General features: G+C 44.9%; 3 protein-coding genes across 6 annotated transcripts in view; 1 reads left to right on the forward strand and 2 right to left on the reverse strand.

The window, feature by feature from the left end:
* LOC143297141 (uncharacterized) overlaps window positions 1-7,506 on the reverse strand; it is a gene marked incomplete at its 3' end in the record, with an annotated part of 19,174 nt that extends 11,668 nt beyond the window's left edge. The window contains exons 1-5 of the mRNA XM_076609317.1: window positions 7,332-7,506; window positions 6,613-6,873; window positions 5,557-5,779; window positions 4,973-5,028; window positions 4,657-4,829 (exon numbers count right to left, since the gene is read on the reverse strand). Coding sequence (XP_076465432.1) covers window positions 4,657-4,829; window positions 4,973-5,028; window positions 5,557-5,779; window positions 6,613-6,873; window positions 7,332-7,506 — 888 coding nt within the window. The remainder of the gene's footprint in view (window positions 1-4,656; window positions 4,830-4,972; window positions 5,029-5,556; window positions 5,780-6,612; window positions 6,874-7,331) is intronic.
* Window positions 7,507-27,223: 19,717 nt separating this feature from the next.
* On the forward strand, window positions 27,224-106,653 carry LOC143297186 (uncharacterized). Of its 4 annotated transcripts, XR_013057223.1 has the most exons (16): window positions 27,271-27,630; window positions 31,030-31,157; window positions 36,633-36,709; window positions 43,566-43,603; window positions 46,301-46,357; window positions 57,334-57,666; window positions 59,405-59,452; window positions 68,880-69,102; window positions 72,136-72,197; window positions 72,873-72,972; window positions 77,601-77,678; window positions 89,173-89,276; window positions 90,592-90,774; window positions 95,120-95,225; window positions 96,700-103,947; window positions 103,994-106,653. XR_013057223.1 is itself a non-coding variant. In XM_076609387.1 (15 exons), the coding sequence occupies exons 2-15, from the start codon at window positions 31,153-31,155 to the stop codon at window positions 102,369-102,371; spliced, it is 7,086 nt and encodes a 2,361-aa protein (XP_076465502.1). In that variant the 5' UTR covers window positions 27,224-27,257; window positions 31,030-31,152; the 3' UTR covers window positions 102,372-106,653. The 4 variants fall into 4 exon arrangements, 3 of the variants coding, with proteins under 3 accessions (XP_076465502.1, XP_076465501.1, XP_076465503.1); XM_076609387.1 differs by lacking the exon at window positions 27,271-27,630 and adding an exon at window positions 27,224-27,257 and having other exon boundaries at window positions 96,700-106,653; XM_076609386.1 differs by having other exon boundaries at window positions 96,700-106,653.
* A 2,526-nt stretch (window positions 106,654-109,179) lies between these two features.
* On the reverse strand, window positions 109,180-111,835 carry LOC143297187 (uncharacterized). Its single transcript, XM_076609389.1, has 2 exons — window positions 110,054-111,835; window positions 109,180-110,006 (listed from the first exon to the last, which is right to left on the reverse strand). The coding sequence occupies exons 1-2, from the start codon at window positions 110,152-110,154 to the stop codon at window positions 109,196-109,198; spliced, it is 912 nt and encodes a 303-aa protein (XP_076465504.1). The 5' UTR covers window positions 110,155-111,835; the 3' UTR covers window positions 109,180-109,195.
* Between the last annotated feature and the right edge of the window lie 28,165 nt (window positions 111,836-140,000).

Raw genomic sequence — 140,000 nt, forward strand, 5'->3', positions numbered from 1 at the left:
TCAGAGACAGGACTGACCGGCAGGCAGACAGGGAGAAGGGACAGAGAAACAGGGAGAGAGACAAGACACAGAGAGAGACAAGACACAGAGAGAGACAAGACACAGAGAGAGACAAGACACACAGAGAGACAAGAGGGGGAGTGAGAGACACGACACAGAGAGACAAGACACAGAGAGAGACAAGACACAGAGAGACAAGACACAGAGAGAGACAAGACACAGAGAGAGACAAGACACAGAGAGAGACAAGACACACAGAGAGACAAGACACACAGAGAGACAAGACACAGAGAGAGACAAGAGGTAGAGAAGACAGGGAGACAGAGGACAGGGAGAGGTGACAGAGAAACAGGGGACAGGGAGAGGGGACAGTGAGAGGGGACATGGAGAGGGGACAGGGAGAGGGGACAGGGAGAGGGGACAGGGGGAGAGGACAGGGAGAGGGGACAGGGAGAGGGGACAGGGAGAGAGGACAGGGGGAGAGGACAGGGAAACAGGCAGAGAGGACAGGGAGAGGGGACAGGGAGAGGGGACAGGGGGAGAGGACAGGGAGAGGGGACAGGGGGAGAGGACAGGGAAACAGGGAGAGGGGACAGGGAGAGGGGACAGGGGGAGGGGACAGGGGGAGAGGACAGGGAGAGGGGACAGGGAGAGGGGACAGGGGGAGGGGACAGGGAGAGGGGACAGGGGGAGAGGACAGGGAGAGAGGACAGGGAAACAGGCAGAGAGGACAGGGAGAGGGGACAGGGAGAGGGGACAGGGAGAGAGGACAGGGAGAGGGGACAGGGAGAGAGGACAGGGAGCGGGGACAGGGAGCGGGGACGGAGAGGACAGGAGAGGCACGAAGAGACAGGGAGAGGACAGGCAGAAGGGACAGGGAGACGAGGGAGGGGACACGGAGAGGGGACACGGAGAGGGACAGGGAGAGAGGACAGGGAGAGGGACAGGGAGAGGAAGGAGAGGAAGGGAGAGGGACAGGGACAGGACAGGAAACAGGCAGAGAGGACAGGGAGGACACGGGAGAGACAGGGGAGAGACGGAACAGGAGGGACAGGGAGAGGACAGGGAGGACAGGGAGAGAGGACAGGGGAGGGACAGGGGAGAGGACAGGGAGAGAGGGACAGGGAGAGGACAGGGAAACAGCAGAGGGACAGGGAGGGACAGAGAAACAGCAGAAGGGACAGGAGAGGGACAGGAGAGAGACAGGGAGAGGACAGGGAGAGGGGACAGGGAGAGGGGACAGGGAGAGGGGACAGGAGACGGAAGGGGGAGGACAGGGAGAGGGGACAGGAGAGGACAGGGAGAGAGGACAGGGAGAGGGACAGGGAGAGGGACAGAGACAGGCAGAAGGGACAGGGAGAGGGGACAGGGAGAGAGGACAGGGAGCGGGGGACAGGGAGAGAGGACAGGGAGAGGGGACAGGGAGAGGGACAGGGAGAGAGGACAGGCAGAAGGGACAGGGAGAGGGGACAGGAGAGGGACAGAGAAACAGGCAGAAGGGGACAGGGGAGAGACGAACAGGGAGAGGGGACACGGAGAGGGGACAAGGAAGAGGACAGGGAGAGGGGACACGGAGAGAGGACAGGGAGAGGGGACAGGGAGAGAGGACAGGGAGAGTAGACAGGAGAGGGGGACAGGGGGAGAGGACAGGGAAACAGGAAGGGGACCAGGGAGAGGGGACAGGGGGAGGGGACAGGGGGAGAGGACAGGGAGAGGGGACAGGGAGATGGGACAGGGGGAGGGGACAGGGAGAGGGGACAGGGGGAGAGGACAGGGAGAGAGGACAGGGAAACAGGGCAGAGAGGACAGGGAGAGGGGACAGGGAGAGGGGACAGGGAGAGAGGACAGGGAGAGAGGACAGGGAAACAGGCAGAGAGGACAGGGAGAGGGGACAGGGAGAGGGGACAGGGAGAGAGGACAGGGAGAGGGGACAGGGAGAGAGGACAGGGAGAGAGGACAGGGAGAGGGGACAGGGAGAGGGGACAGAGAAACAGGCAGAAGGGACAGGGAGAGGGGACAGGGAGAGAGGACAGGGAGAGGGGACAGGGAGAGGGGACAGGGAGAGGGGACAGGGAGAGGGGACAGGGAGAGACGACAGGGAGAGAGGACAGGAAGAGACGACAGGGAGAGAGGACAGAGAAACACGCAGAAGGGACAGGGAGAGGGGACAGGGAGAGACGACAGGGAGAGAGGACAGGGAGAGGGGACAGGGAGAGAGGACAGAGAAACAGGCAGAAGGGACAGGGAGAGAGGACAGGGAGAGGGGACAGGGAGAGGGGACAGAGAAACAGGGGACAGGGAGAGGGGACAGTGAGAGGGGACAGTGAGAGAGGACATGGAGAGGACAGGGAGAGTGAGAGAGGACATGGAGAGGGGACAGGGAGGGGACAGGGAGAGGGGACAGGGGGAGAGGACAGGGAGAGGGGACAGGGAGAGGGGACAAGGAGAGAGGACAGGGGGAGAGGACAGGGAAACAGGGAGAGAGGACAGGGAGAGGGGACAGGGAGAGGGGACAGGCAGAAGGGACAGTGAGAGACGACAGGGAGAGAGGACAGGGAGAGGGGACAGAGAAACAGGACAGGGAGAGACGACAGGGAGAGGGGACAGGGAGAGACGACAGGGAGAGGGGACAGGGAAACAAGAGGGAGAGAGAGAGAGACAAGAGAGGGGATATGGAAAAAGAGGGAGATGGGACAGAGAGGGATGCAGAGGGGATATAGAGACAGGTGGAGAGGAGAGAGGGGATATGGAGACGGAGGGACAGGTAGAGGGGATGTGGAGACAGAGGAGAGAGGGAGAGGGGATATGGAGACAGAGGGAGAGGAGAGAGGGGATATGGAGACAGAGGGAGTGGAGGGAGGGAAATGGGATATGGAGACGGAGAGGAGAGAGGGAGAGGGGATATGGAGACAGAGGGAGAGGAGAGAGGGAGGAGAGGGGATATGGAGTCAGAAGGAGAGGAGAGAGGGGATATGGAGACAGAGTGAGAGGAGAGAGGGAGAGGGGATATGGAGACAGAGGGAGAGGGGATATGGAGACAGAGGGAGAGGAGAGAGGGGATATGGAGACAGAGGGAGAGGAGAGAGGGGATATGGAGACAGAGGGAGAGGAGAGAGGGAGAGGGGATATGGAGACAGAGGGAGAGGAGAGAGGGGATATGGAGACAGAGGGAGAGGGGGTATGGAGACAGAGGGAGAGGAGAGAGGGGATATGGAGACAGAGGGAGAGAGGGAGAGGGGATATGGAGACAGAGGGAGAGGAGAGAAGGAGAGGGGATATGGAGACAGAGGGAGAGGGGATATGGAGACAGAGGGAGAGGAGAGAGGGAGAGGGGATATGGAGACAGAGGGAGAGGAGAGAGGGCATATGGAGACAGAGGGAGAGAGGGAGAGGGGATATGGAGACAGAGGGAGAGGAGAGAGGGGATATGGAGACAGAGGGAGAGGAGAGAGGGAGAGGCGATATGGAGACAGAGGGAGAGGAGAGATAGGATATGGAGACAGAGGAAGTGGAGGGAGGGAGAGGCGATATGGAGACAGAGGGAGAGAGGATATGGAGACAGAGGGAGAGGGGATATGGAGACAGAGGGACAGGAGAGAGGGAGAGGGGATATGGAGACAGAGGGAGAGGGGTATGGAGACAGAGGGAGAAGAGAGAGGGAGAGGGGATATGGAGACAGAGGGAGAGGGGATATGGAGACAGAGGGACAGGAGAGAGGGAGAGGGGATATGGAGACAGAGGGAGTGGAGGGAGGGAGAGGCGATATGGAGACAGAGAGGGGATATGGAGAAAGTGGGAGAGGGGATATGGAGACAGAGGGACAGGAGATAGGGAGAGGGGATATGGAGACAGAGGGAGTGGAGGGAGGGAGAGGCGATATGGAGACAGAGAGGGGATATGGAGACATAGGGAGAGGGGATATGGAGACAGAGGGACAGGAGAGAGGGAGAGGGGATATGGAGACAGAGGGAGAGGAGAGAGGGAGAGGGGATATGGAGACAGAGGGAGAGGGGATATGGAGACAGAGGGAGAAGAGAGAGGGAGAGGGGATATGGAGACAGAGGGAGAGGGGATATGGAGACAGAGGGACAGGAGAGAGGGAGAGGGGATATGGAGACATGGAGAGGAGAGAGGGGATATGGAGACAGAGGGAGAGGAGAGAGGGGATATGGAGACAGAGGGAGTGGAGGGAGGGAGAGGCGATATGGAGACAGAGGGAGAGGGGATATGGAGACAGAGGGAGAGGGGATATGGAGACAGAGGGACAGGAGATAGGGAGAGGGGATATGGAGACAGAGGGAGAGGAGAGAGGGAGAGGGGATATGGATACAGAGGGAGAGGAGAGAGGGAGAGGGGATATGGAGACAGAGGGAGAGGGGAGAGGGGATATGGAGACAGAGGGAGATGCAGAGGGGATATGGAGACAGAGGGAGAGGAGGGAGGGAGAGGGGACAGTGGTTGGGGACAGGGAGACAAAGGAGAGGGAGATGATGGAGAAAGGACAGAGAGACAAGGAAAGAGGGCAGAAGGAGAGGGGACAGGGAAAGAGGGAGAGGAGATAGGAGAGGACCAGGGAGAGCAGAGGCAGACACAGGGAGATGGGACAGGGAGACGGGGAGATGAGACAGGGACACAGGGAGAGGGGACGGCACTGACCGGCAGGGAGACATAGGCAGTCAGGCCGTTAGGGGCGATGACCAGGTTGTGGGGTTCAATGTTCTGCATCACGGTCAGGAGCGAGCCGTCAGGCTTACGGAGCGGGAAGTAGCGGAAGTTGCCCTCACGGAGCAGCCTGCACGTCACGGGACAGCTCACCTCACACGTCATACCTCACACGTCACACCACAGCTCACCTCACACGTCACACCTCACACGTCACACCACAGCTCACCTCACACGTCATACTTCACACGTCACACCACAGCTCACTTCACACGTCACACCACAGCTCACCTCACACGTCACACCTCACACGTCACACCACAGCTCACTTCACACGTCACACCACAGCTCACCTCACACGTCATACTTCACACGTCACACCACAGCTCACTTCACACGTCACACCACAGCTCACCTCACACGTCATACTTCACACGTCACACCACAGCTCACCTCACACGTCACACCACAGCTCACCTCACACGTCACGGCTCACCTCACACGTCTCAGCATGACTCACCTCACACGTCACAGCACGGCTCACCTCACACGTCACAGCATGACTCACCTCACACATCACAGCATGACTCACCTCACACGTAACAGCACGGCTCACCTCACACGTCACGGCTCACCTCAAATGTCACAGCTCACCTCACACATCACGGCATGACTCACCTCACACGTCACATCATGACACCTCACACGTCACAGCTCACCTCACACGTCACAGCATGACACCTCACACGTCACAGCTCTCTCTCTCTCTCTCTCTCTCTCTCTCTCTCTCTCTCTCTCTCTCTCTGTCTTTCAGTCTTTCTCACTGTCTTCCACCATCTCACCACCACCACCACCACCACCCCCCCACCACCCCCGTCCCCCCTGGTCACTGACTGGATGTACTCTGAGGACCCAACGCCGGTGAAGAGGCTGGCGAAGGAGATGGTGGTGGTGGTGATGGGGGAGATGGGGGAGAGGTCGAAGGGCAGGAGGATCTTGGTGACGGTGCCCTCTGGGTCCCTGTAGGCGTTGCCCTCCTTGGTAGGCCGCCCCTTGTTGGCCACCAGCATCATGTTGCAGTCCGCGCCGAACTCGATGTCAATCGGCAGGGCGCCCACTGTCGTCGTCATGCTCATCATCAGCGTCGTCATTGTCATCATCATCGTCGTCATCAGTATCATCGTCATCATCATCAGCAGCAGCAGCACCATCATCATCGTCGTCATCATCATCGTGATTATCATCATCATCATCGTTGTTATCATTATCGTCGTCGTCATTGACATCACCATCATCATCGTTATCATCATCATCATCAGCATCATCATCACCATCATCGGCATCATCAGCAGCAGCATCATCATCATCGTCATCATCATCATCATCATCATCATCATCATCATCATCATCATCACCATCAGCAGCAGCATCATCATCATCACCATCATCATCATCATCATCACCATCATCATCATCATCATCATCATCATCATCATCATCATCATCATCATCATCATCATCATCATCATCATCATCACCATCATCATCATCTTATTGCAGTCCGCGCCGAAATTTCTTTCCGCCGACAGAACGCCCAGTGTCATCATGGTTGTCATCATTGTTGTCGTCAATATTGTCATGATCGTTATTATCGTCATTGTTATCATCGTTATTATCATCATCGTCGTTATTATCGTTATTACCGTCATCATCGTTATCATTGTCATTGTTATCATCGTCAGTATCGTCATCATCGTTATTATCGTCATTGTAATCACCGTTTTCATAGTCGTAATCGTTATCATCATCCTGATGATCATTTGCAGTCCGCCCTGTACTAGCAAAGCACTCGAGAACACCCTGCCCCCCCCCCCCCCCCTATTCCCCCCTCTCACCCCCCTCTCTCCCCCCTTCCCCCTCCTCCCTTCCCCCCCAGCACACACACCAGACCTGTGATCTCCCTGAGGAGGGCGAGTTCCGTGGTGAGGGGGGTGAGGGCCTGGTAGAGGCGCACGGTGCCGTCAGCGCTGGCACTGACGGGGTCCTGGAAGCTGACGGCCAGGCGGGGCACTCCCCCGGGGGCCAGAGGCCGGCAGAACTCCACGTCCAGGGGCTGGCCCTTGAGGGCCGTGTCGAACTCCACCTCGGTCAGCGGCACAGGGCTGCCGTCCACCTGCAGCGTGAAGGCCGTCAGACGGCCCGGCTCCTTGGCTGTCGGCATTGACACGGGTCACACCTCTGGTTGTCTGGCTGCTTGGCTGTTTCTTTGTCTTTTTCTTCTACCCCCTCCCCCCCCCCCCTCTCTCTCTCTCTCTGTGTCTTTCCTAATCCCTCCCTCTCTCTCTTTCTCAGTCTCTCTCCCGCCATCCCTTTCTCTTTCTCTCCATCCCTTTCTCTCTCTCTCTCTCCACTTCTCTCTCTCTCTCTTTCTCTCTCTGACTCTCTCTCTCTCTTTCTCTCCCTCTCTTTCTCTCTCTACCTCTCTCTCTCTCTCTTTCTCTTCCTCCCTTTATCTCTTTCCTAATCCCTCCCTCTCTCTCTTTCTCCCTCTCTTTCTCTCCCTCTCTTTCTCTTTCTCAATCTACCTCTCTCTCTCTCCTACAAACACACACACACACACACACACACACACACACACACCACACACACACACACACACACACACTGACCCGTGGTGTAGAGGATGTTAGAGCCATAGTCAAAGGCCAGACGGTTGTATGTGGAGGCATTGATGGACTTCTGCCCGCCAGCGTCGTTCAGCTGAACGTAGGCTTTCTCCTCCAGAACCACATAACCCTTGGCAACCGTTGCCAGCAGCAACAACACGGCACAGTGCACTCCCATGTCTGTGGTTGAGGAGGGGGTCAGAGGGGCGGGGGGTGGGGGGGTAGGAGGTGGGTGAGTGTTGTCAGCACAGAAGTGGAAATCAGATGCTGGGCACTTGTAAGGACAGACAGTGCTGTCTCCTGTGTACTCCGCCCCTCACTCACTCACTCACTCACTCACCAACTCACTCACTCTCTCACTCACGTACATACGCACTCACTAACTCATTCACTCACTCACACACTCTCTCTCACGCACTAACGTTCTCACTCACATACGCACTCATTCACACATTCGCCCACTCACTTTTTCACGCATGTATTCACTCACATATTCAATCATACATTCACTCACTCACACACCCACTCACACACACACTCACTCACCCAGTCACATATTCACGTACGCACTTATTCACTCACACGTTCACTCACTCTCTCGCACAAACTCACCCACTTTCTTACTCACACACTCACTAACTCATATATTCACTCATTCACTCGCTCACTGACACACTCACTCTTACACTTTCACTCACTCACACTCACTCACTCACTCACTCACTCGATCCATCCAACAATCCCTCCATCCACAAGTCAGGTCAGTCCTGCAGGTCCAGTCCAAAGATCGTTCGTTCCTTAGCAGCCAGTCAGTGGGTGAGTTTTTGTTTGTTCTAATTAGCTAGTTAGTTAATTAGTTCATTAGCTAGCTTGCTAGTTTAGTAGATACTTGGTTCGCTAGCAGTCTAGACTGGTATCTATTTTGTTAGGTGGTTAGTTAGCTACTTTGTTAGTTAGCTAGTTCACATCAGCTGGACAATTTGTGAGCTGGTTCCCTAGTTGTCTAACTAGTTCACATCAGCTGGACAATTTGTGAGCTGGTTCCCTAGTTGTCTAACTAGTTCACATCAGCTGGACAATTTGTGAGCTGGTTCCCTAGTTGTCTAACTAGTTCACATCAGCTGGACAATTTGTGAGCTGGTTCCCTAGTTGTCTAACTAGTTCACATCAGCTGGACAATTTGTGAGCTGGTTCCCTAGTTGTCTAACTAGTTCACATCAGCTGGACAATTTGTGAGCTGGTTCCCTAGTTGTCTAGCTAGTTCACATCAGCGGGACAATTTGTGAGCTGGTTCCCTAGTTGTCTAGCTAGTTCACATCAGCTGGACAATTTGTGAGCTGGTTCCCTAGTTGTCTAGCTAGTTCACATCAGCTGGACAATTTGTGAGCTGGTTCCCTAGTTGTCTAGCTAAGTGGTAGGTTCACAAGTGGGTCGGTTCTTCACATGTTGACAGAGTTAACGTTGCCATTTTTCACTCTCTCTCTCTCTGTATATTTGTTTGACTCTGTCACTGTGCCTCTGTCTCTCTGTCTGTCTCTCCCTCCCTCGCTGTGTCTTTCCGGAGAACGGGAAAGTTCAGAAAGAGGTAAAGAAATACAGAAAAAAAAGAAAGACAATGAAAGAAATAATGAAATTACGAAAGAAAATAACACAGAAAGAAAGAGTAAAATAAAGAATACAGAATACATTTTCCCCCTAATGAATTATCTCCTGTAAACGAAACCGCTTGGTGGCGTAAAACAAAAACTATATAGGAAAATCACATCTATTCAATACGTATGCATAAAAGACTTGAAATGTTGAAGTGAACTATACGTCCAATAATCACAATACAAGAAAGAAATATAAGAAAAGAAAGAAGTGATGAATGAATGAAGTAATAAAAGAAAGGAATGACGAAAAAAAAATCAATACGTAAGAAAGAAAGAAAGAAAGAAAGAAAGATGATTAACGACAGAAAAGAAAGACAGAATGGAAAAAAAACAACAACGAACATTCGAACGAACATACGAAAGAAAGAACGATATATATATATATATATATATATATATATATATATATATATTGGGAATAAAAAGAAAGAAAAATAAATGGGCAAACTGGAGAAAATAAAGGAAACCCCCAAAGACCGACAGACAGACAGACAGACAGACAGACAGACCGACAGACAGACAGACCGACCGGCAGACCGACAGGCCGAGAGACAGACCGACAGACAAACGGCCAGGGCGGCATTGTTACCTGCAGCGGACTCGGAGACAGTGACGACGTTGACAGGCAGTGAGGCAGACAGCGGACAGTGGAGTCAGGGACAGGGGAAGTCAGGGGACAGTGAGAACGTGACAGCCGTCACAGACACGACGCTCTCTGACCTCTCTGGCACTGACCCTTCTGACCTCTCTGGCACTGACCAGGCCACGCGCCTCGCGAGTTCCCCACCACTCAGAGTTCTGTCACGGGGAATTTTGTCTACCGGGACAGAATACATTGTCACTGGGTTGCATCAATTATCGCGATCCTTAATTGTTGCCGCCGACACAGTTATTGTTGGCATGTGTGTGTGTGTGTGTGTGTGTGTGTGTGTGTGTGTGTGTGTGTGTGTGTGCGCGCGCGCGCACACACACACACACACACACACATGCATACACACACGCCAATCTCGCATGTGCAGACACACACACACACACACGCACACACACACGCACACACACACATACACTCACACACACACACACACACACACACACACACACACACACACTATCTGCCTGTCTATATATCTGTCCGTCTTTCTACCTTTAGACTCTCTCTGTCCTTCTGAATATCTGTCTCTCTTTTCCCTCTCTCGACATTTACCTTTATCCGGCTGTCTGTTCTTGTCTGTCGTATTCAACTCTCTCTCTCTCTCTCTCTCTCTCTCTCTCTCTCTCTCTCTCTCTCTCTCTCTCTCTCTCTCTCTCTCTCTCTCTCTCTTCTTCCTGAATTAAGTTAGGAATGTAAGGATGTCGCTTTGCATGTCATAATTGTCTCAGTATCGTGTGTGTATATGTTGCTACTATTTCTGCTCGTAATGTTTTTGTTGCTCTTGCTCTTGTTATTTCAATGGAATTTATTGTCATAGCGTTACTTGTAATTATTTATTCTACGTCATCCTTTCCCGAGCCCCACCCGTAAAAAATCGTTTTGACGTGACTGACACTGTTACCCTCAGTAAAAATTGTTTTGACGTGACTGACACTTTTACCCTTAGTAAAGATCGTTTTGACGTGACTGACACTTTTACCCTCAGTAAAGATCGTTTTGACGTGACTGACACTGTTACCCTCAGTAAAGATCGTTTTGACGTGACTGACACTGTTACCCTCAGTAAAGATCGTTTTGACGTGACTGACACTTTTACCCTCAGTAAAGATCGTTTTGACGTGACTGACACTTTTACCCTCGGTAAAGATCGTTTTGACGTGACTGACACTGTTACCCTCGGTAAAGATCGTTTTGACTGACACTGTTACCCTCAGTAAAGATCGTTTTGACTGACACTGTTACCCTCAGTAAAGATCGTTTTGACTGACACTGTTACCCTCGGTAAGATCGTTTTGACTGACACTGTTACCCTCAGTAAAGATCGTTTTGACGTGACTGACACTGTTACCCTCAGTAAAGATCGTTTTGACGTGACTGACACTGTTACCCTCAGTAAAGATCGTTTTGACGTGACTGACACTGTTACCCTCAGTAAAGATCGTTTTGACGTGACTGACACTTTTACCCTCAGTAAAGATCGTTTTGACGTGACTGACACTTTTACCCTCGGTAAAGATCGTTTTGACTGACACTGTTACCCTCGGTAAAGATCGTTTTGACGTGACTGACACTGTTACCCTCGGTAAAGATCGTTTTGACTGACACTGTTACCCTCAGTAAAGATCGTTTTGACTGACACTGTTACCCTCAGTAAAGATCGTTTTGACTGACACTTTTACCCTCAGTAAAGATCGTTATGACTGACACTGTTACCCTCAGTAAAGATCGTTTTGATGTGACTGACACTGTTACCCTCAGTAAAGATCGTTTTGACGTGACTGACACTGTCACCCTCAGTAAAGATCGTTTTGACTGACACTGTTACCCTCAGTAAAGATCGTTTTGACTGACACTTTTACCCTCAGTAAAGATCGTTATGACTGACACTGTTACCCTCAGTAAAGATCGTTTTGACTGACACTTTTACCCTCAGTAAAGATCGTTTTGACGTGACTGACACTGTTACCCTCAGTAAAGATCGTTTTGACGTGACTGACACTGTCACCCTCAGTAAAGATCGTTTTGACTGACACTGTTACCCTCAGTAAAGATCGTTTTGACTGACACTGTTACCCTCAGTAAAGATCGTTTTGACTGACACTGTTACCCTCGGTAAAGATCGTTTTGACTGACACTGTTACCCTCAGTAAAGATCGTTTTGATGTGACTGACACTGTTACCCTCAGTAAAGATCGTTTTGACGTGACTGACACTGTCACCCTCAGTAAAGATCGTTTTGACTGACACTGTTACCCTCAGTAAAGATCGTTTTGACTGACACTGTTACCCTCAGTAAAGATCGTTTTGATGTGACTGACACTGTTACCCTCAGTAAAGATCGTTTTGATGTGACTGACACTGTTACCCTCTGTAAAGATCGTTTTGACGTGACTGACACTGTTACCCTCAGTAAAGATCGTTTTGACTGACACTGTTACCCTCAGTAAAGATCGTTTTGACGTGACTGACACTGTTACCCTCAGTAAAGATCGTTTTGACGTGACTGACACTGTTACCCTCAGTAAAGATCGTTTTGACGTGACTGACACTGTTACCCTCGTAAAGATCGTTTTGACTGACACTGTTACCCTCAGTAAAGATCGTTTTGACGTGACTGACACTGTTACCCTCAGTAAAGATCGTTTTGATGTGACTGACACTTTTACCCTCAGTAAAGATCGTTTTGACTGACACTGTTACCCTCAGTAAAGATAGTTTTGACGTGACTGACACTGTTACCCTCAGTAAAGATCGTTTTGACGTGACTGACACTGTTACCCTCAGTAAAGATCGTTTTGACTGACACTGTTACCCTCAGTAAAGATCGTTTTGACTGACACTGTTACCCTCAGTAAAGATCGTTTTGACTGACACTGTTACCCTCAGTAAAGATCGTTTTGACGTGACTGACACTGTTACCCTCAGTAAAGATCGTTTTGACGTGACTGACACTGTTACCCTCAGTAAAGATCGTTTTGACGTGACTGACACTGTTACCCTCAGTAAAGATCGTTTTGACGTGACTGACACTGTTACCCTCAGTAAAGATCGTTTTGACGTGACTGACACTGTTACCCTCAGTAAAGATCGTTTTGACGTGACTGACACTTTTACCCTCAGTAAAGATCGTTTTGACGTGACTGACACTTTTACCCTCGGTAAAGATCGTTTTGACGTGACTGACACTGTTACCCTCGGTAAAGATCGTTTTGACTGACACTGTTACCCTCGGTAAAGATCGTTTTGACTGACACTGTTACCCTCAGTAAAGATCGTTTTGACTGACACTGTTACCCTCAGTAAAGATCGTTTTGACTGACACTGTTACCCTCGGTAAAGATCGTTTTGACTGACACTGTTACCCTCAGTAAAGATCGTTTTGACGTGACTGACACTGTTACCCTCAGTAAAGATCGTTTTGACGTGACTGACACTGTTACCCTCAGTAAAGATCGTTTTGACGTGACTGACACTGTTACCCTCAGTAAAGATCGTTTTACGTGACTGACACTTTTACCCTCAGTAAAGATCGTTTTGACGTGACTGACACTGTTACCCTCGGTAAAGATCGTTTTGACTGACACTGTTACCCTCAGTAAAGATCGTTTTGACTGACACTGTTACCCTCAGTAAAGATCGTTTTGACTGACACTGTTACCCTCGGTAAAGATCGTTTTGACTGACACTGTTACCCTCAGTAAAGATCGTTTTGACGTGACTGACACTGTTACCCTCAGTAAAGATCGTTTTGACGTGACTGACACTGTTACCCGTCAGTAAAGATCGTTTTGACGTGACTGACACTGTTACCCTCAGTAAAGATCGTTTTGACGTGACTGACACTTTTACCCTCAGTAAAGATCGTTTTGACGTGACTGACACTTTTACCCTCGGTAAAGATCGTTTTGACTGACACTGTTACCCTCGGTAAAGATCGTTTTGACTGACACTATTACCCTCGGTAAAGATCGTTTTGACTGACACTGTTACCCTCAGTAAAGATCGTTTTGACTGACACTGTTACCCTCAGTAAAGATCGTTTTGACTGACACTGTTACCCTCGGTAAAGATCGTTTTGACTGACACTGTTACCCTCAGTAAAGATCGTTTTGATGTGACTGACACTGTTACCCTCAGTAAAGATCGTTTTGACGTGACTGACACTGTCACCCTCAGTAAAGATCGTTTTGACTGACACTGTTACCCTCAGTAAAGATCGTTTTGACTGACACTTTTACCCTCAGTAAAGATCGTTTTGACTGACACTTTAACCCTCAGTAAAGATCGTTTTGACTGACACTGTTACCCTCAGTAAAGATCGTTTTGACGTGACTGACACTGTTACCCTCAGTAAAGATCGTTTTGACGTGACTGACACTGTTACCCGTCAGTAAAGATCGTTTTGACGTGACTGACACTGTTACCCTCAGTAAAGATCGTTTTGACGTGACTGACACTTTTACCCTCAGTAAAGATCGTTTTGACTGACACTGTTACCCTCAGTAAAGATCGTTTTGACTGACACTGTTACCCTCAGTAAAGATCGTTTTGACTGACACTGTTACCCTCGGTAAAGATCGTTTTGACTGACACTGTTACCCTCAGTAAAGATCGTTTTGATGTGACTGACACTGTTACCCTCAGTAAAGATCGTTTTGACGTGACTGACACTGTCACCCTCAGTAAAGATCGTTTTGACTGACACTGTTACCCTCAGTAAAGATCGTTTTGACGTGACTGACACTGTTACCCTCAGTAAAGATCGTTTTGACGTGACTGACACTGTTACCCTCAGTAAAGATCGTTTTGACGTGACTGACACTGTTACCCTCAGTAAAGATCGTTTTGACGTGACTGACACTGTTACCGTCAGTAAAGATCGTTTTGACTGACACTGTTACCCTCAGTAAAGATCGTTTTGACGTGACTGACACTGTTACCCTCAGTAAAGATCGTTTTGACGTGACTGACACTGTTACCCTCAGTAAAGATCGTTTTGACGTGACTGACACTGTTACCCTCGGTAAAGATCGTTTTGACTGACACTGTTACCCTCAGTAAAGATCGTTTTGACGTGACTGACACTGTTACCCTCAGTAAAGATCGTTTTGACGTGACTGACACTGTTACCCTCAGTAAAGATCGTTTTGACTGACACTGTTACCCTCAGTAAAGATCGTTTTGACGTGACTGACACTGTTACCCTCAGTAAAGATCGTTTTGACTGACACTGTTACCCTCAGTAAAGATCGTTTTGACTGACACTTTTACCCTCAGTAAAGATCGTTTTGACGTGACTGACACTGTTACCCTCAGTAAAGATCGTTTTGACGTGACTGACACTTTTACCCTCAGTAAAGATCGTTTTGACTGACACTGTTACCCTCAGTAAAGATCGTTTTGAATGACACTGTTACCCTCAGTAAAGATCGTTTTGACTGACACTGTTCCCCTCGGTAAAGATCGTTTTGACTGACACTGTTACCCCTCAGTAAAGATCGTTTTGATGTGACTGACACTGTTACCCTCAGTAAAGATCGTTTTGACGTGACTGACACTGTCACCCTCAGTAAAGATCGTTTTGACTGACACTGTTACCCTCAGTAAAGATCGTTTTGACTGACACTTTTACCCTCAGTAAAGATCGTTTTGACTGACACTGTTACCCTCAGTAAAGATCGTTTTGACTGACACTGTTACCCTCGTAAAGATCGTTTTGACTGACACTGTTACCCTCAGTAAAGATCGTTTTGACGTGACTGACACTGTTACCCTCAGTAAAGATCGTTTTGACTGACACTGTTACCCTCAGTAAAGATCGTTTTGACTGACACTGTTACCCTCAGTAAAGATCGTTTTGACGTGACTGACACTGTTACCCTCAGTAAAGATCGTTTTGACGTGACTGACACTGTTACCCTCAGTAAAGATCGTTTTGACGTGACTGACACTGTTACCCTCAGTAAAGATCGTTTTGACGTGACTGACACTGTTACCCTCAGTAAAGATCGTTTTGACGTGACTGACACTGTTACCCTCAGTAAAGATCGTTTTGACTGACACTGTTACCCTCAGTAAAGATCGTTTTGACTGACACTGTTACCCTCAGTAAAGATCGTTTTGACTGACACTGTTACCCTCAGTAAAGATCGTTTTGACGTGACTGACACTGTTACCCTCAGTAAAGATCGTTTTGACGTGACTGACACTGTTACCCTCAGTAAAGATCGTTTTGACGTGACTGACACTGTTACCCTCAGTAAAGATCGTTTTGACGTGACTGACACTTTTACCCTCAGTAAAGATCGTTTTGACGTGACTGACACTGTTACCCTCAGTAAAGATCGTTTTGACGTGACTGACACTGTTACCCTCAGTAAAGATCGTTTTGACGTGACTGACACTGTTACCCTCAGTAAAGATCGTTTTGACTGACTGACACTGTTACCCTCAGTAAAGATCGTTTGACGTGACTGACACTGTTACCCTCAGTAAAGATCGTTTTGACGTGACTGACACTGTTACCCTCAGTAAAGATCGTTTTGACGTGACTGACACTGTTACCCTCAGTAAAGATCGTTTTGACGTGACTGACACTGTTACCCTCAGTAAAGATCGTTTTGACGTGACTGACACTGTTACCCTCAGTAAAGATCGTTTTGACGTGACTGACACTGTTACCCTCAGTAAAGATCGTTTTGACTGACACTGTTACCCTCAGTAAAGATCGTTTTGACGTGACTGACACTGTTACCCTCAGTAAAGATCGTTTTGACTGACACTGTTACCCTCAGTAAAGATCGTTTTGACGTGACTGACACTGTTACCCTCAGTAAAGATCGTTTTGACGTGACTGACACTGTTACCCTCAGTAAAGATCGTTTTGACGTGACTGACACTGTTACCCTCAGTAAAGATCGTTTTGACTGACACTTCTACCCTCAGTAAAGATCGTTTTGACTGACACTTTTACCCTCAGTAAAGATCGTTTTGACTGACACTGTTACCCTCAGTAAAGATCGTTTTGACTGACACTGTTACCCTCAGTAAAGATCGTTTTGACTGACACTGTTACCCTCGGTAAAGATCGTTTTGACTGACACTGTTACCCTCAGTAAAGATCGTTTTGATGTGACTGACACTGTTACCCTCAGTAAAGATCGTTTGACGTGACTGACACTGTCACCCTCAGTAAAGATCGTTTTGACTGACACTGTTACCCTCAGTAAAGATCGTTTTGACTGACACTTTTACCCTCAGTAAAGATCGTTTTGACTGACACTGTTACCCTCAGTAAAGATCGTTTTGACTGACACTGTTACCCTCAGTAAAGATCGTTTTGACGTGACTGACACTGTTACCCTCAGTAAAGATCGTTTTGACGTGACTGACACTTTTACCCTCAGTAAAGATCGTTTTGACTGACACTGTTACCCTCAGTAAAGATCGTTTTGACTGACACTGTTACCCTCAGTAAAGATCGTTTTGACTGACACTGTTACCCTCGGTAAAGATCGTTTTGACTGACACTGTTACCCTCAGTAAAGATCGTTTTGATGTGACTGACACTGTTACCCTCAGTAAAGATCGTTTTGACGTGACTGACACTGTTACCCTCAGTAAAGATCGTTTTGACTGACACTGGTACCCTCAGTAAAGATCGTTTTGACTGACACTTTTACCCTCAGTAAAGATCGTTTTGACTGACACTGTTACCCTCAGTAAAGATCGTTTTGACTGACACTGTTACCCTCAGTAAAGATCGTTTTGACTGACACTGTTACCCTCAGGTAAAGATCGTTTTGACGTGACTGACACTTTTACCCTCAGTAAAGATCGTTTTGACGTGACTGACACTGTTACCCTCAGTAAAGATCGTTTTGACGTGACTGACACTGTTACCCTCAGTAAAGATCGTTTTGACGTGACTGACACTGTTACCCTCAGTAAAGATCGTTTTGACGTGACTGACACTTTTACCCTCAGTAAAGATCGTTTTGACGTGACTGACACTGTTACCCTCAGTAAAGATCGTTTTGACGTGACTGACACTGTTACCCTCAGTAAAGATCGTTTTGACGTGACTGACACTTTTACCCTCGGTAAAGATCGTTTTGACGTGACTGACACTGTTACCCTCGGTAAAGATCGTTTTGACTGACACTGTTACCCTCAGTAAAGATCGTTTTGACTGACACTGTTACCCTCAGTAAAGATCGTTTTGACTGACACTGTTACCCTCGGTAAAGATCGTTTTGACTGACACTGTTACCCTCAGTAAAGATCGTTTTGACGTGACTGACACTGTTACCCTCAGTAAAGATCGTTTTGACGTGACTGACACTGTTACCCGTCAGTAAAGATCGTTTTGACGTGACTGACACTGTTACCCTCAGTAAAGATCGTTTTGACGTGACTGACACTTTTACCCTCAGTAAAGATCGTTTTGACGTGACTGACACTGTTACCCTCGGTAAAGATCGTTTTGACTGACACTGTTACCCTCAGTAAAGATCGTTTTGACTGACACTGTTACCCTCAGTAAAGATCGTTTTGACTGACACTGTTACCCTCGGTAAAGATCGTTTTGACTGACACTGTTACCCTCAGTAAAGATCGTTTTGACTGACACTGTTACCCTCAGTAAAGATCGTTTTGACTGACACTGTTACCGTCAGTAAAGATCGTTTTGACGTGACTGACACTGTTACCCTCAGTAAAGATCGTTTTGACGTGACTGACACTTTTACCCTCAGTAAAGATCGTTTTGACGTGACTGACACTTTTACCCTCAGTAAAGATCGTTTTGACTGACACTGTTACCCTCAGTAAAGATCGTTTTGACTGACACTGTTACCCTCAGTAAAGATCGTTTTGACTGACACTGTTACCCTCGGTAAAGATCGTTTTGACTGACACTGTTACCCTCAGTAAAGATCGTTTTGATGTGACTGACACTGTTACCCTCAGTAAAGATCGTTTTGACGTGACTGACACTGTCACCCTCAGTAAAGATCGTTTTGACTGACACTGTTACCCTCAGTAAAGATCGTTTTGACTGACACTTTTACCCTCAGTAAAGATCGTTTTGACTGACACTGTTACCCTCAGTAAAGATCGTTTTGATGTGACTGACACTGTTACCCTCTGTAAAGATCGTTTTGACGTGACTGACACTGTTACCCTCAGTAAAGATCGTTTTGACTGACACTGTTACCCTCAGTAAAGATCGTTTTGACGTGACTGACACTGTTACCCTCAGTAAAGATCGTTTTGATGTGACTGACACTTTTACCCTCAGTAAAGATCGTTTTGACTGACACTGTTACCCTCAGTAAAGATCGTTTTGACGTGACTGACACTGTTACCCTCAGTAAAGATCGTTTTGACGTGACTGACACTGTTACCCTCAGTAAAGATCGTTTTGACGTGACTGACACTTTAACCCTCAGTAAAGATCGTTTTGACGTGACTGACACTGTTACCCTCAGTAAATATCGTTTTGACGTGACTGACACTGTTAACCTTAGTAAAGATCGTTTTGACGTGACTGACACTTTAACCCTCAGTAAAGATCGTTTTGACGTGACTGTCACTGTTACCCTCAGTAAAGATCGTTTTGACTGACACTTTTACCCTCAGTAAAGATCGTTTTGACGTGACTGACAGTGTTACCCTCTGTAAAGATCGTTTTGACGTGACTGACACTGTTACCCTCAGTAAAGATCGTTTTGACGTGACTGACACTGTTACCCTCAGTAAAGATCGTTTTGACGTGACTGACACTTTTACCCTCAGTAAAGATCGTTTTGACGTGACTGACACTGTTACCCTCAGTAAAGATCGTTTTGACGTGACTGACACTGTTACCCTCACTAAAGATCGTTTTGACGTGACTGACACTGTTACCCTCAGTAAAGATCGTTTTGACATGACTGACACTGTTACCCTCAGTAAAGATCGTTTTGACGTGACTGACACTTTAACCCTCAGTAAAGATCGTTTTGACGTGACTGACACTGTTAACCTCAGTAAAGATCGTTTTGACGTGACTGACACTGTTACCCTCAGTAAAGATCGTTTTGACGTGATGACACTTTTACCCTCAGTAAAGATCGTTTTGACGTGACTGACACTTTTACCCTCAGTAAAGATCGTTTTGACGTGACTGACACTGTTACCCTCGGTAAAGATCGTTTTGACGTGACTGACACTGTTACCCTCAGTAAAGATCGTTTTGACGTGACTGACACTGTTACCCTCAGTAAAGATCGTTTTGACTGACACTGTTACCCTCAGTAAAGATCGTTTTGACGTGACTGACACTGTTACCCTCAGTAAAGATCGTTTTGACGTGACTGACACTGTTACCCTCAGTAAAGATCGTTTTGACTGACACTTTTACCCTCAGTAAAGATCGTTTTGACTGACACTTCTACCCTCAGTAAAGATCGTTTTGACTGACACTTTTACCCTCAGTAAAGATCGTTTTGACTGACACTGTTACCCTCAGTAAAGATCGTTTTGACTGACACTGTTACCCTCGGTAAAGATCGTTTTGACTGACACTGTTACCCTCGGTAAAGATCGTTTTGACTGACACTGTTACCCTCAGTAAAGATCTTTTTGACTGACACTTTTACCCTCAGTAAAGATCGTTTTGACTGACACTTCTACCCTCAGTAAAGATCGTTTTGACTGACACTGTTACCCTCAGTAAAGATCGTTTTGACGTGACTGATACTTTTACCCTCAGTAAAGATCGTTTTGATGTGACTGACACTGTTACCCTCAGTAAAGATCGTTTTGACTGACACTTCTACCCTCAGTAAAGATCGTTTTGACGTGACTGACACTGTTACCCTCAGTAAAGATCGTTTTGACGTGACTGACACTGTTACCCTCAGTAAAGATCGTTTTGACTGACACTGTTACCCTCAGTAAAGATCGTTTTGACGTGACTGACACTGTTACCCTCAGTAAAGATCGTTTTGACTGACACTGTGGCAGTACGTATTGTCCCTGGTACTTTCTGACTTTTTTTCCAGTGATATTCCCGACACAAAATACTGTTGCCATTGACAAAATATGCCTGACGACAATCTGTGCCCCAACATCACGTCCACTGTCCATCATGTCCACACACACACACACATACGCACTGGCACCCACGCGCACGCATGCACGCACGCACCCCCCCCCCCCCCTCTTCCCCTACACACGCACGCCACACACACACGCACGCGCGCGTGGATGTTACGTAGATGACATATCTGTCAGATTGTCAGGTGTACCAGCCAGCAGAGAATTGACGAAATGGAAGCGAGACAGAATAAGACGAGTGATAAAGAATTTAGCAGTTTGAATAGTGGGATAGTGACGAATTGTACTGAATTTAGCGGTTTAATGTTGGCACCAGACAGATCATGAATATGATCATATCAATAATTATCTTCTTTCACAGGAAGTGTATTGACAAACATGACACCCACATAAGGACGGATTCTGAAAAATCCATGATCCATGTTTCCTGTATTATTATCAATGAATAGTACTCCAGTCTCAGTGTCATTCAGTTGTAATTCATTTTTAGACATACAAGATTAAACGTCAAAGATGCAATTTCAGAGAGAGATAGACGGGGGATCAGTGGATGAGTTGTGTATGATCAGCAAATTCAGTGAGAGACAGAATGAGCTTCAGTGATGTGGGTGGGTAGTTGGGTGTACAATATAAGAAGAAAGGGACCAAAACCAGAACCCTGGGTGACTCCAAATCTGGGATGCGAGCTCGGAATAGAAGCCGGGATAAGAACAGTCTATGTTCTGTCAGAAAGATACGGCTTTAGGAATGAAAGGGCAAGATGCTGAATGCCAAAAACATTTCTGAGAAGGTCATAATCAATAGTATCAAATGCAGCACTGAGGTCTGGCACGGTACGGACAGATACTTGGGATTCATCAGATGCACAAAACAGGTAATTACGAACATGAAGAAGAGCAGTTTCTGTAGAACAGTGATATCGATATGGAGACTGTAGGGTGGGAAGGGGGTGTGTTTCTGTGGAACAGTTATATCGGTATGGAGACTGAAGAGTGGGAAGAGGGTGTGTTTCTGTGGAACAGTTATATAGATATGGAGACTGAAGGTGGGAAGGGGTGTGTTTCTGTGGAACAGTTATATAGATATGGAGACTGAAGGTGGGAAGGGGTGTGTTTCTGTGGAACAGTTATATAGATATGGAGACTGAAGAGTGGGAAGAGGGTGTGTTTCTGTGGAATAATGACATCGATATGGAGACTGAAGAGTGGGAAGGGGGTGTGTTTCTGTGGAATAATGACATCGATATGGAGACTGAAGAGTGGGAAGGGGGTGTGTTTCTGTGGAATAATGACATCGATATGGAGACTGAAGAGTGGGAAGAGCGTGTGTTTCTGTGGAATAATGACATCGATATGGAGACTGAAGAGTGGGAAGAGCGTGTGTTTCTGTGGAATAATGACATCGATATGGAGACTGAAGAGTGGGTAGGGGGTGTGTTTCTGTGGAACAGTTATATCGATATGGAGACTGTAGGGTGGGAAGAGGGTGTGTTTCTGTGGAACAGTTATATCGATATGGAGACTGTAGGGTGGGAAGAGGGTGTGTTTCTGTGGAACAGCTATATCGATATGGAGACTGTAGGGTGGGAAGAGGGTGTGTTTCTGTGGAACAGCTATATCGATATGGAGACTGTAGGGTGGGAAGAGGGTGTGTTTCTGTGGAACAGTTATATCGATATGGAGACTGTAGGGTGGGAAGGGGGTGTGTTTCTATGGAATAATGACATCGATATGGAGACTGAAGAGTGGGAAGGGGGTGTGTTTCTGTGGAATAATGACATCGATATGGAGACTGAAGGGTGGGAAGGGGGTGTGTTTCTGTGGAATAATGACATCGATATGGAGACTGAAGTGTGCGAAGGGGGTGTGTTTCTGTGGAATAATGACATCGATATGGAGACTGAAGAGTGGGAAGGGGGTGTGTTTCTGTGGAATAATGACATCGATATGGAGACTGAAGAGTGGGAAGGGGGTGTGTTTCTGTGGAACAGTTATATCGATATGGAGACTGAAGGGTGGGAAGGGGGTGTGTTTCTGTTGAATAGTGATATCGGTATGGAGACTGTAGGGTGGGAAGGGGGTGTGTTTCTGTGGAATAATGACATCGATATGGAGACTGAAGAGTGGGAAGAGCGTGTGTTTCTGTGGAATAATGACATCGATATGGAGACTGAAGAGTGGGTAGGGGGTGTGTTTCTGTGGAACAGTTATATCGATATGGAGACTGTAGGGTGGGAAGAGGGTGTGTTTCTGTGGAACAGTTATATCGATATGGAGACTGTAGGGTGGGAAGAGGGTGTGTTTCTGTGGAACAGTTATATCGATATGGAGACTGTAGGGTGGGAAGAGGGTGTGTTTCTGTGGAACAGTTATAAAAAAATAAAAAAAAATTATCGATATGGAGACTGTAGGGTGGGAAGAGGGTGTGTTTCTGTGGAACAGTTATATCGATATGGAGACTGTAGGGTGGGAAGGGGGTGTGTTTCTGTGGAATAATGACATCGATATGGAGACTGAAGAGTGGGAAGGGGGTGTGTTTCTGTGGAATAATGACATCGATATGGAGACTGAAGGGTGGGAAGGGGGTGTGTTTCTGTGGAATAATGACATCGATATGGAGACTGAAGTGTGCGAAGGGGGTGTGTTTCTGTGGAATAATGACATCGATATGGAGACTGAAGTGTGGGAAGGGGGTGTGTTTCTGTGGAATAATGACATCGATATGGAGACTGTAGGGTGGGAAGGGGGTGTGTTTCTGTGGAACAGTTATATCGATATGGAGACTGAAGGGTGGGAAGGGGGTGTGTTTTTGTTGAATAGTGATATCGGTATGGAGACTGTAGGGTGGGAAGGGGGTGTGTTTCTGTGGAACAGTTATATCGATATGGAGACTGAAGTGTGGGAAGGGGGTGTGTTTCTGTGGAACAGTTATATCGATATGGAGACTGAAGTGTGGGAAGGGGGTGTGTTTCTGTGGAACAGTTATATCGATATGGAGACTGAAGGGAGGGAAGGGGGTGTGTTTCTGTGGAATAATGACATCGATATGGAGACTGAAGTGTGGGAAGGGGGTGTGTTTTGTGACATGATCAAGCAGCTGTTGCTTGGTGATCTTCTCTGCCAGGTTGGACAGCAACGAGAGATTTGACACGGTTAGATGAGTGGAGAGGGGTGGTGGCCAGGTCAGCAGCGGTGCCCCAACGGTCTGAACCCAGACTACGGGAGAGGTGAAGGTGAAGGTGAAGTTGCTGAACCTGTTTGGATCAGTCGAGAATCATTTTTTCTTTGAAACATGCATTTTACAATGACTTGTTTGAAGATTTGTCGAAAGGAATATCTGTAATCAACTTTCAAGTCATCATCATTATCATCATCACGACCACGACGATAATGATGATGTCGACGACGACGACGATGATGATGATAATAATGAGGAGGAGGAGGACGACGACGACGACGACGATTATAATAATGATGATGATGATGGTAATAATGAAGAGGACGACTGATGATGATGATGATGATGGTAATAATGAAGAGGACGACTGATGATGATGATGATGATGATGATGATGATGATGATGATGATAGTAATAATGAGGAGGAGGAGGACGACGACGACGATGATGATGATGATAGTAATAACTGAATGAGGAGGAGGAGGACGACTGACGACGATGATGATGATGATGGTAATAATGAGGAGGAGGACGACGTTGATGATTATGGTGGTAGTGATGATGAGGAGGCGGATTTTGATGATGAAGAAGACGAAAGCAAAACATGAAGGGCTAAAGAACGATCAGCACTGTGTGTTCCTGTCACTGGGCCTTAGTAATAGTAGCATGTGCTGGGGGTGAGGTGTGCGTGCGTGCGTGCGTGTGTGCATGCGCGCGCGCGCGCGCGCGCGCGTGTGTGTGTGTGAAGCGGGGAGGAGGGGGGGTCTCTCTCACGGTGCTTTTTTCAGTCAGAACAAAGTTGTTATTGGTCATTCATGCATTCATTCATTTATTCATTTGTTTGTTTGTTTATCTATGTATTTATTTTGACATTAGTGGAAATACGCTCTTTAAACAACAAAAAAGGAACCTGACATTCTTTTTGAAACAGTTTTTTGCTTTCAATGTATCATTTGTGCGCCATAATAAAATACAAAGTTGTGCATATGTTCCTGTTTACAATTAATCAAGCATTTCTTTAAACCAAACCAACACCAAAGATCAACCCATTATTAATTAACCTATCATAAAATTTCAATTATTCACTGTCAACTCCCCCTCCCCTCCCATCCGAATTTCGAAGGGAAATAATAAACTTCGAGGGGCATAGTTTCAGCTTTCTAATTAGCGGTTATATACCTTTGACCGTTGGGGTCCATTTGCAAACAAAAACAAAAACAAAAACAGCAACAACGAACAAATCACAAAACCAAATGGGCATTGTAGTTAGAGATGTTTTAGTTAATTTTATTATTACAAATAATTTATATTCACCATGTCAGCATGGATTCAGGAAACAGAGGTCATGTATTACTCAACTGTTAGAGGTTATGGAAGACTTAACTCAGTTAATAGAAGAGAAGGAATCTGTAGATATTATATATTTAGACTTTAAAAAAGCTTTCGACTCTGTACCACATTATAGGTTATTATCTAAGTTAGAGGCTTATGGGATAAATGGCAATATCATGAAATGGATAAAGGCTTTCTTGGTAGGGAGAAGTCAGAAGGTAAGGGTTGGAAATAGTTTTTCACCAGATGTGCAAGTATTGAGCAGAATTCCTCAAGGTAGTATTTTAGGGCCAACTTTATTCACCATATTTATAAATGACCTCCCAAACTATGTTAGTACCTGCTGCAAAATATTTGCTGATGATACTAAAATTTATGATAAAACCCAAAATTCCTTCAAATTGCAAAATGACCTAGACAACCTACAAAATTGGTCAAGCATGTGGAATCTATATTTTAATGTATCTAAATGTAAAGTGCTACACTTAGGAAGAAATAATCCAAAAAAGAATTATTTAATGAAAATTGATGGCACAAATTCTAATGTTATTTCAGAATGCAATGAAGAATAAGACATGGGAGTAGATGAAAATTTTTCTTTTGATGGCCACATTCAGGCTGTGATAAATAAAGCTAATAAAGTATTTGTATTATTAAGAGAACATTTACATTTATGGATACGGACATTTTTGTCAACCTCTATAAAACAATTGTTCGACCAATTTTGGAATATGATAATATAATTTGGTATCCCAGACTAATAAGACAGTCTAAAGCAGTTGAACAGGTGCAAAAGAGAGCAACTAAAATGATACCAGAGTTAAGAGATTTGGACTACCAAAACCGTTTGAGACAACTAAACTTGCATTCACAAAAATACAGAAGATATAGAGGAGACATGATACAAGTATTCAAGATAATTAATAAAATGGTTGACACTGACCACTGCACCTTCTTTTCTACTAACAAACTCCATGTTACCAGAAGTTCAAATACTAACCATTTCACAAAATTTTGCAGAACAAATATTCGTAAGTTTTCTTTTAGCTTTAGAGCAGTTAAAGGATGGAATGCACTGAAAATTTCAACAAAAACAGCTAAAACTATTGACCAATTCAAGAATCTTCTAGACAGTGACTCTTAATCATTAATAAAACCATTCGATTCTGATGAATGAACATTAAAAAAAATTCATACGCATGTACGCAACCCTAAACTATTTCTATATTAAGAAGGGGCGTTGAAAAGCCAAAAAGGCTTAAAAAAGAAAAAAAAAAAAAAAAAAAAAAGTCCCAAATTCTGTACCTGTACCTTGTACGTTCGTCTGTTAAGTAAGGAATAGATGTGCAGTGATGGTAAGAATGCGTGTCAGTGGACACATAGTGTGTCGAAATAAACCCTTCTTCTTCAACTTGAGGACTCGTCGGAGGCCTCAAAACCGCCCAGTCTTGTTGCCACACACTTGCATGCAGGGTGATCTATTTTGTTGTTTAAGGTTTGTCCAGTCGTCTGACTGGAAGGAGTTCGTCGTCAGCATTTCTCACCATGATGATGAGTATTATTTGGTTCGTTATTATCATTATTTCATTGTTGTATTTCTTTTACTTATTTTGAGGCCCTCGGTCGCGTTGCAAAACAGTGTTGATAATGGTGTGCTGAGCCCGTTTCAGTTTCAGTTTCAGTAGCTCAAGGAGGCGTCACTGCGTTCGGACAAATCCATATACGCTACACCACATCTGCCAAGCAGATGCCTGACCAGCAGCGCAGCCCAACGCGCTTAGTCAGGCCTTGAGGAGAAAAAAAAATCATCATTGTTATTTATTTATTTATTATTATTATTATTTATTTTTTTTTTTTTACATTATAGTTATTATTTATTTTTTTTATTTGTGTAAGCTTATCTATTATTTGTGTAAGCTGAGCCCACGGACATGAAGTTCGTGGCTGAGCCAAGAAAGAAGAGGTTAGAGTGACGGGCCTTACCGGTTGTGTAGGGCCTAATGCAAGAGGAAGTACGAATCGTTTTCACTCAGTGTTTGTGTGTTTTTTCAGTTAAGTTTGATTTGTTATGGACAGGTACAAGCTATAAATTGTATGTATATGTGTGTGTATTAAAACGGGTACTTGGAAAGTTGTTAATTGTGTGTCTCCATTGCCAGTTTTGAATTTTCGTTCGGAACTGGAACTGAAACTAAAGTTGATTCCAATTATTCCCCACACACTGTGCATGCGTTTTGTCCAATGACAGACAGTCTTATAAAAGCCGTAGACCGTAACAGCCAATCAGACACGCCGTGAGAACTCAGTCACTGCGTTCGGCTGAGTCAGATTATCGAGACTGTTTGGGAAGACAGACGTGCAATAAAGTATTGACAATCTTTTCCAGTAAGTCAGTATGTTTGTGCTTTCGAAACCACTTTGTGACTGGTTGATTTATGTAGATTTGTGATAAATTATGAAAGATCAATTTGTATATTTTAAATTTTGCCTGTGACACCACAATTTCCTGGTTGAAAAACAGGAAAGAACAGTAGTTTCAGTTTCAGTATCAGTAGCTCAAGGAGGCGTCACTGCGTTCGGACAAAACCATATGCGCTACACCACATCTGCCAAGCAGATGCCTGACCAGCAGCGTAACCCAACGCACTTAGTCAGGCCTTGAAAAAAAAAAGAAGAAAAAAAAAGGGGGGAATAAATAATAGATAAGCTTACATAAATAAATAAATAAAATAAATAATAATTATAATATAGAAAAAGGTAGTAGTAGTAATAATAATAATAATAATAAAAGAATAAAATCAAATAAATAAATAAATTAAAAAAACAAAAAAAACAGCAATGATGATAAATAAGCAAATAAATGTAAAACATGAAGACACACATTCACACATACACCCACACATGTATAACAGATATGCACCAAACATGCAGTTTCACAGATATGAAATCACAGTCAAATACATATAAACGTACATGAGCTCCAACACACACACACACCACACACATTACCCTGCACCTCCTCTACCCCCCCTCCTCCACACACTCATTTCTAGTCTACATATTGCAGCTTCCACGACAAACACACACACACACACACACACTCACAGAGATGAACACTTATTTGTACAAGCACACACACATACGCCCATATCTCCCACCCCAAAGCCCACACACATATATACAAAGATATATATATATACATTCCAATATCCTGTTGCTCCCACAGTGTAGGCATGCATACACTCACATACCTCATCCTCTACCCCCCCCCCCCCCCAGCACCCCCACCTCCCCTCACACACACACACACACACAGACACACGTGCGTGAAAGAACAGTAACAATTTACAGGATGCAGGTGTAAACCATTGTAGGCCTATCTTCTATCAGTGCATGCAACAACGTACTATTTATGGGTGGAAAATGGATGGGTGTGAATGACTCACTTATGTAAGATAAACTTTTGTGAAAAAACCCAGACTGATTGAAAACGGACTGAAGTACAATACAATAAAATGTAATACTCATCACTGACACTGTGACAAGATTGTGCAATACCAGATCAGATAGTTACAGTGAAGTGAAATGATCACTGTCACTTTGGCAATGTAAGTAAACAAATTAAATTGTAATGTGTGGTGAGATAAGAATTGTTTAGAAAACTGTAGTCCGCATTTCTGCTGTATGTGTAAGCAGTACAACCATCCCTTGTAAAATAAAATACATGTATGCAGCCTTTGTTGTAGTGGTCTTATGGGTAAGTGTTTCACTGAATTTTACTTGATCTACTCAGCTCTTAGTGGGAATCCCTTTAAAGTCCACACAGAATACTTGAAGGCCATATTATTGCAGTGATTGTTACAATGTTAGTGGTTGTCTCCTGAACCTTTGTGTGGGATGGTACGTGGGACAGGTGTGCTGGATGAATGATTGTTAGTGGTTGTCTCCTAAACCTTTGTGTGTGGGACAGGTGTGCTGGATGAATGATTGTTAGTGGTTGTCTCCTAAACCAGTGTGTGGGACAGGTGTGCTGGATGAATGATTGCTAGTGGTTGTCTCCTAAACCAGTGTGTGGGACAGGTGTGCTGGATGAATGATTGCTAGTGGTTGTCTCCTAAACCAGTGTGTGGGACAGGTGTGCTGGATGAATGGTTGTTAGTGGTTGTCTCCTAAACCAGTGTGTGGGACAGGTGTGCTGGATGAATGATTGTTAGTGGTTGTCTCCTAAACCTTTGTGTGTGGGATGGTGGGACAGGTGTGCTGGATGAATGATTGTTAGTGGTTGTCTCCTAAACCTTTGTGTGTGGGAAAGGTGTGCTGGATGAATGATTGCTAGTGGTTGTCTCCTAAACCTTTGTGTGTGGGACAGGTGTGCTGGATGAATGATTGTTAGTGGTTGTCTCCTAAACCTTTGTGTGTGGGACAGGTGTGCTGGATGAATGATTGTTAGTGGTTGTCTCCTAAACATTTGTGTGTGGGACAGGTGTGCTGGATGAATGATTGTTAGTGGTTGTCTCCTAAACATTTGTGTGTGGGACAGGTGTGCTGGATGAATGATTGTTAGTGGTCGTCTCCTAAACCATTGTGTGGGACAGGTGTGCTGGATGAATGATTGTTAGTGGTCGTCTCCTAAACCAGTGTGTGGGACAGGTGTGCTGGATGAATGATTGCTAGTGGTTGTCTCCTAAACCAGTGTGTGGGACAGGTGTGCTGGATGAATGATTGCTAGTGGTTGTCTCCTAAACCAGTGTGTGGGACAGGTGTGCTGGATGAATGATTGCTAGTGGTTGTCTCCTAAACCAGTGTGTGGAACAGGTGTGCTGGATGAATGATTGTTAGTGGTTGTCTCCTAAACATTTGTGTGGAACAGGTGTGCTGGATGAATGATTGCTAGTGGTTGTCTCCTAAACCTTTGTGTGTGGGACAGGTGTGCTGGATGAATGATTGCTAGTGGTTGTCTCCTAAACCAGTGTGTGGAACAGGTGTGCTGGATGAATGATTGCTAGTGGTTGTCTCCTAAACCTTTGTGTGTGGGACAGGTGTGCTGGATGAATGATTGCTAGTGGTTGTCTCCAAAACCTTTGTGTGTGGGACAGGTGTGCTGGATGAATGATTGCTAGTGGTTGTCTCCTAAACCAGTGTGTGGGACAGGTGTGCTGGATGAATGGTTGTTAGTGGTTGTCTCCTAAACCAGTGTGTGGGACAGGTGTGCTGGATGAATGATTGCTAGTGGTTGTCTCCTAAACCTTTGTGTGTGGGACAGGTGTGCTGGATGAATGATTGTTAGTGGTTGTCTCCTAAACATTTGTGTGTGGGATGGTGGGATAGGTGTGCTGGATGAATGATTGTTAGTGGTTGTCTCCTAAACCAGTGTGTGGGGGACAGGTGTGCTGGATGAATGATTGTTAGTGGTTGTCTCCTAAACCTTTGTGTGGGAAAGGTGTGCTGGATGAATGAATGTTAGTGGTTGTCTCCTAAACATTTGTGTGTGGGAAAGGTGTGCTGGATGAATGAATGTTAGTGGTTGTCTCCTAAACCAGTGTGTGGGACAGGTGTGCTGGATGAATGGTTGTTAGTGGTTGTCTCCTAAGCATTTGTGTGTGGGACAGGTGTGCTGGATGAATGATTGTTAGTGGTTGTCTCCTAAACCTTTGTGTGTGGGATGGTGGGACAGGTGTGCTGGATGAATGATTGTTAGTGGTTCTCCTAAACCAGTGTGTGGGACAGGTGTGCTGGATGAATGGTTGTTAGTGGTTGTCTCCTAAACCTTTGTGTGTGGGATAGTGGGACAGGTGTGCTGGATGAGGGACTACAGGCTGCACCAGCTGTCCAGTGCTGGTGTCTGCTGCTGTGTCTGGTGACCACTGGCACATCCTACAGACTGCTAGAGGAGTCATCTATGACTTCATGATGTAAGTTTCTATTCATTTCAGTGTACTGTTGGCGTGTTGCTCTGTGTGCATTATTTGTTTTAGTTATTTCAAAACACAAAAGCGCGCACACACACACAGACACACAGGCACACACACACACACACACACACACACCACACAGAGTTTATCTATATGGATAATTATGGTCATGCTTTAATGGAGACTGACTTAACAATGATTAGGTAGGCCAGTCACTCTCTGTTTCGATTTGATAGTGTTAACAGGGGTGGGATAAAGTGGCCTAAAACTAGTGATTAGCAGGTTCCTGCTTAATGGATCAGTTGCAGAAAGTTGCTCCTCGGAAAGAAATCAGCCAAAAGCAGAGTCACTTTTCGTATGGAACTGTCACAAAGAAGTAAAGCGTAATAATTAGAACGATAATAGAATAATAATAATGATTTAAAAAAAAAAAAATTGGTAATTATTATAAACATATATATATAAGGCAGTGGATCATGTGCAGTGACAAATTTATCAAAGCGCTTTGACAACAGTCATTCATAACCATGCATCACTGTAATTCACTGGGAAGAAAGACAAAACTTTCAAATTTATACAACTACAAGCTAGAGAAACAGTACACCTGAAAGGGGAGGGGGTGGGGTGGGGGGGTGCATCGGGGGGAGGGGCAGGGGAGGGGGGGGCACTATTTTGGAAAGAGATAGGTGTTGAAGTCAGACTAGAAAGAGCTGAGTGCAGAAATTTGACAAAGGGAAAGATGAAGATCATTCCAAGTGTAAGGTCCAGCAGCAGTCGACAGTGGAGTGTTGGAATTTGGGAACGTAGAAACAGAGTGGATCTGAAGCTGATGGATGAAAACAACCCTTGTAATGCACAAAATGAAAATTAATAGTTGTATAGTTTGTTCATCAGGAGAAAAAAACATACATACAAACAAATGAAAAAAGCTAACAGCAATCGTGTGTCAGACATTATAAATAGGAGAAAAAAACATACATACAAACAAATGAAAAAAGCTAACAGCAATCGTGTGTCAGACATTATAAATACTTTTCTCCACACTGAAAAAAAAAAAAAAAAATTCAAGTCTGAAAATCAGAACATTATTGATTATAACTCAAGGACTGAAATTTTGGGCATGACCTTTAATCTGTCCTTGCCATAAAAATAATCTTTTTAATGTTTTTTTAATAATTTTTTAATTTTTTTTATTTATTATCTTTTTTTGTTGTTGTTGTTGTTGTATACGTGTGTGTGTGTGTGTGTGTTTATTTTTTTTTCAAGGCCTGACTAAGCGCGTTGGGTTACGCTGCTGGTCAGGCAGATGTGGTGTAGTGTATATGGATTTGTCCAAACAAAGTGACGCTTCCTTGAGCTACTGATACTGATACTGACTGTCTTTGCCAGTCTGCATCTACTGGTACTACAAAGACACACACACACACACACACACACACACACACACACACACACACACACACACACACACACACACACACACACACACACACTCTCACTCACTCACTTACCAATTATGGAATCATGCATGTAGGCATGCAAAAACATACACACACACACACACACACACACACACTTAATTACCAAGTATGTAATCATGCATGTAGGCATGCAAAAACATACACACACTCACACACACACACACACACACACACACACACACACACACACACACACACACACACACACACACACACACACACTCATTCACTCACTCACTCACCAAGTATGTAATCATGCATGTAGGCATGCAAACACACACACACACACACACACACACACACACACACACACACACACACACACTCACTCACTCACTCACTTACTCACCAAGTATGTAATCATGCATGTAGGCATGCAAAAACATGCACACACACAATGAACAAGAGCAACAGAGGCATCTATCTGTATGTACATCACACTTACTGTTTATATAACAAATATTGATATATGACAACTGCCTGTCATTAGCAGTTTCAGTATCAGTAGCTCAAGGAGGCATCACTGCGTTTGGACAAATCCATATACACTACACCACATCTGCCAAGCAGATGCCTGACCAGCAGTGTAACCCAATGCACTTTGTCAGGCCTTGAGACATTAGCAAGAGTGACAACTGTTGCTGTTACTACATCTGACATAACTGCTATTGCTCCAGTCATCAAAGGCGAATCAAAATCTGGTATTTAACAATGACATTAACAAGAATGAAACTTGACAAATAGCAACAGATAAGATTCCCCATTTGTTTGTGTTAACCATTTCCAGATCTGAGTCAGTATATAACTGGTGGAGTTGAAAATGGATAATGTAATTGCAGACTGGATTAAATTTAAAAGAAGACGCAAAGTGAAATAGCAATCTAAAAACTGGCATATGTATAAATAATTACAGAACCCTGCATTCAACTGAACATATCTGTGTATTGAAGCAACTATTTTGATTTAAACTATCAACTTGGAGCAACATAGGGCGCCACCATATTGGGCTTTGCTCTCTAGAAAGGGTACAGCGAGAGGTCAATAGTGATGTCACAGTGACTGTGCTCAAACTCAAAGCCAGCTTCCACGATTGCTTTGTTTACAACAATTGTGGGAAACAACAGATATTTTGTGATTCAAACTGCAGGCCCATCACATTCATCGTTTCAAAAGCTGCTTCAGTCAGATCATTGTCTCTGGAACATATGCTTTGTTTGGGCACGATGGAGTTGGCAAACATGCAGTTTCCACATCGGCGCTCAGAACTTTGATTTGTGATATTGATGTCAGTTTCATGAGCTTACTTTAACTCTTCTTCTGTAAACTAGTTCAGAATTATATGGAACTGAACCCAAATCCATCCCAGTCCTTGCACTGTAGGTTTTTTTTTCTTTTCTTCAGGAAGGTCCTTGAACAGTTTTTTTTATTTATTTTTTTTATTTTATTGAATTTGATTTGATCTGCTTCACAAGTCAGCCTAAAGAGAAAGCGAGTCTTCATAGTTCATATTTGTGACTTCACAACTTTTTGGAAAATCATAATCACAGCCTCTACGACTGCTGGAAGCATCACATTTTAATCAAAAATATTTTTTATCTCAAGATACACATTTATTTGAGCCATAACTACCTAAAATCTATCTTTGTAAGCCATAAGATAAAGCCAAACCACACCTTGTCCCCTTTAAAAGTATAGAACTGTGCTCACTTTTTATGTCATGAATAAAGGAGTAAGACTAAGAGACACATCAATCTGTGTATGGTAAAACATACTTGTAGGAACACAGGTTGCACTTGAAAATACAAAACTAGTTTGAGACACATCAATCTGTGTGTGGTAAAACATACTTGTAGGAACACAGGTTGCACTTGAAAATACAAAACTAGTTTGAGACACATCAATCTGTGTGTGGTAAAACATACTTGTAGGAACACAGGTTGCACTTGAAAATACAAAACTAGTTTGAGACACATCAATCTGTGTGTGGTAAAACATACTTGTAGGAACACAGGTTGCACTTGAAAATACAAAACTAGTTTGAGACACATCAATCTGTGTGTGGTAAAACATACTTGTAGGAACACAGGTTGCACTTGAAAATACAAAACTAGTTTGAGACACATCAATCTGTGTGTGGTAAAACATACTTGTAGGAACACAGGTTGCACTTGAAAATACAAAACTAGTTTGAGACACATCAATCTGTGTGTGGTAAAACATACTTGTAGGAACACAGGTTGCACTTGAAAATACAAAACTAGTTTGAGACACATCAATCTGTGTGTGGTAAAACATACTTGTAGGAACACAGGTTGCACTTGAAAATACAAAACTAGTTTGAGACACATCAATCTGTGTGTGGTAAAACATACTTGTAGGAACACAGGTTGCACTTGAAAATACAAAACTAGTTTGAGACACATCAATCTGTGTGTGGTAAAACATACTTGTAGGAACACAGGTTGCACTTGAAAATACAAAACTAGTTTGAGACACATCAATCTGTGTGTGGTAAAACATACTTGTAGGAACACAGGTTGCACTTGAAAATACAAAACTAGTTTGAGACACATCAATCTGTGTGTGGTAAAACATACTTGTAGGAACACAGGTTGCACTTGAAAATACAAAACTAGTTTGAGACACATCAATCTGTGTGGTAAAACATACTTGTAGGAACACAGGTTGCACTTGAAAATACAAAACTAGTTTGAGACACATCAATCTGTGTGGTAAAACATACTTGTAGGAACACAGGTTGCACTTGAAAATACAAAACTAGTTTGAGACACATCAATCTGTGTGGTAAAACATACTTGTTGGAACACAGGTTGCACTTGAAAATACAAAACTAGTTTGAGACACATCAATCTGTGTGGTAAAACATACTTGTAGGAACACAGGTTGCACTTGAAAATACAAAACTAGTTTGAGACACATCAATCTGTGTGGTAAAACATACTTGTAGGAACACAGGTTGCACTTGAAAATACAAAACTAGTTTGAGACACATCAATCTGTGTGGTAAAACATACTTGTTGGAACACAGGTTGCACTTGAAAATACAAAACTAGTTTGAGACACATCAATCTGTGTGGTAAAACATACTTGTTGGAACACAGGTTGCACTTGAAAATACAAAACTAGTTTGAGACACATCAATCTGTGTGGTAAAACATACTTGTAGGAACACAGGTTGCACTTGAAAATACAAAACTAGTTTGAGACACATCAATCTGTGTGTGGTAAAACATACTTGTTGGAACACAGGTTGCACTTGAAAATACAAAACTAGTTTGAGACACATCAATCTGTGTGGTAAAACATACTTGTTGGAACACAGGTTGCACTTGAAAATACAAAACTAGTTTGAGACACATCAATCTGTGTGGTAAAACATACTTGTTGGAACACAGGTTGCACTTGAAAATACAAAACTAGTTTGAGACACATCAATCTGTGTGGTAAAACATACTTGTAGGAACACAGGTTGCACTTGAAAATACAAAACTAGTTTGAGACACATCAATCTGTGTGGTAAAACATATTTGTTGGAACACAGGTTGCACTTGAAAATACAAAACTAGTTTGAGACACATCAATCTGTGTGGTAAAACATACTTGTAGGAACACAGGTTGCACTTGAAAATACAAAACTAGTTTGAGACACATCAATCTGTGTGGTAAAACATATTTGTTGGAGAGGTAACAACATGAAGATCAGATAAGCAGCATTTCAAGATACTGAGGTGCCATATTATTGTGACATACAATACATCAGTAACATTTTATTGAATTCTTATTCTTTTCATAAAAATGGGATGTTTCACTGTTTTTCTGTGGCTTGTAGAATTATTTTGGCAGCAAGTACTTACAATGCATGTTTTGAAGAGCAAGACAATAAGCTTAAGTAGCAAGAAAGAGAATGTAAATCATGTTGGGAATATTGTAGTTACACATGGTTTGTCATCTCTCTCTGATTTAATGTTTTCAGGAATCGAACTGTAAAGGTGACAGGCTTTTCCCTCAGGGGCAAGACAGTGCTCAAGTTGAGAGAGTTGTTCTCCAGAGGTCAGTTACTGTTTGACTTTTTGTTTAAATGAATGATTGACTGATTGCCAGAGTTCGTCTGGAGCTAGATTGAGTGAATGGTTAATTTACTCTTCCTGTGTAATAACCTGTTATTTCACCTGTCTGTATGTGTGTCCATGGTAAACTCAACAGTCATTTTCTCTGGAAATACATTGTTGACCTCAAATTCGGCTGAGAAAGAAATCTGCTCTTTGTGAAAATTCTACTGCAATTTTCGGCCAATATAAGGTGTTACTCTTTTTATATATATATATATATATATATATATATATATATATATATATATATTGAAATCTGCCCCCTGAATCTTATTGGCTGTATCCGCTCTGTGTCTGAAAACAAAATTCTGACCACCATGAGGGGCCACCTGACATGACAAATTCAGAATATGACAACATTGTTGATCATAATACATGCTCAGTATTGCACTGAACAGCAACACTTCCTTATTACCACTGTTTGATTCGATATGGTTCTTGTTCACCATCAAATCAGATTGAAACCAAATCACATACTACACCAGATTTGAACTGAATGTGATTGCAGTTCACCCATAGACCATGAAAAAGAGCAGTGTGAGTTTGGGATAAATTTGTGGTGTGAAAGTAGAGAAATGAGGAGTGAACTGATCGGTTTTCGAAAGCAGAATGCAAAGCAAAATGGTGGACAGGACTGAAAGTGGGGCTAACAGACTGGATTCTGATTGAACAAACTAATGAACTGGGGCTTTACAACAGTGCACATTCAACTGAAGGCTGTAAAAATGAAAAAAAAAAGTAAAAAAATTGTTTGTTTTTTTAAAGAAAGCAGACAAACGGAGTAGCAGAGGCAGATGAAAACATGTCAGATTCCAATCCAGTATTCCGAAGATGACGTCACTACTTAGAAAACAACATCCGCTGTTGGCAAAGCCATAATAGAGGACTTTTGCTTTACAACAGATGTGGCTTATTGGATGGGAGTGCCTCTTACGAGTTCAAAATTATTTTTTTCTTCAAATTCAGGGGGTACACCTCATGCGCTGCAGCGCCTTTTAGGACGAAAATGACAGTAATCAGTTATAATGACAATGCACTTGAGGGAAGGGCACAGAAAATTATAAAGAAGCCAAACATGTTTCCACAGTCATGTTACTGTTTTAGTGTTTTATTTATTTTTCACAATACTCAGCTCTTCAGTCTGACAGACAGGTGCAATAGATGAGTGGTTAAAACGTTGGACTTTCAATCTGAGGGTCCTGGGTTCAAATCTCAGTAACAGTGCCTGGTGGGTAAAGGGTGGAGATTTTGTTGATCTCCTTGGTCAGCATGTGTGGAGACCTGCTTGTGCCTGAACCCCTTTCATGTGTATACGCAAGCAGAAGATCAAATACGCACATTAAAGATGCTATATTCCATGTCACTGTTTGGTGGGTTATGGGAATAAGAATATACCCAGCATGCACACTCCCGAAAATGGAGTATGGTTGCCTACATGGTGGGGTATCAACGATCATGCACGTAAAAGCCACTCATGTACATACAAATGAACATGGGAGTTGCAGCCCAGGAATGGACAAGAAAATTGTGACATAGTGACACAATCACAGTGATTATTTGCTTCAGTTTGAGTGAAAATAGTGACTTTTTCCCTTGCATGTTGAATCTACATAATGCTATCAATGTGTACGTCTGCAGTGAAAATAGTGACTTTTTCCCTTGCATGTTGAATCTACATAATGCTATCAATGTGTACGTCTGCAGTGAAAATGGTGACTTTTACCCTTGAATGTTGAATCTACATAATGCTATCAATGTGTACGTCTGCAGTGAAAATGGTGACTTTTACCCTTGAATGTTGAATCTACATAATGCTATCAATGTGTACGTCTGCAGTGAAAATGGTGACTTTTACCCTTGCATGTTGAATCTACATAATGCTATCAATGTGTACGTCTGCAGTGAAAATGGTGACTTTTTCCCTTGAATGTTGAATCTACATAATGCTATCAATGTGTACGTCTGCAGTGAAAATAGTGACTTCCCTTGAATGTTGAATCTACATAATGCTATCAATTTTAGTGAAAATAGTAACTTTTTCCCTTGAATGTTGAATCTACATAATGCTATCAGTTTTAGTGAAAATAGTGACTTTTTCCGTAGAATGTTGAATCTACATAATGCTATCAATTTTAGTGAAAATAGTAACTTTTTCCGTTGAATGTTGAATCTTCATTATGCTATCAATTTGAATGAAAATAGTGACTTTTTCCGTTGAATCTTGAATCTACATAATGCTATCAATTTTAGTGAAAATAGTAACTTTTTCCGTTGAATGTTGAATCTGCATAATGCTATCAATGTGTACGTCTGCAGTGAAAATAGTGAATTTTTCCGTTGAATGTTGAATCTACATAATGCTATCAGTTTTAGTGAAAATAGTAACTTTTTCCGTTGAATGTTGAATCTGCATAATGCTATCAATGTGTACGTCTGCAGTGAAAATAGTGAATTTTTCCGTTGAATGTTGAATCTACATAATGCTATCAGTTTTAGTGAAAATAGTAACTTTTTCCGTTGAATGTTGAATCTGCATAATGCTATCAATGTGTACGTCTGCAGTGAAAATAGTGAATTTTTCCGTTGAATGTTGAATCTACATAATGCTATCAGTTTTAGTGAAAATAGTAACTTTTTCCGTTGAATGTTGAATCTGCATAATGCTATCAATGTGTACGTCTGCAGTGAAAATAGTGAATTTTTCCGTTAAATGTTGAATCTACTTAATGCTTTCAATGTGTACGTCTGCCTGGAACAGCAAAATTCTGCCATGTAATAAGTACATGTACTGACAATCTCCTTTATAACAATTAATAAAATTCTGCATATTAAAACTAATGCATACATCTGCCTGGAGCAGCAAAATTTTGCAATGTATTTGATGTTATGGGATGTCATTCTGAAGGTATTAAGGGAATTTTTTTTTAACAGATCTTACTCATCTAAAACATTACATTTTAACCTTCACCATACTTTGTAGGCCTCACAGACCCATTCATATCTTGTAAAAAACCTGGAAAAACCTAATCAGAATGTGAGTTGATGGATTGAGAAGGTGGAAAACATGTTGACCAACTCTGAATTTGAAGGACAGAGATGTTGGAGGTTGTGTAGGAGGCAGTGGTGGTGGGGTGTCGACAGGAGGGAGCGGGGGAAGGGGGTTGGGGGGAGGCAGAGAACTAGCATTGTTTGCAGGGCCCAAGAGAGTGGAACCCCATGGATTTTGATCTTGGATTGATTTTAGCTTGATTGCCCAAACAAGTTCGATAATCCTGTGACCTGCTGAAAGACATGGCCACACACAACAAAAGATAGTCAGCGAAGCGATTAAGAGGCAGAAAATGTGAAAAACAAAGGAGCAGGAGGGAAGATGTTTGCCGGAAAAAAGAGGGTGCTGTACATGGACGTGGAAGGAAGGTTACCTACTAAGGGAGGTTATTAGCCAGTTGTCTGTTCAGGACAGGGAATCAGACCCCTGCTAAAGTCTGCACTTGTGGGTCACAGTATGTTAGATTGAGTGTCATTTCAGGAAGAAAATTTCCTTTTTAACAGATTTACTTGAGATTTCATGTATTCAACAAATTCTGTATGGGAATTGTTTTTGCACATTTTCTATAGTCCTGGTTACGAAGTAATAAATAGCACGTGCTGAAAATATCAACTGGTAAAGAACAAAACATTTCAGCACTCCATTCCTGTGCTGTGGATATCACAGACACACACTTTGTGTCTCACAGACTGAACAGCAACATCGTGCAGCAGACAATATATAATGACATCATAAGTTGATTGTTGCTACAGCTGAGTGGTTCAAGCATGGGACTTTCAATGTGAGCATCTTGGGTTCAAATCCTGGTCACTGTGCCTGGTGGGTAAAGGGTGGACATGTCTCCCATCTCCCAGGTCAGTAGATGTGCAGACCTGCTAGTGCCTGAACCAGTACTTCAGTCTTCTTTGTGCTTATGGTGAGGCTGAAGTTTGTGCTGGCAATTGGAAACTTGTCAGTTCTGCATTGCATGTCGGCTTCTGTGTCAGTGTTAAGGATGCAGTCATCAGCGATCAGAAAGTCTCTGCCATAACCTTGGTTTTTCACGAAGTGTCCTGGACGTGAAAGTAACAAGGCAGCTGACATGATTCATTGTGTAAGTTATACAATTCACCGGGAAAAAGGGTGTAATTGTTCTGTCACTAACAGAACGTGTCCGTGCAGACATGTTTTACTCATAGAACACACCTTTCCTCTATGTAAAGGGGAGAGGAAACTGCAGTGGGTCTGCATTAAAACTGACAGTTCAGTCACCCTTCACTGACACATCTGCGAGTCTTGCACTGACCTTGCCTTGCCTAACTGGAGGCTTGACCAAGAGATAGAGGCCACCATCAGCCTCAGAGTTCCTGGCATCACCACCAAAGACCAGCAACCAGCTACTCTCAAGATCCTGACTCTGGCCATGATAGAGGAGTCCTACCCAGCCAGCTCCTGGACCCATGTATACACGGATGGATCAGCGGAGGAAGCCACGCACAACGGAGGCAGTGGAGTCTACATCAGATTTCCCGATGGAGAGCACAGCAGCATCGCACTCCCTGGAGGAAAGCTCTGTTCCAATTTCAGAGCTGAAGTCCTGGCCATTAAAACAGCAGCAGAATTCCTCTCCTCCTGTGGAAAGCCCCTTGGCAGCATCTCCATCTTCACTGACTCCATGTCCACACTCCAGGCCCTTGACTCCCCTGATCCTGGTCCACTGATCCAGTCCCTTAAGGCCTCCCTCACAACCCTTACCCAAACAGCCCCAACGGATGCTACCAGGCACACCAAGATCCCATCAGGACACTGGAGAGAAGACACCAGACTACCATCTACCGCCTTCGCACAGGACACTGCGGCCTCCGAGCACACCTGAAGAGGATTGGAGTGGCAGCCACATCCCTATGTGATTGCAGCCAGGCTGACCAGACCCCATCCCATATTCTCCAAGACTGCCCCCTGTATGAGAAGATGCGGCAGCAGTCCTGGCCTGGGGGTGCTGACCTCAACACCAAGCTCTGGGGGACGGCAGCCGATCTTCACCGGACGTCCGAGTTTGTGGCATCCCTCGGACTTCGACCCTGACTGCGTAGCTGTCGAACATAAAGAAGAAGAAGAAGATGACATCTGCATTAAAACTGACAGTTCAGTCACCCTTCACTGACACATCTGTATTAAAACTGAAAGTTCATTCACCCTTCACTGACACATCTGCATTAAACCTGACAGTTCAGTCACCCTTCACTGACACATCTGCATTAAAACTGACAGCTCATTCACCCTCCACTGACACATCTGTAAACTGACAGTTCAGTCACCCTTCACTGATACATCTGTAAACAGACAGTTCAGTCATCCTTCACTGACACATCTGTAAACTGACAGCTCATTCACCCTTCACTGACATATCTGTAAACTGACAGCTCAGTCACCCTCCACTGACACATCTGTAAACTGACAGTTCAGTCATCCTTCACTGACACATCTGTAAACTGACAGTTCAGTCATCCTTCACTGACACATCTGTAAACAGACAGTTCAGTCACCCTCCACTGACACATCTGTAAACAGTTCAGTCACCCTCCACTGACACATCTGTAAACTGACAGTTCAGTCACCCTCCACTGACACATCTGTAAACAGTTCAGTCACCCTCCACTGACACATCTGTAAACAGACAGTTCAGTCACCCTCCACTGACACATCTGTAAACAGTTCAGTCACCCTTCACTGACACATCTGTAAACTGACAGTTCAGTCACCCTTCACTGACACATCTGTAAACTGACTGTTCAGTCACCCTCCACTGACACATCTGTAAACTGACAGTTCAGTCACCCTTCACTGACACATCTGTAAACTGACAGATCAGTCATCCTTCACTGACACATCTGTAAACTGACAGTTCAGTCACCCTTCACTGACACATCTGTAAACTGACAGTTCAGTCACCCTTCACTGACACATCTGTAAACTGACAGTTCAGTCACCCTCCACCGACACATCTGTAAACAGACAGTTCAGTCACCCTTCACCGACACATCTGTAAACTGACAGTTCAGTCACCCTTCACTGACACATCTGTAAACTGACTGTTCAGTCACCCTCCACTGACACATCTGTAAACTGACTGTTCAGTCACCCTTCACTGACACATCTGTAAACAGACTGTTCAGTCACCCTTCACTGACACATCTGTAAACAGACAGTTCAGTCACCCTTCACTGACACATCTGTAAACTGACAGATCAGTCATCCTTCACTGACACATCTGTAAACTGACAGTTCAGTCATCCTTCACTGACACATCTGTAAACAGACAGTTCAGTCATCCTTCACTGACACATCTGTAAACTGACAGATCAGTCACCCTTCACTGACACATCTGTAAACAGACTGTTCAGTCACCCTTCACTGACACATCTGTAAACAGACAGTTCAGTCACCCTTCACTGACACATCTGTAAACTGACAGATCAGTCATCCTTCACTGACACATCTGTAAACTGACAGTTCAGTCACCCTTCACTGACACATCTGTAAACTGACAGTTCAGTCACCCTTCACTGACACATCTGTAAACTGACAGTTCAGTCACCCTTCACTGACAGTCACACACTGGTAGTTGGTTGCCCCACACAATCAGAGAGGTAGGTATTCTAAGCCCTGATTGTTAAATAATGTACAACATTTGTTTGAAGAGGTGTTTTCAGACTGCTGTTGACAATTACAGAGTGGACTGAATTGGATTTTCTGATTTCTGTTACAGTTGGTCAAGTGCAGAAGGTGTATTTGTCTCCGGACAAGGTGGGCATATAATATTATTATCTGGTCTCCAGTTGTTTTGCTCTCTTGGTGTCCCTTCTTTCATCACTTCCTTATGGCACATGACAGAGTTTACTGTTGCTGTTGACACATCCATCTGCCTCCTGGTGATAGGAAAATGACAGTGTACTTTTTTTATTTATAACATTGAAAGGTCAATTTGTTTGAAATTTGGTTGTGTATTTTACAGCTTGGTATTATTATTGTTACATCAGCATTTTCATTATATTCATTTTGATGAATAAATGAAAAAGGAAACAAAACAGAAAACAAAATACCAGATGCAGTACCACCACACTTCTATTATGTTTCAACCTAAGGGCTATATGGGCTATATTTTCTCTCAAAATTGCTCAAGTTCAAGACTTACATTGACAGTTAATCTGTAATTTTATTTTATTTATTTGTCTTATGGCATATCTCTGCTTTATGTTTTTCATAGATATTGTATTTAGTCTTTAGAGCTGAATTTTGCAGTCTCCATTTATGAATGTGAAACTTACAGCAATGGACATATTGCACTATCTTTAGAGCACATTAGAAAAGCTAAATTGCAACAACAATCACATTTTTCCTGAAGCAGTGACCTCATAGCATTCCAGAATTCCTGTGACTTTTGGGCAGCTCAAAGCAAGCACAATAGGTTCCTCCACATTGATACAGAAAGAGCACAGTGGGGAATCTGAAAGCTTTAGGAGGTATGAACATTTATTTGTTGGAATAAGGCTATGCAAAATTCATATAAAAAAATCACACAAGTCAACAATCTGAGTTAGTTTTAAAAGGTTAAAGAAAAATTTTCCGGCAGACCGTACAGACATATGGTATCATGACAATCTCAGGCAGATTTAAAAGGTTTAAGAAAAAAATTCCTCCAGACCGTACAGACATTGTTATGTTTGCTCCCATTTCCTTATACCTGGAGGATCTGTAATGTTGTTGATCAAAAGTACAATATAATGTTTTTGCTCCTCTCAGTTTTAATTGTCACCAAGACGGGGTGCAATAGCTGAGTTGTTAAAGTGTTGGACTTTAAATCTGAAGGTCTCAGGTTCGAATTTCGGTAACAGCGTCTGGTGGGTAAAGGATGGAGATTTTTCCAATGTCCTACGTCAGCATAAGTGCAGACCTGCTTGTGCCTGAACCACCTTTGTGTGTATACACAAGCAGATCAAATACGCACGTTAAAGATCTTGTAATCCATTTCAGCGTTTGGTGGTTTATGGAAACAAGAACATACCCAGCATGCACACTCATGAAAACGGAGGATGGCTATCTACATGGCGGGGTAAAAACGGTCATACACGTAAATGCCCACTCGTGCACATATGAGTGAACATGGGTTTTGCAGCCCATGAACGAAGAAGAAGAATTGTCACCAAACTTTCGAGTTGATCAGTAGTGCCGGTACTATGGTTTGAAATTAGCCCAGACATCTTTTAGCACTTCCTAGCTGCTTTGATTATTCTGCCATATACTAAAAAGTTTATATAGATACACAGGGATCTTTGCTTTAGTTTTCAAAACTAAAAAACTCACCATTAGCATCCTTCAGTTGCCATTTTTCACACACACACACACACACACACACACAAAAGAAAAAGAAAAAAAGTAATGTATAACAACAGATCAGAAATTTTTGGTACACTTCTTCAAAACAACACTGCACGTCCCCCTCCCAGTATATTTAGATATCTTGTATTGGGACTTATGTTTAACAGAATACATTTTACAATGAATCTGAAGCAAAAATCCTTTTCTGGCCACTTGATCTTCAGGGCTGACAGAAATAAGTACATGTGATCATTTCTTCTGGATTACAAATATAAAATGTACCCACTTTACTTGTATTCATCCCAAAGAAATTTGTGAAAACACTCAGTTCACTTACAAACAGAATTGGTCGATCTGGTAGATTACTAAAGAGATGATCTGGTTTGGAGTCAGCCAGTGTTTTGATAACTTTAATTTTACTTTGTGGTGCTAAATTCCTTCTTGACCAGGAACTTAACAAAGGATGACTGTCTTCCAGAGTTGAAGATATCATCAGTATCTGTTGAAAGGCTAACACCATGCACTACTAAAACCCTTGGATTAAATACAAATGTGAATTCAGACATGCATCTAATTCCTGAATTTTTCATTGCTTAAATGCAATTCACCTGTGAGATGTCCAAGTTCATGTATAGACCAGAGATAATGGAAAAACAAAGCAACGTATACATCACCACAAATTGCAATGTTAGGGCTTCTTTGTTGTCTGACACTTTAATGTGTTAATGGTTTGGTTGTTTCTTATTAAGATTGACAATAACTGTAGACATAAGATACAAAAAAGGCAAACATGGATCACGCTGTCTAACTCCTCTGAATATCAAACCAGCTAGTGTTTTCACCACAGACTGCAACACTGAAACTGTTATTAGTATGAAAGATTTAAGTCACTCGTTTTACATAATTATGGACTAAATGATCAAAAGTCTGAACATTTTTCACATGAAAGACTGTGCTGTTATATCAAAGGCTTTTTGGAAATCAATCAGCAGTAGAAGGCCAGGTGTATTTTCTGTTTCATGTTTGTTCTTATCAGAGGATTTGAAAAAGCTGACTTTGTATGAAGCTAGGTGTTTAAGATTAATGTTTGTTTTTTAAACATTTGCTTTGTTATGTGTTTTGCAGAATGCGGCATTTGTTCGTTTTGAGTACCAAAGTGCTGTCAGCTATGTCCTGGATCAGGTAATTCAAATAAAAAAGTCCACTCTCTGTTTGTTTTTTTCTTACAACTTGTCAGATAGCAACAACAGTGAAGAGCAACAACAAAATAAAGTACATTGTCTGTATCATGCTTGTTGCACAGTGCTGAATCTTCAGAACAAGCAGACACTGTCCTTGTTCTTCAGAACCAACACAGACAGTGTGTTGTGGTGGACAGACAGCCAACACAGACATGCTCTTTACTTGATAGGCAGTGTGTTGTGGTGGTGGACAGACAGCCAACACAGACATGCTCTTTGCTTGATAGGCAGTGTGTTGTTGTGGACAGACAGCCAACACAGACATCCTCTTTGCTTGATAGGCAGTGTGTTGTTGTGGTGGACAGACAGCCAACACAGACATCCTCTTTACTTGATAGGCAGTGTGTTGTAATGGACAGACAGCCAACACAGACATCCTCTTTACTTGATAGGCAGTGTGTTGTTGTGGTGGACAGACAGCCAACACAGACATCCTCTTTACTTGATAGGCAGTGTGTTGTTGTGGTGGACAGACAGCCAACACAGACATCCTCTTTGCTTGATAGGCAGTGTGTTGTGGTGGACAGACAGCCAACACAGACATCCTCTTTACTTGATAGGCAGTGTGTTGTGGTGGACAGACAGCCAACACAGACATCCTCTTTACTTGATAGGCAGTGTGTTGTTGTGGACAGACAGCCAACACAGACATCCTCTTTACTTGATAGGCAGTGTGTTGTTGTGGACAGACAGCCAACACAGACATCCTCTTTACTTGATAGGCAGTGTGTTGTGGTGGACACACAGCCAACACAGACATGCTCTTTACTTGATAGGCAGTGTGTTGTGGTGGACACACAGCCAACACAGACATGCTCTTTACTTGATAGGCAGTGTGTTGTTGTGGACAGACAGCCAACACAGACATCCTCTTTACTTGATAGGCAGTGTGTTGTTGTGGACAGACAGCCAACACAGACATCCTCTTTACTTGATAGGCAGTGTGTTGTTGTGGACAGACAGCCAACACAGACATCCTCTTTGCTTGATAGGCAGTGTGTTGTTGTGGACAGACAGTCAACACAGACATCCTCTTTACTTGATAGGCAGTGTGTTGTTGTGGACAGACAGCCAACACAGACATCCTCTTTACTTGATAGGCAGTGTGTTGTTGTGGACAGACAGCCAACACAGACATCCTCTTTGCTTGATAGGCAGTGTGTTGTTGTGGACAGACAGCCAACACAGACATCCTCTTTACTTGATAGGCAGTGTGTTGTTGTGGACAGACAGCCAACACAGACATCCTCTTTACTTGATAGGCAGTGTGTTGTGGTGGTGTACAGACAGCCAACACAGACATCCTCTTTACTTGATAGGCAGTGTGTTGTTGTGGACAGACAGCCAACACAGACATCCTCTTTACTTGATAGGCAGTGTGTTGTTGTGGACAGACAGCCAACACAGACATCCTCTTTGCTTGATAGGCAGTGTGTTGTTGTGGACAGACAGCCAACACAGACATCCTCTTTACTTGATAGGCAGTGTGTTGTGGTGGTGTACAGACAGCCAACACAGACATCCTCTTTACTTGATAGGCAGTGTGTTGTTGTGGACAGACAGCCAACACAGACATCCTCTTTGCTTGATAGGCAGTGTGTTGTGGTGGTGGACAGCCAGCCAACAGAGACATCCTCTTTACTTGATAGGCAGTGTGTTGTTGTGGTGGACACACAGCCAACACAGACATCCTCTTTGCTTGATAGGCAGTGTGTTGTTGTGGACAGACAGCCAACACAGACATCCTCTTTACTTGATAGGCAGTGTGTTGTTGTGGTGGACACACAGCCAACACAGACATCCTCTTTACTTGATAGGCAGTGTGTTGTTGTGGACAGACAGCCAACACAGACATCCTCTTTACTTGATAGGCAGTGTGTTGTTGTGGTGGACAGACAGCCAACACAGACATCCTCTTTGCTTGATAGGCAGTGTGTTGTTGTGGACACACAGCCAACACAGACATGCTCTTTACTTGATAGGCAGTGTGTTGTGGTGGACAGACAGCCAACACAGACATCCTCTTTACTTGATAGGCAGTGTGTTGTTGTGGACAGACAGCCAACACAGACATCCTCTTTACTTGATAGGCAGTGTGTTGTTGTGGACAGACAGCCAACACAGACATCCTCTTTGCTTGATAGGCAGTGTGTTGTTGTGGACAGACAGCCAACACAGACATCCTCTTTACTTGATAGGCAGTGTGTTGTTGTGGACAGACAGCCAACACAGACATCCTCTTTACTTGATAGGCAGTGTGTTGTAATGGACAGACAGCCAACACAGACATCCTCTTTACTTGATAGGCAGTGTGTTGTGGTGGACAGACAGCCAACACAGACATCCTCTTTACTTGATAGGCAGTGTGTTGTTGTGGACAGACAGCCAACACAGACATCCTCTTTACTTGATAGGCAGTGTGTTGTTGTGGTGGACAGACAGCCAACACAGACATCCTCTTTGCTTGATAGGCAGTGTGTTGTGGTGGTGTACAGACAGCCAACACAGACATCCTCTTTACTTGATAGGCAGTGTGTTGTTGTGGACAGACAGCCAACACAGACATCCTCTTTACTTGATAGGCAGTGTGTTGTTGTGGTGGACAGACAGCCAACACAGACATCCTCTTTACTTGATAGGCAGTGTGTTGTTGTGGACAGACAGCCAACACAGACATCCTCTTTACTTGATAGGCAGTGTGTTGTGGTGGACAGACAGCCAACACAGACATCCTCTTTACTTGATAGGCAGTGTGTTGTGGTGGACAGACAGCCAACACAGACATCCTCTTTACTTGATAGGCAGTATGTTGTTGTGGACACACAGCCAACAGAGACATCCTCTTTACTTGATAGGCAGTGTGTTGTTGTGGACAGACAGCCAACACAGACATGCTCTTTACTTGATAGGCAGTGTGTTGTTGTGGACACACAGCCAACACAGACATCCTCTTTACTTGATAGGCAGTGTGTTGTTGTGGACAGACAGCCAACAGAGGCTGGTTGGCATTGTGGTCATGTGGTCTCACCACTGGGTCTCCTCTTGTGCTGTCAGTCTCTCACTTGCTTCCTTTCTCAGCATGACTCTCCTTTTCTACTCATCTGAGACTACTCATTTCACAAATCTTTTTTTTTTCAAGGTCCAGGGTTGGGTTCATAAGTGATCTTAGCAGCGATAACAAATTAGTGTTAAGAGTGAGGACATTGTCTAATGCTAAGCCAGCTGAGGGCTTCTAATATTGGATAAAAAATTGGCATTAAGAGTTAGGACATTGTCTAATGCTAAGCCAGCTGAGGGCTTCTAATATTGGATAAAAAATTGGCGTTAAGAGTTAGGACATTGTCTAATGCTAAGCCAGCTGAGGGCTTCTAATATTGGATAAAAAATTGGCATTAAGAGTTAGGACATTGTCTAATGCTAAGCCAGCTGAGGGCTTGTAATATTGGATAAAAAATTGGCATTAAGAGTTAGGACATTGTCTAATGCTAAGCCAGCTGAGGGCTTCTAATATTGGATAAAAAATTGGCATTAAGAGTTAGGACATTGTCTAATGCTAAGCCAGCTGAGGGCTTCTAATATTGGATAAAAAATTGGCGTTAAGAGTTAGGACATTGTCTAATATAATGCTAAGCCAGCTGAGGGATGCTTAGATTGGATAAGGAATTGGCGTTAAGAGATGAAAATCCAAACGACATTGCAACAAAAGAGGGGAACCTCAATACCTTGTCAAATAAACAAATAAGGAAAATATTCGCCCGAAAACAAAACCATGAAATATGTGCAGCTCAGTTTTGGAAATGTAAGCCAGACATCAATATAAGCGACTACTTCAAATTAGCATACGAATGTACGAAAGAATCACGACTGAGGTTACTTCACTTCAAATTCATACACAATATTTACCCAACGAATATTCTGCTTGCTAAAATGGGTGTAACGGACACAAACAGATGTAACTGGTGCCAAGAAACCGATTACATTGAACATGCCTTTTACTCCTGCCCCAAACTTTCCTCCTTTTGGAAACATGTGAAACAACTCATTCTCACACGTTACGATACGCTGATTTCCATGGATGAAAAAGTAGCTCTGTTTGGTACAACAAAAATGGACATTCCAACTGATGAAAAACGAAAGGAAATCAATACGATATTGTTAATAGCAAAACTGTCCATCTCCAATTTTAAATACGGCAAGTGCAAAAATCTTGACCTTATCTTTGAATCAGAACTCAGCCTACGTAACCTATGATCAGTATCCGTTAAGATACCAGAACACTGAGTCAGGCCCACAAAAAATCCTGAGGGTAGTATTCAGTGTGCACATACATATTATTGTACTTAGGTGTAGAGCTTGTGGAGTGGGAGGGGATTGAGTGTGTAAAGGAGACACAGAGAGAGTGAGAAGGTGTGTGTGTGTATGTATACTATGCCTCTCTTTCAGGGAGTATGATTTTGTGTGAAGCCATCATGTATGTGTAATATATGTTGCAAGAGACAAAAAGATAAAAAAAACAAAAAACAAAAAAAAATAAAAATAAAACTGAAAGACAAAAAAAAAAGAACCTTCCAGGGATGCTGAACCTATCCTGCTCACTTGCAGAACTTTTAGGCATCCACTGATTTCTCCTAAAAAAAAAAAAAAAAAAAAAAGAATTGGCGTTAAGAGTTAGGACATAGTCTAATATAATGCTAAGCCAGCTGAGGGCTGCTTAGATTGGATAAGGAATTGGCGTTAAGAGTTAGGACATTGTCTAACGCTAAGCCAGCCGAGGGCTGCTTAGATTGGATAGGGAATTAGCATTGAGAGTAAGGACAGTGTCTAACGCTAAGCCATCTGAAGGCTGCTAAGATTGCCCATGCAGCTGAGCCCAGGCCTGGCACTGGTGGGTAACAGTGGGACAGAGACTGAGTTGATCTGTCTGGCTGATGTTTGGATGCTCCAGGAAGGGTGCAGGTTGTTCGCACTGGCCTTCTGGACTGGGTCAAAAAGCTGGACAAGAAGTGAAGACCCTAAATTCTGACGTTTGTAAGGCCTTCTTCCCACTCACACAGTTGTCTTGCTTATGTTGATCTTCATTCCACAATCTTGCAGATGCTGTTGAGTTGAATGAGTTTTCTTTCAGCTGTGTGTTTTATCTTATGACATGTTTTTCTGGGTCATTTTCAAACAGTGGCTGCTGAGTCAAGCTCAGGGTGTCCCTGTCTGGTTGGTTTTGACGGTGAAAAGGAGTGGGGACAGAAGACACTCTTGTTGAAACCCAGATGTTAGGAACAGGATGGTCAGTCTACTTGAGGTCATCGTGGCACTGTGTGCCAGGTTGTCATGACGTTGTGACACAGAGACAGCGGAGTAAGGAACTGCCAACTCAGACACTACATTCTTCAGTGCTTGTGCACAGGTTGTCATGACGTTGTGACACAGAGACAGCAGAATAAGGAACTGCCAACTCAGACACTACATTCTTCAGTGCTTGTGCACAGGTTGTCATGACGTTGTGACACAGAGACAGCAGAATAAGGAACTGTCAAATCAGACACTACATTCTTCAGTGCTTGTGCACAGGTTGTCATGACGTTGTGACACAGAGACAGCAGAATAAGGAACTGTCAACTCAGACACTACATTCTTCGGTCCTTGTGCACCAAAACCTGTTATGTTACCAAGGGATGTAAGTCTGCCGGCGTTGCCAGTGATCCTTGGCACGTGAGTAGTGTCCCTCAACACAGTCTGCCCACAGCACCTATCCCCTGTCAAAGACCAAGCTTTTAGACGGCAGAACAGAGCTGGTGCGCAGGGCTGGATGAGTTACAGTGTTGAGGACGTGGCCTTTGATGCTGACTGACTCCAGGACTTCCCTCTCTGTTTACACAGCTACATGCCTCTTCTCCCTCCACTAATGCACAGGGATTTCTGCATGGGGATGCTGGGGTTTTTTTGTTTTTGTTTTTTTTAGTATGAATAGTATCCCCGCATTCTGGATGCAATAGCTGAGTGGTTAAAGAGTTGGACATTTAATCTTAGGGTCCCGGTTTCAAATCTCAGTAACAGCACCTGGTGGGTATAGGGTGGAGATTTTTCCGATCTGTCAGGTCAACATATGAGCAGACCTGTTAGCGTTTTAATCCCCTTAGTGTGTACACTTACACAGAAGATCGAATATGCACATTAACCTTCACCGTACTTTGTGGGTCTGACAGACCCATTTTTGCCTTAAAAAATGCCTTTAAAATATATTTGGTGTCCGATTAATTTGAAATTTCATGACTTTTGTTGTCACAACATATGCATCATTTTAGTAAATTAATGTACACTTTAACTGATTAGTTAATCAGTTACGTAATTGTGAAAATTTTTACCTGCATTCCTACGTTGTGGGTCTTACAGACCCATACTCCCCAAAGAAGAGAAAACACTAAGTACCCTTATTCGTAATTCGTGGGTCTCTCAGACCCATACTCGCAAAAGAAGGGAACAAACCAATAATCCCTTTGTACTACGTGGAACGAAGTGATTGTGCGTACATGACTGATGACACATAGGCTACCTCACTGCTTCTGTAGTTGGCTGGCACATCGCATCCGGCTCTCACGGAGAACACAACAGTACAGCAGGCTACCGGTGTCATTGCCTCAGGCAATTGCAAGTTATATTTTGATGATTATCAAGTTTATTAATTGCCATCAAGTTAGCTTGCCATCTGTTCGATACTTTAGGTCGATTCCAACATCGCCATCTCTGAAGGCATCAGTAAGCATTGCAGAGAACATGAGGCTGAACAGCGTTGGAGCCAGGACGCAGCCTTGCTTGACACCATTTGTGACAGCAAAAGGAGCAGATGTTTCGCCATTGTCCTGGACTCGAGCCTGCATGCCTTCATGGAATTGGCTGACCAAGGAAATAAATTTCCGAGGGCATCCGTACTTTTTTTTTGTTTTTGTTTTTTTGTTTTGCTGCCCCATCATCTGCGCCGTTTCAGTGGCATTACTCCCACGCCGCTCATTTAGATTCCCCCATACACGGCCACACCCCGGTTCGTCCGTCGCAGTCCCAGCGTCGGCAGTCCACAGGGAACCATCGATGTTAGGTCGCCTGGAGGCCACACACCAGAGGAGACCCTGCACTGCTGCTGAGTCACTTCAGTGGTGTTCATTGGTGCCTGTTCTGTTTTAACGTACTTAGGACACCACCTACTAAGCCCCCTACTAACGACAATAATGGCTTAATCGCGGAGCCAGACTGAGCGAGCGTCTCTCCCAGAGTGGAGACCGCCACCACGTCCCTCAAACAACAGCCCCCCCATGAATCTGCCGACACTGACGACATTGACAGGACTCACCCAAAGCACGGAAGTGGAGGGGTATCGAAACTGAGGTCACCATGAGAGCAGGGCATGAAAGGTCACAGACTTTGAGACTATTTTGTTTATATTGATGACGATGAAGGGGGAGGAGGATGACGATGATGATGACGATGTTGCTATGGAGGTCCATTTTGGTTTGGGACTGCGTGACAAGGCTGTACTCTACGCTTCCTGTCATAATGATATCCCGGCGTTAACCAGGCCCGAGAGATACAGACACTTGCAGTGTTGGTCAGGTAATTAGAGCAACACACCCAAAGACGCATCCTTGAAGTGGATGACACTCGACTGTGTGGTCCCAGTCTCCCCATTTAAGCCCACAGCACACTCAACTCTGGGTAGGAGCCGGTCACGGGCCGAAAAACCCACCTCCACTGGGATTCGAACCCGCGTCCTCCCAGCCGTCAGTCCGCGACGCTAACCACTTCGCCACGGCGGCTGGTAGGGCATCCGTACTTGGCCATGATCTTCCACAGTCCCTCTCTACTCACGGTGTCGAAGGCCTTGGTGAGGTTGACATAGGTGGAGAACAGAGCAGCATTTTGCTCCTGACATTTCTCTTGCAGCTGCCTTGCAGCAAACACCATGTCGGTGGTTCCGCGCTCTTTCCGGAATCCACATTGGCTCTCAGGCAAATGACCTTGGTCAAGGTGTGCTGTGAGGCGGTTTAGTAGGATCCTGGCAAGTATCTTGCCTGCGATGGAGAGCAAGGAAATGCCCCGATGGTTATCACAGGCTTGCCGGTTCCCCTTTCGCTTGTACAAGTGAATGATAGATGCATCTTTGAAATCCTGGGGGATCATCTCTTCTTTCCACATGAGTGAGTACAGCTGATGGAGCTTCTCAGTCAGCACAGTGCCTCCATCGTTGTAGACCTCTGCTGGTATGGAGTCTGAGCCAGGTGCTTTGCCACTGGATAGCAGATGGATTGCTTTCTGGGTCTCAAGAGGTGTTGGCGGATCGTCCAGTGTTTCGTTGATGGGGACTTGTGCGAGACGGTCTATGGCTTCATCATTTATGAAGGAAGGGCGATTTAAGACACTGTTGAAGTGCTCAGCCCAGCGTTCGATAATTTTCTCCTTCTCGGTGATCAAGGTATTCCCATCTGCACTGAGGAGGGGGGATGATCCTGAGGATGTGGGGCCGTAGACTTCTTTTAAGGCATCATAGAACCTCTTCATATCGTGCCTGTCAGCATATCCCTGGATCTCATCAGCTTTGTCACTCAGCCACTTATCCTGCATCTGGCGTAACTTTTGCTGAACAGTCCTGCGGATGGCATCGTACGCATCCTTTTTTGATGTGGACTTTGGGTTGCTGAGGTAGGTTTGATGCAGACGGCGTTTCTCATCCAGAAGCTGCTTGATTTCATCACAGTTTTCATCAAACCAGTCTTTGTGCTTTCTGGTCATGGGTCCCAGGGTCTCTGAAGCTGTACTATAGATCAGCTCACGCAGGGTCCTCCAGTCAGACTCCACATTCTGGTTGTCCAGAGAGGCGGATTCCAGACGATCTTCCAGCAGCTCCACAAAGGACTGTTTGATGGTGATGTTATTCAGCTTAGCGATGTTAAGCCGTTTTGGAGCCTTCTGGCCTTGGGGGCGTCTCTTGGGCTGGATTCGAATATTCAGCTTCGAGACTACAAGGCGATGGTCTGTCCAACACTCGGCGCCGCACATGGTCTTTGTTACACGTACATCTTGCCTATCCCTTTTCCTGACGATGACATATATATATATATATGTGTGTGTGTGTGTGTGTGTGTGCGTGCGTGCGTGCGTGCGTGTGTGTGCGTGCGTGTGTGTGTGTGTGTGTGTGTGTGTGTGTGTGTGTGTGTGTGTGTACACCCGCACATTCCAATATTCCGTTGCTCCTACAGTACACATGCAAACACACACATACCTCATCCTCTATACACACACACGAACACACACACACATGCGCGCGCGCACAGAGCTCTCCTGACGTGTATACTTACACGCTCGCGCACGCACACAAATACACACACACACACACACAAATATATATATATATATATATATACAGAGGCTGCCACACATACACACACACACACACATACAGAGGCTGCCACACACAGATACAGACACAGACATACAGAGGCTGCTATTGATTGGCCGGAAGAGGGGTGGGAAAAGATCTGATGACAGGAACGTGTTGCTCAGTCTATTGAAGTTGGAAAAGCCCACATTAATTTGTATGGGTCTGTCAGACCCACGATGTATGAATAGGGGGTAAGCTCTGGATTCCTTCTTTAGCGAGTGTGGGTCTGTGAGACCCACAAAATATGGATAAGTGGGAAAATAACCAAGTACGGTGAAGGTTAAAGATGTCAATGTTCGGTGGGTTATGGAAACAAGAACATACCCAGCATGCACAACCCTGAAAATGGAGTATGGTTGCCTACATGGTGGGGTAAATAAACAAAATGGTTGTACACATAAATGTTACATGTCTGTATGAGTATATGTGTGTGTGACTGAAACCTGATTGAATGACACAGGAAACGAATGATGAGCGCTGAATGGCAGCTGTCAGTCCGCTGTACCGAGGTAGGCAGCAGGCTGATGTGCAAATGACTCCATGTTTGTGAAGTGCTTAGAGCTTGGTCTTTGATGGGGGATAGGTGCTGTATTAAGTAAGTGTCCATATTATATCAAATTCTGTGCTGGAAATTTCCTTCATTCTGTTGCTCTCTTTATTTCTGTCATTTTTTCTTCCTTCGCTGTTGTCTCCTGTTTCTGCCCTCCCAGTTCATTCCCCTTTCTTTTTTCAAGGAATCCTTCACACTTTTTTCTCTTTTCCGCAGTCTGTGATGTACTGTCTGTGCGGTTTTACTCTGGTGATCGATAAGTTAGTGAGCTAATAAACACTGGGATGGACGCTAGCTGCCCTTTCTGCAGTGTTATTTGCCAATATGGCCTTTTTGTGTATTTTTGTGTGGATTTGAAGGTTGTTGTTTTTTCTCCTTTTTATGCTTTCCAACATTTTTTGTGATCTGGGGATGATGGATAAAGCAGAAGGGCTGACGTCTCATCACAGTCTGGACTTATTTGCCCTAAGGAGTTAGATGGTTTTGAAAAGCTGTCATGAACTGTGTTTTGTAGGTTTATCTTTATGTTGGTTTTGTTTGTTTGTTTGTTTTTTTTGTTGTTCTTGTTTTGTTTTGTTTTTGTTTTTTGTTTTTTTGTATGTGACAGTTTTGTGTTTAACACAGTTGGACATTTATATAGTTGGGAAGTCCTGTTTTGGCCCTTTGAGGTCGGTTGGACTAAAAGCAATGATAATAATGCAAAGGAATGATAGACACAGACATAAAATGTGTGTAAATTCAGTATTTTGGAATATACGTTGATGAGTCTACTCAGTAGTTTGGGGACTTCGTAAATCAATTCCTGTTTTTCTTCTTTTCCTTCTGCATAGGACATGTGAGTGTTTTTCCTCTTGTTGCATGAATGGCCTCAAATCCCAACAGACTAAGCTTGTGTTTTCACTGTGGACAGTGTTGACAGGAGGCAGTGTTTTCTGTGCTTCAGGAATGGTGGTTTGGTGGGGAAACACTGAGAGTTCGGCCAGTGGTGTCAGGAGTGAAGGACTGGCCCCCATTGCCACTTGCTGTGCCAGAGTCATGCCAGAGTCGGCAGGCAGCAGCTGACTTCCCCAGCGCTTACAGTTACCGTGACTACCAGCACACAAGGAACACATTGTGGATTGATTTTCCACATGAACATGTTGGTGCCAAGCCCTGCAGAAAAAGGAAGAGGAAACGTCCAGATAAGTTCATGTACCACCATGCTTGTGTTTCCCAGCAGACACTGCCCACAAAGCGGAAGAAAAAACACAAGCGGAAGAAAAAAACTGCATACTTGGTAAGATGTAAATGCGTTATTGTGAACGAGGCTTTCATGTTTGTTGTCTTGACAACAGTGATAATGATGAGCTCACCACTCCTCTCTGGCCCCACACTCTCAACACCTCTACCTCCCCTTTCTGTCCTCCAAACTAGAGTAGAGATCCACTTCCTTGGCAGTAATGAGTGTCTTTTTGCCAGCCAGTCTTTCTGTGGCTCTGCTGTTTGGCTTGTTGCAAAATGATCTGTCATGAAGTCTTGTCTGTACAGATTATACTACATGAAACTTGTGCCCCAGGTAAATGTTGCAGAATGATCTGTCATGAAGTGTTGTCTGAAGAAAGGTGTACCACAAGTGAATGTTGCAGAATGATCTGTCATGAAGTGTTGTCTGAAGAAAGGTGTACGACAAGTGAATGTTGCAGAATGATCTGTCATGAAGTGTTGTCTGAAGAAAGGTGTACGACAAGTGAATGTTGCAGAATGATCTGTCATGAAGTGTTGTCTGAAGAAAGATGTACGACAGGTGGATGTTGCAGAATGATCTGTCATGAAGTGTTGCCTGAAGAAAGGTGTATGACAAGTGAATGTTGCAGAATGATCTGTCATGAAGTGTTGTCTGAAGAAAGGTGTACGACAAGTGAATGTCACAGAATGATCTGTCATGAAGTGTTGTCTGAAGAAAGGTGTGTGGCAAACGAATGTTGCAGAATGATCTGTCATGAAGCGTCTGAAGAAAGGTGTATGACAAGTGAATGTTACAGAATGATCTGTCATGAAGCGTTGTCTGAAGAAAGGTGTATGACAAACGAATGTTGCAGAATGATCTGTCATGAAGTGTTGTCTGAAGAAAGGTGTGTGGCAAACGAATGTTGCAGAATGATCTGTCATGAAGTGTTGTCTGAAGAAAGGTGTGTACAGACAAATGAATGTTGCAGAATGATCTGTCATGAAGTGTTGTCTGAAGAAAGGTGTGTGGCAAACGAATGTTGCAGAATGATCTGTCATGAAGTGTTGTCTGAAGAAAGGTGTGTGACAAACGAATGTTGCAGAATGATCTGTCATGAAGTGTTGTCTGAAGAAAGGTGTGTGGCAAACGAATGTTGCAGAATGATCTGTCATGAAGTGTTGTCTGAAGAAAGGTGTGTGACAAACGAATGTTGCAGAATGATCTGTCATGAAGTGTTGCCTGAAGAAAGGTGTATGACAAACGAATGTTGCAGAATGATCTGTCATGAAGTGTTGCCTGAAGAAAGGTGTATGACAAACGAATGTTGCAGAATGATCTGTCATGAAGTGTTGTCTGAAGAAAGGTGTATGACAAACGAATGTTGCTGAATGATCTGTCATGAAGTGTTGTCTGAAGAAGATACTTGAAGAGAACAGATAAAACATTTGCCCCAGGGGAATGTGCATTTTCAATGAGGACTTCCTCAAAACAAGACAAAAATATCTTTAGAATTGGACATGGTCTCGGATTGAACACAGACTGAATTGGCCCTGCTGGTTGAAATCTGTAAAACAGCTGCAAGATGGTTCGCAGCATGTAGAGTGTGACTGCCCAAATGACTGAGACCTGTTGCTGAAGTCCAGGCTGTTGAAGGTTGGCCATGGAAGACTGAAGAGTGTGAGGGGACAACTGCCAAGGTATGGCACACAGAGAAATCTGTTGTGTCAAAAAGTAACACAGTACAATACAATATTTGTTGTCATTTGGTTTGTGTCCATTGGGCTAATTTTGATTTTTTTCATTTCAGGAGAGGGCGGCCTCTCTTCCTTTTGGTGTTGCCGCCAGTGGTTCAGGGGTGAGTGCCTACATACAGTGTAAGGTTGTTTGACGTGTGTAAAATGTACCTGGGTCCTTCAGTAAGTCTTGCAATACAACAATTCCAGGAAAGTTATAATGTTCTGCTTACTCCACTTTTCTGAAGAACGCTTCCTCAGCTTGTATGCACTCCATCATCGGCTCAAACCAAGTTGTCATGACGTCAGCCCACTTGACCTGGGGTATGTCCATGATGAGACCCTTGAAGAAGACCTGAGCATCTTCTGCACACTGAACAACTGCTGCTGCAAGTTGGGAAACAGAAAGCAATCACAAGGGGCTAAGTCAGGAGAATATGGGGGATGAGTGAGCAGTTGTACACCATTCTCTTTCAGGAAGTCCACAGTGGCAGCAGCTGTGTGAGCTTGGGTACTGTCATGATGCAGCAGTAGTCTCTTGTTCCACTTGTTGGACAGCGTACACACCATGCTTCAAACACCTTTGGGAGGCAGACAGTGATACACCACTCAGAGTTTACTGTCCTTTCTGGGAGGGGTACAGTCGTAACATGGCCTGATTTTGCCAAAAAAAACAACAAAAAAAACCCACGCAACTATTTCTTTGTAATGACTCTTGGAATGACAGAATTTTGTTGGTGCATTTTCATCTGGAAAGACCCAAACTGCAGATTGCTGTTTTGTTTCTGGATTTTACTGGTACCCCCATGTCTCATCCCCTGTTATGATGTCCCAAACACCTTTCAACCCTACCCTATTTCTGGTCTTCTGTCAAGTGGTGAGGTACCCAGCTGGCATAACGCTTCCATACATGGAGGGGTTTATGAAGGATGGTGCTGATGCTCCCTGATGAAATCTTGTCTCCTTCATTTCATCAGTGCTGACACAAAGATCATCTTGGATCACTGACGTCACCTGCGCCATTTTGGGTCGGTTACCACGGGTACAGGTCAGCCACAATGGTCATCATCTTTCAGGGTGGGTGTTCCACATCAAAACTGCATGTGCCACCTAACGACTGTGGTTTGTCATGGTGCTTGCTTCCCAAAACAATCCAGCAACTTGGAAGCATTGCTGATAACTCTTTTCCTGGTGAAAGTTGTACAGCATCATAGGACGAAAATCCCATTGACTCAGCTCAATTTCAGCCCCAGGGGAACCGTCACTCTTACCAAATAATAATAATAATAATGGGCATTTGTTCAGCGCTTTCCTCCCTTAAAGAAAGCTCAAAGCACTTTACAATAAACATCAAACACACTCACACACATGCGCGCAATAACTCACAAAAGAAAGAAGAAAAATAATGATTTAGCTCACAATAATATAAAACAGAGTCAGAGACTACGCGTATTACATAATTACACACACACACACACACACACACACACACACACAACGAAAGAGAGAGAGAGTTTGCATGGCTTATAACTGGTGGTGGTGGTGTGCCCATCGAGATCGATGATGACCATCGTTGTCATCCAGCTGGGGGATGGGGGGAGGGTGGTGGTGGGGTGGGGGGGGCGGGGGGGGGGGAGGATGCTCATGAATCTATCTGTGAATGCGCAGATGACTGAATAGTCCAATCTGCGCACGAAATGTTCGCTGACAGTTGGGGCAGACAAAGACAGGCATATCAGGGGGCTTGTTTGCCCATGACTTTCTGGCCTGCCTCTTCTGAATAGCTGCAGCAGTCCTGTTGGCCTCGCACAACTTGGCACCTTTGTGCACAGCAGCGCGCCATTTGTCACGGTCCACTGCAGATTCCTCCCAGGAGTCAGGGTTGATATCAAACGCTTTAAGAGAGACTTTCAGAGTATCTCTGAAGCGCTTCTTCTGACCTCCGTGTGATCTCTTCCCTTGTTGCAGCTCGCCATAGAAGAGCCTTTTGGGCAGCCGATGGTCTGGCATGCGCGCCACGTGTCCAGCCCAGCGAAGCTGGGACTGCATCAGGATGGTGAAGATGCTGGGAAGGGTGGCTTTTGCGAGCACCTCTGTGTCTGGGGTCCTGTCTTGCCACTTGATGTTCAGTAGCTTCCTCAGGCATGTTGTGTGGAAGTGGTTCAGCTTCTTGGCATGTCGTTGGTACACTGTCCAAGTTTCGCAGGCGTACAGTAGTGTGGGGAGAACTACTGCTCTGTAGACCTTTAGCTTGGTCTCAAGACTAATGCCTCTTCTGTTCCAGACATTTGCACTGAGTCTGCCAAAAGTTGCGCTTGCTCTTGCAATCCTGACGTTCACTTCATCGTCGATGGTCGCATTTCGTGATAGTGTGCTACCAAGGTATGTGAACCGCTCCACCGCACTGAGTCTCTGACCGTTGACTGTGATGTTGGGCTCAACGTAGGGTTTCCCTGGGGCTGGCTGATGGAGAACTTCAGTTTTCCTCGTGCTGATGGTAAGGCCGAAGTTCCTGCTGGCAGTGGCAAACTTGTTGACGCTGAGTTGCATGTCAGCTTCAGATCCAGCGTTGAGGGCACAATCATCAGCAAACAAAAAGTCTCTGATGATGTCTGTCATGACCTTCGTTTTTGCTTGTAGCCTTCTGAGGTTAAACAACTTGCCATCTGTTCAGTACTTTAGGCCGATTCCAACATCGCCATCTCTGAAGGCATCAGTAAGCATTGCAGAGAACATGAGGCTGAACAGCGTTGGAGCCAGGACGCAGCCTTGCTTGACACCATTTGTGACAGCAAAAGGAGCAGATGTTTCGCCATTGTCCTGGACTCGAGCCTGCATGCCTTCATGGAACTGGCTGACCAAGGAAATAAATTTCCGAGGGCATCTGTACTTGGCCATGATCTTCCACAGTACCTCTCTACTCACGGTGTCGAAGGCCTTAGTGAGGTCGACATAGGTGGAGAACAGATCAACATTTTGCTCCTGACATTTCTCTTGCAGCTGCCTTGCAGCAAACACCATGTCAGTGGTTCCGCGCTCTTTCCGGAATCCACATTGGCTCTCAGGCAAATGACCTTGGTCAAGGTGTGCTGTGAGGCGGTTTAGTAGGATCCTGGCAAGTATCTTGCCTGCGATGGAGAGCAAGGAAATGCCCCGATGGTTATCACAGGCTTGCTGGTTCCCCTTTCGCTTGTACAAGTGAATGATAGATGCATCTTTGAAATCCTGGGGGATCGTCTCTTCTTTCCACATGAGTGAGTACAGCTGATGGAGCTTCTCAGTCAGCACAGTGCCTCCATCCGTTGTAGACCTCTGCTGGTATGGAGTCTGAGCCAGGTGCTTTGCCACTGGATAGCAGACGGATTGCTTTCTGGGTCTCAAGAAGTGTTGGCGGATCGTCCAGTGCTTCGTTGATGGGGACTTGTGGGAGACGGTCTATGGCTTCATCATTTATGGAGGAAGGGCGATTTAAGACACTGTTGAAGTGCTCAGCCTAGCGTTCGAGAATTTTCTCCTTCTCGGTGATCAAGTTATTCCCATCTGCACTGAGGAGGGGGGATGATCCTGAGGATGTGGGGCCGTAGACTTCTTTTAAGGCATCATAGAACCTCTTCATATCGTGCCTGTCAGCATATCCCTGGATCTCATCAGCTTTGCCACTCAGCCACTTATCCTGCATCTGGCGTAACTTTTGCTGAACAATCCTGCGGATGGCATCGTACGCATCCTTTTTTGATGTGGACTTTGGGTTGCTCAGGTAGGCTTGATGCAGACGGCGTTTCTCATCCAGAAGCTTCTTGATTTCATCACAGTTTTCATCAAACCAGTCTTTGTGCTTTCTGGTCATGGGTCCCAGGGTCTCTGAAGCTGTACTATAGATCAGCTCACGCAGGGTCCTCCAGTCAGACTCCACATTCTGGTTGTCCAGAGAGGCGGATTCCAGACGATCTTCCAGCAGTTCCACAAAGGACTGTTTGATGGTGATGTTATTCAGCTTAGCGATGTTGAGCCGTTTTGGAGCCTTCTGGCCTTGGGGGCGTCTCTTGGGCTGGATTCGAATATTCAGCTTCGAGACTACAAGGCGATGGTCTGTCCAACACTCGGCGCCGCACATGGTCTTTGTTACACGTACATCTTGCCTATCCTTTTCCTGACGATGACGTAATCAATGAGATGCCAATGCTTTGAGCGTGGGTGCATCCATGACGTCCTGTTACGGGTAGGGAGGCAGAAAACTGTGTTCGTTATCAGCAGTTTGTGCTCTGCACAAGTCTGAAGCAAAAGCAATCCATTTGGGTTGCAGTGGCCCACACCGTGCTTTCCAATCACTCCATCCCAGGAGATGTAGTCAGAGCCAACTCTAGCATTGAAGTCCCCAAGAATGATGAGCTTGTCTGCTTTAGGGATAGCAGCAATGACAGAGTGAAGGTCCTCGTAGAACTTCGCCTTCACTTCATCCGGGTTGGTCATGGTTGGGGCGTAGGCACTGACAATGGTGAGGTGCTTCTGGCCAGATGCCAGTGGGAGTTACATGGTCATAAGCCTATCGTTGACTCCCTTTGGGATTCCAGCTAGCTTGCTGACAAGTGCTGTTTTTACTGCAAAACCAACGCCAGCCTCACGTCGCTCTTCGCTTCCTCGTCCACTCCAGAAGAAGGTGTAACCAGATCCCCGTTCACAGAGCTCGCCTTCGCCTGCAAGCCGAGTCTCACTCAAGGCTGCGATGTCGATGTTGTATCTGGCGAGTTCGGATGCAACTAGTGCCGTTCTCCTTTGGGGTCTGTCCGCGTTGTCTCTGTCCAGGAGAGTCCTTATGTTCCAAGCACCAATGGTGAGAGGAACGATCCTTGTTTTTTTCTTTTCTTTCTTTTTGTTTCGACCGCTGATGTAGGGTCCCCGCCAGCCGCGGTATGTTGGCCAGGGTGATATGGAGCAGGCAATTTTTAGGGCACCTTTTCTAGCCCCGTCCTCATGCCAGGGAGGTGAGCAGTGCATTCCTAAAGAGGGCTGCTCAGACGGCTGCCGAGCTCCATCGCTGCTCCTGTCGATGAAGAACGACCCTATGGCCTGAGCCGCCTGCGTGCAGGTCTGCGGCTGCGACTGCCAGTGTACCCACACCTGTCGTTTCGTCGCTCGCCTGTCGCCACAGGACTTGGGGGTGATGAAATGATGAAGGATGAAAGGTCATTTTGGATGACTGATGACTTGCGCGATGAGTTTGTTTAAAGTGAAGAGGATTTGCGCAACGTCGACCTCACTCTCTCGTCCGGGTCCACCAATTTCCAGTGGCAAGACTAAGTCAAGACGACTGGAGGATGAGCACGGATGCAGTGGATGACCAAGATATCCTTTCGGTGTCTCATCTTGCTCTCTGCACTCCACAGTGCGTTGCTGTAACCGCCTTCCTCTCCGTTGAACCGATAGGTTTCTTCCGCAGATTCTGCCGGATCCAGACTTCGCATGCATGGGTAGACACACCCCGGGGGCCAACTGTGTGTGGCATGCACACAGCACAGTGGAGCTAGATGGCCGTCGGTGGCTCTCCTGAGCCAACGCCCTTTTATGGATCTCCATAAGGGTGTCTAGCCACCCGCCTCACCAGTCCCGGAAGGGAGCGGTGGGAGTGCCGGTTTAGTCACCAGCAACCCGACCCTGAACAGGTTGTACTGGATTACAGGTTACCAGTAGCAGATCTAATGACCTGACCTGACACATAACTAAAAAGGTATGGAAGGTCTGTTGATAGGCGTTTTCAAAAGGATGTGTTTTCAGACCAGTTTTGAAAGATTGAAATGAAGGAGAGTGGTGAAGATCGTGAGGAAAACTGTTCCAGACATATGGAGCTGAATTAGAACAGGAAGAATCACAGAAGGATGGGGTTTTAACACGGGGAGCAAATAGCCACCGTGAAGATGATCTGAGTTGTCAATGGGGTGTGTAGGTTTGAATCAATTCTCTCAGATACTGAGGAGCAGCACCTAAAATGGAGTTGAAGGTGTGAATTGCAACTTTGTCTGAATGTGGGCAGAAATTGGTAACCAGTGGAGAGAGTGATATTGTCAGTCTTTTTGGTTCTAAAGATTTATCTTGCTCCTGCGTTTTGAACTTTCTGGAGCTTTTATATTAAGTATCTAGGACAACCAATGAGGAATGAGTTGCAGTAATCTAGTCTGGACAAGACAAGAGAGCACAGCAGAGTTTGTGTTGCTTGAGTAGTAAGGAGATGTCGGATGGAACTGATCTTTCGAATTTGAAAGAAAGTATGCAGCCTTGCAGAGATTGTTGACATGTTTCTTCATTGTGAGGTTTGAATCAAACGTCACACCCAGATTTTTCACTGAAGATACAAAGTCTACATCTGAATCTCCAATTTTAAGAGAGGAAGGCAAGGAGTTGTTTATAGACAGTCTGCTTGAAGAAATAAAAATAGTTTCAGTTTTAACTATAGTTTGTTTTGATTCATCCAAGCCTTAACATCAGCAATACACCTTACCTGACATTTTGCTTTCCTGAACACAAACAGATTTATGAAGCAGAATGAAATTTTACTTTTTACCAATTATGACACTGCTGTATATAATGACGTAATAATGATTATTGTGATGTCAATAGAACTTCTCTATTGCATCACTTATTGAAGGGCCCTCATATTAATTGAAATAGGTAAAAAGTGAGCAGTATGTTTGTTGACTTTCTAGTCAGCCTCCTGCATTGGTTTTGGTTTGATAACACTTATTTCCTCTCTTCAGCACCTCTTGTGGTGTTCCGCAAGGCATTGTACTTTCACCCCCTTTATTTACTCTTTTCACCAATGACTGCATAATTTGGCCTTGTACACAAATACAGGAACACAGGCCCAAGAACACACACAACACACACACACACACACACACACACACACACACACACACACACACACACACACACTATGACATGTACACAAGACTCTTAATAACATAGTATCTCTATGATTGTACCATATTTTGATTTCAGTTTAGTTTTCATAACCCCCTCAGCCCCTCCCTTCCCATTGTCCCCTTTTTTTGTCACCTACATAATTTCTGACACACCCATCCCACTTCTCCTCAATCCCCTCTGTCTGTCTGTTATTTCACTTCATCCCACTTCTCCTCAATCCCCTCTGTCTGTTATTTCACTTCATCCCACTTCTCCTCAATCCCCTCTGTCTGTCTGTTATTTCACTTCATCCCACTTCTCCTCAATCCCCTCTGTCTGTCTGTTATTTCACTTCATCCCACTTCTCCTCAATCCCCTCTGTCTGTTATTTCACTTCATCCCCACTTCTCCTCAATCCCCTCTGTCTGTCTGTTATTTCACTTCATCCCACTTCTCCTCAATCCCCTCTGTCTGTTATTTCACTTCATCCCACTTCTCCTCAATCCCCTCTGTCTGTCCTGTTATTTCACTTCATCCCACTTCTCCTCAATCCCCTCTGTCTGTCTGTTATTTCACTTCATCCCACTTCTCCTCAATCCCCTCTGTCTGTTATTTCACTTCATCCCACTTCTCCTCAATCCCCTCTGTCTGTTATTTCACTTCATCCCACTTCTCCTCAATCCCCTCTGTCTCTTGTTATTTCACTTCATCCCACTTCTCCTCAATCCCCTCTGTCTCTTGTTATTTCACTTCATCCCACTTCTCCTCACTCCCCTCTGTCTGTTATTTCACTTCATCCCACTTTTCCTCAATCCCCTCTGTCTCTTGTTATTTCACTTCATCCCACTTCTCCTCAATCCCCTCTGTCTGTCTGTTATTTCACTTCATCCCACTTCTCCTCAATCCCCTCTGTCTGTCTGTTATTTCACTTCATCCCACTTCTCCTCACTCCCCTCTGTCTGTTATTTCACTTCATCCCACTTCTCCTCAATCCCCTCTGTCTGTCTGTTATTTCACTTCATCCCACTTCTCCTCAATCCCCTCTGTCTGTCTGTTATTTCACTTCATCCCACTTCTCCTCACTCCCCTCTGTCTGTTATTTCACTTCATCCCACTTCTCCTCAATCCCCTCTGTCTGTCTGTTATTTCACTTCATCCCACTTCTCCTCAATCCCCTCTGTCTGTCTGTTATTTCACTTCATCCCACTTCTCCTCACTCCCCTCTGTCTGTTATTTCACTTCATCCCACTTCTCCTCAATCCCCTCTGTCTGTCTGTTATTTCACTTCATCCCACTTCTCCTCAATCCCCTCTGTCTGTCTGTTATTTCACTTCATCCCACTTCTCCTCAATCCCCTCTGTCTGTCTGTTATTTCACTTCATCCCACTTCTCCTCAATCCCCTCTGTCTGTCTGTTATTTCACTTCATCCCACTTCTCCTCAATCCCCTCTGTCTGTTATTTCACTTCATCCCACTTCTCCTCAATCCCCTCTGTCTGTCCTGTTATTTCACTTCATCCCTCTCGTAAGATTTGTTTACGTGGCATTTCAAGGCAGATAGCTCCTGCACCCTTTCAATATGACAGTCAGTATGTCATTCAACACACTGTGATCAAAGTTTTCTTGTCTCTCCATCCTGGTTTTTGTGTGCTATTGTTTACGTGAGGAAGACCCTGGGTTGAAACCTGTAGTTCCTTGTCTAGTTTTGTGTTGTGAACTGTCTGTCTCCATCCACTCACTGAATAAACCACTGTCCTTGTTAAAGTCCAAATGATGGTATGCAGGTGTTTTTCAGGAAACCACCCAGGTGTTTGTGAAGGAGCCAGCAACAGTAAAATGATGGTTTTGCGGGTGTTTTTCAGGAAACCACCCAGGTGTTTGTGAAGGGGCCAGCAACAATAAAATGATGGTTTGCGGGTGTTTTTCAGGAAACCAAACAGGTGTTTGTGAAGGGGCCAGCAACAATAAAATGATGGTTTGCGGGTGTTTTTCAGGAAACCAAACAGGTGTTTGTGAAGGGGCCAGCAACAATAAAATGATGGTTTGCGGGTGTTTTTCAGGAAACACACAGGTGTTTGTGAAGGAGCCAGCAACAGTAAAATGATGGTTTGCGGGTGTTTTTCAGGAAACCAAACAGGTGTTTGTGAAGGGGCCAGCAACAGTAAAATGATGGTTTGCGGGTGTTTTTCAGGAAACCAAACAGGTGTTTGTGAAGGGGCCAGCAACAGTAAAATGATGGTTTGCGGGTGTTTTTCAGGAAACCAAACAGGTGTTTGTGAAGGAGCCAGCAACAGTAAAATGATGGTTTGCGGGTGTTTTTCAGGAAACCAAACAGGTGTTTGTGAAGGGGCCAGCAACAGTAAAATGATGGTTTGCGGGTGTTTTTCAGGAAACCAAACAGGTGTTTGTGAAGGAGCCAGCAACAGTAAAATGATGGTTTGCGGGTGTTTTTCAGGAAACCAAACAGGTGTTTGTGAAGGGGCCAGCAACAGTAAAATGATGGTTTGCGGGTGTTTTTCAGGAAACCAAACAGGTGTTTGTGAAGGGGCCAGCAACAGTAAAATGATGGTTTGCGGGTGTTTTTCAGGAAACCAAACAGGTGTTTGTGAAGGAGCCAGCAACAGTAAAATGATGGTTTGCAGGTGTTTTTCAGGAAACCAAACAGGTGTTTGTGAAGGGGCCAACAACGGTACCACTGACAGTCCCAGCCAGGGCCACAGCCCAGGAGGTGTTGGCGTTGGTGACGGAGAGCAGCAAAGTGCCCTCACACCTGCTTCATGTGACTGTGGAGGGGCGAGCGTTGTCACATGCCCCAGCCATCCCCCATGGCTCCACTCTGCACTGCACAGTGAAGGGGCTGGGTGGAGCTGACGATGGTGGGTGTCCCGTCACACACTTCTCCTGCTTTACACTGTTGTTGTGGACTTTCTTTGGTTCACTTTGGTCCTGTGCTGTTCTGCTTTTAAACGGTGAAACCAGTGATAGGTATATTCTTCTTCAAACTGTTGTCAGTTGATGTAATCTGTTTTCTTAGACCAGCTTACACTTTCCAAAGTTTCATTGTTCCACTAATATGTTATCAGAAAGAGTTTTGTTTTTTTCAGGGCGTGATTATGTGTTGAAACACAGACTGCTTGCCATCTGACCCAGTTCCATTGTTTCACTGGGGAATATTAGGGGGTAGTATGTGTCGCTTCTGTTGCTGGTGCTCTGCCCAGTTTGTGTGTTGGACAGTTTGTGTTCACACCCATGAATTTCCTGTGGTTGCTTATGTGGTAATTATGTTTGCCTTTATTATGACTGCAGAATAGTGTGGCCCTTGTTAGCAAGCCTACATGATGATGACTGCAGAATAGTGTGGCCCTTGTTAGCAAGCCTACATGATGATGACTGCAGAATAGTGTGAGCCTTGTCATGATGACTGCAGAATAGTGTGAGCCTTGTCATGATGACTGCAGAATAGTCTGGGCCTTGTCATGATGACAGCAGAATAGTGTGAGCCTTGTCATGATGACAGCAGAATAGTGTGAGCCTTGTCAGGATGACTGCAGAATAGTCTGGGCCTTGTCATGATGACTGCAGAATAGTGTGAGCCTTGTCATGATGACTGCAGAATAGTCTGGGCCTTGTCATGATGACTGCAGAATAGTGTGGCCCTTGTCATGATGACAGCAGAATAGTGGGAGCCATGTCATGATGACAGCGGAATAGTCTGGGCCTTGTCATGATGACTGCAGAATAGAGTGGCCCTTGTCATGATGACAGCAGAATAGTGTGGCCCTTGTCATGATGACAGCAGAATAGTGGGAGCCTTGTCATGATGACTGCAGAATAGAGGGGACCTTGTCATGATGACAGCAGAATAGTGTGGCCCTTGTCATGATGACAGCAGAATAGTGGGAGCCTTGTCATGATGACTGCAGAATAATCTGGGCCTTGTCATGATGACTGCAGAATAGTGTGGCCCTTGTCATGATGACAGCAGAATAGTGGGAGCCATGTCATGATGACAGCAGAATAGTCTGGGCCTTGTCATGATGACAGCAGAATAGTCTGGGCCTAGTCATGATGACAGCAGAATAGTCTGGGCCTTGTCATGATGACTGCAGAATAGTCTGGGCCTAGTCATGATGACAGCAGAATAGTCTGGGCCTTGTCATGATGACAGCAGAATAGTCTGGGCCTTGTCATGATGACAGCAGAATAGTGGGAGGCTTGTCATGATGACTGCAGAATAGTCTGGGCCTTGTCATGATGACAGCAGAATAGTCTGGGCCTTGTCATGATGACAGCAGAATAGTGGGAGGCTTGTCATGATAACAGAATAGTCTGGGCCTTGTCATGATGACTGCAGAATAGTGTGAGCCTTGTCATGATGACTGCAGAATAGTGTGAGCCTTGTCATGATGACTGCAGAATAGTCTGGGCCTTGTCATGATGACTGCAGAATAGTGTGAGCCTTGTCATGATGACTGCAGAATAGTGGGAGCCTTGTCATGATGACTGCAGAATAGTGGGAGCCTTGTCGTGATGACTGCAGAATAGTCTGGGCCTTGTCATGATGACTGCAGAATAGTGGGAGCCTTGTCATGATGACTGCAGAATAGTGGGAGCCTTGTCATGATGACTGCAGAATAGTCTGGGCCTTGTCATGATGACAGCAGAATAGTGTGAGCCTTGTCATGATGACAGCAGAATAGTGTGAGCCTTGTCATGATGACTGCAGAATAGTGTGAGCCTTGTCATGCAGAATAGTGGGAGCCTTGTCATGATGACTGCAGAATAGTGTGAGCCTTGTCATGATGACAGCAGAATAGTGTGAGCCTTGTCATGATGACTGCAGAATAGTGTGAGCCTTGTCATGCAGAATAGTGTGAGCCTTGTCATGATGACTGCAGAATAGTGGGAGCCTTGTCATGATGACTGCAGAATAGTCTGGGCCTTGTCATGATGACAGCAGAATAGTGGGAGCCTTGTCATGATGACTGCAGAATAGTGGGAGCCTTGTCATGATGACTGCAGAATAGTGGGAGCCTTGTCATGAAGCCTACATGATGACTGCAGAATATTCTGGGCCTTGTCATGATGACAGCAGAATAGTCTGAGCCTTGTCATGATGACAGCAGAATAGTGTGAGCCTTGTCATGATGACTGCAGAATAGTGTGAGCCTTGTCATGCAGAATAGTGGGAGCCTTGTCATGATGACTGCAGAATAGTGGGAGCCGTGTCATGATGACAGCAGAATAGTCTGGGCCTTGTCATGATGACAGCAGAATAGTCTGGGCCTTGTCATGATGACAGCAGAATAGTGTGAGCCTTGTCATGATGACAGCAGAATAGTCTGGGCCTTGTCATGATGACAGCAGAATAGTGTGAGCCTTGTCATGATGACTGCAGAATAGTGTGAGCCTTGTCATGATGACTGCAGAATAGTGTGGCCCTTGTCATGATGACAGCAGAATAGTGTGAGCCTTGTCATAATGACTGCAGAATAGTCTGGGCCTTGTCATGATGACTGCAGAATAGTGTGAGCCTTGTCATGATGACTGCAGAATAGTGTGAGCCTTGTCATGATGACTGCAGAATAGTGGGAGCCTTGTCATGATGACAGCAGAATAGTGGGAGCCTTGTCATGATGACAGCAGAATAGTGGGAGCCTTGTCATGATGACTGCAGAATAGTGGGAGCCTTGTCATGATGACTGCAGAATAGTGGGGCCCTTTGAAGCCTACATGATGACTGCAGAATACTGGAGGCTTTGTCATCAAGCCTGCATCTTTCAGGTCCAGTCCTGTTGGTAAAGCAGAGAAAACATTTCTTCCACTTTACAACTTATGGCAAGGTCACTTGGCCTTTGTTTCAGTTGTTTTAGGTTCTGTATGTTCATTGCAGTTGTGTGTAATTGCAGGTAAATCAACCAGAGACATGATGCAGCAGAAAGCACAAGAGTTGAAGGAGGCTGGCAACAAGGTTGGTGGAACATCTTTCTTCACTTACCTGTCTGTGGTGGTCTCACCAGGTAACAGGTGGTAGTGGATTCACATTGTCGTTCATGTGGCAGTTGACTTTATTGCTGAGCAAACAAATGAATGTGCATGTGTCGAGATCATAGTGAAACAGTTTGGTTATAGAGATGTACTCCTGTTGATGTAAAGATATATTGTATTGTTTTGTATTGTATTATTGTAGATGGCAGGATTGGCATGATCAGATGCAAACTAACAATAACTTTGCACAGTTCAGATTCTTCAAAACATAACATGTATTTGAAACATACATTGGGATGGGATTGAACAATATAAAATGTGCATTGACAGAAATCTAGATTAAGCATTTCAAATATTGCTTCTTTTAGTTTCAGATAAAGTATCTTAAGTGAATCTGCATGTGGCAGGGTTCAAAATATTTGGGTCAGAGATAACTTTTGATTTATGTGGCATCAATCTTGCCAATTTCTGACAGTTTTGTGTATGTTTTACAATGTGAATAGAAAAAAACCCAAAAAACAGAATGCTTGATATTTATTCAGAACGTTGTATTTCATTTGTGTGAGAAGTGATGATGTGTGTCGGTCACAAGAAAAGAGACAGTTTTGATTTCAGATGGAAGACACTGATCTCAGATTTATTGTTTGGTATTTTTCAGATGTATTCTGAGAAAAAATATGAAGATGCTGTTGCTTTCTACACTGCTAGTATTAACATATGTCCTCTGGTGCCTGCTTACAACAACCGTGCTATGTGCTGTAAGTACGTCTGTGTTTGGCAGTATGTATGTATCTGCTGTTTGTCGTAAAACAAGTGATAAATCACATACATCCACTCACATCTGTCCTCAGTATCTTCAAGACATAAGAACACAACCATTTTATCACAGTCAAGAAAATAGAAAGTAAACTCTCTTCCATACGATTTCTCAAAATTAAATCATATATAGTATGTACAGAATTTGTTTGTTTTGAGGAGGATACATTACTGTATTTAATTATTGTTTATAGTCTTACACCTCTGGCCTTGTTAAGATTTCAAAATCCAAGTTGTAACAGACAGTGGAAATGCACCAAGATTTTAAGCCTGACATTGACAGGTCAGTCTGCTCAGAATGAACATAATAATGATGTATTAACATTTTTAAAAATCACTCAGAAATAAGAAAAATAAAACAAAATAAAAACCTGTAAACTATAATAAACCTCGTTAAGACAAAGAGGAAAGAATTTCACGCAAGCCAGACTTGTTGGTAGTCCGTCATGTCATCTGTGTGCTTCTCTTTGGTGTGGGCTGGTGTATGGAGTCCCAGTTTGGATCTGCATGGGTGACCACAGTGATGGCAGGGAAATTGACAGGTGCAGTAGCCAGATGGTTAACTCTATGGAGACGTAGTTAAATAGTGCATGTAGTTTTACTGTGACAGGCAAATATGGGCATATTTGAAAAATTCAATACACTTTCACACAGACAAAGACATACAGACAAAGACATACAAATTATATATCACTAGAAACTTTACCATCTCTTAACATTTTAAAACAGTTTTCTCATTAAATGCTGCTAAATAATTTTTTTTATATATAATTTAAATTATGTCACTAAATACTGAAAAACAAAAACAAACAAAAAAAGAAAGAAAGAAAATTGGTATACTGTACTCACCAGGCATGTCATTAATGATTATCCATAAGCTAATCCACAAGGCAGCATAAGATGATTTTCTCACACAGTAAGGTTCCCTGATTCTCATGAATCAGTTTGAAGTCAAATGTTGCACAACAAACTGTTAAAAAAATAAAATAGAAGATCACAACACTGGAAAGAGAGAAAAAGAAAAACCATACAAATCCATCACTTGAAAAAAAGGAAAATTTTTTTACACATTTCTGCTGCAGCTAGATTATTATTTGCTGTAGCCCTTGACTGTGTGGAGCACCTCAAAGCATGGAACAGCACAGAGGGGCACTTTACACTGTTTGCACATGATTGTGGTTGGTTTTTTTTGGTGTGTGTGTTTTTCACCTCTTGACGTGACGCTCCTTGTGCTTTGTGTTTGGCGTAACACACCTTCCACCCTCGCTGTGTTTTCCTGGTCTGCTGCTCCTTGGTGGGTGGAATGTTAGCAGGCCAGTGACTGCCTGGCCTCAGTCTCCCCATGTCTGCTCCTGTGTCTGGCAGATCTCCTCCTCATGCGTGTAAAGTGCTTTGAATTTCTGTAACAGACAGTGCTGTCATAAGAAAAAAAGAAGAAAAGCTTTTGCATGTATTGCAAAAAAGGGCAAAAAAAGAAAAGAAAAAAACAAAACAAATGCAAAATAAACATCAATAATATTACACAGCATATACACATGCATAATAATTCAGGAGTGACAGTATAAATAACACACACGCATGGGCACGCCCATGCATAATACACTGACACACCCATTGCACAGACACACACCCACACAATTTGATAAGTGCACACACAGAAAATGATAATTTTACATTAATATATACAGATTATTCATTAAAAATTGTAAAAATCAACATTATTTGCACAAGAAATAAATGAGCAAAGTATCAAGTTGTAAACACGCTCACCTCAACAGGAGTGGACGTGGCTGGAAAGTCAGTGAGAGTCCTGGGGTCCCAGTGAAAGGTGCAGCCAGTTGCAGCCAGTGGGAAGTCTGTCAGGTCTTTTACCCACTCATACAAGTACTCCTGTTCCTCATCGTCAATATCTACAGTCATAAAGTCCATCTTGTCTTGCAGTATGGCCGTCACTAGTGTCACTGTCGATTTCTGTCAAAAAACCTTCTGATTGTAGGGGTCAGTCAGCAAAGTTTTGTCGTCACTTTCAAAATCATCATCTGGTACTAACTGTCATCATCATCATCAGAAAAATCACCAGTGTCAAGGAGGTCACTTTCAATGTCTGATCCTTCTGTCACAATTTCGACAGCCTCACGCAGGGAGTACGTCCGTCTCGGCCGCCATTTTGGTTATGAAAAGATCGACCTTTCACCCAGTCTAGAAAAGTCTAGGAAAAAAAAGCCTTTCACGTGGTTAACGGTCGAGGGGAAATAACTCATTTTTTCCTAGACTGATCCCTCAAGACAGCCTGATTAGTTTCCCTTTAATTGAACACTGCTGAGTGTATGAACAAAATTCCACGATCTGCTGAATCCTACACTACAGCACGTCATTCTGAGCGGGAGGAGCGCCAGCACCGAAGCACCGGCACATCTCCAGTGAGTTAAAGCGTTGGACTTTCAGTCTGAGGGTCCTGGGTTCAAATCTCGGTGGAGCCTGGTGGGTAAAGGGTGGAGATTTTTCCGATCTCCCAGGTCAACATACATGCAGACCTGCCAGTGCCTGAACCCCTTTCGTGTGTATACGCACGCAGAAGATGAAATACATGTGTTAAAGATCCTATAATCCATGTCAGTGTGAAGAAGTTTATGGAAACAAGAACTTAGCCAGCATTCACACACCCCAAAACTGAGTATGGCTGCCTACATGATGGGGTAAATAATATTTAAAAAAACAAAAACAAAAATGGTCATACACGTAAAATGTTAAATGTTGCATGTTTGTCTGAGTGTGTATGTGTGCGTGCCTGAAATCTGATCGAATGACACGGGAAACGAATGATGAGCGCCCAATGGCAGCCGTCAGTCGGCTCTACCCAGGTAGGCAGCCTGTTGTGTAAATGATCCCGTGTTTGTAAAGTGCTTAGAGCTTGGTCTTGGACCGAGGATAGGTGCAATATAAGTATCCATATCAATCAATCAAATGGCAGGGAAATTGCCTGGGCTTTTTGGGCATTGCTGCTACTTCCTCAGCATAACTTGAGTGGGTGTACTTTGGAATTTTACAGGTTTTCATTTCATCAGCATTTTTGTTTTTGTTAAGTGTTTTTTTCCTTCATCATGCAACACACAGAACTTCCAGATTCAACTACTATCTCTCACTTATCTGGTAATTTTGTGCATGCACTTCAGCTCTTTAACTGGAAACCCAGAGGTGGATTCAGTCTCTAAAATCCTGTCCAGTTTCTTTATAGACATACTGACAGTTAGCATCAACCACCCATACTGAAAGTAATCTTCACTTGACCTCTGCAGTTAAAGAGCATGCAGTTGATTGGTCGGATCCTCTGACACTGCAGTGGGTGTCATACAATACTGCTGTCAGTTTTCCTGACTTTCTGAAAGAAAGATGTACTGGTGTCAGTCTTTCAAGTGAGGCTGAAAATACCTGCTAACATTTCAGGTACAAGGTAGGAGAGGAAAGCGAGGGGGTTGGGGGGTGTACTGTGTTGTATTACTCTTTTTGTCACAACATAGTTCTCCATTTGAAACTCAGGCTGCTGTCCCCAGGGAGATTGCATCGCTACACAGAGAGTGCCATCCATTAAAAAAAAAATTTCTTCCTGCAATTTTATTTGTTTTCCTATTGGTGTATCCTACTGATGTCAGAGTCTTTAAAGTGAGGCTGAAAATACCCTCTAATATTTCAAGTGTACGGTGGAAGAGGGGGGTTGGGGAGGAGGGGGGTGGGGGTGGAGGTAAAGCCACTCTGTTCACCAAGTCAGAAGGAGCTCAGTGTTCTTTGCTGTTTTTTTTTGTCTGGTCAGCTAAGCAGTTATTGCTTTGTTGTGTTCGAAATGACATTTATCTGTCTGTCTCTATCTTGCCTTTTTTTTTTTTTCCTTTCACTTGGTATTACCTTTATTTGTTTAATTTGTTAATATCTTTTATAAGTTTTTGTTTTGATTTGTTTATCACATAATTGATCCAAAGTTACCTCTTGTTGTAAGTGCAACAAATAGATATGCACAGAACTTCTGTGTGAGATTTTTTCAGTATTTTTTTCCTTCTGAATAATGATAAATTGACAAATGTCATTTTGACGTGTTTGATGTGTTGACAGACCTGTGGATGTCCAGATGGAGAGAGTGCATCAGTGACTGTGATCACTAAATTGACAATGTCATTTTGACCTGTTTGATGTGATGTGTTGACAGACCTGTGGATGTCCAGATGGAGAGAGTGCATCAGTGACTGATCACTAAATTGACAAATGTCATTTTGACCTGTTTGATGTGATGTGTTGACAGACCTGTGGATGTCCAGATGGAGAGAGTGCATCAGTGACTGTGATCACTAAATTGACAAATGTCATTTTGACGTGTTTGATGTGTTGACAGACCTGTGGATGTCCAGATGGAGAGAGTGCATCAGTGACTGTGATCACTAAATTGACAATGTCATTTTGACCTGTTTGATGTGATGTGTTGACAGACCTGTTGATGTCCAGATGGAGAGAGTGCATCAGTGACTGTGATCACTAAATTGACAAATGTCATTTTGACCTGTTTGATGTGATGTGTTGACAGACCTGTGGATGTCCAGATGGACAGAGTGCATCAGTGACTGTGATTACGTCCTGCAGAAGGAGCCAGACAACATGAAAGGTTGGTTTGCTGCACTGCTTCGTCCCTTTCACAAATACTTCCTTTTCAGAAAAAAGCACACTCACCTTTTGTTTTGTGGTGATTTGGTGGGTTGGGAGGGGAGTAGGGGGTGTGGGTAGGGCAGGGAGTGGGTGAGGGGGTCAGTCCTGATATGGTCTTGATAGGTGGCCGGGCTATAACCAACAATAGATGAATACATAGATATATATTGCTGTACACACATGGCCGGGCTATAACCAACAATAGATGAATACATAGATATATATTGCTGTACACACATGGCCGGGCTATAACCAACAATAGATGAACACATAGATATATATTGCTGTACACACATGGCCGGGCTATAACCAACAATAGATGAACACATAGATATATTGCTGTACACACATGGCCGGGCTATAACCAACAATAGATGAACACATAGATATATTGCTGTACACACATGGCCGGGCTATAACCAACAATAGATGAATACATAGATATATTGCTGTACACACATGGCCGGGCTATAACCAACAATAGATGAATACATAGATATATTGCTGTACACACATGGCCGGGCTATAACCAACAATAGATGAATACATAGATATATTGCTGTACACACATGTCCGCTATAACCAACAATAGATGAATACATTGATATATTGCTGTACACACATGGCCGGGCTATAACCAACAATAGATGAATACATTGATATATTGCTGTATGCACATGGCCGGGCTATAACCAACAATAGATGAATACATAGATATATTGCTGTACACACATGTCCGCTATAACCAACAATAGATGAATACATAGATATATTGCTGTACACACATGGCCGGGCTATAACCAACAATAGATGAATACATAGATATATTGCTGTACACACATGGCCAGGCTATAACCAACAATAGATGAATACATAGATATATATTGCTGTACACACATGGCCGGGCTATAACCAACAATAGATGAATACATAGATATATATTGCTGTACACACATGGCCGGGCTATAACCAACAATAGATGAACACATAGATATATTGCTGTATGCACATGGCCAGGCTATAACCAACAATAGATGAATACATAGATATATTGCTGTACACACATGGCCAGGCTATAACCAACAATAGATGAATACATAGATATATTGCTGTACACATGGCCGGGCTATAACCAACAATAGATGAACACATAGATATACTGCTGTACACACATGGCCGGGCTATAACCAACAATAGATGAATACTTAGATATATTGCTGTATGCACATGGCCAGGCTATAACCAACAATAGATGAATACATAGATATATTGCTGTACACATGGCCAGGCTATAACCAACAATAAATGAATACATAGATATACTGCTGTACACACATGGCCGGGCTATAACCAACAGTTTCAGTTTCAGTTTCAGTTGCTCAAGGAGGCGTCACTGCGCTCGGACAAACCATATACGCTACACCACATCTGCCAAGCAGATGCCTGACCAGCAGCGTAACCCAACGCGCTTAGTCAGGCCTTGAGAAAAAAAAAAAAAAAAAAAAAAAAAAAAAAAAGGGGGGGGGGGGGAATAAATAATAGATAAGCTTACATAAATAAATAAATAAATAAATAAATAATAATTATAATATAGAAAAAGGTAGTAGTAATAATAATAGTAATACTAATAAAATGATAATAATAAAAAATAAATAAATAAATAAATAAGACAACAGTGGTGATAATTAAGCGAATGAATGTAAAATATGACGACACACATTCACACATACACCCACACATGCATAACAGAAATGCACCAAACATGCAGTTTCACAGATATGAAAGTACAGTCAAATACATATAAACGTACATGAGCTCCAACACACACACACACACACACACACATTACCTTGCACCTCCTCCAACCCCCTCCTCCACACACACATTTCTAGCCTACGTATCGCAGCTTCCACGGCACACACACACACACACACACACACACACACACACGCACGCAAACACACACTCACAGAGATGAACACTTACTTGTACAAGCACACACATATACGCCCATATCTCCCACCCCCAACCCCCACACATATATACAAAGATATATATATATATATATATATATATATATATATATATATATATATATATATATACACACACACACCCGTACACAGATCTCTCCTGACACTTGTGTACACTTACACTCTCGCGCATTCACAAACGCACTCAAAAACACAGACCCACACATCCACACAAACACACACATCCACACACGCACACGCACAGAGGCTGCCAAGAGGGATGGGAAAAGATCTCTGATGCCAAGAACGTGGCGTCTAGTGTGTTGCTCAGTCTATTGTATTTGGAAAGGCCCACAGAGACTCTGTTCCGTTTTGAAGAAATTTGCGCAATGTTGGTTTGGAAATGATGCCGATATTTGTTTGATTTGCAAAGCATCGTGCTCTACCTTTCATGTTAGACTTTCGGCCGCTCCCTCTCTCTGCTTTTATTTCTTTGAGGCGATCGATGGTGTGATGGCCTTGTACCTGTTCTTTTTGGTATTCTTTGACTTTTCTGAGAATTTCCGATTTTCCTAGATGTAGGCCGCTCGTTGGTGTTGCGTTACCAGCAAGTCTGTCAGCTCGCTCATTTCCCTTAACACCTGCATGTCCCGGGCAGTATGACCATGTGAGTTTTTTAATCTGAAAGTTGCGCATTGCCTTATGCCACTCTGGGCTTCCCATTCCGTTTTCAATTTTCTGTATGAGGTTCATTGAGTCGGTTAGAATCATGGCATGTTGGTTTCCGGGCGTATGGATGGACGATAGCCACTGGAGGGCATGTGTCGCAGCTTCAACTTCCATCGTTAGGCTGGAGGTTGTGACTTTGTAGGCAGCATTCTCTTCCCAAATTGTTTTTCCATTTTGTTTCGCAGTGAATCCCCAACCAGACTGGTCTTTGGTGACTGAGCCATCTGTGTATATGATGATGTCCTCTTCTTTACTGTTTTCTTCTATGAGTAGCTTCACTTCCGCATCAGTTTTGCCCTCTGGCCATTCCCGACAATGTCTTCCTAGAGTGGGTGAAATGACTGTGTTGAATAGATGGTTGAGGTTTTTGGGGTTTTTCTCCCATTCTTTTGTTTCTTTCAGGTCTTGTAGTCGGCATACTAGCTGGATTGTGTCTTCTGCTTGTCCCATCCATGATCTTCCTCGTCCTAGACGGCTGCCTTTTGGTTCTTTGACTGCGTCATGCAGTGGGTTTTGAGGGTTTTCTAATGCTTTGAAGTAGGTCTTGACCTGTTCTAACTTGTTTCTGGCCTGTACTGAAGGAAGGTCAAGCAGGTATCGCATGGTTTCTGTGGGCGTGTCTTTTGTTGTTCCAAGGATCAGCCTCATAGCTTCATTTTGTACTCTTTCTAATTTTAGGAGGTTGCTTTGAGACGGTGTTGTAAGCCCAAGTCCGTAGTCGATCACGCTGAGGACGAGTGATTGGTATAGCAGGAAGAGGTGGCGTTGTTCAATTCCTTTGGTTGCCATTGCTTTTAAGACTGAAAGGCCCTTTTTGCATTTGAGAACAGTATTTTCCGTATGTTTTCTGAAGGTCAGCATCCTGTCGAAGTGTATTCCTAGGTAGCGTAGGCATTCAGTTTTCTCAATTTGAATTCCATCGAATGACACAGAAGGTGGTGATTTGCTCGCGGTTTTGTTGTTAAGGGTGCACAGCAACGTTTGGGCTTTCGCTGGATTGATGGAAGATCCTGTGTCTTTGCACCATTGAGCAATATTGTTTAGTTGTTTCTGGACGGCTTCAGTTCTTTCCTGAGCATCTTTCGAAGTTTTGAAGACCAGGCCATCATCCGCAAGGGTAAGCACCCGAGCAATTCCATTGTTGTTTAAGTCTGCAAGGCCCTTCGTGTAGACATTGTAGAGGACAGGAGAGAGCGGAGACCCTTGTGGCAGTCCCATGGATAGTTTAGAAGGTGCAGACATCCAATCTCCGAGGCGTAACCAACAATAGATGAATACATAGATATATTGCTGTACACATGGCTGGGCTATAAACAACAATAGATGAATACACAGATATACTGCTGTACACACATGGCCAGGCTATAACCAACGATAAATGAATATATAGATATATTGCTGTAGACACGTTAACAGCGTGCTGGTTCATGTGCCGAATGTTTGGCAAGCATCAGGAGTTTTTGTCATGACATTTCCAAGCTGGGAAGCTGCAATAAAGCCAGGACCAGGTTAAAATATCAGTAAATTTGATCCTAACATACACCTTCACGTTAAAACAGTGAAATGGTGATCAGTGTTCACATACTTTGAAGGACAGGTTTTCATCCCAACATATGACTTTGGGATGGACAAAAACTCAGTTTGTGAAGATTAGGAAACTGGTTTTAGACTTCTGATTGTTGTGGATGTTGACATTGGTGACCATGGTTCTTTACACTGCTGATTGTCGTGGACATTGACATTGGTGACCATGGTTCTTTACACTGCTGATTGTTGTGGACATAGGTGACCATGGTTCTTTACACTGCTGATTGTTGTGGACTTTGGTGACAGTGGTTCTTTACACTGCTGATTGTTGTGGACATTGACATTGGTGACCATGGTTCTTTACACTGCTGATTGTTGTGGGTGTTGACATTGGTGACCATGGTTCTTTACTCTGCTGATTGTTGTGGGTGTTGACATTGGTGACCATGGTTCTTTACACTGCTGATTGTTGTGGACATTGGTGACAATGGTTCTTTACACTGCTGATTGTTGTGGACATTGACATTGGTGACCATGGTTCTTTACACTGCTGATTGTTGTGGATGTTGACATTGGTGACCATGGTTCTTTACACTGCTGATTGTTGTGGACATTGACATTGGTGACCATGGTTCTTTACACTGCTGATTGTTGTGGGTGTTGACATTGGTGACAGTGGTTCTTTACACTGCTGATTGTTGTGGACATTGACATTGGTGACCATGGTTCTTTACACTGCTGATTGTTGTGGGTGTTGACATTGGTGACCATGGTTCTTTACACTGCTGATTGTTGTGGGTGTTGACATTGGTGACCATGGTTCTTTACACTGCTGATTGTTGTGGGTGTTGACATTGGTGACCATGGTTCTTTACACTGCTGATTGTTGTGGACATTGACATTGGTGACCATGGTTCTTTACACTGCTGATTGTTGTGGGTGTTGACATTGGTGACAGTGGTTCTTTACACTGCTGATTGTTGTGGACATTGACATTGGTGACCATGGTTCTTTGCACTGCTGATTGTTGTGGACATTGGTGACCATGGTTCTTTACACTGCTGATTGTTGTGGGTGTTGACATTGGTGACCATGGTTCTTTACACTGCTGATTGTTGTGGGTGTTGACATTGGTGACCATGGTTCTTTACACTGCTGATTGTTGTGGGTGTTGACATTGGTGACCATGGTTCTTTACACTGCTGATTGTTGTGGGTGTTGACATTGGTGACCATGGTTCTTTACACTGCTGATTGTTGTGGGTGTTGACATTGGTGACCATGGTTCTTTACACTGCTGATTGTTGTGGATGTTGACATTGGTGACCATGGTTCTTTACACTGCTGATTGTTGTGGGTGTTGACATTGGTGACCATGGTTCTTTACACTGCTGATTGTTGTGGATGTTGACATTGGTGACCATGGTTCTTTACACTGCTGATTGTTGTGGGTGTTGACATTGGTGACCATGGTTCTTTACACTGCTGATTGTTGTGGGTGTTGACATTGGTGACCATGGTTCTTTACTCTGCTGATTGTTGTGGACATTGGTGACCATGGTTCTTTACACTGCTGATTGTTGTGGACATTGGTGACCATGGTTCTTTGCACTGCTGATTGTTGTGGACATTGGTGACCATGGTTCTTTACACTGCTGATTGTTGTGGACTTTGGTGACCATGGTTCTTTACTCTGCTGATTGTTGTGGACATTGGTGACCATGGTTCTTTACACTGCTGATTGTTGTGGATGTTGACATTGGTGACCATGGTTCTTTACACTGCTGATTGTTGTTGACATTGGTGACCATGGTTCTTTACACTGCTGATTGTTGTGGACATTGACATTGGTGACCATGGTTCTTTACACTGCTGATTGTTGTTGACATTGGTGACCATGGTTCTTTACACTGCTGATTGTTGTGGACATTGGTGACCATGGTTCTTTACACTGCTGATTGTTGTTGACATTGGTGACCATGGTTCTGACATTGGTGACCATGGTTCTTTACACTGCTGATTGTTGTTGACATTGGTGACCATGGTTCTTTACACTGCTGATTGTTGTGGACATTGACATTGGTGACCATGGTTCTTTACACTGCTGATTGTTGTGGACATTGGTGACCATGGTTCTTTACACTGCTGATTGTTGTTGACATTGGTGACCATGGTTCTGACATTGGTGACCATGGTTCTTTACACTGCTGATTGTTGTGGGTGTTGACATTGGTGACCATGGTTCTTTGCACTGCTGATTGTTGTGGACATTGGTGACCATGGTTCTTTACACTGCTGATTGTTGTGGACATTGGTGACCATGGTTCTTTACACTGCTGATTGTTGTGGACATTGACATTGGTGACCATGGTTCTTTACACTGCTGATTGTTGTGGACATTGACATTGGTGACCATGGTTCTTTACACTGCTGATTGTTGTGGGTGTTGACATTGGTGACCATGGTTCTTTACACTGCTGATTGTTGTGGGTGTTGACATTGGTGACCATGGTTCTTTACACTGCTGATTGTTGTTGACATTGGTGACCATGGTTCTTTACACTGCTGATTGTTGTGGGTGTTGACATTGGTGACCATGGTTCTTTACACTGCTGATTGTTGTTGACATTGGTGACCATGGTTCTTTACACTGCTGATTGTTGTTGACATTGGTGACCATGGTTCTTTACACTGCTGATTGTTGTGGGTGTTGACATTGGTGACCATGGTTCTTTACACTGCTGATTGTTGTTGACATTGGTGACCATGGTTCTTTACACTGCTGATTGTTGTGGGTGTTGACATTGGTGACCATGGTTCTTTACACTGCTGATTGTTGTTGACATTGGTGACCATGGTTCTTTACACTGCTGATTGTTGTTGACATTGGTGACCATGGTTCTGACATTGGTGACCATGGTTCTTTACACTGCTGATTGTTGTGGGTGTTGACATTGGTGACCATGGTTCTTTGCACTGCTGATTGTTGTTGACATTGGTGACCATGGTTCTTTACACTGCTGATTGTTGTGGACATTGACATTGGTGACCAAAACCACAGTGAATCATTTGCAGCTCTGACTCTTTAACTTGTCTTGCAGTCTGATCTGTGATTAAATGATGAACTTAGTGTTGTCTTGTGCACATCTCTCTGAACTTCCTGTCCTTTGCCACCCAGCATCTCTTGCTTATTGCTTGTTGTTTTTCCTAATAAAAATAAAATAAAATAAAAAAGGTTCAAAATCTATAGTATAGGAGACACAAAGAAATTTAAAGTTTTTTGAGAAGGAGAATGAATGACGATTCTGAATGTGGGCTTTTCTCATAATTATTATTTTGATTGCAGATTACAATTCAAGCATTTCAAAGTGAATACAGTTTTTGTACAACAAAAAAGTCTTATTTCTACCGCAACAGAATGACATCCGAAATGAAAACAAACAAAATACAGCTGGATATGACATGCTTCTTATCAGTTTATACCTGCAAATGAAAATGAAACATGTTAGAAGTTTATGGTAATAATCACAACACTTACAGACATGTAAGTGACTAACTGTTCTGACAGTGACAAATGTGGAATTAATCAACATAAAAGGTCAATCATATACTGACAAACTGCACTGTCAACCTTTGTGACACCAAAGAACTTTTCCTTGCTCAGGAAACCTTTGTGACACCAAAGAACTTTTCCCTGCTCAGGAAACCTTTGTGACACCAAAGAACTTTCCCCTGCTCAGGAACACTCGCTTCGCCCATGCAGTACCTGGACTGACAAAACTGGCCTTTTGTGCATGCTGATTGCTTCCACTGGGAAACAAGTCCATCCTCTGATCAGTGACAAAAAGCCTGAAAAATAAGAGAAACATGTCTTTCCCAGTATTTGCACTTTCAAACTGGAGTTTCACGAAAATCGTGGATTACTGGCTGTTGTCCAGTCTACGGTAGTATCAATGAATACAACACCTCACGGGTGTCACTCAGTCCTTGGCTGCACCCCCATTCACACACTCTGACTGGAACACAACCTCTCCTCTTACACCTCTCCTCTCCATCCTCTTCCCCCCTTCCCGCTTCACGCTCACATACACTGTCCTCACTGCTGCTAACAGTAAAAAAAAAAACTGCTTTGATACAATGACTGAACAGCATCAGATATTGGTCTCTGAGTTTCTTCTCTGTCTTATCGTCACTTTCAAGTTTCGTATTAATCATGACAAGAGAGATCCATCTTCGTTGCTTTTCTTATTCATAATCATTTGAACAGCCTGCAAAGTCGTGTAAGTCTACTGACTGAGACCACTGTCTCTCCTCGTCAAAGGTTTCAGTGCCACTTCTACAAATGAAGGAGTCATTATCCAGAAGAAGAGGGTTTTCCACTTGATGTGTGATCATTTGAATATTAGTTTTTGTAATCCAGACACGTCGAGCTAACCATTCAGTCTGCTTATCTTCATTGAACCAAACTCTGTTGAAGAAAAATTGGAATAGAACAGGACGTCAGCACCTTATAGGCACTATAGCGACACTTTGTGGAGGATGTCAGCTGACATCTTACAGACACTATAGCAACACTTTGTGGAGGATGTCAGCTGACGTCTTACAGGCACTATGGCAACACTTTGTGGAGGATGTCAGCTGACATCTTACAGACACTATAGCAACACTTTGTGGAGGATGTCAGCTGACGTCTTACAGACACTATGGCAACACTTTGTGGAGGATGTCAGCTGACATCTTACAGACACTGTAGCAACACTTTGTGGAGGATGTCAGCTGACATCTTACAGACACTATAGCAACACTTTGTGGAGGATGTCAGCTGACGTCTTACAGACACTATAGCAACACTTTGTGGAGGATGTCAGCTGACGTCTTACAGACACTGTAGCAACACTTTGTGGAGGATGTCAGCTGATGTCTTATAGACACTGTAGCAATACTTTGTGGAGAATGTCAGCTGACATCTTACAGGCACTATGGCAACACTTTGTGGAGGATGTCAGCTGACGTCTTACAGACACTATAGCAACACTGTGGATGATGTCAGGCTGACGTCTTACAGACACTGTAGCAACACTTTGTGGAGGATGTCAGCTGACGTCTTACAGACACTGTAGCAACACTTTGTGGAGGATGTCAGCTGACGTCTTACAGACACTGTAGCAACACTTTGTGGAGGATGTCAGCTGACGTCTTACAGACACTATAGCAACACTTTGTGGAGGATGTCAGCTGACGTCTTACAGACACTGTCGCAACACTTTGTGGAGAATGTCAGCTGACATCTTACGGACACTGCAGCAACACTTTGTGGAGGATGTCAGCTGACGTCTTACAGACACTATAACAACACTGTGGATGATGTCAGCTGACGTCTTACAGACAGGTGGCAACACTTTGTGGAGGATGTCAGCTGATGTCTTACAGGCACTGTAGCAACACTTTGTGGAGGATGTCAGCTGACGTCTTACAGGCATTATGGCAACACTGTGGATGATGTCAGCTAACGTCTTACAGACACTATGGCAACACTTTGTGGAGAATGTCAGCTGACGTCTTATGGACACTATGGCAGCACTTTGTGGAGGATGTCAGCTGACGTCTTAGAGGCACTGTGGCAACACTTTGTGGAGGATGTCAGCTGACGTCTTACAGACACTGTAGCAACACTTTGTGGAGAATGTCAGCTGACGTGTTATGGACACTATGGCAGCACTTTGTGGAGGATGTCAGCTGACGTCTTATGGACACTATGGAAACGCTTTGGTGGAGGATGTCAGCTGACGTCTTACAGACACTGTAGCAGCACTTTGTGGAGGATGTCAGCTGGCATCTTACAGACACTGTAGCAACACTTTGTGGAGGATGTCAGCTGACATCTTACAGGCACTATGGCAACACTTTGTGGAGGATGTCAGCTGACATCTTACAGACACTATAGCAACACTTTGTGGAGGATGTCAGCTGACGTCTTACAGACACTATAGCAACACTTTGTGGAGGATGTCAGCTGACGTCTTAAAGGCACTTTTGCAACACTTTGTGGAGGATGTCAGCTGACGTCTTAAAGGCACTTTTGCAACATTTTGTGGAGGATGTCAGCTGACGTCTTAAAGGCACTTTTGCAACATTTTGTGGAGAATGTCAGCTGATGTCTTAAAGGCACTTTTGCAACACTTTGTGGAGGATGTCAGCTGACGTCTTAAAGGCACTATGGCAACACTTTGTGGAGGATGTCAGCTGACGTCTTAAAGGCACTTTTGCAACACTTTGTGGAGGATGTCAGCTGACGTCTTAAAGGCACTATGGCAACACTTTGTGGAGGATGTCAGCTGACGTCTTAAAGGCACTTTTGCAACACTTTGTGGAGGATGTCAGCTGACGTCTTAAAGGCACTTTTGCAACACTTTGTGGAGGATGTCAGCTGACGTCTTAAAGGCACTTTTGCAACACTTTGTGGAGGATGTCAGCTGACGTCTTAAAGGCACTTTTGCAACACTTTGTGGAGGATGTCAGCTGACGTCTTAAAGGCACTTTTGCAACACTTTGTGGAGGATGTCAGCTGACGTCTTAAAGGCACTTTTGCAACACTTTGTGGAGGATGTCAGCTGACGTCTTAAAGGCACTATAGCAACACTTTGTGGAGGATGTCAGCTGACGTCTTAAAGGCACTATAGCAACACTTTGTGGAGGATGTCAGCTGACGTCTTAAAGGCACTTTTGCAACACTTTGTGGAGGATGTCAGCTGACGTCTTAAAGGCACTTTTGCAACACTTTGTGGAGGATGTCAGCTGACGTCTTAAAGGCACTTTTGCAACACTTTGTGGAGGATGTCAGCTGACGTCTTAAAGGCACTTTTGCAACACTTTGTGGAGGATGTCAGCTGACGTCTTAAAGGCACTTTTGCAACACTTTGTGGAGGATGTCAGCTGACGTCTTAAAGGCACTATAGCAACACTTTGTGGAGGATGTCAGCTGACGTCTTAAAGGCACTATAGCAACACTTTGTGGAGGATGTCAGCTGACGTCTTAAAGGCACTGTGGCAACACTTTGTGTAGGACGTTAGTCTTGGGTTGTTGGTGTGTTTTTTTTATCAGTAGAAATGCCTTGAAAGCATTGCGTCTATTTTGTTTTGATTTGTTTGAATAAATTAGATAGTTTTCTGTTTGTGCCTGTTTCACCATGTTGACATTTGTGTTTGAATATTGTTCACCTGACAGCTCGGCTGAGGAGGGGAGAGGCCAGAAAATCCAAAGGTGATTTGAATGGTGCCAAAAGTGACCTGACCATGGTGCATGAGAAAGCATCAAAGAGCTTGTCAGAGGTAACTGTGTGTGTGTGCAAGTGTACTCATGACATCGCCTCTTGTGTATACAGTGGGATAAACATCCTGCTTTTTCGTCAGTGTGGAATCTTACCTTCATTCGGATGATTAGTTAATGTAGTTGATTTCAGTGCACAGTGCTCACAGGGCTTGCTACTTGCTACTTACTGCTGACTGGAGAGAAGCATTCTGATTGGAGCAAAGAGAAACGATGCTAATACAGAAATATCTGTCTAGTCATTTGTGGTACTAATACAGAAATATCTGTCTAGTCCTTGTGGTAGCAATCTGATTGGAGCAAAGAGAAATGATACTAATACAGAAATATCTGTCTAGTCCTTTGTGGTAGCATTCTGTTTGGAGCAAAGAGGAACGATACTAATACAGAAATATCTGTCTAGTCCTTTGTGGTACTAATACAGAACTATCTGTCTAGTCCTTTGTGATAGCATTCTGATTGGAGCAAAGAGAAACGATACAGAAATATCTGTCTAGTCATTTGTGGTACTAATACAGAACTATCTGTCTAGTCCTTTGTGGTACTAATACAGAACTATCTGTCTAGTCCTTTGTGATAGCATTCTGATTGGAGCAAAGAGAAACGATACAGAAATATCTGTCTAGTCATTTGTGACAGCAATCTGATTGGAGCAAAGAGGAACGATACTAATACAGAAATATCTGTCTAGTCATTTGTGACAGCAATCTGATTGGAGCAAAGAGGAACGATACTAATACAGAACTATCTCTATCTTGCCATTTACAGTTAAACCATTAACTACTGATTGCACTGATTGTAAAATTTGTCTGCTGTTGGAGGGTGGGTGGGTGTGACTTTAATCATTTCTTAAGTTATATTGACTGCATGCAATGGCTCTGTGTCAGAAATAAGGTGGGGTTTGCTGATGAATAAATTACCCAAGAGTCTTGTTTGTAACATGAAGTGACAAATTCAGGATTTTTTTTTCTTGCAACATACGTGTGTTGACTGCTGGGACATGCATGATATCAAGTACACACACTTTGCTGCTGGTTGTATAAAGACACTTTTCAAAGATTATTTTCTGTAATGTTCCACCTGAGACTATTTTAAAATTACTGAATAGAGTGAATATTTTTCATTTTAAATTATTTGTACATTGATGTTTTTTGTTGTTGTTTTTTTGTTTTTGTTTTTTAGTAAGTTGCATTTTTTTAATTTTGTCATTTGAACTGAATATTTTACCAAATTTGTTTTGAGGTATTGATGATGTAATTTGATTTCATTTGAAATGTATTTGTTTGCTATATGTATATCTTTTCTTCTTTTCTTCAGAAGGCACTCAGCAGTCTTCAAGAAATTGAAGAGCAGCTCCCAAAGGAGGGATCGGAGCAAAAGCTTTCAAAATCTGCTCGTAAGAAAATGAACAAGAAATTGAGGAAAGAGCAGGAAAGTCGACAAGAAGATACGGATCATACCAGACCTGAAATGGGTACATCTGAGGCATCAGGCATCAAGGTGGTAATCTTCTCTTATCTTTCTTTTTCTTTGCTTTTTCCTCATTGGTGGGAATACTTTAGTATTACAGATTTCTGTATTGGCATTTTGTAAATGGCTTTTATACATATTTCTTTAACTTTGGTTGTTAGGACACGCTCTTTGGTCACAGTGCCATTGTTAAGACACACTCTTTGGTCACAGTGCCATTGTTAAGACACACTCTTTGGTCATAGTGCCATTGTTAAGACACACTCTTTGGTCACAGTGCCATTGTTAAGACACACTCTGTGGTCACAGCACTGTGCCGTTGTTAAGACACACTCTTTGGTAACAGTGCCATTGTTAAGACACACTCTTTGGTCACAGTGCCATTGTTAAGACACACTCTGTGGTCACAGCACTGTGCCGTTGTTAAGACACACTCTGTGGTCACAGCACTGTGCCGTTGTTAAGACACACTCTTTGGTCACAGTGCCGTTGTTAAGACACACTCTGTGGTCACAGCACTGTGCCGTTGTTAAGACACGCTCTGTGGTCACAGTGCCATTGTTAAGACACACTCTTTGGTCACAGTGCCATTGTTAAGACACACTCTGTGGTCACAGTGCCATTGTTAAGACACACTCTTTGGTAACAGTGCCATTGTTAAGACACACTCTTTGGTCACAGTGCCGTTGTTAAGACACACTCTGTGGTCACAGTGCCATTGTTAAGACACACTCTTTGGTCACAGTGCCGTTGTTAAGACACACTCTGTGGTCACAGTGCCATTGTTAAGACACACTCTTTGGTCACAGTGCCATTGTTAAGACACACTCTTTGGTCACAGTGCCATTGTTAAGACACACTCTTTGGTCACAGTGCCGTTGTTAAGACACACTCTTTGGTCACAGTGCCATTGTTAAGACACACTCTTTGGTCACAGTGCCGTTGTTAAGACACGCTCTTTGGTCACAGTGCCGTTGTTAAGACACACTCTTTGGTAACAGTGCCTTTGGACCGTGGCTGCAGTCTTTTTAATATCACAAACATCAGTCACTGCCACCCTTGGACTCTGTTGGTTGTGGTCTTTTCCCTTTCTCTTTTCTGATGGAGCAAGACTTTTCATTGAAGTTTCAACATTTGGTTTCTCTGAAACTGTCAGAATTCTACCTCTTGTTTTTATGTTTCAAATAAATTATCATGAATAAAAAAGAAAAAGGTGGAGACAGGAAAGGAACCCATTGAATTGTTGATGTCTGGAGAGGATGAAATCTTGAAGTTCTAGGATAGCCTCTTAGGCTGCAGCTTCCCAGGTGTTCAGGTCGATATTCAAGGCCTTCAGTTCTCTCTTGCAGATGTCTTTATAACGCAGATGGTGGTGTCTCACTATGGGAGTTTTTCCCTGTAGCAGTTCTCCATAAAGGCATAAAGGAGATCCTTAGGGATATGGCCATCGTCTGTTTGCACTTTGTGACTGACCCATTGCATGCATCTCTGTTCCATCAGGGAAAATGCTGAGGATTTTTTCTCCGCCCAGGAGGGTGTTTGGAACTTTGTCCTGCTAGGTGACGCTCAGGGTGTGTGAAAGGCAGCTGAGGTGGAAGGCACTGATGTTTGGTTCCTGTGGGGTGCTGAGGGTGTGTGAAAGGCAGCTGAGGTGGAAGGCACTGTTTGGTTCCTGTGGGGTGCTGAGGGTGTGTGAAAGGCAGCTGAGGTGGAAGGCACTGTTTGGTTCCTGTGGGGTGCTCAGGGTGTGTGAAAGGCAGCTGAGGTGGAAGGCACTGATGTTTGGTTCCTGTGGGGTGCTCAGGGTGTGTGAAAGGCAGCTGAGGTGGAAGGCACTGTTTGGTTCCTGTGGGGTGCTGAGGGTGTGTGAAAGGCAGCTGAGGTGGAAGGCACTGATGTTTGGTTCCTGTGGGGTGCTCAGGGTGTGTGAAAGGCAGCTGAGGTGGAAGGCACTGTTTGGTTCCTGTGGGGTGCTGAGGGTGTGTGAAAGGCAGCTGAGGTGGAAGGCACTGTTTGGTTCCTGTGGGGTGCTCAGGGTGTGTGAAAGGCAGCTGAGGTGGAAGGCACTGATGTTTGGTTCCTGTGGGGTGCTGAGGGTGTGTGAAAGGCAGCTGAGGTGGAAGGCACTGTTTGGTTCCTGTGGGGTGCTCAGGGTGTGTGAAAGGCAGCTGAGGTGGAAGGCACTGATGTTTGGTTCCTGTGGGGTGCTGAGGGTGTGTGAAAGGCAGCTGAGGTGGAAGGCACTGATGTTTGGTTCCTGTGGGGTGCTCAGGGTGTGTGAAAGGCAGCTGAGGTGGAAGGCACTGTTTGGTTCCTGTGGGGTGCTGAGGGTGTGTGAAAGGCAGCTGAGGTGGAAGGCACTGTTTGGTTCCTGTGGGGTGCTCAGGGTGTGTGAAAGGCAGCTGAGGTGGAAGGCACTGATGTTTGGTTCCTGTGGGGTGCTGAGGGTGTGTGAAAGGCAGCTGAGGTGGAAGGCACTGATGTTTGGTTCCTGTGGGGTGCTGAGGGTGTGTGAAAGGCAGCTGAGGTGGAAGGCACTGTTTGGTTCCTGTGGGGTGCTCAGGGTGTGTGAAAGGCAGCTGAGGTGGAAGGCACTGTTTGGTTCCTGTGGGGTGCTCAGGGTGTGTGAAAGGCAGCTGAGGTGGAAGGCACTGATGTTTGGTTCCTGTGGGGTGCTGAGGGTGTGTGAAAGGCAGCTGAGGTGGAAGGCACTGTTTGGTTCCTGTGGGGTGCTGAGGGTGTGTGAAAGGCAGCTGAGGTGGAAGGCACTGATGTTTGGTTCCTGTGGGGTGCTCAGGGTGTGTGAAAGGCAGCTGAGGTGGAAGGCACTGATGTTTGGTTCCTGTGGGGTGCTCAGGGTGTGTGAAAGGCAGCTGAGGTGGAAGGCACTGATGTTTGGTTCCTGTGGGGTGCTGAGGGTGTGTGAAAGGCAGCTGAGGTGGAAGGCACTGATGTTTGGTTCCTGTGGGGTGCTCAGGGTGTGTGAAAGGCAGCTGAGGTGGAAGGCACTGTTTGGTTCCTGTGGGGTGCTGAGGGTGTGTGAAAGGCAGCTGAGGTGGAAGGCACTGTTTGGTTCCTGTGGGGTGCTGAGGGTGTGTGAAAGGCAGCTGAGGTGGAAGGCACTGTTTGGTTCCTGTGGGGTGCTCAGGGTGTGTGAAAGGCAGCTGAGGTGGAAGGCACTGTTTGGTTCCTGTGGGGTGCTCAGGGTGTGTGAAAGGCAGCTGAGGTGGAAGGCACTGTTTGGTTCCTGTGGGGTGCTCAGGGTGTGTGAAAGGCAGCTGAGGTGGAAGGCACTGTTTGGTTCCTGTGGGGTGCTCAGGGTGTGTGAAAGGCAGCTGAGGTGGAAGGCACTGATGTTTGGTTCCTGTGGGGTGCTGAGGGTGTGTGAAAGGCAGCTGAGGTGGAAGGCACTGATGTTTGGTTCCTGTGGGGTGCTCAGGGTGTGTGAAAGGCAGCTGAGGTGGAAGGCACTGATGTTTGGTTCCTGTGGGGTGCTGAGGGTGTGTGAAAGGCAGCTGAGGTGGAAGGCACTGATGTTTGGTTCCTGTGGGGTGCTCAGGGTGTGTGAAAGGCAGCTGAGGTGGAAGGCACTGATGTTTGGTTCCTGTGGGGTGCTCAGGGTGTGTGAAAGGCAGCTGAGGTGGAAGGCACTGATGTTTGGTTCCTGTGGGGTGCTGAGGGTGTGTGAAAGGCAGCTGAGGTGGAAGGCACTGATGTTTGGTTCCTGTGGGGTGCTCAGGGTGTGTGAAAGGCAGCTGAGGTGGAAGGCACTGATGTTTGGTTCCTGTGGGGTGCTGAGGGTGTGTGAAAGGCAGCTGAGGTGGAAGGCACTGATGTTTGGTTCCTGTGGGGTGCTCAGGGTCCAGGACCCACTACTGTACAGCAGGGTGCTCATGACACAAGCCCTGTGGTCCTGGGTCTTGGTGTACTTGTCAGCTTCCTCTGTGTCGGTCTGCACATGTTGCTAGTTACCTTGCCACTACGCTTGGTCACATAGGTGTCAAGAGTAAGGGAGCCTGAGATTGTCAAACTCCGGTTCAGAAAAAGCTTTACATGTGTATTTTCACTTTTGAGGAACAGTTTCAAAAGTTGAAAACAAGACTGGAAGGAGGAAGATGACTTTTGTCATATTGAGACTGTTGCCATTTCATGGGTGGCAGTGCAACAGGATTACAGGATTAGAATTGGAAATAACTAGTTGTTAACAAGAAATACTGCAGTATGAGCTCCTCTGAACCCTGGATTGTCTTTTGTTGTTGTGTTGGACAGTTTTCATGCATCCTAGGCTTGCCCCTCACAGTGAGGTCAGTCTGTTGAGACAAATCCCACTGCAGCTAGCTGTGTGTGTGTGTGTGTGTGTGTGTGTTGGTTTCAGATACCATGTGATGGTGACCAGACATCAATGGCAAGGAAAGATGTCAAGCCAGCTACTGATAAAGGGGATGGAAATCTGGACAAACAGTCACTGCCTGCTCACACAGGCAAGTGATTTATTCTGTTTTCTTTACTTCACCACTGCTTACTCTTTTGATTCAATATTTTATTCTCCCATTTGTTGCTCTAGTCTTAGTCAGCCATGTGGAGTCAAACTATAAGCATGCATGGTTCGTTGTTATACATGACAAGTCAGTTGATAATCTGCACACAGCATTACGGAAGCTATGTGGAGTCAAACTATAAGCATGCATGGTTTGTTGTTATACATGACAAGTCAGTTGATAATCTGCACACAGCATTAAGCATGCATGGTTTGTTGTTATACATGACAAAGTCAGTTGATAATCTGCATGCAGCATTAAGCATGCATGGTTTGTTGTTATACATGACAAGTCAGTTGATAATCTGCACGCAGCATTAAGCATGCATGGTTTGTTGTTATACATGACAAAGTCAGTTGATAATCTGCACGCAGCATTATGGAAGCTAGTTAATGTTGCACTCACCTCACTGTGGCCGTCGTCATCCCAACTATTTCACACATGCATACGCACTCCATCACAAACACGCATGCATGAATGCATACTGCACATGTCATGCAGATATGGCTTCTTTGTTCATCATGTGTTCTTGGTGGTCTGAACTTATACATCATTTATGCTCTGTGGACCACTGGCCAGTTACAGAGATGATGATTGTCACACCCCCTCCCCTCTCTCCCACTGGCCAGTTACAGAGATGATGATTGTCACACCCCTCCCCTCCCTCTCTCCCACTGGCCAGTTACAGAGATGATGATTGTCACACCCCCTCCCCTCTCTCCCACTGGCCAGTTACAGAGATGATGATTGTCACACCCCCTCCCCTCCCTCTCCCACTGGCCAGTTACAGAGATGATGATTGTCACACCCCCTCCCTCTCTCCCACTGGCCAGTTACAGAGATGATGATTGTCACACCCCCTCCCCTCTCTCCCCAGTCCACTCCCCACGATTTCTCTGCAGTGTGCAGTGCTAAAGCTAATGGCTGGCTGCGCCTTTTCTTTTCCAGGTGAGCAGACAGTCACACCATCTTCATCAGTGCTAAAGCTAATGGCTGGCTGCGCCTTTTCTTTTCCAGGTGAGCAGTCACACCATCTTCATCAGTGCTAAAGCTAATGGCTGGCTGCGCCTGTTCTTTTCCAGGTGAGCAGTCAGTCACCATCTTCATCAGTGCTAAAGCTAATGGCTGGCTGCGCCTTTTCTTTTCCAGGTGAGCAGTCACACCATCTTCATCAGTGCTAAAGCTAATGGCTGGCTGCGCCTTTTCTTTTCCAGGTGAGCAGTCACACCATCTTCATCAGTGCTAAAGCTAATGGCTGGCTGCGCCTGTTCTTTTCCAGGTGAGCAGTCAGTCACACCATCTTCATCAGTGCTAAAGCTAATGGCTGGCTGCGCCTTTTCTTTTCCAGGTGAGCAGTCAGTCACACCATCTTCATCAGTGCTAAAGCTAATGGCTGGCTGCGCCTGTTCTTTTCCAGGTGAGCAGACAGTCACACCATCTTCATCAGTGGAGGAGGTAAAGGGCTGGATGGAGAAGACCTGTGGACTGAGTGAAACGTGGCTCAGTCGCCTTAAAGGGCTGGATGGAGAACTGCTCTTTGAGTTTGAACATGACAAGCTGGCTGACAACACCAGGATTCCAGTTGGTGTTGCCCGTAAGATTGTTTTTCTCCGAGATCACCCTGACTGTCAGTCAAAAATAGTGAGATGGGATGTGAAGAAAGTGACTGAATTCCTGGATGGCTTTAACAAAGGACAGGACTGGTCAAAGGTGAGGGAGAACCATATAGATGGCCCAGCTCTACTGTCATACAAACAACAAGAACCTACAGAAATCATGCAAGATTTCAAAGTGAAAAAGATGATTGCTTTCCAAATTTTGAAAGAAATAGAACATGAAGATGAAGAAAGAAACAGCGAGGATTGTAAGGAAGTTGATCAAGGAAATGGCTCCCTTCAGTCAGAAAAAGCAAATGATGAGAGATATACTGAGCCCAAAGAAATGTGTGTGGATGCTGAAGTCCCATGTCCCACTGGTATGGATGGACAAGGCAGCAGATGTTTAGTGTTGGCTGAAGATGATCCACATGCAGCATACAAACTTTATCTACAGGATATGTTGTTTCTGCAGCCGCTCGATACATCATTGGAATCCCAGCATTTAACAAAATGTGAACTACAAGTAATATACCACAAGCGCAAAAACTTGAATAAGCTGGAGAAACATTTTATGTTCCTGATTCTGTGTAAACCTGAGTTTTGCAAGGGTAAATCTGCAAAAGATGCATATGTGAAACTTTGGAAATTAATAACAGAAAATATACCTTCAAAATGGGCAACATCATTGCCAAAAGATATTTTGAAAACTGTCTGTGTTGAGAATGATAGGATTCTTTTAGACGGAAATGCTATTTCTTTTGAAGATGAGCCAGCAAAGATTTCAAGCATCATAGAATTTGACAAAACAGTGAGAAAGCTTAATGAGTGTTCCACTCCTATTATGATCATTGAAAGAGAGCTTTTGACAGAAGAAAGCTGTGGATATACACTTCCCCTAAAACGTGACAAAATGACCAGTTTATTTTCATTTGGATTTCTTGAAAGTAGACAGTACTGGCTTTTCAGCTCTTCAGACTTTAGCTTGGGTTTTGAGAAGCTGAAACTAGACAGTTCCGTCTTGGGCACTTTACCAAAGTGCAGTTTTGTAAGTAGTACAAAATCCACAGCACCACTATCAGACAGTTCAGTGAAGAGAGAACAGCTTTTGCCTGATCAGCCAACATGTGAACCAGTTTCTTCATCTCTCTCATCAGAGAAAAGCAGTACTGATATGACCATCCAACAAACAGATGAAGGGATTGTAGAAAAAGTATTGACTACAGATTCATCGGAGCAAGATAAGAAAGCAGATAATGAACTTGATAAGTGTTCACAACCACAATACATACTTCCAAGACCTTTCCATGATCTACTGTCCACTCAAAAGAATTGGAAATATAACCAAGGAGTATTGAGAGCTGTAGAGACTGGAGATGCCTTGCTGTCTTGTTCTGTAGAATTCAAATTTCAAGCTGGCTGCCCTCCAGAAGACCCAAAGGCTTTTCGTTCTTTTCTTTACAAGTCATTAGAATTTGTCTGTGGATGTTTAAATGCACGCAAAAATGGGACCATCTATTTTGGTGTCGCTGAAAAGAAGGTCAAAGATAAAGTCTTTAAATATGGTGAACTCCATGGCATTGAAATGGACCAGAAACTTTTTGCAGAATACTATGATGCTTTTCACAATGTATTTCTGCAAAAATGCTTTTCATATTTCGAGCGTGTAAAGTCTTGTATTGAAGGACCTTACTTTATTCCAATCAGAGGTACTAATAGGTGTATTATTGAAGTAGATGTCAATCCAGCTTATGACCAAACAAAACAAGTCATGTTCCACTTTGACCCAAGACATATTTATGAAAAATATGGCTATCCCCTAAAGAAAGACAGTGTGTATCTAAAAAACCAGCGTTGCTGGACTGGGATTTTTCGAAGGGATGGTTCTCGAACCATGTACCTCAGTGAGCAGGAAAAGGAGAGGTTTGAAACTGTTGTTCTTCCTGAACTTTGTGAGAAAAGAAATCAAGACGAACGTGCAAGAGCACAAGCACACAGAGTAAATATGAATGATCCAGAGGCAGAAAAGTTGAAAGAGTTTATTGGAGAATGTACATCAAAGTTTCCCATTCTGGTTCTGCCGAAACTGTCAGAAGAACAAAAAAGAACAAGTCTGGAATTTTTTGAATTTCTCCATTACATTAGGTGGTCTGCAATATTCGACTTTGATAATGAGTCTGATAAGAATGGAGTCTTCAGCATGGCAAAAAGTACAAACCTTGAATTTAAAGTTCATGAGAGTGTTGCAAGTGATTTTAAGGATATGTCTGTTGAAGACAGAAAAGACAATCTGTCTTTTCCAAAGGAAACAGTCTGGCTTTTTACGAACGGGAAAACAGCAGGCAGCAATGCTTTTGAGAGACTTAAACAGAAGGACTGGAAAAATTTGTACTGGACATACATTCAGAATGCTGTGGCTTTCTATAAAGATAATAGTGTTATCCCTCCAGCAAGACGTCTAGTTTTGATTCTAATCTCAGATGAAACTGATGATGGCATCATGGAGGTAACTCAGGACATGAAAACAGCTTTTGGATGGAGCAGTGTATTATTTCTGTTCCAAAGTGAATCTGTGAGATCAGCTTTTGCTGAGGTGCTGTCAGATTCTGTCTATGAGCACAGTGTTGTCATGCCTTGGCAACATGTTCATTACGTCATCTGTCAATGTTTGAAACTGAAAAGCCAAGATGAGGACAAATATGTGTGTACTTCAAGTGGTGCCACAGTTCCCATCCCATTCACTGAATGGCAGTCATGGAGTGACCTGGATGTTTTAAATCAGTTTGAATGTCAGAGAGATTGGGATGGAGCAACCAAAGAACAGAGGAATTCAAAAGCGAAAGAACATGAAATAAACTTTTACAAAGGAAAGCAGGCTTCATGGTGGAATTTCTTTTTCACTGACTACACCTTTGATCATGTCATGGAGCGTGACATTTTCCCAAAACTTATAAAGCACATTGAGGGGAAAATCATTGGCACAGACAAGGATAGTGATTTCAGTCCAGTTGTGACCATAGCACACATGCCAGGGGCTGGTGGTACAACTTTGGGGAAAAGCTTGCTGTGGAAACTGAAGAACTCTTATAAATGTGCTGTCTTGAAAAACGTAACATCAGACACTGAACGTCAGATCATTCAGTTGTGGGAAGCTGCTGAAGAAGGACAAGATACAATGCGGCTGTTTCCAGTTATTATTCTTGCTGATAATGTAGCCTGTGAATCTTCACAAATAACTGAATTTGAATTGGGTAGAAGACTGTTTAGGCGTCAAAAAGAAATGCAGCTCCTAAAGCCATTAGCAGTTCTCATTCATTGTTATCGGACGGTGGCTTTCAAAAGCAGATTTATGTTGCCTCAAAAACTAACACCAAAGGAACAACACTGGATGGAAAACAAAACTGAAAAACTTGAAAAGCAGTATCCAGAAGGTATTGGCACTTTCATTGCATTCTTGGCAATAAGATATGGATTTGATCAGAACTTTCTGCAGGAAGCCATTGTTCAGTATTTGGAGCCAAATGTATTAACAGGCAATGAACTGGAACTCATTGAATATGTTTCCCTCATAACGACATACTTTCCTTCATCCAGGGGATTTCCAGGTTTACCAGTTACAAGTTTAGATGGGCTGATGAAAAGCTTTGAAGGTGATGTCGCAAAGCTTTGGGAGAAAGCACTCAGCGAAACTGCAAGTGTAATATTGATAGTTGAATATTGTGGTCTGTCAAACAGTCCATGGAGAGTGAGGATTGCACATCAGCAATATGCCAGAGTGATTCTGGAAACATCTCTGAAAAAAAATTCTAGAACACTTGGAGAGATTGTTTCCAGGTGCTTAAAGTCACCTCTTGTGTCCAGTAACTCGCGTTCAAGTGAAGAAGTGAAAGAGCTTTTGACACAAATGATAATTGAAAGACAGTTTGATGAGGCTGGTTCAACTATAACTCCAATGTCACCTTTGATAATGGACATACAAGCAGCAAGTTTTGATGAAGCTGTTAAAGTTTTGCAAGATGGACATAAAACATTGAAGAGTGAAGCATTCCATCAACAGTTGGCAAGGTTGTATATGTCTATCGACCTTGCCAAGGCACATGAATATGCACAACTGGCTGTGCACCTTTCTCCTGAAAGACGGGACTTCAAACACACTTTGGGTATTGTGCTTTTGAAAAAATTTGATGAAATGAGACAGAAACAAAGATGGGATGCCAAAACCATTTCTGTGCCACTTGAAGTTGCAAACTGTGCTTTAAGAAATTTCATTGAAGCCCAGGGAAAAATGGATGATGATGTCTTTAGTATTTGTTTGGCATATGCACAAACTATAGAGACTGTAAATAAGATTTTAGATTTCCTTATTGAGTTGGTATCATTGGATAATGCTCGTAAACTTGGGCGGTACATGACTGAAGATGATTATTATGGCTGTGAGTTGTTTGGTTGTCTGCAAGAAAAAGAACAACAGGCAGTGAAAGAACTTTTAGTTGAAGGTATCAAAGCTCTACGCTTCATGTTCTATTTGGCCTATTCAAATAGCTTGGGAAAAGGTGATGTATCATACCAGTTTTTAAAAAATGAAAGAACCATGAACAGTGTTACGGTATTGTGCAAGCAGCACATGGACAAACTGTCCAAACATGTTGGGAATCTTCGCTTGAAAACCTTCTTCACATCTGTCAGTGAAAATACACTCAAAGAAGACAATTCATTTCGCTTTGAAAATGTGAAATTGAAAGGTTGTTTTTTTGAGAGCATTTTTTATCAGATTCAGTGTTTGTTTTCATCGAGATATGTGAAGGAAAAGAATAAGATAAAACAGAATTTGCGTGACATTGAAACCAATTTAGAAAAGATTCATGAAAAGTCATGCATTGATATGGACAATCTGATGACAGTATATCTTGCCCGGCAGATAGCTGGAGAAGACCGCTCATTCACAACCAACAAATCCAAGATGTACAGGTTTTGTAACAAAATAATTCAGTCACACTTAGACCCCTCTGACCCCTGTAGCATGAGAGCCCACATGTACCGTGTTCTGGTCAGCTGGCCACACAAGTATTGGGAAGGCTTCCATTTAGCTGATTTTACTAAATCTTTTCAGCATAAATCACCACCACTGCTGCAAAAGAGAGAACCACTTTTGCCAAAAGTTCATTTTTATGTCAGAAAGGAAGCAGAAGAGGGAAACTTTCACTTGTGCCATTGGACACAAATTTATGACGATCCAGAAAATGACCAACCCCCATTGGATGTGATGAGTCAGCAACTGCAAACATTCACTGGTTATTATAAGATACGGAAGAATCGTGATGGAGAGCAATTTTCAAGCATTGAAATGAAGTGGGAGTGTGCTGTTGGTGAGTTGAAATTGACAGTTTGGAAGATCAGAGGAGAGAAAGTCTTCAGGGAAGAGCGGGTTGAATTTTATCTGGGTTTTTCTGTGCGCGGGCCAGTGGCATTTATTCACAGAATATTGTCAGATTAAAAGTGAAAACCTGAATGATTCTGGTCAGGGCTGCATTGACTTAAATCTGAATAGACAGTCATTTGTGAAATCCTCCTGATTGGTAAGAGGAAAAACACAATCAGACAGTAAATCCTGTCATGTTATCTTGGTGACACTGGGCAGCTCAGGAAAAGAGGAGACACTGCACTACATGCAGTTTATAGGCGTGTATCTGGTCATACATATTCAGAGTGGCTTCATAGAATTGGAAGCATGGGCTGAGTTAATAGGGAGCCCAGACTTGAGTTTAGTCCCAAGTGTCACTGTGACTGTGTAGATGAAATGTGTGGCATGACAGTGGGTGTGTGTGTCTGGAAACGTCCATTTCATTGTATTCACTTTAAAGCTGGCTTGTAGACATAGTGCAGTGCATTGTGTGACATCCATTTCATTGTATTCACTTTAAAGTTGGCTTGTAGACATAGTGCAGTGCATTGTGTGACATCCATTTCATTGTATTCACTTTAAAGTTGGCTTGTAGAAATAGTGCAGTGCATTGTGTGACGTCCATTTCATTGTATTCACTTTAAAGTTGGCTTGTAGACATAGTGCAGTGCATTGTGTGACATCCATTTCATTGTATTCACTTTAAAGCTGGCTTGTAGACATAGTGCAGTGCATTGTGTGACATCCATTTCATTGTATTCACTTTAAAGTTGGCTTGTAGAAATAGTGCAGTGCATTGTGTGACATCCATTTCATTGTATTCACTTTAAAGTTGGCTTGTAGAAATAGTGCAGTGCATTGTGTGACCCATGTTTATTTAGCTGATGTACTCCTGTTTCATTGAGGAGCAAACTGCTGTGATGTTTACTTTGACAAGAAACACAACTGTGCATCAGCGCATTTGAAAAGTGGTCTACATTTATAATGTTATAACTTACTCAGCATCACTGAAGTGAAATCACCAAACTCCTGAAGACAGCTTCTCTTGACACTGACGTTTTGAAGAATTTTACACCAGTTTGTGATTTTTATGTTGAAATTGATTGAAAAAAAATGTTTGTTTTTTTTCAGTCTGCCACCAAACCTAGTCATTATGCAAAGACTCCTTACTTCGAGAATTTAATGAGATGCTTCTCACTGGCAGTTCCAGTTAGTTTTTTTTTTCCTTTGTGTGTGTGTGTGTGTGCGTGTGTGTGTGTGCGTGTGTCCCCAACTTTTGTTACTTATGATTATGATGATGGTGGTGATGAAGATGCTGCCATGGGGTCCACATAAGGTTTGGGGCTACTTGGCAAGGTTGTACTACTCTCAATCCATGTAAGGTTTAGGGCTACTTGGCAAGGTTGTACTACTCTCAATCCACGTAAGGTTTGGGGCTACTTGGCAAGGTTGTACTACTCTCAATCCATGTAAGGTTTAGGGCTACTTGGCAAGGTTGTACTACTCTCAATCCATGTAAGGTTTAGGGCTACTTGGCAAGGTTGTACTACTCTCAATCCATGTAAGGTTTAGGGCTACTTGGCAAGGTTGTACTACTCTCAATCCATGTAAGGTTTGGGGCTACTTGGCAAGGTTGTACTACTCTCACATGTCCTGGGGTCCACATAAGGTTTAGGGCTACTTGGCAAGGTTGTACTACTCTCAATCCACGTAAGGTTTAGGGCTACTTGGCAAGGTTGTACTACTCTCACAACATGTCCTGGGTCCACATAAGGTTTGGGGTGACTTGGCAAGGTTGTACTACTCTCACAACATGTCCTGGGTCCACATAAGGTTTGGGGTGACTTGGCAAGGTTGTACTACTCTCACAACATGTCCTGGGTCCACATAAGGTTTGGGGTGACTTGGCAAGGTTGTACTACTCTCACAACATGTCCTGGGTCCACGTAAGGTTTGGGGTGACTTGGCAAGGTTGTACTACTCTCACAACATGTCCTGGGTCCACGTAAGGTTTGGGGTGACTTGGCAAGGTTGTACTACTCTCACAACATGTCCTGGCATCAACCAGGCTGAGAGATACAGACACTTGCAGTGTTGGTCATGAAATTTAAACAACACTCCCAAAACTCCATGAAGTGGATCACCCTTGACTGTGTGGTTCCTGTCTTCCAGTCTTTCCCCACAGCACACTCAGCTGTGGGTAGGAGCTGAAGAAAGCCCACCTGTGCTGGGGCTGGAACCCACATCCTCCCAGTTATCAATCTGTAGTGCTAACCACTTGGCCACAGCGGCTGGTTCCAGTCATGTTTCTATCTTGACACTTCTTGAATGGAATGCTGCTGTTCTAGCCATTGACCATATTTTTCTGAATCTTATATGCATATACATACATCCTGGCTTACTTTTGCATGATAAACTGATTGGTGATGTGGCAAGCCACCAACTCTTGAGTCCAAGGCTTCTAATTCAGGTTTATGAATCATCAGTGTTTGTGCAGACAACTTCACTGTCTGTTGCTCATTCATATCGCCAGTCTGCTGAGTCACAGCTAACACTCACTCCAGTACTTGACTGTCAGAATGTATTTGATTTGGTCTTGGTGTTTACACTCTGTGCAGTTATAAAACTAATGGAAAAGTGTTTGTTAAATTGTGTTAATGGGGAGTTAAGGTGGTGTGTAACAGGTATTATACAGTTATAAAGCTTACAGAAAAGTGTGTTTGCATCATACAAAGTGTGTTAATGGAGATAGGCAGTGTATTGTTGTCTAATCAGTTATAAAGCTTATAGAAAAGTGTGTGTGCATCTTTAAAATTGTGTGTAAAAAGAATATATGTAAATGTGTTTCAATGAGCCCTATTCAACTTATAAGTCTCATAGAAAAATGTGTCATAGAAAGTGTGTTAATAAATGGAGATAGGTAAATATCTTTTATAGAGCACTGTAAGATTTAAAAACTTATGGAAAAGTGTGTTTGAGAAATTGTATTTATGGAGATTGGTAAGTGTGTTTTAATGAGCCCTAATCAGCTATAAATTCTATTTAAAAGTGTGTCTAACTCTTAAATAGTAAGTGTTTTAATGAGCCCTGATCATTTCATAATTTTTTTATTGAAAAGTGTCTGTCTTGAAAAGTGAAGCATGTATTTAACGAGGCCTAATCAGTTATAAATTTTGTTGAAAAGTGTGTATAAATCTTATAAAGGAAAGTGTATTTTTAATTAGACCTTAACAGTTATAAAACTTGAAGGAAAGTGTGTATAAATCTTAAAAAGGGAAGTGTGTATTTAATGAGTTATAAATCAGTTATAAATCTTGAGGAAAGGTGTGCCTAAAAAAGTGTGTGATAATTAATGGATATAGGACAGTGTGTCTTAATTAACATCAGTCAGTTATAAATCTCATGGAAAATGTGTCTACATTTTAGTGTGTGTTAGTAGAGACCTTATGGGAAAATGTGTATGTTTTAGTGTGTGTTTGTAGAGATGAAAATGTGTCTATGTTTTAGTGTGTGTTAGTAGAGATCTTATTGGAAAATGTGTCAATGTTTTAGTGTGTGTTAGCAGAGATCTTATGGGAAAATGTGTATGTTTTAGTGTGTGTTTGTAGAGATGAAAATGTGTCTACATTTTAGTGTGTGTTAGTAGAGATCTTATTGGAAAATGTGTCTATGTTTTAGTGTGTGTCAGCAGAGATCTTATGGGAAAATGTGTCTACGTTTTAGTTTGTTAGTAGAGATCTTATGGTAAAATGTGTCTACACTTTAGTGTGTGTTAGTGGAGATCTTATGGAGAAATGTGTCTACGTTTTAGTGTGTGTTAGTAGCGCTCTTTTGGGAAAATGTATCTATGTTTTAGTGTGTGTTTGTAGAGATGAAAATGTATCTACGTTTTAGCGTGTGTTTGTAGAGATGAAAATGGGTCTACGTTTTAGTGTGTGTTAGTAGAGATCTTATGGGAAAATGTGTCAACGTTTTAGTGTGTGTTAGTAGAAATCTTATGGAAAAATGTGTCTACATTTTCGTGTGTGTTATTAGAGCACTTATGGAAAAATGTGTCTTCGTTTTAGTGTGTGTTTGTGGAGATGGAGAAGTGTCTACGTTTTAGAGTGTGTTAGTGGAAATGAAAATGTGTCTACATTTTAGTGTATGTTAATGGAGATGGAGAAGTGTAATTTAATGAACCCTATACAGCTCAGAGAAGAATTAACTCCGTTGATCTTTGACATGTCATTGTCTATACCAATTAACTAACAGTAGTGTTAGTTCTACATCCATGCCACTTACAAAAATGTCTCCTAATAAATTTATGCCCATTTCAGTGAAATGTCTAGCATGGCAATAGCCCCTGACAAATTCGTTCTAAATGACTGTGTTTTTTAAGCACATTGAGCTTGGTCTCTGACTGAGGATAGAAGCTACAATGGTGTCCATACAAATGTAAAGAGAGATGAATATGCAGTTTCGTACAATTTAGTAGTTCTGCCACTTATGTACGATGTCTTGTTGTAAATGCAATATGTGTTTCTGTCATAAACATCCTTGTATATTTGTATTATGTGGAAGGAAAATTTTGCGCATGTACACTTAAACATTTTGAAAATGTTTTTATATGGTATTCTCTTGAATAATTTAAAGTGTTATTTGAGTTTTGCATGTAAATGGAAATTGTTGTTATTATTGTTACAGATGTTTTGTACATTGATAGGAAATGCTGTTGTTGTGCAAAACATGACAGTGTTGAGAAATAGTGCTGGAGAGAGACACTGGAGGTGGTGGTGTGTGTGTGACCTGTGGGTTGAAGGAAGGCTCTATCATGTCTGTTCCTCTCCGGTGCTCTGATACTGTGTTGTGTTTCTGTAACCTGTATGTTCCTGTGAAATGTCTGATACTGTGTCTGTGTTGTGTTTCTGTAACCTGTATGTTCCTGTGAGATGTCTGATACTGTGTCTGTGTTGTGTTTCTGTAACCTGTATGTTCCTGTGAAATGTCTGATACTGTGTCTGTGTTGTGTTTCTGTAACCTGTATGTTCCTGTGAGATGTCTGATACTGTGTCTGTGTTGTGTTTCTGTAACCTGTATGTTCCTGTGAGATGTCTGATACTGTGTCTGTGTTGTGTTTCTGCATCCTGTATGTTCCTGTGAGATGTCTGATACTGTGTCTGTGTTGTGTTTCTGTAACCTGTATGTTCCTGTGAAATGTCTGATACTGTGTCTGTGTTGTGTTTCTGTGTCCTGTATGTTCCTGTGAGATGTCTGATACTGTGTCTGTGCTGTGTTTCTGTAACCTGTATGTTCCTGTGAGATGTCTGATACTGTGTCTGTGTTGTGTTTCTGTAACCTGTATGTTCCTGTGAAATGTCTGATACTGTGTCTGTGTTGTGTTTCTGTAACCTGTTTGTTCCTGTGAGATGTCTGATACTGTGTCTGTGTTGTGTTTCTGTAACCTGTTTGTTCCTGTGAGATGTCTGATACTGTGTTTGTGTTTCTGTAACCTGTATGTTCCTGTGAAATGTCTGATACTGTGTCTGTGTTGTGTTTCTGTGTCCTGTTTGTTCCTGTGAGATGTCTGATACTCTGTTGTGTTTCTGAGTCCTGTATGTTCCTGTGAAATGTCTGATACTGTGTCTGTGTTTCTGTGTCCTGTATGTTCCTGTGAAATGTCTGATACTGTGTCTGTGTTGTGTTTCTGTGTCCTGTTTGTTCCTGTGAGATGTCTGATACTCTGTTGTGTTTCTGAGTCCTGTATGTTCCTGTGAAATGTCTGATACTGTGTCTGTGTTTCTGTGTCCTGTATGTTCCTGTGAAATGTCTGATACTGTGTCTGTGTTGTGTTTCTGTGTCCTGTTTGTTCCTGTGAGATGTCTGATACTGTGTCTGTGTTTCTGTGTCCTTTATGTTCCTGTGAGATGTCTGATACTGTGTCTGTGTTGTGTTTCTGTGTCCTGTTTGTTCCTGTGAGATGTCTGATACTCTGTTGTGTTTCTGAGTCCTGTATGTTCCTGTGAGATGTCTGATACTGTGTCTCTGTTGTGTTTCTGTATCCTGTATGTTCCTGTGAAATGTCTGATACTGTGTCTGTGTTGTGTTTCTGTATCCTGTATGTTCCTGTGAAATGTCTGATACTGTGTCTGTGTTGTGTTTCTGTATCCTGTATGTTCCTGTGAAATGTCTGATACTCTGTTGTGTTTCTGTATCCTGTATGTTCCTGTGAGATGTCTGATACTGTGTCTGTGTTGTGTTTCTGCATCCTGTATGTTCCTGTGAGATGTCTGATACTGTGTCTGTGTTGTGTTTCTGTAACCTGTATGTTCCTGTGAAATGTCTGATACTGTGTCTGTGTTGTGTTTCTGTAACCTGTATGTTCCTGTGAGATGTCTGATACTGTGTCTGTGTTGTGTTTCTGTAACCTGTATGTTCCTGTGAAATGTCTGATACTGTGTCTGTGTTGTGTTTCTGTAACCTGTATGTTCCTGTGAAATGTCTGATACTGTGTCTGTGTTGTGTTTCTGTAACCTGTTTGTTCCTGTGAGATGTCTGATACTGTGTCTGTGTTGTGTTTCTGTAACCTGTTTGTTCCTGTGAGATGTCTGATACTGTGTCTGTGTTGTGTTTCTGTAACCTGTTTGTTCCTGTGAGATGTCTGATACTGTGTCTGTGTTTCTGTAACCTGTATGTTCCTGTGAAATGTCTGATACTGTGTCTGTGTTGTGTTTCTGTGTCCTGTTTGTTCCTGTGAGATGTCTGATACTCTGTTGTGTTTCTGAGTCCTGTATGTTCCTGTGAAATGTCTGATACTGTGTTGTGTTTCTGTATCCTGTATGTTCCTGTGAAATGTCTGATACTGTGTCTGTGTTGTGTTTCTGTGTCCTGTTTGTTCCTGTGAGATGTCTGATACTGTGTCTGTGTTTCTGTGTCCTTTATGTTCCTGTGAGATGTCTGATACTGTGTCTGTGTTGTGTTTCTGTGTCCTGTTTGTTCCTGTGAGATGTCTGATACTCTGTTGTGTTTCTGAGTCCTGTATGTTCCTGTGAAATGTCTGATACTGTGTTGTGTTTCTGTAACCTGTATGTTCCTGTGAGATGTCTGATACTGTGTCTCTGTTGTGTTTCTGTATCCTGTATGTTCCTGTGAAATGTCTGATACTGTGTCTGTGTTGTGTTTCTGTATCCTGTATGTTCCTGTGAAATGTCTGATACTCTGTTGTGTTTCTGTATCCTGTATGTTCCTGTGAAATGTCTGATACTGTGCCTGTGTTGTGTTTCTGTAACCTGTATGTTCCTGTGAGATGTCTGATACTGTGTCTGTGCTGTGTTTCTGTAACCTGTATGTTCCTGTGAAATGTCTGATACTGTGTTGTGTTTTTGTATCCTGTATGTTCCTGTGAAATGTCTGATACTGTGTCTGTGTTTTTGTATCCTGTATGTTCCTGTGAAATGTCTGATACTGTGTCTGTGCTGTGTTTCTGTATCCTGTTTGTTCCTGTGAAATGTCTGATACTGTGTTGTGTTTCTGCATCCTGTATGTTCCTGTGAGATGTCTGATACTGTGTCTGTGTTGTGTTTCTGTAACCTGTATGTTCCTGTGAGATGTCTGATACTGTGTCTGTGTCGTGTTTCTGTAACCTGTATGTTCCTGTGAGATGTCTGATACTGTGTCTGTGTTGTGTTTCTGTAACCTGTATGTTCCTGTGAGATGTCTGATACTGTGTCTGTGTTGTGTTTCTGTAACCTGTATGTTCCTGTGAAATGTCTGATACTGTGTTGTGTTTCTGTAACCTGCATGTTCCTGTGAGATGTCTGATACTGTGTCTGTGCTGTGTTTCTGTAACCTGTATGTTCCTATGAGATGTCTGATACTGTGTGTTGTGTTTCTGCATCCTGTTTGTTCCTGTGAGATGTCTGATACTTGCGTTTTATATGAAACCTCTCCCATTCAATTGTTGTGTTGACCTAATTGGTTTTTGATTTGGTGCTTGTTTGTGGCGGATTCCCTGCTGGGACCTGCCTTCCATGAAATTGTAATATCAAATTAGATAGTTTTCAGTTGATGCTTCCTTGTGGTGGATTCCTTGCTGGGACCATCTTCCATGAAATTGCTGTAATATCAAATTAGATAGTTTTCAGTTGATACATGCTTGTGGTGGATTCCTTGCTGGGACCTGCCCTCCATGAAATTGCTGTAATATCAAATTAGATAGTTTTCAGTTGATACATGCTTGTGGTGGATTCCTTGCTGGGACCATCTTCCATGAAATTGTTGTGATATCAAATTAGATAGTTTTTAGTTCATGTTTGCTTGTGGTGGATTCCTTGCTGGAACCTGTCTTCCATGAAATTGTTGTGATATCAAATTAGATAGTTTTTAGTTCATGTTTGCTTGTGGTGGATTCCTTGCTGGAACCTGTCTTCCATGAAATTGTTGTTATGTCAAATTAGATAGTTTTCAGTTGATGCTTGCTTGTGGTGGATTCCTGACTGAGACTGAGAACACTGGTGTTGAGAGGCATACAAGATTATTGCTCAGCCAACAGTTAAGGTTGAAGCCATCCCTGAAAGGGGTGACAGGTGGTACTTGTTCTCACCCAGCACTACAGAAATATCTCTGTCCTCCTTCACATTAGTTGAGGACCTGACTATACAATGTTTGTTTGCAAACAAAAGAATGGTTTTTGATACTCACGTGAATGTGTATGTGTGTGTATCTTTGTGTAACGGTGCAGAAGTTTGAGAGTCAGGTTTGTTGGGAAGCCTTCTGATATTCATTTTTTTTATTATTGTTTTCTGCATAACCTGAGGGTGAATTTTACAGATGGCCAAATATATTCATTTTTTTATTATTTTTTTCTGCATAACCTGAGGGTGAATTTTACAGATGGCCAAATTTTATACTGGATGGTGCTTTAAGCTCAGTTGGCACAAGGTTAACAGGAGTTGACTGGTCAATAAGAAATAGGGTGAGTGATTTTCACCTTGTCTTGTTTAAAGAGATGTCTAACAATGTCATGTCCCAACTTATGTCTTGTTAAAAGAGGTGTCTTAGTTATATCCCCACCTGATGTCTAAAAAGAGGTGTCTAACAATGTCATTTCCCACCTGATGTCTTGTTAAAAGAAGTGTCCAGAGATGTCATTTCCCACCTGATGTCTTGTTAAAAGAGGTATCTAACTACCTCATATCCCCACCTGAAGTATGAAGTGTGTTGAGGTTTTGCCCCTGGAGCAGTGGGACTGACAGGGGGACCATGTTGTATTGTGTGAGGACTTCGTTAGAATGCCTGCTGTTCGTGGTGAGTGACTGTAGATTGTTGTGCTGTGCTGTGTGCTGCTGGTCTGAAGCTGTCGGTGCCTTGACTGTCTTGATGTTTCCGGTTTCTGACGGTGTTATTCTGTGGGCCAGTTACCTGGCCAGTAATAATTGTGAATTTGGAATTTTGTTGTTGTTTATTTGAATGAATTAAGTAACATAAGTGATATAAGATGGTGGATTATATGGTGTTGTGAGAGAGATGACAAGAATGTAATCTATATTCCTATTTTTTCATTGAGTAAAGGAAGGAACTCTTAACTGGGTCTGGAGTAAGCTGTGAGATATGAATGCCGGGACGTGTATACTGATGAGTGCATGCGTGAGTTGCCTTGTGACATGAAGCTTGCATACAAACATGCACTGTATTGGAGCTGTGAAAGATGTATGTGAGAAAAACAATACCTTGCAATTATTGTTGTGGGGTGGGAGGGGTGTGGTGGCTTAGTAGATGGTGACCTGTGTGTGTGTCAAATCACACCAGACTTAGACACCAGAAAAGGATATGAAACAAAACTGTATTGCTCAACCAATCTTCGTTTCATACAACAGTTATCAGCCAGGACGGATCTCTCTGAGCATGCGCTTATATCAAGGGACATAAATCATTATGATTAAACTTTTCACTTTTAGTGTATGAATATCACATCTTTCCCACATTTAGATACATTGTTATCAGAATATATTAATTTCAATAATTTAAAAAGTCTATCAATGTATCATGGCATCATTAAAAAAAATCTGTTGAAATATCACGTCATCATCACACTAACTTAACCACACGGTGATACCATATACAATGCTCAAATTACTGATAGTATGAAACTTTTGTTCTTGTTGTTGTTTGTGTTGTTGTTGTACATAATGTCCTTGAAGATCAGTCAATACAATCTGAAAATATCAAACTCGTCCATGGCTGTCACGTTCATCACTATTATTGTCTTTTCGTCTTTTGGATGAACTCTCTTTTTCCTGGACAGTAAAATAAGAAGATGAAAATAAAACATAAAATTTGTTCTTCCTAACATTTGGGTAACTTGAAACTAACAAACTGAACACTTGTTTTAAATTATGGTCCAGTTGTATTTGACACAAAGTCTTTCAGGGAAGTTGGTGGCTTCCTGGCATGGGCTTCTCTGGGAGATGCTGGCATGGGACTCATGATGCTGGCATGGGACTCATGATGCTGGCATGGGACTCGTGATGGGTCTTTCTGAAGGAGTATGTTTGTCTGGAGCAGCTGATCCAACAGGCGATGATTTCTGGACTGCTGGTTGCAGTTTCCGGTGTTGATTTTCTTCTTGATCAGACTCTTCGTCCTAAGCAATGGGTTGGGAGCCACCTCCAATACGTTTGAAGTGTGAAGAGTTAGGGTTATTTGGGTCATGTCACGTTGGGCAGTTACCATACTACCATGCTTCCTAGTGACAGTAAACGGTTTGGGTTGGAAAGAAGGGGTAAGTTTGTTCAATTTTAGCAGCTTGACTAGTACAGTGTCGCCAGGCTGAAGGCCAGAATACTGGGTGTTTGGGGAAATTGTCAGCTTGGGCCTTCATCTGGGATTTGCTTTTTTGATCATTGCGTGCAATTTTGGAGCGGACAGGCTCAGGGGAAACAAGGGAGAAGGGAAAAGAGAGGCTTTGTCCAATATTCATTCTGCATCCTGTCAGGGCTTCAAAAGGGGAAAGGCTAGGTAGTCCAATATTCATTCTGCATCCTGTCAGGGCTTCAAAAGGGGAAAGGCTAGGTAGTCCAATATTCATTCTGCATCCTGTCAGGGCTTCAAAAGGGGAAAGGCTAGGTAGTCCAATATTCATTCTGCATCCTGTCAGGGCTTCAAAAGGGGAAAGGCTAGGTAGTCCAATATTCATTCTGCATCCTGTCAGGGCTTCAAAAGGGGAAAGGCTAGGTAGTCCAATATTCATTTTGCGTCCTGTCAGGGCTTCAAAAGGGGGAACGTGAGTTGCACTATGGGGCGTTGCACGATACTGATGAAGGAATTGTGGCAGTTCATATTTCCAGTCAGTTCCGGCAGCAGTACAAGAGCGAATGTGTTTGTTGATGGTGGACATGAAGCGTTCAGCTTCACCATTCGCTCCAGGCCGGAATGGAGTGATTCTGCTATGATGGATTCCAACCTGAGTGACAAAGTCTTTGAATTCTTGGCCTTGGAAAGGTGGACCATTGTCTGTCTTGATGGAGTTTGGAATTCCTTGTCTAGCAAAGACAGAGTTGAGAACAGGAACGACAACTCTTGCTGATGTAAACGAGACTATTCTACTTCAGGAAAACGGCTGTATTCGTCAATTATGACCAGTATATAGGCACCAGTGGGAAATAGTCTGGCAAAGTGTACTGCTAGTTCTGTCCATGGAGCCTCTGGGAATCGTGTAGGACAAACTGGTTCACTCTTGGTGGGTCCTGGGTAAGAAGACTGACAGGGGATGCAAGATTTCACAGCATTTTCAACCTGTTTATCTATGCCCGGGAACCATACTTTTTCTCTTATTAGTTGTTTGGTTTTCACTACACCCTGATGTCCCTGGTGGGCAGTGTTGATCACTTTGTCTTGAAGACTGCTTGGAATGACTAGTCCATGATCACAGAGAGCTAGACCATCAGCAACAGAAAGTTCATCTTTGAAGTGAGCAAAGTTTGACAATTCAGCATCATGCCATTTGCGTGTCTGGACAGCTTTCATCACTTTCTGTAAAATTGAGTCTTCCTGTGTAGCAGTGCGAACTTCATATTCTCTCATTGTTTTTGGTATAGCAGTCGTGGAGATGTAGTGCACGTATTCTTCTGCAGCATTTTCTTTTGTTGGAGATATCTGAGGGTGTTGACTCATGTTGTCTGTTGGTTCAGGTCATCACGGCCTGGGCGATATTTAAGAGTCGTGTCGTAGGGCATTAGTCGAAGTCTCCATCGTTCGATTCATGCTGTTGTGGGCTTGGGACTTCTGATGATTCCCAACAGCGGTTTATGATCAGTTGTGACAGTGAACGTTGAACCATAGAGGCATAGGTGAAAACGTTCGACTCCGTACACAATCGTTAACATTTCTCTGTCAATTTGAGTATATTTTTGCTCAGCTTCAGTGAGTGCATTACATATCACTGCCTTCCTGTGTCAGGATTGCTCATACTCAGACCGAACTGGCGTCGACGATGACTTCAGTTTCCTTGTTTTGATTGAAGTATGAGAACATGTGTACTTCAACTACTTATGAGCATTTTCTTCAGGGTTTGAAATGCCTTTTCATCTTGACCCCAAGACAAGTCTGCGTCCTTTTTGGTGAGACTTCTGAGTGGTTCCACAATAGTAGCATACTGCGGTATGAAGCATGAAACATATTGTGTCATTCCCCAAAATGATCTGATTTCTGGGACAGATTGTGGTGGTCCATGTCAGCGATTGCTCGAATCTTGGCTGGATCTGGACAAACACCTTTTACTCCAAAATTATGTCCATAGAATGTGAGCTGGTTCACTGAGAAAATGCATTTCTCTTCTTTTTCTATCACATCAAGGCTTTCAAGTCTTTCAAGTTCTTTTTCTGAATCTTTTCTGATGTGGGATGGTATGCGGCGATGTCCCTGAATGACTTGTTGAACAGTTTGATCAACATGGAGTTTAATTTTTACATCCATGATTTTGCCAATTCCAGGAGTGAATAATTCTGGAAATTCTTCTGGTATGCTTGATGTAGTCACATCTGAAGCTAAAGCAAAGTGAATAAGCCTTAGCCGTCTCTCCACTGAGGATATTGATTGTTGCTACTTTGCTGCTGTGACGAATGACAAAGAATGTAGTGTGACAAGAGTGATTCTTGTAGTCAATGTCAGCTTTGAAATGACCAGCAACATCCAGTGGTGTCTTGGATCCGTGACCATAGATCTTTGGTGACTGACGTTCAAGTGTGGGTCTTGCTGTGAAATGTTCATTCACAGAATTGTCAATGATACTGAGTGACGCACCTGTATCAAAAATAGACGGCACAGAAGTATAACTGATGCAAATGTTGATGTTGGGATTCTTTAAAGAAATGTTTCTGTTCACTGTAAAGACACATTCATCTTCACTTGATGCTGGCAAGTCAGGACTTTCTTTTGATACACAGTGGACAGTTGAGTTGCACACCTTTGCAAAATAATTTATTTTTCCACATGCTTTGCATTGCTTTCCTTTCACTGGACATCCATGCTGGTGTGGTTGATTACCTCCACAGTTGTGACAATGTCTGTTGCGACCACCACGAACATTATTTTGACCACGTCTGCTGGAGTTGCCTCTTGAAGTATGTGTGCTGTAGTGATTTCTGGGTTGAGAATTGTGAGAATGTGCCGAACCAGACTGCTTTGGCTTGTGAAATGTACCACGTGGTGATGAACCCGTGAAATGTGAAGAACCGTGACGACTAGATCTACCACGAGACACTGAGTAAGCAGTGTTATCTTCCGAGATTCTGAGAGCTTTCGCTGATTTTTCCGTTTCTGACGCTCTCATCTCTGACAGTTCAAGACAACGTGTTTCTGCTAGTGTTTGTGTCTGTCAAATTATCACGAAGAGCACGTCTTCTGAGTCTCTGACTGACATCCATGAATAATCTGAGTCAAAATCTCTTCGAACATCATGAAATTCACATTTGCTAGCAAGACTTCTCAGACGAGTGCAGTACGAATCGATAGTCTCTCCTTCATTCTGATGAGCTTGGCGAAATCTGTACATTTTATTTGATGTGTTCTACTTGGGTGTAAATTGTACACATCACGCGTATCATCGGCACCGGAACCGTTATTCTGCTCGTCGGTAAACGTGTCATAGATGTCGTAGGCTTCTTCACCAATGTAATGTGATAATAGTGTTCTTTTCCTGGCATTTGTGTTCATATTCATCCCACACATGAGGTTTTCAAAACGATTTATCCATGGCACCCTCTAACTCCAGTCGATTGTTGGTCTTACTGAACCTCAAACTTGGGGAACGGAAGCAATGGTATGACGTTGGCGATGTTTGATCTAAACTGCTAGTTACTTCAAATTCGTTGCTCGAAACATCAACTAAATTGAAAAGACATACTCGTCGCCAATTCGATTTCAATCTAATGTATGGCACACATACAAACTTAATAAGACTACAGAAAAGGATATAAAACGAAAGTATTGCTCAGCCAATCTTCGTTTTATACAACAGTTATCAGCCAGGCTGGTCTCTCTCAGCTTGCTCATGTATCAAGGGACATAGATCATTATGATTATACTTTCACTTTCTATGTTTGGATATCACACTTTGGGGGTGGGAGGATGTGTGGGGGCAGATGTGTTGCTGGGGAGGGTGGGGGGGATAGATGTGTCCAGGGGAAGGGGGGGAGGGGGGTACATGTGTCCTTGGGGATGGGGGGGCAGATGTGTTGCTGGGGGGGGGGCATGTGTCCTTGGGGATGGGGGGGGCATGTGTCCTTGGGGAGAGGGGGGGGCAGATGTGTTGCTGGGGGGGGGGGGGGGCATGTGTCCTTGGGGAGAGGAGGGTGGGGCAGATGTGTTGCTGGGGGGGGGGGGGGGGGCATGTGTCCTTGGGGAGAGGGTGGGGCAGATGTGTTGCGGAGGGGGGGGGGGGCAGATGTGTCCTTGGGGTGAAGGGGCAGATGTGTTGCTGGGGGGGGGGGGGGGGGCATGTGTCCTTGGGGAGAGGGTGGGGCAGATGTGTTGCGGAGGGGGGGGGGGCAGATGTGTCCTTGGGGTGAAGGGGCAGATGTGTTGCTGGGGGGGCAGATGTGTTGTGGAAGGGGGGGGGGGGCAGATGTGTCCTTGGGGTGATGGGGCAGATGTGTTGCGGGGGGGGGGGGGGGGTGCAGATGTGTCCTTGGGGTGATGGGGCAGATGTGTTGCTGGGGGCAGGGAGGGGCAGATATGTCCTTGGGGTGATGGGGCAGATGTGTTGCTGGGGGCAGGGAGGGGCAGATATGTCCTTGGGGTGATGGGCCAGATGTATTGCTGGGGGGCAGGTGGGGGGCAGATGTGACCTTGGGGTGATGGGGCAGATGTGTTGCTGGGGGCAGGGGGGTGCAGATGTGTCCTTGGGGTGATGGGGCAGATGTATTGCTGGGGGCAGGGAGGGGCAGATATGTCCTTGGGGTGATGGGGCAGATGTGTTGCTGGGGGATGGGGGGCAGTTGTGATGCGGGGGGAGGGGGGGGGAAGACATGTGTCCTTGGGGAGAGGAGGGGTAGATGTGTTGCTGGGAGAGGGGGGCAGTTGTGTTGCAGGGGGAGGGGGGGCAGTTGTGTTGCGTGGGGGGGTGGAATGGGGTAGGAGGGAGGGCGGATTTTTTTTTTTTGGGGGGGGGGGGGGTGGAGGTGTGGAGGATGTGTTGCTGGGGATGGGGGGATGTGGGGGAGGGGGTAAATATGGCTCGGAGGGGGACGATGATAACTCCATTCTTTTGGAGAGTGAATATTTCTTGCTGTTTTTTATATATATCCCCATCACACACACACACACACACACACAGATATATATATATATATATAGAGAGAGAGAGAGAGAGAGGGGGGGGGGAAGGGGGGGCGTATATGTGTTTAACAAACTGAATCCAGTAACGCAGTGGTAAGTTATAACCTTGAAAAGAGCGGTCTGTGCACAGTGACCTGTGTGGTCCCTCAGTTTGTGGGCACATCTGACAGGTTTTACCTGCTGTCAGGTGCCTGTGCTTTTCATCATGACGGCGCTGACCGTGTGGTACTCTTTCATCACGCCGCGACCTTGACATTTTGGAACCAGTCTGCTGAAACAGGAGGAACCCACGAACTTGTAAATAAAATGGGGGAACCAAGCTGACGTCCTGCGAGGTGCTCATGATAAAATCAGAACTCCCCACAGACCCAGGTAAAACTTGCGGAGCTTCCTTCACACGACTCGGCATCACTGAGCTGAACTATTGAGCTCGATGCTCGGCATGGGAAAATGGCGGTCTTCCTTTTCCAATAGAACCTAAAATCCAATGAAAGTGAAAGCCATAAAAAACAGCAAGAAATCTCTGCATGTTTCTCCTCACCGTGAGTTGAGTGCAGAGCGGTGGTTGTGTGACTGAAGCAGAGGTGAACCGGGTCCCTGTTTTCTGTTGTCCGATGAACCGGTGTCGAGGCAAGAAGTGGTCCTTGCTGTTAGTATCAGCGGAAGTAAAACGGACCAACATGCATCTGATTTATAAATTCAGGTTTCAGTACTCAATCATTCTACTCGCATTACACGAGTTAATGCTCTCTCTCTCTCTCTCTCTCTCCCTCTCTCTCTCTGTATATGTGTGTGTGACAGAAGACAGTGCCCCAGGTGTTGGTGACATGCTGCACCCATGACAGTCCACGTAGATCTGTGTCACTACACATGACACAATCCACATAGAGCACGTGACACAATCCACACAGAGCATGTGACACAATCCGCGCTGAACACGTGACACAATCCACACAGAGCACGTGACACAATCCGCGCTGAACACGTGACACAATCCCCACAGAACACGTGACGCAACCCAGACAGTATACATGACATGATGAACGAAAAATACAGCGCGTTCATCTGTGCTTTGCGCAATTATTTGAAAAATGATAACGGTTTTTTAATGTCTCGTGAGCCACCACAGAGAAAAAAAAGGGGGCGTGAGTGAAATCCGGTTACTCTCTCCTCTGTCATTCTGAATCTGGAAAATTTTGTGTCTTATGAGCGATGCGGTTTTTATTTTGGTTTCTTTTTTTTTTTATACTGCTGTTCAGAACAGGTGGGTATCCCACGCTGACATGACCTCTTTGACTGCTGTTCACCCTGTTCCACCCTGACGTGGCCTCTTTGAGACTGACTGCTGTTCAGAACAGGTGGGTATCCCACCCTGACACGGCCTCTTTGAGAGTGATTGCTGTTCAGAACAGGTGGGTATCCCACCCTGACATGGCCTCTTTGAGAGTGATTGCTGTTCAGAACAGGTGGGTATCCCACCCTGACATGGCCTCTTTGAGAGTGATTGCTGATGAGAACAGGTGGGTATCCCACCCTGACATGGCCTCTTTGAGAGTGATTGCTGATGAGAACAGGTGGGTATCCCACCCTGACATGGCCTCTTTGAGAGTGATTGCTGATGAGAACAGGTGGGTATCCCACCCTGACATGGCCTCTTTGAGAGTGATTGCTGATGAGAACAGGTGGGTATCCCACCCTGACATGGCCTCTTTGAGAGTGATTGCTGTTCAGAACAGGTGGGTATCCTACCCTGACACGGCCTCTTTGAGAGTGATTGCTGTTCAGAACAGGTGGGTATCCCACCCTGACATGGCCTCTTTGAGAGTGATTGCTGATGAGAACAGGTGGGTATCCCACCCTGACATGGCCTCTTTGAGAGTGATTGCTGTTCAGAACAGGTGGGTATCCCACCCTGACATGGCCTCTTTGAGAGTGATTGCTGTTCAGAACAGGTGGGTATCCCACCCTGACATGGCCCCTTTGAGACTGACTGGGCACGATGATTTGATTTCAGCGAATAATGGCCGGTTACTTTCAGAGTCAAATCACTCTGATCAAATTTGAAAGAGAAACAAACAAAGAAGCAAAAAAGAAACAGAAAGTAAGAAGGTAGCGGGTGGGATGAATGGAGTGGGGGTCAATTTGGATTTTAACTGGGGGGTGGTATCTGGGGTGGGTTTTTTATGAGGTATTCTTTTTCATCTTCTCCTGTGCCGCGAACGCACTGTGTTTATCAGTGAGGGGTGAGGGGTGAAAGGTGAACTCCGCTGGCCCCGTGCTAACAAGGCCGGACCAAAAAGGACGGAGTGGTTGGTGTGTGCTGTGGGGTGTCTGTCTGTCCTCTGTGGGGTGTCTGTCCTCTGCAACATCCACACCAGCTAGGTGGGTGGATGACGAAGGTCAATCCGGGTGGGACTGCGGACAGAGAAATTGGGTCACTACCGAACAGGGGTGTAAGCAGTGTGTGAGAGGACCGGAGAAAGAGATGGAGAACCTCTCGGCTGTCTTGTACGGAAAGAAAGACCTTCGTATGGTGAGTCTCTTGTTGTCATGTGTGCTCACACCACTGGGCCCAAGTGTGTCAGTGGGTGGGTGAGCTGTGTCACTGCTGGCGTCAATACATTGTGTGTGTGTGTGTGTGTGTGTGTGTGAGAGAGAGAGAGAGAGAGGGAGAGAGAGAGTTCCAGTTAGGCCTACAATCATGATCAGTTGCATAGTATGTTCACACACACACACACGTTTCGTAAACACACGCGTGGCCCGCACGCACACAAACACGCCCGTACGCACACTGCCACGCATACACACACTGACAAATGCATTCACTGGCACACATGTAGCCGTGTGCCAAGTGGTTCTAACAGGGTACGGACGGTACAAAAGAACTAAACTAAATGATTGAATGAAAGGATAGTCGAGAAGAATTCCCACGCAGAGACCAGGAACATACAGAGGCCAGTCACAAATGGGTTTTTCTATTGTTTTATTTACAATAGTTATTAGATGAGAAGAAAACCTAAGAGAAGAGAATAGAAGAGAAGATATGAAAGAGAAGACAGTGCCTGGAATGACACAAACAAATGTCATTAGCACAACATGTCGGCACAAGTGAATAGTAAAGCACATGTATACATATTACATGGAAAGACTATCACTCGGGTTTGGGATACGCAACAACATAATGCATATGTGTGAAGACCAAACGCTGACATCAAATGACATTTCTAACACATTTAAATAGTGCAGTTAAAGTGATTGAGGCGATGCTGACTTGGTGAAAGTACACTGACAGTATAGATCAGATAAAGCTTATACTGTGTCAAAGTGACTCAAATGAATCAGTTTATCATGTGGTGTGTGTCCATCGAGATCGATGATGACCATCGTTGTCATCCAGCTGGGGGATGGGGGGAGGGTGGTGGTGGGGTGGGGGGGGAGGATGCTCATGAATCTATCTGTGAATGCGCAGATGGCTGAATAGTCCAATCTGCACACGAAATGTTCGCTGACAGTTGGGGCAGACAAAGACAGGCATACCATTGTCAGGGAGCTTGTATGCCCGTGACTTTCTGGCCTGCCTCTTCTGAACAGCTGCAGCAGTCCTGTTGGCCTCGCACAACTTGGCGCCTTTGTGCACAGCAGCACGCCATTTGTCACGGTCCACTGCAGATTCCTCCCAGGAGTCAGGGTTGATATCAAACGTTTTCAGAGAGACTTTCAGAGTATCTCTGAAGCGCTTCTTCTGACCTCCGTGTGATCTCTTCCCTTGTTGCAGCTCGCCATAGAAAAGCCTTTTGGGCAGCCGATGGTCTGGCATGCGCGCCACGTGTCCAGCCCAGCGAAGCTGGGACTGCATCAGGATGGTGAAGATGCTGGGAAGGGTGGCTTTTTGCGAGCACCTCTGTGTCTGGGGTCTTGTCTTGCCACTTGATGTTCAGTAGCTTCCTCAGGCATGTTGTGTGGAAGTGGTTCAGCTTCTTGGCATGTCGTTGGTACACTGTCCAAGTTTCGCAGGCGTACAGTAGTGTGGGGAGAACTACTGCTCTGTAGACCTTTAGCTTGGTCTCAAGACTAATGCCTCTTCTGTTCCAGACATTTGCACTGAGTCTACCAAAAGTTGCGCTTGCTCTTGCAATCCTGACGTTCACTTCATCGTCGATGGTTGCATTTCGTGACAGTGTGCTGCCAAGGTATGTGAACCGCTCCACCGCACTGAGTCTCTGACCGTTGACTGTGATGTTGGGCTCAACGTAGGGTTTCCCTGGGGCTGGCTGATGGAGAACTTCAGTTTTCCTCGTGCTGATGGTAAGGCCGAAGTTCCTGCTGGCAGTGGCAAACTTGTCAACGCTGAGTTGCATGTCAGCTTCAGATCCAGCGTTGAGGGCACAATCATCAGCAAACAAAAAGTCTCTGATGATGTCTGTCATGACCTTCGTTTTTGCTTGAAGTCTTCTGAGGTTAAACAACTTACCATCTGTTCGGTACTTTAGGCCGATTCCAACATCGCCATCTCTGAAGGCATCAGTAAGCATTGCAGAGAACATGAGGCTGAACAGCGTTGGAGCCAGGACGCAGCCTTGCTTGGCCTCATTTGTGACAGCAAAAGGAGCAGATGTTTCGCCATTGTCCTGGACTCGAGCCTGCATGCCTTCATGGAATTGGCTGACCAAGGAAATAAATTTCCGAGGGCATCCGTACTTGGCCATGATCTTCCACAGTCCCTCTCTACTCATGGTGTCGAAGGCCTTAGTGAGGTCGACATAGGTGGAGAACAGATCAGCATTTTGCTCCTGACATTTCTCTTGCAGCTGCCTTGCAGCAAACACCATGTCAGTGGTTCCGCGCTCTTTCTGGAATCCACATTGGCTCTCAGGCAAATGACCTTGGTCAAGGTGTGCTGTGAGGCGGTTTAGTAGGATCCTGGCAAGTATCTTGCCTGCGATGGAGAGCAAGGAAATGCCCCGATGGTTATCACAGGCTTGCCGGTTCCCCTTTCGCTTGTACAAGTGAATGATAGATGCATCTTTGAAATCCTGGGGGATCGTCTCTTCTTTCCACATGAGTGAGTACAGCTGATGGAGCTTCTCAGTCAGCACAGTGCCTCCATCCTTGTAGACCTTTGCTGGTATGGAGTCTGAGCCAGGTGCTTTGCCACTGGATAGCAGACGAATTGCTTTCTGGGTCTCAAGAGGTGTTGGCGGATCGTCCAGTGCTTCGTTGATGGGGACTTGTGGGAGACGGTCTATGGCTTCATCATTTATGGAGGAAGGGCGATTTAAGACACTGTTGAAGTGCTCAGCCCAGCGTTCGAGAATTTTCTCCTTCTCGGTGATCAAGGTATTCCCATCTGCACTGAGGAGGGGGGATGATCCTGAGGATGTGGGGCCGTAGACTTCTTTTAAGGCATCATAGAACCTCTTCATATCGTGACTGTCAGCATATCCCTGGATCTCATCAGCTTTGTCACTCAGCCACTTATCCTGCATCTGGCGTAACTTTTGCTGAACAGTCCTGCGGATGACATCGTACACATCCTTTTTTGATGTGGACTTTGGGTTGCTCAGGTAGGCTTGATGCAGACGGCGTTTCTCATCCAGAAGCTGCTTGATTTCATCACAGTTTTCACCAAACCAGTCTTTGTGCTTTCTGGACATGGGTCCCAGGGTCTCTGAAGCTGTACTATAGATCAGCTCACGCAGGGTCCTCCAGTCAGACTCCACATTCTGGTTGTCCAGAGAGGCAGATTCCAGACGATCTTCCAGCAGCTCCACAAAGGACTGTTTGATGGTGATGTTTTTCAGCTTAGCGATGTTGAGCCGTTTTGGAGCCTTCTGGCCTTGGGGGCGTCTCTTGGGCTGGATTCGAATATTCAGCTTCGAGACTACAAGGCGATGGTCTGTCCAACACTCGGCGCCGCACATGGTCTTTGTTACACGTACATCTTGCCTATCCCTTTTCCTGACGATGACATAATCGATGAGATGCCAATGCTTTGAGCGAGGGTGCATCCATGACGTCCTGTTACGGGTAGGGAGGCAGAAAACTGTGTTGGTTATCAGCAGTTCGTGCTCTGCACAGGTCTGAAGCAAAAGCAATCCATTTGGGTTGCAGTGGCCCACACCGTGCTTTCCAATCACTCCATCCCAGGAGATGTAGTCAGAGCCAACTCTAGCATTGAAGTCCCCAAGAATGATGAGCTTGTCTGCTTTAGGGATAGCAGCAATGACAGAGTGAAGGTCCTCGTAGAACTTCGCCTTCACTTCATCCGGGTTGGTCATGGTTGGGGCGTAGGCACTGACAGTGGTGAGGTGCTTCTGGCCAGATGCCAGTGGGAGTTTCATGGTCATAAGCCTATCGTTGACTCCCTTTGGGATTCCAGCTAGCTTGCTGACAAGTGCTGTTTTTACTGCAAACCAACGCCAGCCTCACGTCGCTCTTCGCTTCTCGTCCACTCCAGAAGAAGGTGTAACCAGATCCCCGTTCACAGAGCTCGCCTTCACCTGCAAGCCGAGTCTCACTCAAGGCTGTGATGTCAATGTTGTATCTGGCGAGTTCGGATGCAACTAGTGCCGTTCTCCTTTGGGGTCTGTCCGCGTTATCTCTGTCCAGGAGAGTCCTTATGTTCCAAGCACCAATGGTGAGAGGAACGATCCTTGTTTTTTTCTTTTCTTTCTTGTTGTTTCGACCGCTGATGTAGGGTCCCCGCCAGCCGTGGTATGCTGGCCAGGGTGATATGGAGCAGGCAATTTTTAGGGCACCTTTTCTAGCCCCTTCCTCATGCCAGGGAGGTGAGCAGTGCATTCCTAAAGAGGGCTGCTCAGACGCTCAGACGGCTGCCGAGCTCCATCGCTGCTCCTGTCGACGAAGAACGACCCTATGGCCTGAGCCGCCTGCGTGCAGGTCTGTGACTGCAACTGCCAGTGTATCCACACCTGTCGTTTCGTCGCTCGCCTGTCGCCACAGGACTTGGGGGTGATGAAATGATGAAGGATGAAAGGTCATTTTGGATGACTGATGACTTGCGCGATGAGTTTGTTTAAAGTGAAGAGGAGTTGCACAACGTCAACCTCACTCTCTCGTCCAGGTCCACCAATTTCCAGTGGCAAGACTAAGTCGAGACGACTGGAGGATGAGCACGGATGCAGTGGATGACCAAGATATCCTTTCAGTGTCTCATCTTGCTCTCTGCACTCCACAGTGCGTTGCTGTAACCGCCTTCCTCTCCGTTGAACCGATAGGTTTCTTCCGCAGATTCTGCCGGATCCAGACTTCGCATGCATGGGTAGACACACCCCGGGGGCCAACTGCGTGTGGCATGCACACAGCACAGTGGAGCTAGATGGCCGTCGGTGGCTCTCCTGAGCCAACGCCCTTTTATGGATCTCCATAAGGGTGTCTAGCCACCCGCCTCACCAGTCCCGGAAGGGAGCGGTGGGAGTGCCGGTTTAGTCGCCGGCAACCCGACCCTGAACAGGTTGTACTGGATTACAGATTACCAGTAGCAGATCTAATGACCTGACCTGACACTAGTTTATCATGTAGCACTATACTGGAGTAAGCCGTATAGGAGAGAGCATGATAACTAAATTACAATTAACAGACTGATATATATCAGGTGGTTTTAACCAGTAACAGATATTAATCAAACACTATATTGTAATCACCACAACAGAATACTACACACATCTTAGAGCACTGAGCACACTGTAGCAGTACAACTGATATCAGCATGTAAGATAATACCTGAATAATTAACAAGATAGAGAATCAGTGGCTTAGATATAATACTTGCAAACTGATAGACCAGATTGTAAGTGAAGAACCATCATAGCTTAACCATTAAGCGGTGAATGAACTGTATGCACTCACTAGAACATTCTGGAACAAACTATTAGCGTCCAGAGACGTCACTGACTGTGACGTTAAGAAGATCAAATGGAATACTGCTACGAGCATATGACGACATGGCAATTATTTAGATCAATCACAGGGAGCTGTGACTAACATGTCAAAGCAATAACTGAACAAAGAATTAACTGAACAAAGCAATAACTGAACATACTCATATGAACACAAGTACTGTGTCGAATAATACAATTACAAATGAACACATTCTACACACTAATACTTACGGCGATAAGTAGCGAGATGTTAGCAGTTGTGAGAACACACACGACACACACTCACACTGCCCGCGACTCAGCAAGAGAGAGAGCAGGCTCTGGTCAGATGACTGACCAGGTATGAAATGACCACTCATCACTCATTGTGCCAATTTATGCAGGTTAAGCGGCCTACAAAGACAATCGCGTGTGCTGCAAAGCAGATCGGCACTAATCAGCCAAATCTGACAACAAACTGTGTTTTTGACAAGGTGTTCAGTGATAGATTTCTAAACGATTCCTGAACCGATTTACGTCGGATAAGTTGCAAAAGAAAGAGCTCAACACCTACTTTATAATGAGCATAAAATGAAGTGTTGTTTATTTAAGATGAATTTATAATCTTAATTTAAGTCACCTGAACAGGGTCAGTTTTAACGAGCTTGTTGCGGAAAATTTCAAACTGCGTTAAATCATTTTAACGTAGGCAAACATAAATGGAATAGATTTAAAGATGGAATTGCGACGATTCTGACAGTATATAATACTTGTAGTTTACTGATCTGACAAAAGAGTTATTGATTAATTACGGTGGAACAGAAACACAAGTTTCCACTCAGCCAATGACTACCGCGATGCCAAACTGGGCGGGATGGGACACTGGGCCAGCCGTGACAGGTTGTCTGGCGAAGAGGATAAAATGATGTAAGCGGAGTGACGTCACACATTCTGTGCAGAGGACAAAATGATGTAAGCAGAGTGACGGTCACATTCTGTGCCATGGTTAGTTGTGAAAACTGTCGTCTGCTAATACAGCTTGTGCGTGAGGCAAGTATTGGAGCAAGCATAGGGCTTGGTCACACACACACTAACGTGTGGAGGGGAGGAAGGAAGGAGGTCGTTCTTTGTGTGTTCAGCACCATGGCAGACCTGGTCAGGTGATGGACTTGGTTCATAATGTGTGTATGATGTAGACAGATACCTCAGTGACTTGGTTCATGACGTGTGTATGATGTAGACAGATATCTCAGTGACTTGGTTCATGACGTGTGTATGATGTAGACAGATATCTCAGTGACTTGGTTCATGACGTGCGTATGATGTAGACAGATATCTCAGTGACTTGGTTCATGACATGTGTATGATGTAGACAGATGTGACAGTGACTTTGTTCATGACGAGTGTATGATGTAGACAGATATCTCAGTGACTTGGTTCATGACGTGTGTATGATGTAGACAGATATCACAGTGACTTGGTTCATGACGTGTGTATGATGTAGACAGATATCACAGTGACTTGGTTCATGACGTGTGTATGATGTAGACAGATATCTCGGTGACTTGGTTCATGACGTGTGTATGATGTAGACAGATATCTCAGTGATTTGGTCCATGTAAACAGATCACTTGGTCCATGCATCACAACACAACACAACACAACACATCACAACCCATGTTCTCTATGTATGGTGCCTACATGACACATCACAACACACACATCACATCACAACACATCACAACACACACATGACAACACAACACATCACAACCCGTGTTCTCTATATATGGTGCCTACATGACACATGACAACACAACACATTACAACCCGTATTCTCCATGTATGGTGACTACATGACACATCACAAAACAACACATCACAACACACACATCACATCACAACACAACACAACACACACATCATAGCACACACACATCACAACTCGTGTTCTCTATATATGGTGCCTGCATGACAAATCACAACACACTCATCACAACACAACACAACACAGCACAGCACAGCACAGCACATCACATCACAACACAACACAACACAACCCGTGTTCTCTATGCATGGTGCCTACATGACACAACACAACACAACACAACACAGCACAGCACAGCACAGCACAGCACAACACAACACAGCACAACACAACACACTCCGTGTTCTCTATGTATGATGTGTAAAACACATAACACAACACAACACAACACAACACAGCACAGCACAGCACAGCACAGCACAGCACACACAACACAACACAACACACACAACACAACACAACACAACACAACACAACACAACACAACACAACACACTCCGTGTTCTCTATGTATGATGTGTAAAACACACAACACAACACAACACAACACAGCACAGCACAGCACAGCACAGCACACTCCGTGTTCTCTATGTCATGGCCTGGCTTCGCTAACGAAGATCTAGGAAGGGCGTTGTCCACGTCTGATGCAGGCACGCTCATGGCTGACAAGGCCAATGCGGGAAAAGCAGAGTCGGCCGCAGCGGTTGCAAGGGAAAGTCTGGTCTGGGTTCGCGGCTGCAGCGTCGTGGTTCTTCCTCCTTCTGCGTTTGTCCTCAAGGCTGGCCCTGCGGTTGTTTTCGAAGGAGGAGACAGCTTGGTGGATGGTGCGTCGCCAGGTCTCTCGATCAGCGGCTACTGCGGACCACTGGCGATGGTCAATGTGACAGGCACCGAGAGCTTTCTTCAAGGAGTCTTTGTATCTCTTCTTGGGTGCTCCTCTGTCACGGTGGCCAGTGGACAGTTCGCCATACAGCGCGATCTTGGGCAGGCGGTGGTCCTCCATCCTGGACACGTGCCCTGCCCAACGTAGCTGGGTCTTTAGCAGCACTGCCTCGATGCTGATAGTCTTTGCCTGCTCCAGGACCTCGACATTTGTGATGTAGTCACTCCAGTGGATGCTGAGGATGGTGCGAAGGCAGCGCTGGTGGAAGCGATCAAGCAGTCGTATGTGGTGCCGGTAGGTGACCCAGGTTTCGGAGCCATACAACAGGGTGGGCAGTACAACAGCTCTGTACACGCTGATCTTTGTGTCTTTCTTCAGGTGTTTGTTGTTCCACACTCTCTTGTACAGCCTGCCGAATGCGCTGTTTGCCTTTGCAAGTCTGTTGTCGATCTCCTTTTCGATCTTGGCGTCAGACGAGATGGTGCAGCCTAGGTAGCTGAACTGGTGGACCGACTTCAGCTCTGTCTCACCGATGTTGATGTGAGGAGCGTGGAATTCTTCCTGTGGGGCAGGCTGGTGGAGAACTTCCGTCTTTTTCAGACTGACTTCTAGGCCGAAGAGCTGCGCAGCCTCTGCGAAGCAGGACGTTATACGCTGCAGGGCCGCTTCTGTATGGGCGACGAGGGCAGCATCGTCGGCAAACAGAAGCTCTCTGATGAGTTGCTCCAGTGTCTTGGTGTGGGCCTGTAGCCGCCTCAGGTTGAATAGGCTGCCATCAGTGCGGTATCTGATGAAGATACCGTCGTCGTCGCCAAGATCTTCAGTGGCCTGTTGGAGCATCATGCTGAAGAAGATCGTGAAGAGGGTCGGCGCGAGGACACAACCTTGTTTCACTCCATTTCCAATTGGGAAGGGCTCCGAAAGGTCGTTGCTGTGTCTGACCTGTCCACGCTGTTCCTCATGTAGTTGGATGACCATGCTGAGGAATTTTGGGGGGCATCCTAGACGTTTCATGATCTCCCACAGACCTTTTCTGCTCACGGTGTCGAAAGCTTTCGTGAGATCGACGAATGTCGCATACAGTCCTTTGTTCTGTTCCCGACATTTTTCTTGTAGCTGTCTGAGAACGAAGACCATGTCAGTGGTGCCTCTGTTGGCTCTAAAGCCACACTGACTCTCTGGGAGATGTTCTTCGGCGATAGTAGGCACCAGCCGATTTAGGAGGACTCTGGCGAGGATCTTGCCTGCGATGGAGAGCAGAGTTATCCCCCTGTAGTTGGAGCAGTCCGACTTTTCTCCCTTGTTTTTATACAGGGTGATGATGACTGCGTCACGGAGGTCCTGTGGTAGTTTGCCTTGCTCCCAGCAGCAGACAAAGAGGTTGTGGAGTTTGGAGTGTAGTGCTGGGCCTCCATTCTTCCACGCCTCCGGCGGAATTCCGTCAACCCCTGCTGCCTTGCCACATTTCAGCTGTTCAATGGCCTTGACAGTCTCTTCTAGGGTTGGTAGCTCGTCCAGTTGTAATTTCACTGGCTGTTGTGGGATGCGGAGAATTGCCGAGTCTTGAACCGTGCGGTTGGCGCTGAAGAGGGCCTGGAAATGTTCCGACCACCTGTTCAGGATCGACGTCTTGTCTGTGAAGAGCGCCTGGCCGTCTGCGCTGCGCAAAGGACTCTGGACCTGGTATGAGGGACCGTACACCGCCTTCAAGGCTTCGTATAAGCCCCGGTAGTCACCAGTGTCTGCACAAAGCTGAGCCCTCTCTGCCAGGTTGGTCCACCACCCATTTTGAATCTCACGAAGCTTGCGCTGGAGGTTGCTGCATATGAGCCGGAAGGTTGCTTTCTTCACCGGACAAGACGGTTGTGCAAGGTGAGCCTGGTGGGCTGATCTCTTCTTCGCCAGCAATTCTTGGATCTCCTGGTTGTTTTCGTCAAACCAGTCCTTGTTCTTTTTCGACGAGAACCCTAGGACTTCTTCAGAGGACTGCAGGATGGCTGATTTCAGCTGTGCCCATAGTGCTTCTGGAGAGGGGTCTGTGGGGCAACTGGGGTCTTCAAGTTTGTCCTGAAGCTTCGCCTGGAATTCAGCTTTCACTTCAGCTGACTGAAAGTTGCCAACCTGGAATTTCTTCCTAGGAGCTCCTCCTTTCTTTGGTTTGGGCTTGAAGTGGAGCCTGAGCTTGCTGCGGACGAGGCGGTGGTCAGTATGACACTCCGCGCTGGGCATCACTCGGGTGTGTAGGACGTCTCGTACGTCTCTCTGGCGCATCAGGATGTAATCAATGAGGTGCCAATGTTTGGACCGAGGATGCATCCACGTTGTCTTCAGGCTGTCCTTCTGCTGGAAAATGGTGTTGGTGATGGTAAACTGCTGCTCTGCACAGAACTCGAGAAGAAGGCGCCCATTGTCGTTGCAATTACCAACGCCATGCTTGCCAAGGACTCCTTTCCAGGCTTCTGAATCTTGGCCAACTCTGGCATTGAAGTCGCCAAGGATGATGACCTTGTCGTCAGCAGGGGTGTTCTGAACGAGGTTGCGCAGATCAGTGTAAAACTTGACCTTTTCTGTGGGGTCCGCTTGGAGGGTTGGAGCGTACACGCTGAACAGAGTGGCATGCTGTTTGTTCCGTAGTGGGAGGCGCATGGACATAATTCGGTCTGAGTGTCCTGTTGGCAGGTTTTCAAGCTTGGAGGCAATGGTGCTCCTGACCATAAAGCCTACGCCATAGAGGCGTCTCTCGGTCTCTGGCTTGCCTGACCAGTAGAGGGTGTACCCAGCGCCGTGTTCCTGGAGGCTGCCTTTCCCTGCAAAGCGGACTTCGCTGACGGCAGCAATGTCAATGTTCAGTCTCTGAAGTTCGTGTGCGACTAGAGCGGAACGCCTTTCTGGGTGGTTGCTGTCTGCAGAGTCACGCATGGTTCGGATGTTCCAGCATGCTACCTTTAGTCCTTTTGCACCTAATTGTGAGGCAGGTGCCGGCCTTTTCTTCTCTATTGTTGTTCGACCGCGTTTGGAGATGCCCGTTGACCGCGGCTAGCCAACTGGGGGGTATGGAGATGAGCATTTGTTTGGACCACCTTTTCTAGGCCCCTCTCCGTGTGGAGCAAGCAGTGCTGTCCCTAGAAAAGGCTGCTTGGTCGTTCAGGGTGCTGCCGAGTGATGCTGTCACCTCCGGGTCAACAATCAGGCGACCAATATCCTGAACCGCCTGCATGCAGGATTGGAACTGCGGCTTCCAGTGACATCTTCCACCTGCCGTTTTCGCCCCTTTCCCATCGCTACAGGGCTTGGAATAGTTGGTGGCGCGGACGTGGACGTGTCCTTCAAGCCTGCGCAATGGAATTTTTAGGTGGAGTGCAGTGTGCGCAGTACTGGCCCCACCCTTTACACCCGTGGTTCATCTGCCATAGCCTAGCAAGCTGGGACGGTGACAGTGAGGTCCTCAGGTCGTAGGTTTTATATCAGACTGTCCTTGTCCTAGCCTCTGGCTCAAAAACCTTCCTCGGAGGCACGGGGGCGCGGCTACTGAAAGTCGGGACATGGCCATGGACCCAGGGTCAATGCATGTCGAATCTGTCCTGCATTCCTTAGCACTTCATGGGTTTTACTTCAGACTTTTCCTTGTCTTAGATGGACTGCCTTCCCGGGCTGTCGAGCTCCATCTGCCCGCATGTGACAGGTAGCACAGGGTTACATGGTACCTGTGGCAGGTAGAGACCTGACCTGACATTCTCTATGTATGATGTGTAAAACACACAACACAACACAACACAACACAACACAACACAGCACAGCACAGCACAGCACAGCACAGCACAGCACACACAACACAACACAACACACACATCACAACACAACACAACACAACACAACACAACACACTCCGTGTTCTCTATGTATGATGTGTAAAACACACAACACAACACAGCACAACACAGCACAGCACAGAACAGCACAGCACAGCACAGCACAACACAAAACAACACAACACAACACAACACAACACAACACAACACACTCCGTGTTCTCTATGTATGATGTGTAAAACACACAACACAACACAGCACAACACAGCACAGCACAGAACAGCACAGCACAACACAACACAACACAACACAACACAACACAACACAACACAACACAACACACTCCGTGTTCTCTATATATGATGTGCAAAATATACAGTTTCAGTTTCAGGTTCAGTAGCTCAAGGAGGCGTCACTGCGTTCGGACAAATCCATATACGCTACACCACATCTGCCAAGCAGATGCCTGACCAGCAGCGTAACCCAACGCGCTTAGTCAGGCCTTGAGGGAAAAAAAAAAAAAAAAAAAAAAAAAATATACAACACAACACACCACACTCCGTGTTTTCTATGTATGATGTGTAAAACACACAACACAACACAGCACAGCACAGCACAACACAACACAACACAACACAACACAACACAACACACTCCGTGTTCTCTATGTCTCCTTTTCTCTTTCAGGAACACCGGGATGTCGGGGAACCAGAGAGTGGAGGTGTGTTACACACACACACACACGCGCGCGCGCGCGCGCGCGCGCGCTCAATGGTTCAATACGCTGACGATATATGCATGTGGATGAAAGTTACAATCAAAAAGAATACGCCTGCCCGATATATGAATTACACAAAAAGCTATATCAAAATGAATTAAACACAGTAGCAAATTATATCAGCGAGAATGGTCTGCAAATATCAACCGAAAAAACACAGTTGATGCTTTTTAATAATGGATCAAGTCCACCCTGGAATATAAAAAAGTAGTTTGGTGTCATATACTGTACCATGTCAAACTGATGCAAACTAGGCTTACGGTTTGCTCTGCTTGGCCAAATTTCGCACGGCTAACAGTGAAAAGACAGGCCCGCCCGCTCTCAGCCAATCAAACGCCTCTAAAATCTATAAGCGCTGAATCATTCCTTTGGCCAAGGCTCTCCACGCCATCTTGTCAGGTTTACGCTCTGTCTCGTCTTATGCTTTTTTTTGGCTATTAAGCGTATTCATTTGGCCTTATTTTGCTGCATGCGGCTTGTGTTTATTGTATTCTTACATTCTGTGTACTCGATTCGACTTGGCACCCTCGATTTGTTCGTTTTTTTCTGCCTCTAAGTCGATCCAGGCCCGGAGCTCATGATTCCTCCTGATACGGACTGCGGCGATGCGTCGTTAGACGCTGATTGCGGAGGCGACTTTCGTACCAGTAAAACGGTCATGAAGGGGACCGGGGGGAAAGAGGTACGAGCGTCGCCTCCCGAGGTGTCCCAGCGCGAGGCGGGGAGAAAGGGGAATGGCAAGTCCTCTCCTGGCTGTGGGGACTCACAGCTAGGTTCGAACTCCCAAGGGGAGGCCGCGCCCGGCCATTACCCGGGTCCCCACTCGGAGACGGCCCTCACGGGCCCCATTGTTGTTCCCCCTCCTCCCTTCTCTGTCGACCCCCCTCCCCCACCTCCTTTTGGGGGGGGAGAAAAATTTGGTTCCGGGGGGGGATCTCTACTTTGCCCACCCCGGGCCAAGCCACCCCAGTCTCCCCACGGGAGGGGATTCGGGGCGCGTGGCAACCTGCTCTGCAGGTCTTCCCGCTATCCGGCCGGTCTCCCCTGCTGGGGGAGGCCCGCGCGTGTCAGGCGGTTCCGGGCAGTCAGCCCGCTCGTCTTCGGGTGGGACTGACACCCAAGTCGGACCTGACCTCCCTCCGACTTGGCCAGGTTTTTTCCCTTCATGGAGGTCAATGCGCCAGTGACCCTTGGGGTTCGGGTCACAGTATGGCTGGTGCTCACGGGTGGTTACCCCCATTCTACCCGTACTGGGGCGCACCTATGGTGCACGCTGGGTTGCCGGGAGTACCAAGGGCCAGCCCCTTGTCCACTCCCCACCGGACCCAACCCAGCACATCTCACAGGGTGACACACACAGCCCCGACAAGTGGGATCGACTTCTTGTCAGTCAGGTCGAGCTCCTCGACCAATATTGCCACTCTGTCCACAAATCAGGCCTCTGTCAACCCACAGGTGACCTCCACGGTCACATCGGCCTCCTTGTCAGGACTGACGGCTGCTGAGGGGCCCTACTCGGCCCAGGGGAGCCTGCAGTTCCCACCTGCCCAGCCCTCGGTCCTACAGTGAGATGAGTGGGTGTTTGTCCCCTCACAGCACTCGTGGGTCCCTCTTGCATCCAGAGACGCCCTCTCTGAAAAGGTGTGGCACCCACCATCCCAAGCATGGTTGGACCTACGGTCCACACGCTCCCCACCCGCTTACGGTGTCAAGGACATAACAGTGACGGCCACGGTCCCGGCTCGGGATCGTCCCAGCTCATCCCGCTGGGCTGACCACAGCTCACAGGACGCCCCAGTGGGTACATCCACTTAGGATGGCACCCAGCAGGGGATGGACTGCAAACAAGAGTGGGAGCCCCTGTCTTCGGAAGAGGACGAACAAGCAGATGAGCACTCTTTGCCCACATCCCAGGGGGGACAGATTGATCCCGCGCCTCCCTAGGGACCAGCCTGAACTAAACTCGGACTTTGCCGAGCTCGAACTGACCCTCCCCAATAGGGTCACGTATGCCGAGTCAGTCCCTCAGGCTACTTTGTTACCCTTGACCCTCCTTACGCCATGTGACTTTACCTCCAGAACCACAAGGCGACTCAGAGTTCCAGAAATGGTACAGGAATGGCTTAATAAGCCAGCCCGCACTGTCAGGGGTGCTGCTTCCATCCCTCCTCCAGGCAGGGAGTCCCTCTCTGCCCCGGGCGCCTTTTCCCCGGGAAAGTTCCTTAAAGATTCCTCCAAGGGAGGGGTGTGGTCCTGGTACACACAGGACCACCCTGCCTACAGCGAAGCAGAGCCCTCCGCACAGGACAGGATGTTGGTCTCACAGCGCACCACATTCCCCACTTCAGCTACCCTATCCTTTAAAACGTTAGCAGAGTGGGACAAATTGGCCCGCCGCTGCCTCCTCGAGGTTTCCACGGCTTACACCTTCTTCGACGCGTTCCTCCACAGGGCCAATGACCTGTGGGAACAGTGTCCGGTTCATCAGGACACGGGGTCTCCTTCCTCTGTCCCGCCTGGCCTCTTCACCGACCAGAGGTTAAACGCTTTTGGCAATAGGGTAGCATCTGGTCTCATGGCAGCTGCAGACACAGCTACCAGCCTTCACTTCAATACTGTGCTAGCGTGGCGTGATGCCATTCTCAGCCTCTCTAACATTCCTGTGGAGGAGAGGGCTGCCCTGCGGTCCATCCCAGCACAGCAGCACTCCCTCTTCGGCCAGTACCCGCCCCATTTTGTCAGCCACAGGGCAGAGACAAACAGGGAGGTGGCCTCATATTTGCCCCACACCTCTCAGGGGCTCCAGGGTTCTATGCCATTGAAGAGACCGGCCACCAGGGCCCCTCCATATGCCACGCCGCCTAAGTCAAAGCAGCGTGTGCAGAATCAGCGGCAGAGGAATAAACCACCTTATGTCTGTCCAAGCCGACGGCCATGCCCAAGGCCAGAAGGCAGCACCCCCAATGACTGGGCCCCGATTCAGCACCGCCAGTCGTTCAGCCCCTCCAAGTAGGAAACTTGTCCTGGCATGCACATCAGTGGTGTGCTCTGGGACTCAACGACGGGATTATGTCGGTGCTAGAGTCTGGGTACATGCTGTCTTGGGTGGAGGACCTCCCCCCTCTAAGATCCACTCCTCCTCCTTAGGTGCCCAGCTTGACGGAGCAGGAGAGCGTCCTAGAAAAAGAGATATCGCACCCACTCCTCATGGGGCTATATCTCGACTCTCGGACCCGGGCCCCGGTTTTTACGGCTGGTTGTTCGTGATTACAAAGGTCTCGGAAGGGTGGAGACCAGTTTTGGACTTGTCCCCCCTCAACAAATTCCTCCCCAAAATCAAATTCAAGATGAACACACAGGCACAGATTCGGGAGACCATCCAACAAGGCGACTGGGCTACCTCTATCGATCTGGAAGATGCTTATTTTCATATCCTCATCCATTCGGCATCCCATCGGTACCTGAGGTTCGTGTGGAGGGACAAGGGGTTCCAGTTCCCGGCCCTCCCATTTGGTCTGTCCCTTGCCCCTTTCCTGTTTACCAAGGTGGTGCGGGAGTTGGTGTCCATCGTCCGCTCGGAATCCATTTGTCTCTGTGTGTACCTGGACGACTGGCTTATCCTGGCCCAGTCGCAGGCCCTGTGCCCGAGTCATACGGCCAGACTTCTAGACCTTTGCTCCCAAATGGGCTTCCTCATGGACCAGGAGATATGCGATCTGTCCCCAAGTCAGTCCTTCGACTTCTTAGGGATGAGATTCGACACGCGGTCCATGATAGTCTCTCCGGCGCCAGATCACTGGGACTGTCTGACAGGCCTCCTCAGCCACTTGCGCCGCTCCTCCCAAGATACAACGCAGACACTTTCTTCCCTCTTGGGCATGATGGAGTCCACGGCACCTCTCATTCCCCTGGACAGGGTTCTCAAGCGCCCTCTCCAGAGGGCACTGAGGTTACGCCGGTCCCAGAGCACTCAGCCATGGGATACCCAGATATGTCTGGGCGAGTGGTTCCTTGAGGCGACATCAGAGTGGTTAATCACCCCTCTTCGGACACAGGGGGTGCCCATAGCCCCACCTACTCTTCAGGTGGCACTCTTCACAGACGCCTCCTCCCTGGGCTGGGGAGCCCACATGGACTCACTCCATGCAGCAGGTACTTGCTCCCCGGAGGAGTGCCTATGCCACATCAATGTTCTGGAACTGGAGGCAGTTCGCAGGGCTCTCCTGCACTTCATGGGGGAGGCCACTGGCAAGACCATCCGCTTGTTCACGGACAAGACGATGGTCGCATGTTATGTGAACAAATAGGGGGGAGCGCACTCGGCAGACCTCTCTCTGCGGACCGAGGCTCTCCTCCGTTGGTGCCACAGCAAGGGCATTGCACTTTCAGCGAGACACTTAGCAGGAAAAGACAACATCTTGGCAGATGCTCTCAGCAGGTCCAAGAGTGTCATACGCAAGGAGACAGCCTTCAGTGGGTGTGGGAACAGTGGTTTCGGCCGATGGTGGACCTTGTTCAACAAGAGACTTCCCACTTATGTCTCTTCGGTTGCCAACCCAGAAGCATGGGCAGTGGATGCTCTCTCTCTAGACTGGAGCAGTCTGATTGCCTCCGCGTTGCTTTCCTTTCCAATTCTGTCCAAGGTGATACGGAAAGACAGATTGGAACGCCCACAGCTGATCCTCATTGCGCCGAAATGGCCAGCCCAGACCTGGTTTCCGGACCTTCATTCCCTGACACATGTTTCCACCCCTGGAACTTGAAACCAAATCTCATCTGCTGAGGCAGCCTCGCTCGGACACTCCTCATTCCAATCCTCAACTGCTCCACCTGCACGCATGGCTGCTGTGCGGTCGGAACTGTCAGCATCACCATTGAAGTCCTCGACCCCTCGGTCGGCCTCTGCGTCGGCTGCGCTGACCCAGGAGTGTGCCTCCTCTGACCTCCTCTCCATAGTCACCAGAGCAAGGAGGCAGGGAACGGAGACTTTGTATGACTTTCGCTGGAAGAAATGGTTGCGGTGGTGTACAGCTCAGGGCATTCCCCCTACGAACCCTACGAGCATGCAGCTGGCCAACTTTCTGGCTCACTGCTCCTCGGTTCTCATCATGTCTGCTAGTTCTGTGCGAGGGTACAGGTCTGCCATCTGTACCACAATACAAACAGCTAGGTGGTCGCGCCTTTGAAGCGGATTTCCTGCTCAGAGAGGTGGCTAGGGGGCCCCTCTGAAGGAAGCTAGAGACCCCAGAAGAGTGCCCCTCTGGGACTTGTTCCTGGTGCTGGATTTCATTCGAAAACAGCCCTTCGAGCCATTGGGGACTATTCCTTTTTACATCCTCACCCTCAAGACCACTTTCCTTCTGTGGCTGGCCACAGGCCGTCGTAGAAGTGAGCTGCATGGTCTTAGTGGAATGCCACAAGATCTGGCCTTCCACAGAGATAGTTCCATCACTATTCGTTTCCTTCCAGAGTTTCTGGCTAAGAACCAAGACCCTGAGGTTCCTTCCCCCTCTTTGAGGGTCAGACCTTTGTCAGATATTCTTGCCCAAGATGATGAGGATAGGCATCTCTGCCCTGTTCGGTGTCTCAAATATTATTGGGATAGGTCTCGCCATAGGCGTTCTTCTCAGAAGCGTCTGCTCATCTCCCTCAATGAGAATTACAAGAAAGACATCGCCACAGGCACCATTTCCCGCTGGGTTTCCCAAGTCATTCGTAGAGCCTACTCTCATGCACACAGGGATATCAGCTGTCTTCATCCCAGAGCACACGAAGTGTGGGCCATAGCTACTTCAGCTGCTTTCCAGCACTCAGTGCCAACGCAGCATGTCTTGGAGGCAGCCTTCTGGCGGTCTGAGAATCCCTTCATCAACTTCTACCTCAGGAATTTCCGTATGACCAGGGCTGACGGTTCCAAGGGGATTTCCTTTGTCGCGGCTAACACTGCCGACTCAGTTACAAGGGCTCCCCATACGAACCAGTAGGCGTTGCCCTCCTCCATTTGCTTTAAATTCTGCATCAGTTTGACATGGTACAGTATATGACACCAAAAGGAGGAGTTTGTATTATACTCCATGTTTGGTGTTACATATACTTACCATGTCAAACTCGAATGCCCGCCCGTCCGTCCCCGCGTCTCTGCCGTGGTTCTCATGGGGCATTTTCTTCGATGGCCACGGAATGATTCAGCACTTATAGCTTTTAGAGGCGTTTGATTGGCTGAGAGCGGGCGGGCCCGTCTTTTCACTGTTAGCCGCGCGAAATTTGGTCAAGCAGAGCAAACCATAGGCCTAGTTTGCATCAGTTTGACATGGTAAGTATATGTAACACCAAACATGGAGTATAATACAAACTCCTCCTTTAAATTCTTTGGAGTACACCTTACATCACAATTGACTTGGAATCATGATATCGATTACAGTTTAACAAAGGCCAGGAAAACATTAAACTTCTTTAAAATAGTATGCAAACAACCATGGAGCCAGGACATATTCACTCTACTACACCTTTGCACATCACTTGTTCAGTCAAAACTTATATGTGCACAAGAAGTATACTTCAGTGCACCGAAATATTTATTGAAAAAAATTCAAAGCATAGACTGCAGAGCATATAAACTGGCACTTGGCTTACCAGTCCATGCTTCCAGTAAGAAAACGTACAGTGCAGCGGGAGTATTACCATTAGAGGATCAAAGGGAACTTGCGTGTAGTAAATTTGTCTTGAGAAGT

Source organism: Babylonia areolata, chromosome 22 (genome assembly GCF_041734735.1).
Source record: "Babylonia areolata isolate BAREFJ2019XMU chromosome 22, ASM4173473v1, whole genome shotgun sequence".
NCBI lineage: Eukaryota > Metazoa > Mollusca > Gastropoda > Neogastropoda > Buccinidae > Babylonia > Babylonia areolata.

Excerpts from the sequence above, each read along its gene's own strand:
- LOC143297186 (XM_076609387.1), top strand. Across the intron at positions 57,667-59,404 it reads AGAAAAAAACTGCATACTTG|GAGAGGGCGGCCTCTCTTCC; the intron begins GTAAGATGTAAA and ends TTTTCATTTCAG. Across the intron at positions 69,103-72,135 it reads GCTGGGTGGAGCTGACGATG|GTAAATCAACCAGAGACATG; the intron begins GTGGGTGTCCCG and ends GTGTAATTGCAG.
- LOC143297187 (XM_076609389.1), bottom strand. The coding sequence starts at position 110,154 with ATGCAGAAACACAACACACAGTATCAGACATCTCATAGGAACATACAG. Across the intron at positions 110,007-110,053 it reads CATCTCACAGGAACATGCAG|GTTACAGAAACACAACACAG; the intron begins GTTACAGAAACA and ends AGGAACATACAG.